This window comes from Podarcis raffonei, chromosome 12, assembly GCF_027172205.1.
Source record: "Podarcis raffonei isolate rPodRaf1 chromosome 12, rPodRaf1.pri, whole genome shotgun sequence".
NCBI classification, from domain to species: domain Eukaryota; kingdom Metazoa; phylum Chordata; class Lepidosauria; order Squamata; family Lacertidae; genus Podarcis; species Podarcis raffonei.
The window spans coordinates 42041548-42185726 of record NC_070613.1 but is presented as its reverse complement, the minus strand read 5'-3'; the positions used below and the strand labels follow the sequence as shown (position 1 = coordinate 42185726).

The 144179-nt window shown below is 43.7% G+C and overlaps 1 protein-coding gene across 4 annotated transcripts; it reads right to left on the bottom strand.

The window, feature by feature from the left end:
* Positions 1 to 25342: 25342 nt before the first annotated feature.
* LRRC3B (leucine rich repeat containing 3B) lies at positions 25343 to 91036 on the bottom strand. 4 transcript variants are annotated; one of them, XM_053409683.1, is made up of 3 exons: positions 90981 to 91036; positions 31025 to 31196; positions 25343 to 26598 (listed from the first exon to the last, which is right to left on the bottom strand). In XM_053409683.1, exon 3 carries the CDS (start codon positions 26431 to 26433, stop codon positions 25657 to 25659), a length of 777 nt encoding a protein of 258 aa, XP_053265658.1. In that variant the 5' UTR covers positions 26434 to 26598; positions 31025 to 31196; positions 90981 to 91036; the 3' UTR covers positions 25343 to 25656. The 4 variants fall into 4 exon arrangements, with proteins under 4 accessions (XP_053265658.1, XP_053265657.1, XP_053265660.1 ...); XM_053409682.1 differs by lacking the exon at positions 90981 to 91036 and adding an exon at positions 89004 to 89422; XM_053409685.1 differs by lacking the exon at positions 31025 to 31196 and having other exon boundaries at positions 90981 to 90998.
* Between the last annotated feature and the right edge of the window lie 53143 nt (positions 91037 to 144179).

Here is a 144179-nt window from a genome sequence, read left to right as displayed (position 1 = left end):
GCCAGCCAATCATATAATGAATCTAACACAAGACTGGCATCCCTTGGAATCTGTGTGACTCATGGAGAAGGCGACAGTGCAAGAACTGGCCCACGTGCTAAACTGTGCCAAACAGGAGGACAAAGTGCATTTCAGGAAAGGCTCACCTTTTTCTCAGCATCAAATATGGCCCCAGAAAAATGAGGATACGTTCCTCTACCACAGTAATCACATTTTGCCAATTATGGTAAATAATGGTGGGCCAAAAACACAAACACACTTGCAGCTTCTTTCACTTTTTCTCACCTGCAAAATGGGGGTGTTGTGCCATTCGGGGGGGGCGCCCCTGGAATTTTGCTAACATTTTGGTGGTAGTGGTTGTCTACACTAATAATAATAATAATAATAATAATAATAATAATAATAATAATAATTTATTTATACCCCGCCCATCTGGCTGGGTTTCCCCAGCCACTCTGGGCGGCTTCCAACCAAATATCAAAAACAATACAGCGTCAGACATAAAAAACTTCCCTAAACAGGGCCACCTTCAGTTGTCTTTTAAAAGTAAAATAGTTGTTTATTGCCTTGACATCTGCTGGGAGGGCATTCCACAGGGCAGGTGCCAGGTTCCCTGTAACCTCACTTCTTGCAGCGAGGGAACCACCAGAAGGCCCTCAAAGCTGGACCTCAGTGGCTGGATGATGGGAGTGGAGACACTCCTTCTGGTATACTGGACCGAGGCCGTTTAGGGCTTTAAAGGTCAGCATCAACACTTTGAATTGTGCTCGGAAATGTACTGGGTTTACTTAACTCCATAAGGTGACCAACTCCATAAGGTTGCTTTTCAAACTTAAATTTAAACTTTAACATCCACTGACCTAGGAATCTAGGTCAGAATACTCCTGGGAACAATGTTAAGTCATGGCATAGCATGTCTCCCAGGGATATTCTTATAGAATAATGTTACACGTCAATTAATATATCCCCATGCACTTCAAAAAAACCTCCACGTTTTCTCACTGCAATTACCCTTCCCATTACGGGCATGCCTTTCTCATGGGGTGCATTTTCCATTTCAGGGGCACTGAAAAATATCCCAGAAGCGCAATCAGATGTTTCAGTGCTACTATGCTAAGTCCTGCCTTCATCCCCAGTTCTGTCCTTGTGGCATCATCATTCAAAGTAGTTGTCTCACCGAGAGATCTAGGAGACCACCTTCTCTCCTATAAACCTGCCTGCCACTTTAGACCTCTTCTTTAGCCTTTGAAGTTTGGATTTATGACTATCAGAGAAAGGGCCTTTTCCGCAGCACTGTTGGGCTCCTGGAACTCTGCTCTAACATGTTCAGCTGGTGCCAACTTTCTTATCTTCCAGGCAGCAGGCAAAGTCTATCTTGCAGTTTTGTGCTTGTGACAGCTTTTGATGGTTTTTATGATCCTTCTAAATTACCTTTCACATGGAGCGCTTCCATATGAGCTGTTTATTGAACATTCATCCTGATTTGTTTGCAGGGAGATTAGACTATTTAAAGAGCATTCATTCTGATTTAATTACAAGAGGTTAGATGATGCTGTGTTAGAGCAATTGATAGCCTACACTTTCCAGAACATCACTTTCCTTACTGCAAAAAGTCCTGAACCTCAATATTAACTATAATAGTGCAACCTGAATTTATTAAATTTGTGGTTGAACCCCAACCCAAAATAGCAACAGGCAAGAAGTGCTCTTGCTGCCTTTTATCTGGATTGCTACTTGTTGGTTCTACTGATCCTTTTGGCTGATTGTGTGGGTGTATTTTAGTAGCTTTTCCAAGTGTGGTGAATTTTCAGGATTAGTGTACCGGGTTCACTGAGATAATGTGCTTCTATTTGCCTTTGTCCAAAGCACCTCTCTGTGACTTATTATTATTAATCCAGGCAGGTGATTTTCACCCCATAGCTGCATCTAAGTATACAAACAGAAAATGTGGAGTCAAGTTAGCATTTTTGCAAGCAAGAGAAGAAGGAAGCTTTGCTTTTACGCATTAGGGAACAAGCCCATATTAGAATGAAAGCGCTGCTTTCCACTCTGGCAATTCCTAAGCCAATCCTACTGCAGAATCCTAATCTCCAAGAGCTGACATTTCATGCCTCAGTCAAGAGCAAAAGCTCTGCTTCCATTTGAGAACTTATCACAGAAAGCTGTTATGCACTGCTCACATATTCTATTTAAATATTGGGTATCCGCTGGATGAGGAAGCTCAGTTATCTGAGCTTTTTTTTTTTTATAAGACAACCCACTTCCTTGCAATATTCATATTATAAAAACCACCATGTGCATTTATCAATGGCTCCTTTGCTAAAGACTCAGAGTGCAGTTCATAAGGCATTGCTTCTCTTGGGTGGCCTACTTTACCACAGCCTTGTATTTGATGTTATTCTCTGCAATGGGCAGAGAATACATAGGGTTATGAGGTTTGAATCCAACTTTCTCTCTTATTGAAGTCTTGTACTATTCCTAATCATATAAAACCACTGCAGATTCAAGAAAGTGGGAACTAAGGTAACCCAGTCCTCCAAAATCTCATGCTTGTTTCTTACTCTCCTACGCATTGCTTTTTTTAAAATATGGGTTTATTTCTCCTCAAACTACAGGTTTTAGTTTTTATTTTATTTTCCATTTTTTTTAATTTTCCACAAAAAAATTTTTGTAGACAAACAAAATAGATACACAAACAAACATAAATCATAACCTTATTAAAACTAATCCAATTAACATTATTAAGTGACTTACTCATATGCCCCTGGTTGAATTTCAGTATAAATCATTTTAACAGTTTTCCAAAACCTAAATTCTTAAAAATTTAACTCATTCACTTAACATCTTTCTTGTTTTGCAGTTCAACTTTGAGCATGTTATTTTGTCACCCTACATATTTAAATCCTAAGCCTATCTGGTTTTTACAAGCTTTTTCCATTTAAGTTAGTTTAACATATTTAACTAAATAGTCTTTAAATTTCTTCCATTCTTCTTGGTGATCCTCCTCCTTCTGGTCGCAGACTCTTCCAATCAGGTCGGCTAGCTCCGAAAAGTCCATCATCTTCATCTGCCAATCTTCCTACAGGTTTTAGTTTTTAATTCCCACCCACCAATGGCTGAATTTTCAAAAGCCAACCTTTGATCACAGTGAATTCAAGGCAAGGTGCCCCCCCAAATGCCCCCTTCCTCAAAATGAGAAACGCATGTGTCAGCGCTGCCCAAGGTCCCAGCTCACACAAGACCAACGCTGCTTCTTGCTCAAGTTCAAAAGTCTTTATTGAAGTTCAGTCTCATTTCCAGACGTGCAGCGCGCAACGCTACATCTATCCGTCAGATCATAGAAGTCCCATCTGAATCTCCGCCCCCCTGACACCAGCTTAAGATTCTAGCTTTACTCCACCTCTTCCTCTGTTCCTTCTTTCTCTGGGTCCTTCTGCTAGTCGGAGTCTCTGCCCTCCGAGATTCTTCTGACGCTGATTCTCCCGACTCCTCCTCCCCCCTCTTTCGGGCTTTAGGACCTGGCTCCCAATCCGGGTTTTCTGCTGTCCCGCGCTCCTCCACATTTGAACTTGGCGCGCGCGCGCAGCCTCCCACTTTCCTTCTGACCGTTACGCTTGTGTCACTGCTCCCCCTTTCGGGAAGGCTAGCTGGACCTGCCCTTCCCTCCATCTCCCCACTCCCCGATGGAGGAGACGCTGGTCCTGACTCCCATGCCTCTTCTCCCCCACTGTGCTCTGGTGGGGGAACTGGCCCTACTTCTCCGCTACTCCTTTGGGACTCCCCTCTGGTTCCCTGTTTATGGATCGTCCCCTCTGGGATTCGCCTCGCCCTTACCATAGGCGCCCCCTCCTGGGAATCTTCTGATTCGCTGGAGAAGCTCATGGAATCTCTCGGTCCACTGTCATATTCCCCTACGCTCCCCTCTGATTCCTCTCCTCCGCTCTCTATTTGCTCTCTCCCCTGCTCTTCTGCTCCTGAGCCTCTGACATCCATCCCCCCCTCGAAGCCCCCCCTTCCCCCCTCCCCCTCTTCGGGTGTGGGTTCCAGGTGCTCCAGCGCTGGGGGTGTGAGTGCTGGCTTCCGTTCTCTCTCCCTGGTGTGCAACCGTCCAGCGGGATCAGGCCCCCCCACGATGGGTTCGTCGACGTCGACTTCCTCTGCTTCCATTTCTCTGCTGTCGTGCTCAAAACCAAGATCCTCCCCCCACACGTCCATGTCCTCCTCTCCCCCCGGTCCCTCGGGTGAGGCTGTGTGCAAGGGCCCCCTCAGCAGTTCCCTGCTCCACCCCACTTCTGGTTGAGTGTCCCACCAATAGGAGCGGTCCGTGGCAAACCCCGAGAGCGACCCCTCCGGGGAGCTCATCCCCGGCGTCGGCTCCTCATCTGAGGAGAAACCTTGGAACGTGCTGGCTGACAGTGTGGGTGTGAAAAGCCAGTCGTCAAAATACTCCGCCGGCATGGGTCTGTGTGGGAAGATCGAATGGAACTCGTCTTTGAGATAGTGCTCCTCCACGGCGTAGCACGGCACCCACTCGTTGGCGCTGGCCGGAGTACCCTCCCTGGCGAGGAGATATTCAACTCCCTCTTCCCCCCATCTGGAGTCCAAAATCTCTGTGACCTCGTTGAGTGGCGTCGCCCTCTGTGGTCCCTCCCCTGCTGGCGATGGGCTACGTGGAGCTGGTGCGGTCCCTGGCGCCTGAAACCTGTGGGGCGCCTTGTAAGGCGTGAGCACTGACCTGTGAAAGACTGGGTGCATTCTGGAGCCCTCCGGGAGTGTCAACCGGTAGGCCACTGGATTGATTTGTGCCGCGACCTGGTAAGGTCCCAGTTGCTTGTGTCCTAGCTTCCTCTTAGCTAGCGTTCTGGCCGGCACTGCCTGAGCTGCTAACCAGACCCAGTCCCCTACCTGTATGTCTTCCCCAACCCTCCTGTGCCTGTCTGCCTGCATCTTGTAGGCGTGTTTCGCGAGTTCCAAGTGCCTTCGGAGTTGCTCATGGACCTCCTGTAACTCTGCGGCTAAGTGCTCTGCCCCCCGTGGCTCCCCCTCTGCCTCGGTCTCCAACCCCGGGAAGGTTCTGGGGTGGCGCCCATTGTTGGCGAAGAACGGTGTCACCCCTGTAGACCCGTGCTTCGTGTTGTTGTAGGCAAACTCGGCTAGCGGTAGGTAGTCCACCCAGGTCGAGGGCTGTTGATTGGCGTAGCATCGCAGGTACTGCTGCATGATGGCGTTGACCCTCTCCGCTTGTCCGTTGGTCTGCGGGTGTCGTGCCGACGCTAAGTTGATCTTGACGTTCAGGATGCCCAGCAGCTTCTGCCAAAAGTTCGAGATGAATTGGCGGCCCCGGTCGGACAGGATGGACCGCGGCAGGCCGTGAGCTTTGAACACGTGGTCTATGAACAGCTTGGCGGTCTGTTCCGCTGTGGCCACCTTCGCGCACGGAATGAAATGCGCCATTTTGGTGAAGAGGTCTACGACCACGAGTACTGCTGTTTTGCCGTGCGAACTGGGCAGATCTGTAACAAAGTCCAGGGCCACTTTCTCCCATGGTTCGAGCGGCGTCTGCAGCGGTTCCAGCAGACCCGCCGGCTTCCTGTGTACTGGCTTGGCCCTTTGGCAGGTGTCACACCTGGAAACGTAATCCGCAACTTCTCCCCGCACCTTGGGCCACCAAAAGTCCCTGGTGACTAATTCCGCCGTCTTGTCCTTGCCGAAGTGCCCAGCGCTGGGCGCGTCGTGCAGCTGCTGCAAGACTCTCGCGCGAAGGTCTTCTCCCGGTACGTAGAGAGCCCCTTTGCGGAGGAGTAGTCCGTCGCGTATCTGGAACTCGTCGTCCCTCGCTGTGCCGTTTCGCACCTCCTCCATCTTGGTTTGCGCAAACGAATCCGCCTGTAGCGCACGACGGACTGCGTCCAGGTCCACTGCGGCTGAAGCGCACGCCCACACCTCTGGTGCGAAAATGTGTTTGGCCGCTGCCGGTGCCGCTTCCTCGAGATACTGCGGCTTCCTGGATAGCGCATCCGCCATGACGTTGTTGTCTCCCGGGATGTATTCTATCCGGAAATCGAAATCTGCAAAGAACTCCGCCCAGCGGATGTGTCTCTGGTTCAGGAATTTCGCCGTGCGCCAGTACTCCAGGTTCTTGTGGTCCGTGCGAACCTGCACCGTGTGTCTGGCTCCGACGAGGAAGTGCCGCCACGCCTTGAAAGCTGCATGAATGGCCAGCAACTCCCTGTCCCAGATGGTGTAGTTCTGCTCCGACGTGCTGAGCTTCCTGGAGTAGAATGCGCACGGTCTCCAGTCCCCTTGCGGATCTTGCTGCAACAGGACCGCCCCCACCGCTCTGTCCGAGGCGTCCGTTTCAACCCTCATCGGTTTGCTGGGGTTTACGTGTAGCAGCTGTTCTTCGGACGCGAAGAGACGCTTGAGCCTCCGAAAGGACTGCTCCGCCTGGTCCGTCCAGGTGAACTTCTTCTTCTTGGAGCTGAGGGTGTCCGTGATGGCCGCTGTCTCCTTCGCGAACCCCTTGATGAACTTGCGATAAAAGTTGGCGAAACCGACGAACTTCTGGACCTCCTTCCGGTTGCGCGGGCTCTTCCAGTCCAACACTGAGCGGACCTTGGCGCTGTCCATGGCAAGTCCCTTGTCGGACAGCTTGTAGCCCAGGAAATCCACCTCTGTCGTGTCGAACTGGCACTTCTCCAGTTTGGCGTAAAGTCTGTGCTCCCGTAGTCTCTGCAGGACCTCCTTGACGTCCTCCTCGTGCGCCTCCTGCGAGTCCGAAAAGATCAGGATATCATCTAAAAAGCAGACGCACTTCTTGTAGAGGAGTCCCGCTAGCACGTGGTGCATGAAAGCTTGGAAACAATGGGAGCCATTTTGAAGACCAAACGGCATGACTCTGTATTCATAGGTTCCTAAAGGCGTAAACATGGCTGTCTTCCACTCGTCGCCCTCCCGCATGCGTATAAGGTTGTAGGCCCCTCGTAAATCCAACTTGGTGAAGATCCGTCCCTTCCTCACCGTCGCGAGCAGGTCGTCAATTTTGGGCATGGGGAATGCTGTGGGCTTTGTCCTGGAATTGATGATTCTATAATCCACTATGAGCCTCCGTTCGGGCGTGTCTCTCTTCTTCACGAAAAACACGGGACTGCCCCCCACTGCTTTGGATTCCCGGATGAATCCCCGCTTCAAATTGCGATCTATGAACTCCCTGAGTTCTTGCATTTCGTCTTCAGACATGGAGTACAGTTTCCCAGTTGGCAGCGTCGCCCCTGGCAGGAGGTCAATCTTGCAGTCGTAGGGTCTGTGGGGAGGCAGCTTGTCTGCTTCCTTCTCGCAGAAGACTTCCAAAAAGTCCTTGTACTTGTTGGGCACCGCTTGCACCACGCCTAGGTGTAGCTGCGGTGCATCCTCTTGCCCCTCTCCTTCCTGGCAGGTCTGGATGCAGTGCGCTGCGCAGTAGGAAGAGCAGAAGGTCAATTGCCGCTGGTACCACGCTAATGCCGGGCTGTGCCTATCCAGCCAACTCATGCCCAACACTATGGGCGTGTCCGACAGGTGGGTGACGTTGAAACTGATGACTTCGCGGTGGTTTCCAATTTGCATCACCAGAGGCGGTGTTTGCTGTACCACCTCTCCTCCCAGTATCTTCCTGCCATCTACCGTGACAACATTTAGGGGCATCGTGGCTGGCAGGAGTGCTATGCGATGCTGCTTGACGAAGTCCAACCCTACAAAGTCTGCGTTGCTACCAGAGTCAATGGTAATAGGGACCTCCAGGGTGAGCCCATCGGGCAGCTGGAGCGATGCAGTGAGTTGCACCACTGGTTTGGGTGGGAGGGGGTCTGTGGGCTGCAAAATCTCTGGGGACTGTTTCACTGACTCGCCTGGTTGAGCCCCAGAGCCTCCATCTCCAACCAGGCGTCGCCTTTTCCCTGCTGCTCAATTCCCTGCTGAATTCCTCCTTTAACAGTTGCTGAGGCTGCAGTGTGCTTCTGGAGCCTCTGGGGACACTCTTTCGCCATGTGCTGTGCACTGTCGCAGATGTAACACTTCCTGCTCCCTCTAGGAGCCTTCGCCTTGACTGCTCCTGGTGTCTGGGCTCTGCTTGCTGTCTGAGCCCTTGCACCTCCGATTTCCATTGGTTCCTCTCCACTTATGAGAGGAGGCGTGGACTGAGCGCGCTCTGTCTCTCTGGGTAGGAAGGGAGTCGTTCTAACTGACGTGTTTGCTCTTCGCCCCTCCTCCCTGCTCCACGGGCGTTCTTCCAGGCGCACCCCAATTGCAAGCGCCCTTTGGACTACTTCTGTTGTATTTTGGGGTCTCTCCCCCCTCGCCAGTTCATCTTTAACGGCTCCATTCAGCCCCTCCCAGAACAGATCCCTGACGGCAGCTGAGTCCTTCTGCCAGCCCAGCACATTTACTAACCCAAAAAAGCGGGAATGATACTGGCGCACCGTCGCTCTCCCTTGTCGCAATCCATGCATTTCCCTTCTAGCGACATCCACATCCACCGTTGATTTAAAGCAAGCGTCCATGGCTCCAATAAAAGCGCTTGAATCTTTGAGGGCGGGGTCATTTTCGCGTAGCAAAGTTCGCAGCCACGACTTAGCTTCCCCATGCAGATGAGTGATTATGAAACCCACTTTCTCCTCCTCATCTCTAAAATCTTTCCGAAGCAAATTGAGCGCGAAGACTACTTCTGCTCTGAAGTTAGGGTACTGCTGCAGGTTCCCGTCAAAATGGGTCACAAGGCTTGCCCCCCTTTTCCCGAGGCTAACTCCCTCCGGCTTGGCTCCCAGCTGCCCCTCCTTTCCCCATTTGTCCCACCTGGCTTGCAGATCCTGGCAGAGCGCAGCTGTGTCTTCTTCTTTTTTCCTAGACGCAGCTAATTCTGCGTAGAGCGTTGACACCGCTTCCTGCAATTGCTTGACTTTTTCCTCAGTCGTCATCTTTGCCTATCTCCGTGAGCTCGCAGAGTTTATTTGAGATGGGACTTACTGTCAGCGCTGCCCAAGGTCCCAGCTCACACAAGACCAACGCTGCTTCTTGCTCAAGTTCAAAAGTCTTTATTGAAGTTCAGTCTCATTTCCAGACGTGCAGCGCGCAACGCTACATCTATCCGTCAGATCATAGAAGTCCCATCTGAATCTCCGCCCCCCTGACACCAGCTTAAGATTCTAGCTTTACTCCACCTCTTCCTCTGTTCCTTCTTTCTCTGGGTCCTTCTGCTAGTCGGAGTCTCTGCCCTCCGAGATTCTTCTGACGCTGATTCTCCCGACTCCTCCTCCCCCCTCTTTCGGGCTTTAGGACCTGGCTCCCAATCCGGGTTTTCTGCTGTCCCGCGCTCCTCCACATTTGAACTTGGCGCGCGCGCGCAGCCTCCCACTTTCCTTCTGACCGTTACGCTTGTGTCACTGCTCCCCCTTTCGGGAAGGCTAGCTGGACCTGCCCTTCCCTCCATCTCCCCACTCCCCGATGGAGGAGACGCTGGTCCTGACTCCCATGCCTCTTCTCCCCCACTGTGCTCTGGTGGGGGAACTGGCCCTACTTCTCCGCTACTCCTTTGGGACTCCCCTCTGGTTCCCTGTTTATGGATCGTCCCCTCTGGGATTCGCCTCGCCCTTACCATAGGCGCCCCCTCCTGGGAATCTTCTGATTCGCTGGAGAAGCTCATGGAATCTCTCGGTCCACTGTCATATTCCCCTACGCTCCCCTCTGATTCCTCTCCTCCGCTCTCTATTTGCTCTCTCCCCTGCTCTTCTGCTCCTGAGCCTCTGACAGCATGTTAGGATTATTAGCTAGTGGGTGCTGAAGGGCCATCAGAGTTATAGACTGGTTGCGATTTCTGCCTCTGGCATCACCAGCTGCTTCAGTTTTTCTGCAGTTTATGCCACATTCATCTTGCCGTCCACTATTTAACAAAATTTTCGTGATGAGTTATGCAAGATACAAATAATCAACGTAATCCATGGTGTGATTATTTCCACACCATAAATTCCAATGCAAAGGAAACAATTTATATAGCAGGGTGGGGTGGAGGAATGCAATCAGTTGTGTATTGTTAGCAGGCGGAAAACAACAGCAGAAGCAAATATGGTTTGGAGTCGCTGGATTGATTTCTATTCTGGACGGTAATGTGCCACGTGGTCGCCATTAGTCACGTCTAGGCAGGTGGTAAACAACAGGACTGAGGAATGAGTTGCCCTGCAGATGTTAGAATCACACAATCATAAAGCTGGAAGGGACCATGCAGGTCATCTAGTCCAGCCCCCTGAAATGCAGGAATTATTTTGCACAAGGTGGGGCTGGAACCCACAACCTTGAGATTAAGAGTCTGATACTCTACCATTTGAGCTATCCCAGCTTTGCCAGACTACAGCTCCCATCCTCCCTGATTGACCATAGTGGTTGGGGCAGATGAGACTTTGAATCCAACAACATCTGGAGGGCCACATGTTTGTCAGGAGTTCAGCCTACACTCGAGTAGGACCCTGGCAGAGACACATGTTCCCTCGCTCCTGGTCTTTCATTTGGGAGCTTCAAAAGCTTTCTTCTGCCCGAACATCACAGCGACCGATGCCAACCGACACCGGCACACTTAGGAATCCGCAGAGTTTGCGCACCTTGCATGACAGACCTCAGCAACTCAGCGTTTTGGCTAATCTACTTTATTTACATATAAACACACACGGAGTGCTGCAACATGGCTCACTCTCTCTCTCTAGCATCAGACAGCAAAGAGGAAAAAAACAAAACAAAGGACAATAGTCCCACTTCACGGAACACAGTAACACAAACATTCTGTCTCCGTCACTTCCCACTTTGTGGAGTCAAAACATATAACGTCATGTGAAAGACAACAATCCCATGACTGCAATCATGGAGCAGGAATTCTAACATCGTTCCCCACCCCTGCAAAGACCAGACCTCTATTTCTGTAGGTTATTTACCACTGTATATTTCCTCTGCCTACACTTCTTAAATATTTTTCTCTCCCCCTTTTTTGGTGTTGCTCTCAGTGCTCCAAGTGATAGGGAATAGAGCAAAAATACCCACTTTGTGAGAGAGAAAGGGCCACTTCAGTCGGTGGCTGATTTTGCTCTGGGCTGCCATTACCCTTCTTTGTGTGTCTAGAGTCCTCCCTCTCATCCGATTTAAATTCAAAGCTTTCAAACAGGCACAGAGTAGTTGCACAGACTGAACAGAAAGGGCGTAACAAGGCAATGCTTTAAGTTTCTTGCAAAGCTCGAGTTGTCTTGAAGAAAGTTGCTGCTCAGGCACTGAACCTTCAAACCTTTGTGTCTAATGCAAGGAAACAAGCGAGATCTTTAAGCCGCGAAATCCATTACTTCCAGGCACCTGGAGGCAGAAATATTTTCCCTAAAGCCTGCCCTCAGGCTCTGTGCTATAATAAACTAGGAGTCAACCTACACTGTGCCTTCTCTGGTTGTACATTTGTTGTTTTCCAAGCAATCTCTTGCGGGCTTGTATTGTATAACCCGCTAACTTGATACACATACTTACCATGCGCATAACTGTAACACCTGATGGCAATCCAAAAAAAGGGTACACTGCACATCAGTGAATATGCAAAGCATTCTAGGATCCTAGTCTTTGTGACATCATCATCAGCCCTGCTGCTTGACACTTACTTTAGAACAGAGGTTTGAACAGACCATGGGCTGAACGTCACATCCAGCCGACAATTATTATTATTATTTATGGAAACACCTCCACAAGCTCCCCGTAAAAAAATTACTGACTCTTCCCAAAGGTTCCAAAGCTATTGTACTGTCATATCCAAATTTTTCTATGGTTCTTCAAAACAACAAAATTGCCTAGTTAATATGCTTTTACAAAATTAAACTAAAAAAAAAAAGTTTCATTAGTTGCTCCCAGAGATACACTTTATGTAATGCCAAAAGGTTTTTTGTGCCCCCCCATTGTCCATTTTTAAAAATAAAATAAAATTATATGTGTTTCCTGCTGTGATTTGTTGTTGCCCTCCCAAAATACCCTTTAAAAAGACCACACCTACTTTTCAGTTTTGACACCCCCTTTGACATGCCCCTGCAGCCCCCGAAGAGTTAACCACATATCTGTGTGTCCCTTGTCCCTTTCTGTCAAATGCTAGGCATCCCTGGTTTATTTTATATGCAATATTTCTTACCTGCCCTTCACCGTAATGTCCCAGTGCAAGTCAACAACCATAAAATATAGACTTATAAAACCAGGTGTAATTATAAAAAAACAAGTAAAACTGTACCAATGAGGAAAAAAGCCCAGAATAAATTCAGCAAAAGAAGTGAGTACAACAAAATAAAACATCTTAACTGCTGAAGACCAGGGTAAAGAGGGGTGCCTTCTGCAAATGGGGAAAGCAATATTGTACAGTGAAACTGGCAGACACAACTCTGTAGGGAGAGAGCGCCACAATTTTGGGACTGCCACAGGGAAAGGCCTCTCCTGTTTCCCACACTTCTGAGAATGGCAGAACTACCAACAGAGCCTACTCTGTAGATCTTAACACCCAAGAGGAGGATAGTGTTTAAGGATTTAAAACACTAATATGAATACCTTGAATTGCACCCAGAAACAAACAGGCAACTTGTGTAGCTGTTTTGAAGCAGGGTTTATATGATCTCTGAATGGAACCCATAACTTTGAAACAATTTTCCGAATCATCTTCGAGGGCAAACTCTTATAAAGCACATTGCAATTGTCCAATCTGGAGGCTACTATAGCATTTTTAAAAAAATGTTTCATTATATCCTTCCTTTTTCTCCAAAGAGCTCCAGGTGGTGTACATGGTGATCTCTCCCCCCCCCCATTTAATCCCCACAACAACCCTGTGAGGTAAGTCACGCTGAAGAAGAAGAAGAAGAAGAAGAAGAGGAGGAGGAGGAGGAGTTTGGATTTGATATCCTGCCTTTCACTCCCCTTCAGGAGTCTCAAAGCGGCTAACATTCTCCTTTCCCTTCCTCCCCCACAACAAACACTCTGTGAGGTGAGTGGGGCTGAGAGACTTCAAAGAAGTGTGACTGGCCCAAGGTCACCCAGCAGCTGCATGTGGAGGAGCGGAGATGCGAACCCGGTTCCCCAGATTACGAGACTACCACTCTTAACCACTACACCACACTGGCTTTGAGGCAGAGACTGACCCAAGGTCACTCAGCAGGCTTCGTGGCCAAGTGGGGATTTGAACCCTGGTTTCCCAAGTCCTAGTCTGAAACTCTAACCAATACACCACAGTGACCAAGTGACCTCTGTCTAAGGGGAGCTACAGCTGGCAAAACACTGGGGGTGACCTCCAATGACAGGACCTGTTCCTTCTTAGAGAGTGCTGCTCCATCGAAAACTGGCTGCCTCCCACCTCGTGAACTCAAGAACTCGGAATACATAACACCTCTGCCTTTTTGGGATTCAGCAACAATTTATTGGCTCAGATCCAGCCCATCACCGCCTCTGCAATGATGTTTCCCTATCCCCAGGGGAAGAGCAGCTGTTCTGTTTGTCAGCTTCGTTCGGCTGACCCCTTCTCAGCAATTAGAAAGCTGCGGACATTTCATATTGCTTCGGTTGAGCCAAAGGCTATGCAGGTTCACTGATAAGCAATGTGGAAGCCTCATTACTCTGGCTAGGTACAAACTTAGAAAACACACCTCTTCCTTGTTTGTTTTGAAAAATTAGAGGATTGATTGGTGACCTTTAGCTTTTAATTCCACTTAAGCTCCTTACATTTCTGAATGCCCCAAATTGTATATTTAACTAGTCACGGCGGCACAGATTGTATTACATTCATTATGCACAAGTGTTGGTTTTTTAAAAAATGCTGTTTAGACACTGTTCTCTGTCCCTTGTGGTATCTTCCATACACTCCCGAGACCAAAGGCTTAACTCATTTCCTCTCTTGTGTGATTGCTTGCAAATCATTGCTTGCGCTCAGCCTGTAGGCTCTCGGAGAAGATGAAAAACCACAATACAACAAGTGGTAAAACAGCAGGAAAACATAAAACTCGTGATGGCCTGCCACCAGCAGTAGCTCAAACAGGATCAGCACAGAAATAAACACAAGCTATTTCTGCAAAAGTCAGCTTGTTTCCCAAGCCAACCTGACTTTGGAAGTTAGTCATTCTCTCTCCAACCCAGCCACCTCAATTCTCCTAACATCCCATCGGCCTCTTGATTCTTCAAAGTCTTCCCCCACTTTGCTTTGAACCAGAAATGGACCCTCCAGGTGTTGCTGAAATCCCATTGGCTCAAACCAGCACAGCCACTGATGAGAGTTGCAGTCCAATAAAATTTGGAGGACCAGAGGTTTCTTGCCCTATTCTAGGTGCCCGAGAACTATGCACAAACACCATTCCTAAGTTTTTGGAAGTTAGGGAATGGGCCACCAAGGATTGTTCTACTTCCCTCTCCAGAAGTTCAGTACACACACAGGAGAAGAGGGATGTTTGAAGCTCCCTCGTTTCTCAAGAACTGAAAGACAGAAGGTCCCAACAGGTTGTGGCAGTCACTTGGCAGCAAGAGACAAGGGTAAGAGCCATCGTAATAAAGGACAGTGAGATATAAGGGGCAGTGGGAGCTGATGCAATTTGCTGCAGGCTTCTTTCTCTCACCCACACCTAGAAGCTAAGCTTTGCTTCTGAGGCTGTTCTGTGTCCCCGTGAAGCAAGGCAATTGGCGAATGGTATAGGGTCTTTTTGGTGGTGGCACACCAGCTAAGTAAGGAACAGCAGCTTGCTGCTCAGAATGTTGTTTCTGTTCTTACACTGCTTCTCATTGGCTCCAGCAAATCTCAAAAGCTCTTACAAGACCTGGATACCCCCAAACACAAAACAAGTTTTCATAAACACACTCGAAGAAGAACCGCAGATTAGTCTGAAATTGTTTTGAACTGACATAACTTGTGGCTGCTATAGAACACAGAATCTCTACACTGTAATAAACAAACAATAATTTGAGCTAATTTTAGGGTCTTCTGGAGTAGCTGTTTATTGAGCGTTCCTGCGGAGAGGCTTGCACAAAACCTCCGGAGAAGTTATACAACACTGCCTGTTTCCTGAGCACCCGCCCTGATACATTCATGCAGAGGCGATATGACATTGCCAGGTTTCACTGCAATTTCCCCAAAACTTTTCACTCAGGCAAGTGACAGGATGGAGAGTGTAGGACAGCAATTTAGAAATATCAAGCAGCCCATATGGAAGTGCCCTTAGCCTCAGTTGCACCATATACCTGCTGTTCTAATGCTAAAGTTTCCAGGTTCAATCCTCTCTCCAGCTGGAAAAAAAAATCAGGTAGGGGGTGCTGGGGTGGGGGTAGGGAAATCTCCCTACCTGAGACCCTGCAGAGACATGGTCTGTCAAAGTAGACTATGCTGCACTAGACAGCACAAAGGGTGCTTCCAGACTGTTGCTATTTTGGGTGAGATCCAATCACATCCCAGAAAAAATTAGGTTACATTGATTAGGAGGTCTTCCACAACAAACTGCGTCCCTCAAAGAACAGACTTTTTGTGATAGGGAAAGTGATGAGGAAATGCACTTGAAAAAATGAATGGAAAAAATTAGGATAATCTGCATCAGAAAGTTTACAGCCTGCATCAGAAATTTTTCAGGTGTCTCAAGAGACTGATCTCATTTAGCTTGTTTATTTTACTTGCATTTAGTAAACAAAGCTAAAAATCTTTTGAAACTGTCAAGCTTGCCTGATATCATATTTTCAATTGGCATCTGTTCATTGTTACTAATGAATTTATGAAACGGGGGGGGGGGGGGAGCATGAAAAAATAAGGTACCAGAAAAATTTCCATCGCAGATCTTTGCCAATATGTTTTCATCCTTACTTTAGGAAAACATCCATTCCTTTTTGCCTTCCATCCCTTTGCTGTTCTATGGATTTATTTCTAATTACCTAACTTTTTTCAGTAATAATTTTTATTAGTTTTCAATTACAGTCCAATAATAGCCTCATTATAACAATACCAATTTATAATACAATTATTAATGTGAATTGTTCAAATACTGTTCAAATACTATCAAATATTATCAAATTATATAATTTAGATAAAGTGCCACCCCTGCATGCTAGATTTGACGGTTTGATTATTTTCTTTATTTCTGCGTTCCAAAATTACATTCCGGTCATAATAATAATCCCTCATACAACAACTGGAATATTAATAAATTCTATTCGTGTTGACACATTAAATGATTTATAAAATTACAAGTGAGGAACTCAAACTATATCCTTGTTCTTCCTTTGTGTGGCAATTATTCTGTCTGTGGTGTTTCTTCCTGTCCTTGTAAGATGCTATGTCTCTCCCCCCCCCCCCGGTTGTTGCTGTTATCCGTCATGTTATGGGTGGAGCTGATATTCCATTATTGTTCCAGAAATTTCTCCATTGCTCTGTTCCATGCATTGTTGCTTTGCAACTTTAACAGCTGCAAAAGTCACTCCGTCCCAGTAAATATTACCTGTTGTCACCATTTTACCTCTCAGCCTGGGAAGAAGAATGGTCTGTCAAACTGCATATGACTCAATAAAGAACCTTATCAGTTCCTTGGCAGTTCACAGACTCCTTTCATCCTTCCTTCCAACTGAAGATATATGAGCAATTATACTTCCAATTAAATTAAATTCCAAGTCCTCTTAAAGTTATTCAGTTCACTTCATAAACAATAAGGGATGGGGAAGAGTCAGCTCTAGGTTTCCATCATAAACCTTTTGAAAATTGAGCTTCCCTCCCCTTTTCTTTTTCTTTTACACACATAGTTTCATTTGATGTTATATTCCGTATTTATAATCCAATTTCTTCCATCTTCGCTTGTACAAATATAATTTGAACTAACATTCAGAGGAGGGTTGCCGAATCATAAATGTAAAGAAGAAAACTTTAAATAAAGAAACTGTAGGCTCCCCTCCCCCCACTGTCTTTTGCACCAAATGAAGTCTTATCTCAAAATCAAACGTTAAAGTCCTTGCATTTGGTTTGTTCCACAGTTTCTGATCTCATCTCTTCTAGCACGTGCCTGTACTTTGGTCCAATTATGCTCTAATTAACAGGAGAACCTCTGCTTCTTAATGGCGGCGTTGGGAGGGTTTTTGCCAGGCGAAGTACTTTTGTACTCAGCACCTCCCTGTTTCCCCCCCCCCCCCACATTCAATGCCAGAGCGATAGCCAGGTACCAAGGCGAACTGCAATTGAGGCCCGTTCAGGGGCCCCATCCCTGGGGGGAATTTGCAAGGATAATTACCCTCGATCATCCTTGTTTTTCCTTCGCCAATGATCTGCTATTTTGGAGGCTGCCTCCATCAAGGCAGAGCGGAACTGGAAACCTATTTTCTAATTACCTAACCAGCAACTTTCCTGAAATTAGATGTTCTCTAGCTCTCTTTCTTTCACCACCAGACATTTGATGTTGATCTGACTAATCCAGCTGTAAATCCCTCCGGTAGCCCTGATTTTTTCCCCCAAAACAAAGCAAAGCACCACTTTAGTTGATTGCATATTTTTTTTCAATTGAGCGATTTGCATCATGAATGAATCCGGAGGAAATTAAGCAAATACGCGTCCCATGCAAAGACTTTCACAATCCATTGTGCTTTCCTTTAAAAGTGAATCACAATACATTTCTTCTCAAGAACGGACTTAGTCTTTTGTATTGATACAAAATGAAACGTTAATATTATGTTTATACAAAAGCACTGATTTTCTCCTCTTATAGACCTGAGGCACTCAGTGAACAATGAGTGATGTTCTTTCCCGCTTCCTCTTTCAGCTCTGTGTGCCTTTTGTTGTTGTTGTTGTTGTTGGCATCTGTCAAAGCTTTTTTAAGGCTCAGATTAATATTACTGGATCTGAGTAGAAGTCAGATCCTTGGAAAAATGAAGTCTGTGTGATGCATTTTTTTGTCTTTCTGTGTGCTTGGTAGGGGAAGATGATTTGGGGGAGGGGAGAGGTTCCCGAAAGGTTGGTGCCCACAACACTCACTGAAAAATCCAAATGTGTCCACAGGCCTTGAATAGAAATTGCTGAATGCATAAAAAGTACAGTATTTTTTGCTCTATAAGACTCACTTTTCCCCTCCTAAAAAGTAAGAGGAAATGTGTGTGCGTCTTATGGAGCGAATGCAGGCTGTGCAGCTATCCCAGAAGCCAGAACAGCAAGAGGGATTGCTGCTTTCACTGCGCACTGATCCCTCTTGCTGTTCTGGTTTTTGAGATTCAGAATATTTTTTTTCTTGTTTTCCTCCTCCAAAAACTAGGTGCGTCTTGTGGTCTGGTGCGTCTTATAGAGCGAAAAATATGGTAGACGTTTTAGGATTGCAGGCTGCATCCTGAGCAGAGGCAATTCAGCCCTGTGCCTTGGGTCCCCCACATATGTTTTTGCATCCCTTAGGAGATGGTTTCCAGGCAAAAATATCCAAGGATACGGCAGAGGCAGTTTGCAGAGGCCTTGCAATTTGAAGAGAAGGACAAGGGAAAGTTGAAGCTAAAAGAGAGTAGATGTATCTACCTGTAGGCTTTCCCTCACTCCCATCCCCAGAAGCCAACTCTTTTAAAAAAGCACACAGCCAATTTAACACCTCTGATGGGAATACTGGAGCATGAACATTACAATTTTTAAAACCTGAGGCTAAGAAGGTAATGGAGAAAAATCACACTTCACCAAGGGACTGATGAGGATCAGGGAGGGAAATGCCACACAGCACGGAAAGCTGCTGCCAAGGTAGCGAGATGAAGCAGTTGATTAGCTCAGGAGCCTCCTGGCTTATTCCCAGTCCTCAGCTAGAAGTTGCTCGCCTGCCTGAAGACGGAAGAGCTCTGCCCCTTGAGGCATTCGTTCTCCTGCTAGCCTTGAAAGACAAAGGCTGCCAGAGTCATCATTTTGGTTGTTATCACAGCAGACACAAGTCAGGGGGAGGAGAGAAGCAGAAAGGAACGGCAGAGGCCTTTGGCCTTCCTCAGCCGAGAGGCAGCCTCACTTAAATTTCATATATATATATATATAAATTTTTTATTAATTTTAACATATAAATTATAAGTTGTACCACAAAACTTATCACTTATAGAATCTTTTTAGACTTCCATCAGCACCTCTGATGATCTACCGTTTTAACCACTTCTTATGCATTTCTAAACTTTATATTGCCTTTACATCTCTTGACAAATCATCCTTCCCCTTATCCATTTTTGCAATAATTCCATTAATACTCCTCACAAAACGTCTTGCACACCTACAAACGTTGTCTGCTCTTCACAAATACTTTTCAGATAATCTGTAAATTTACTCCAGTCTTCCGTGAATTTCTGGTCCCGCCGGTTTCGAATCCTTCCTGTTAGTTTGTCTAGTTCCGCATAGTCCATTAGCTTCATCCTCTATTCCTCAATCGTCGGTAATTCTTCTTGCTTCCATTTTTGGGCCAGTAATATTCTTGCTGCTGTTATTGCATATAAAGAAAGCATACATTCCTTTCTATTTATATCCCTCCCAACAATGCCAAGTAAAAATGCTTCTGGTTTCTTTATAAATGTATATTTCAACATTTTTTTCATCTCATTATATATCATCTCCCAGAAGCTTTTCACCTTTTTACATTCCCACCACATGTGATAAAATGTTCCCTCTTTTTCTTTACATTTCCAACATTTATTACTAACTTTATACATTTTCGCTAATTTTACTCTGGTTTCTCTTCAGATCATATAAATCCTTCGGCCTCACTTAAATTTCCTTCAGGATCCCATGAAGAAAAAGGCATGGCCTACGGAGTGAGTTCTTCAACCTGACCAGACCTCTGTGCCCAGCCTGGAACGTTAAAATACTTCACCACATTTGTCTATCTTCCTCCTTTTCTCTATGAGGAACAGATGGAAATGAGGACAGGAGGACAGGATACCTTCATTAGACAAAGAGCAAGCAATAAGCTACTGACTAGGAGAGCCATCAGAAAAAGATGAAGGAAGATTTACTAAGAACAGGATCTTCTGAATGGTGGCTCACCAACTGTGGAATGCTCCCCACAGAGAAATATTCCTAGCACCATCACTATCAACCTTTAGGCACCAGACAGAGATGCTCCCATTCACTCAGGCATTTTGTTATTGTTCTTCATCCTTTAGTTGGGTGGGGTAGGATGTAATAATAATAATAATAATAATAATAATAATAATAATAATAATAATTTATACCCTGCCCATCTGACTGGGTTTCCCCAGCCACTCTGGGCAGCTCCCAACAGAATATAAAAACACGACAAAAGATCAAACATTAAGAACTTCCCTAAAAGTCAGGTAGTTGTTTATTTCCTTGACATCTGATGAGACGGTGTTCCACAGGGCGGGCACCACTACCGAGAAGGCCCTCTGCCTAGTTCCCTGTAACCTCACTTCTTGCAGGGTGGGAACCGCCAGAAGGCCCTCAGAGGTGGACTTCAGTGTCCGGGCTGAACAATGGGGGTAGAGACGCTCCTTCAGGTATACTCCTTTTAGTATTCTGTTTGCTTTTTATAACAATAATTACAAAAATGAATACTGAGGTAAAGTGTCAATAAAGCTGTTAGCAAAATTAACATACAAAAATTCATTATGTTAGGCGAAATGTATTTGCTTATATGTACATATAAGGCAAAGCTGCATGCAAACATGTATATTGCATTAAAATGCTTGCTGATGAATTTTCATGAAGTTTGCAAACTGACATGGAAGTATCAAGAAATGAATTTAGTATTGGAAAAATGAGATCTTTTGCATATATGACAAATTGTGTGTGTGTACTTTGAATTTCCATGAAAATGGAATGGAAAAATTAAAGACACTCAATATTGTATCACAGAATCATATAATTGTAGAGCTGGACCCTGAAGAACATCTGGTCCAAACCCCCTGCAATGCTGGAATCTCAACTAAAGCATCCATGACAGATGACCTCCAGAGAAGTGGACACGGAGCAATGGTTCCAAACTACAAGAAAGAAGATTCCACCTAAACATTAGGAAGAACTTCCTGACAGTAAGAGCTGTTCGGCAGTGGAATTTGCTGCCAAGGAGTGTGGTGGAGTCTCCTTCTTTGGAGGTCTTTAAGCAGAGGCTTGACAACCATATGTCAGGAGTGCTCTGATGGTGTTTCCTGCTTGGCAGGGGGTTGGACTCGATGGCCCTTGTGGTCTCTTCCAACTCTATGATTCTATGATTCTATGACCATCCAACCTCTGCTTAAAAACCTCCAAGGAAGGAGAGCCCACCACCTTCTGAAGGAGTCCTTTCTACTGTCAAGCAGCTCTTACTGTAAAAAAGTTCTTCCTGCTGTTTAGTCAGAATCAAATCACTTCTTTTTAAAAATCATTTAAAAATCCATTGACAAATCAATTGAAACAGGATCATTTTAATCAAACAGGACACATTGTAATACTTAATAATTATTGCACCGTTCTAATTCTTCAAGTAGTTTATACTCAATATAGCTAAAAAATGGGGACATCCCCCCCAACTTACATTTTTCACTATTCTCAAGGAAAAAAGCACCTTTCAATTTTGTTCGCACAATACGAAAAGCTCATCTGTTTCTATTTTAGAATAGTTTAATTAAATCCCGAGGCTGGCAAAGAGAGATATGTCTAACTGACACCAGCCACTGAATATAGCATTAGGTTTCAAATATATGATACGGTAACAAAAGAGAAGGAGGAGGCAATGTTGGATTTCATTCCTTTTCTTAACTGCAAATTATCCATTTGCGATGTATTTACCTCTCTACGGTGCAAGTGGAAAATGCACTTTTCTTTTGACCATATCCAGGGCTTTTTTCCCCAGCCAGAACTTACCGGAACTCAGTTCCTGCACCTCTCAGGTGGGCGCCATTACCATTATAAGAGAACAAGGGAGGTGTTCACGGTGAGTTCCAGCAGCTCTTTCTATAGGAAAAGAGCACTGACCTTTCTCAAAACTGCTCTTTGTAACAGCCTGTGCCATACACATTAGCCCCTTTGTATGTCACATGAAGGGGCAAAAGCATATAATAATAATAATAATAATAATAATAATAATAATAATAATAATAATTTTTTATTTATACCCCACCCTTCCCAGTTTAAAAACTGAGCTCAGGGTGGCTAACAACAAATTAAAAGCACTTAATTGTAAAAGCAGCATAAGATACAGTATAAAAACATCAATAACAATAAAATTCAAAAATCAATTGAGGGGAAATAAGCATTAGATAATCCCCAGGGCTAGCTGGCTGAATTGGTCCTACTTGGGCCAGCAAGGAGGCCAGGGGAGAATTAGCTGTGGGATCCCAGAGCGGGCAATCTTCATAAAAGGGGAGGAGGAGGGAAGAGAAGGGAAATAAAAGATCAGGCTGAATTCAAATTAAAGGCCAGGCAGAATAGCTCTGTCTATAGAAAGGGGCTTAAAGTCCCACCTCTGGAAAGCTCCCCTCACTGGGCCGCAATATCTGCACATTAACTTAGAGAGCCTGAGGAAGATAAGCAAGCCTATATGTGCCAGTTTCCCTGGGTCCTAGGACCATGATTCCATGGGGTTCCAGGATCCAAGGAACCCTGTACATATTGGCTTCTCCATCTCAGATCTCCACCTCTCATGAGGCTGGCATAGGCAGGACATTTAGGAACAGCCTTTCTGAGCAACGCAAGAAGAGGCTATTCTCTTTGCAGATCTTAGTGCAGCGGACAGTGTCTGGGAAAGGATGCAGTGGGGTGGAGACAAGTCCAGAAATATTTAGAAGCGTCCCATGTTCTGATTTCCTGGTTGTTTGAAAACATCCCAACTGCATGCAACACGTTAGGGCACATTCCTGCTAATCCCCACTGTGATGGGACCAGCTGAGCCAGGGCTGGGGCTTGAACCTGAAGGGCCCTCACCTGTGCCAGATCCTCAGGTGCAGGCATCAGCTGAGTCTGCTCTGGCTCCGGAGGTGATGGAGGACCCATTGCCTGCAGGTGCTCCATTCTCAGCCCCGTCATGGGAAGCTGAGGTTGCCTCTGGGTCCGGTAACCCTCCAGCCTCTCCTGAGCTGCAGAGGCTCAGGGCAGAGAGGCGGAGGGAAATAATTTATTGCAGGAGGAGTGCTCGCCTGCAGGCCAGGAGAGGCGAGTCACCTGTGGACCGGGGCCGCCCTATGCCTTGGGGCAGATAAAAGTCAGCCAGCCCAGTCCCAGGTTGTGGGAGCAACATTGTTGGTAACCTGTACCTGCCTGCACCCTGTCCTGCTCTTCTGCCAGAGTTCCTGACCACACCCGACTCCTTGCCTTGGACCCCGCTTCAGCCGTGACGGACAGCCTCCATACCACACCCTCGACCTTGGACTGGACTTGGACCACGCTGCATGGTAACCCGCCGGGACCAGCACACCCACTCTATACAAATGCCACAGATCACACACTGCCCCTCTGTTCTGTGAGGGCATGCGTCTGCATAGAGAAAATGAAAGCTGGTGCTGATGTTGCCCTCTGGTTCTATTTGGAACCAAGAAACACAGCTAGTATAGTAAAGGAAATCTGTCTGGTACAGCTGCTTGGCTATGAGCTCCACACCTTGCAATGGCAGGATGACAGCTAACAGCCAGTAAGTCATGCCATCTCTGCTCAGCAAATCAGAAACTCTATGGATTTGCAGGCATTTTAACTGTGCGCTGCTGTGCCGCCACAATAACCATGTTTTGGAATACTGGTCTGAAAAAACCAGGAGAGTTTATGGTGGGTTCCATGCTGCACTGTTTCTGCAGGGTCCACCCAATGTCACAATCAAATTGCTAGTTGGTACTTTTTCCTTTGTTTGATTTCTTACAATGGAGAACCGTGATAAATAAAAATAACCCATTACACATTTGCATCCACGGCTGGTGTAGAAGATCTTTAGTGTTGGTTGCTGTTTTTTCCTCTTTAAATGAATGGTTTATCACATGCATGGTGATGTGTGATTGGACAGCGTCTAAAGGCAACATCCTATTTCCATTTTCTCCTTACATGAGCAGACTTGTGCAAGACCTGTAATAATACAAAATATTTGGGGCTGCATAGTGCCGAGTGGGGGGTATGTGTGTGCCAATCTTCCTGTAGATTAAGAAAATGCCCCTCTTATTTAATTCAGTACTCATTTAAAGGCAAACTTGTCAAATTTGCCCTTTCCAAAATATTATGAAATATTATGAAAACACAGTCATCCTTTGAAATCCTCACTTCTCCCAATTTTGCAATGCAGTTCTTCAGCCAAGTAATATGTACAAAAACGGAGATACAGTGGTACTTTGGGTTAAGTACTTAACCCAAATTCGTTCCAGAGGTCCGTTCTTAACCTGAAACTGTTCTTAACCTGAAGCATCACTTTAGCTAATGGGGCCTCCCACTGCTGATGCCGCCAAAGAACAATTTCTGTTCTCATCCTGAAGCAAAGTTCTTAACCTGAGGTACTATTTCTGGGTTAGTGGAGTCTGTAACCTGAAGTGTATGTAACCCGAGGTACCACTGTACTAGGGTAGTGTGCAGAAAGATATGAATATATTAGTGCAAATAACATACAAAAATGCACTTTGGAAAAAACGAAATGCAAATTGTGCATATTATGAAAAAATGCATATAATAATGTGTATATTTGGATAAATTTGCACTAAAATAACTGATGGATTTTCATGAGGCCTTTGAAAACAACACAAATAAACTGCAAACTGTTGTGGGAATGTGCAGAACTAAACTAAAGGATGGAAAAATGAGAATCGGAGACAAAGTGAAATTGACAAATTCATCCATTTCTAATCTCTACACAGAAGGAAGCCTTCTTGCGCTCTCTCTCTCTCTCTCTCTCTCTCTCTGTGTGTGTGTGTTTTAAACCCTCTGATGCTGCAGGATTCTCTGGGGAGGTTTGAAAGAACAGTTATTGGATTTCCTTCCCTCTTCTCAGCAACATGATCGGTTTCCCTTGATACTTTAAGTTAAAGCTTAATGCCAATTGGAGCGGGTTGGGAGAGAGGCGAAAGATTACAGAAAGACTGGCACTCACACACACACTCATAGCACTAGGCAGTCACAATGTGTTCTTATCATTACAGATTTTGCCCAATTCTGTGAAATTGTACAAATATTTTTTTTATAAGATAAAGCTGAACAGTGGCATAATTTTTCAGGATGAAAATCACCCTATTAATTGTACACTGCCTTGATATTTTGTATGAGTTAGTGGTTTATAAATACTCTTATAAATAAAATAAATTCTATACCACAGCCATTCTAGACTCCTCCACCCTCTCTCATATTAACACACACATGCATACACATCAGGCAGACCTTGGTTCAATAAATTAGCCTGTATTTACATGGTTCAAAGTTAAGCTTTTATTTGGTTTTAAATTAAAAAAATAAATTTCATTATTAAAGAGTGGAATGGGTCTAAACTAATGTTTACATATTAGTTTTACTTGGTTGAGAATACCACCAGAGAAACAATAAAGGTGTACTGTTATCACCCCAAACAGAAATCGTTTTGTTAGAAAGTTTTAACAGTGGTATAATTCAGCTTAATTGGGGGGGGGGGAAGTCTTACAGGTTTACAACGAATGTTAGAAGTAAACACCTGGCGTCCGTGCTATGCACATCTAATTTCCACCTCGTAGTCAATCACTGAACCCGGGGCACTATACGACAGTGCTTATGTCATCGGCTTCCTCTGGTTTCTTTTGCCTGCTTGGCAGGGATTTCAAGTATTCGAGGTGCCTGCGAGCATCCTCTTGATTTTGCCGCACGTAGTAAACGACATAGGATATCACCATGGTGAACCAGCCAAACATGGTGACCAACATAGCATAATCAGTAGTCTTTTTAGGGAGGTTGCAGAGGTCGGCGTCGGCAGCGTTGAGGAACGGCCTCCCGGCATGTTCGTCGATTTCCGAAGTCTTACAGATGATGCTGTTGGCCGTTTCGTGGTTGGAAGCCATGCTCCTCAAGACCTGCTGCAGAGTACAATCACAGTGCCAGGGATTGTTTGCGATCCTAGCCCTGGCCTTTAAGTTGTTGAACGCGTTTTTGTGCACACTTTTAATCCGGTTGTCCGACAAGTCCAACATCTGCAAGGTTTCGGCCACCCCTTTGAAGGAGTGTTCGTCTATGAATTCGATAATGTTTTTGGATAAGTTGAGGACTTTCAACTGGTGCAAGTCCTTGAAGATTTCGTTGGGGATGGAGGTGATCTGATTGGAGTCCAGGTAAAGGAGGACAGTTTCAGGAGGCAGGTCTCGGGGTATTTCCTTGAGGTTTGCATTGCTGCAGCTGACATTCAAACCTCCAGAATGGGAACAAAGGCAACCTTTGGGGCACATACTGGCAGAATGAAAACACAGTATCATGAGGACAAAGCTTTGTAAGAGCAGACACATGGAGAGGGAGCGAGTTAACCAAAGGTCTACCAGATGCATGCTGGGATGTCAGCATAATCACACAACCACTTCTCATTTACCCAGCAGTGGTGGCAAAGGGTCTCAGGCACAAAACTCCAATCTCATCCTCTTCGGCGACGTTGCTCAAAAATGCGTTAATGCGCGGGCTTCCTCATGGTCGGTTTTCTTTTCGAAAGAACATTCCTGGAAAATCAAAACAAAAGAACAATAACCACCAATCAGACTAGAAAAGACACTCATTTCAACAAGGCACAAATGCAATTTACGGTGCAATCCTTGGCATGTCTACTCAGGAGTAAGCCCCAATGAGGTTCAGTAGCACTTATTCCCAGGTACGTTGCTATACTCCAACTCCCATCATCTGCAGTGTTCAGGCATGATGGGAGTCCAACACACCTAAAGAGTTCTAAGTTCCCCATCCCTGATGAATAGGAATATAGTCTTAATTGAAAAATTCAATGGGATAGTCTATTATTTCATTAACGCGCAGTGCCAACGTGAGTTTCATATGTATTTCCTTCAGAGTACAGACGTCATCCCATCTAATATTACCATTCTTGAGGGACATTGTTTTTCCCCCTTTTCTTTTTTTAAAAAACAGAGGTTTTCTAGAACAATAGTAATAAAACTTAATTACTTTCTTCCTTTTACAGTAGCAGACACATTAATAAGATTTACAGTGGGTCTCCAGCAGCAGTAACAAATTAGGCAAGCATTTTTGTGGTTAATGGCCTTGCAACAAAGTATTCCGTATAGCTTTCAATTCAAATAAAACTATTTAAAGGAGGGCACATTCTTACAAGAAGAATGCACTCCTTTTCAAGGCAAACCAAAATATTGCTGGATTTCATGGCACAAAAACAAGCTTTCTTGCCCGGTTTCCTTTTCCTTCGGAATATTTCAATCTACCTGCATGGTAAAGAATTTTGCTACATGTTTGTGGCAGGGACACTGGAAATAAAGTATCTTAAACAATAATACATTTTATTTTAAATTATCACTAGCACTATAACAGAAATGATGGAATACACTCCCCTGTAATAATTAAAAAGCTCTCTACAATTTTGCAGTATCTAAGTGTAACAATGAAAACAAGTGAATGTATTTTTGTCTTTGAACTCTCTGAAGAAAAATGAAAATATTCAAATAGTTTCCCCTTAATTAAATTTGAACAGAACAGGAGAGCAGACAGTGAAATGTTAACATACAAGAGTTTGCAACACAATTGCTTTATTGTCCTTTAAGTTTGAACTACAGCCCAGGTTTATAAATCAAAGCAGGTTCTTTATATACAGACATTTTCTTTTATGCAGAAGCTGAGAGATTTGCCCACCTTCCAAGCTATATTTACATATAAATTATTCTTATTTTATACACAAAGGGAAGTTACTGCTAATTGAATTCCTAGAATGTAAGCTATGTGAATCATCTTCAATTTTGATTCCTAAATTTGGGGATAATTTACATATCATCTGTTCTCTTAATTAAGGACTAGGTGCAGTATACTGGATATAAAGTAGGGGACAAGCATATGAGAAATCCCTAAGAACCCTAATTTAGCTATAGATATTGTGAATTTTGGCAACTCCCAACATTTTAGTCTTTGCTTCCCATCTGTAAAATGGGAACAATAATGACCCAGCTTAAAGAGCAATTATAGAAGAAGAGAAATGGAACAAACCCAACTTGCACACCTAAAATGCTATATAATATGGAGGTATTAGCAATATGATTCCCCCCCCCAAATGAAGGCGTTGCAAGGTAAAGCATTTCTATTCTGAAATCCCTGCTACAATATAAGTTAGTAGAAGGCCATTTTTAAATAAATACAAAGCATGCACAACTTAGTTTTGTGAAGCACCTCAACAGAAAGACCATGAGTTTTGTGTGTGCGTGTTGGCACCTGACGGCTTTTCTTTTTAATTAAAAATAATCAAGGAAAGGATATCATTCATTTATTTATTTATTTATTTATTTAGGCGTTTAATTAGTGCTTAATATTTCAAAAATCTCTAAATGGTGTACAGTCAAACAAACAAACAAACAAACAAACAAACAGAATATCATTAAAACACTAAAAAACCCCAAACCCCTATAACCTAAAACCAGTAAACAAGCAATATAAAAGCAAATAAAACAAAAGTTCAGAGAAAAAATGTAAAAAAAAATGTCCAATCTTATGGGTTGGAGAAAGCTTGGGCAAAAAGACAAATCTTCCCAAGACGTCTGAACATGGAGTTCCAAATCACATGTAGTTTGGCCCCAATCCTTGAGCTTCCATTGTTTCCTACCATAAGTCCACTGATGTGCTAAAGTCAACTAGATGTCACAAAAGAATGACTCTATACTCCAGGAAGCCATTGCCTTGAGGGACTCAACTCATTCCAATACTGAAGGTTCCATGTGGGCGTTTCAGTGATGTAATCACCGCCTCAAAATTTCACAAAGTACATGTTGTGGCTATAAATCCATAGATGTAGGTTATCACACAGACACAGATGGGGTCACATTAGTGATTGTCCATCTGAATTTGGGTGCAGAAATTTCAGAATCTCATCAATAGGGCTTAAACAAATCTCGGTACTGAATGGGTTTTGTTCTGCTTTCTGCATACTGAATCCTAGTACTAGTTTGGAACAACTGCATGAGAGCTTTTATGGAATACAGTGGTACCTTGGTTTACGAACTTAATCTGTTCTGGAAGTCTGTTCTTAACCGAGGCATGCTTTCCCTAATGGTGCCCTTCCACCATTCGGCTTCCATTCTTTAGATTGAGATAAAGTTCACAAACTGGGACACTACTTCTGGTTTTGTGGAGTTCATAAACGGAATAGTTCATAAACAGGGCTGTTCTTAAACCGAGGTACCACTGTATCAGATAGTGCTGGATATAAATGTGATAGATCTTGGTTTATCCCAACCTATGTCACATGGTTTTTCTAAGATAGGAAAATCACAAGGAAGCAGCCCTGAGCTCCTTGCAGGGATGTTGAGATACTTGCTAGGGCTCAGCCAAAACAGACCACCCAATGTAAGAAGATAGGAAAAAGCCTGATGGATCAGGATCCAGAATCCTATTCTTATAGTAGCCAACCAGACGCCTTTAAGCAAGACCTGGCCACAACAGTGGTCTCCCCACTTGTGATTCCCAGCATCTGATATTCAGAGGTGGAACATCAGAGGTGGAACACAGCCAACAATATCCTTATTCTCTGCAAATTTGTCTAATTCTGTTTTAAAGTTGGTGGCCATTACTACATTTTGTGGGAGAACATGGCATAGTTAAACTATGCACTGTGTGAAGCCGTACTTACTTTTGCCGAACCTGAATTCTGCAACATTCAGATTCGTTGGATGGCTCTGAGTTCTAGTATTATGGGGTATGTGGGGGTGTGTGTGTTTCTATCCACTTCCTCCACATCATGCAAAATTGTATACACCTGTGTCATGTTGTTGTTGTTTAGTCGTTTAGTCATGTCCGACTCTTCGTGACCCCATGGACCAGAGCACGCCAGGCACTCCTGTCTTCCACTGCCTCCCACAGTTTGGTCAAACTCATGTTGGTAGCTTCGAGAACACCGTCCAACCATCTCATCCTCTGTCGTCCCCTTCTCCTTGTGCCCTGTGTCATGCCCCTCCTTAATTGCATTATTGGTAAACGAATAATAACAATAATTTTTATTTAGAACCCACCCTCCCCAGACAAGGCCGGGCTCGGGCGGCTTACAAGTTGAATGATTACAACTTAAAAACAAAATTAAAATACATTAAAATATTGAAACATTAAAATATTAAAATGTAGCCTCATTGCAGGAGAAGGAAAAGAAAAAAGAAAGAGAGGGAGGGAATCAAATTGGCTCCAAGCCAAAGGCCAGGCGGAACAACTCTGTCTTACAGGCCCTGCGGAAAGAAATCAGATCCTGCAGGGCCCTGGTCTCATGAGGCAGAGCGTTCCACCAAGCCGGAGCCAGAGTTGAAAGAACTAGAAAGGCCCAAATGTTGCAACCTTTCTTCATAGGGGAAATGTCACCACTATGACTAAGACTAAAAAGTTGGGGACTCTTTTCAGCGGTTGGGGTATGGGAGCTGAGATCAAGTACAAGCATACATTTACCATTGGTGCCATTCACACATCTCACTATAGTTCTACTCAGAAGACACCAGAGAGAGCAGGAAGCACTGCTTTTACCCTTAACTCAGATCTGGCTTCATGACAATGGCATGCACCAGTTAGGAGCAGAATTGTTTTTCCACCAGGTAGAGATGGCAGTGGAAAATGTGAGGGGGAGCAATTGTTTGAAACCATTTTTATGACTTCCCCATATGACTCCCTCTTGACCATTTTGAGCTGAAAATTCATCTCCGTCCAAGTTTTGGCTCAGCTGAGCTCTAAAATATTTTTACAAATATGACAAATAACAACATAAATAAAATTAACAGTGATGTATGCATGGGGGGCTGAATTCAAACTATTGGTTCTCATATTAAAAAAACCAACCCTGAGTTCTGGGAAGTAGCTGCTATGCCATCTAAATAATATTTTCAAAAATTAAAGCTGGGGTTGAGGAAATTCAGAGACACAGTGTGTAATAAAAGAAATCTGAAGAACCTGCCAACTTATCGTAGCTTTGATGTTTTGGTGAGAAGCCTTGGAAGGTTGCCAGGTAGCCTCCTATCTGATGATATCCTCATAGGGTGCTGCTTTTTTCTGACAAAGAGGTAGAAAGAGATCTTGCTGAATGAATCACATGGTGCCATCTCATATCTTATGGGCGAGAGGTCTTGGGGACAAAAAGAAAGAAAATGATTGTAGAAAAGGTTGTGCAAAAATGTTTATTTAATGTTAAAAAACTACTATTCTCTTCCTTCTAATTTCATAATATGGAACTTATCATAGCAATCAAGCCAAACAAAAATTGACTGTGCCTTATCCCTGTTGCTAATAATGACGATGGTAAAGGAGGTGATGGGGTGGAACAGTTCTAAATATTTTTAGAGTGAGGAGATATGGAAGGATGAATACTCCTGCAGACAAATCGCAAGCAATGAAAATTGATTTCGATGAACAAAATGTATAGTGCTAGTCCATAAGATATCTCTAAGCAATAAGAGGTTTCTAGTGGGGAACTTTAGTGAAATGCAAATTTTGGCAATGACTTTCCAGAACTTGATAGTAAGAGAAAACAGCCTTGAAAAGGATACTGAAAATAGCAAGTTGAATGCTGAAGAAACTAAGGGTGCATTTACAATGTGCGTTTGCAAATTTTCAACAATGAAGCAAAATATTCCTGTAGCTCTGTGAGCAGTAAATTCACTTTTAAACAGAGTTCTTATGGTTTGATTCTTGCATCCATACATTAAGCATTACATAACGAAACAGGGGTAAAACTCTTGTACTGAGAACAATAATATATCCACTCTTGTATCCCAGTTTCATCTCTTAGGCGTACATTTTGGGGGGGGGATAAAAAAGGGAAAGTATATGGAGATCTTGAACTTCAGAATCCAGAATCTTACGAATTCATCTCATTTGATGATTTTCTGTTTCCATAATCCAGGAATATCTCAAGAATATGTCCTAAGCTAAAATCATGACAATAACCTTTTAAAGAAAGCTTTCTATAAAGTCTTTAAAAAGTTTACCAAAGTCATAGTTCTCCTCACTGAAAAACAACATTTCAAAGGCATCAAACCTTTATGCCTTTAGTAACCAAGCATCAGGGATTCCGAATTACCCCTATAGTCTTTCCAAATCAGTTCCATTATAAACAGCAGAAGCTGGCTGAGGAACACGCACAGGGAACCCATTAATCACCATCTGCTACATTTAGCAACAATCCACAATACTATATAAACCCAAAAATTCACGACCAAGGAGCCATATACTTCTCTGAACATTTCTACACTTGTACCTGTATCTCCCTGAATGGTCTGTCTTAACACAAAGTGAGGAGCTATCCTGACAGGATAAAAACAGTGCTTTTATGTTGTTGTTGTTGTTGCTGTTTCATTTTTAAAAAGCCCCCACTGTAGAGAAAGTTAAAGGGCTCCTGCTGTTTTCTTAACCATGCATTTCAAAAACCCTAAAGAAAATTCAAAAATCCCTAAAGAAAATGAAAAGCGCTCTCAGCTTAATTGGGCTCCATCCACAGACAGGGTTGGATAAAGCCAGCCAATCATAAAATGATATATGAAGAATGTACTAGAAAAGAGCCAACGTTGGCAACTGTGGCCAGCAAGGAAGTTGCAGAGATGGGCAAAATATTGGCCAGGTTACATAGAGGCGAATGGGTAAAAGGGTAATTTGTACTTGAAAACATAGGTGGTAAACTGAAAAAAATATTACAAGTTCTGTGAGTCACTATAAAAGTTCTAGGCCGTATTTTTTCCAGGGAGCATTGTCTCACAAAATGGTTGCCACTTCCACAGATGGCAACCGACATTTGTGTCCTTGAAGTTGGAAGGGAGCATGAGGGTTATCTGCCCCTTGCCCTGCAATGCAGCAATCTTTTGGCCAACATGGGGCTTGAAGAACATAACATGATGGAAACACACTCTTCTGCAAACTAGCACACACACATACATGTGTTTCTGTGTAAATACATGAATGAATACAACCACAAACAGTCATCCAGTTGCTATATAGCTCTTACATGTATCTTCAGAATTCGAGGAGGCTTACTCGCAGGTAAGGAAGTACAGAAATGCAGCCTAAAATACCAACTCCGAGTTAAAACTGAACAAAGCTGCTACCTATAGCTCTATCCTGCTAAGGCAACCAATTGCATTTTGTGGAAACATATAATATGACATAAATATAAAATTTGTGTGTATGTATTAAAGGAGAAAACATTGTTATGTAGTAACTCCATGACTGAAAAATGCAAACAGAGAAAGAACATTAAGGGATTGGGAAAAATCACTAAGAATGTTTTTACTTATTACATCCCTAGTTAAAGGTATCACTGCTAAAGTGATTAAGACAACTAAATCGGAATGTTTTGTTCTATTAAAGAACATCATCAGAAGTCACTTGAATGAAGATAATCTATGCAGGCGTGAGAGCAGATCATGTTGATAAAGGGAACAATAGAACCAAATGAGGCAAATGCTCTAAAACAAAAGAGGACCAGATAATATCTTCGAGACATATATTCAGTGCTTTTTTTCTGGGGGTACGCAGGGGTACGCATACGCCTAAACATTTTGTGAATCTAAATTTGGCCTCATTGAGAGGCAGTATTTCAATATGAGTAGGAAAATGAGAGTACCCCTAAACATTTTTAAAGAAAAAAAGCACTGCATATATTGCATCATTAAGAAGTGTGGCAACAGGAACATAGATAAAAGGTAAAGGTACCCCTGCCCGTACGGGCCAGTCGTGTCCGACTCTAGGGTTGTGCGCCCATCTCACTTAAGAGGCCGGAGGCCAGCGCTGTCCGCAGACACTTCCGGGTCACGTGGCCAGCGTGACGAAGCTGCTCTGGTGAGCCAGCACCTGGAAACGCCGTTTACCTTCCCGCTATAAAGCGGTACCTATTTATCTACTTGCACTTAGGGGTGCTTTCGAACTGCTAGGTGGGCAGGAGCTGGGACCGAAAGATGGGAGCTCACCCCGCCGCAGGGATTCGAACCGCCGACCATACGATCGGCAAGCCCGAGGCACTGAGGTTTTACCCACAGCGCCACCCGCGTCCCTAGGAACATAGTCACCATCTAAACACAATGTTGAACACTTCTGAAATGTAAAGAAAAGCAGAAAGGCTAAACCACCAACAAGTACAATTAGGAATGCAATATTTCAAGCCACCGTAATAGTCCCTGGCAAAACGTAACTTAGAAGGATGCAATTATAAGATTTGTAGCTATTGTCTAAGGCAGGAGATGACAAGAGAGACCATTGCTGCCTTGGCATACAAATTTCCACAGGAAGTATCTGGAACTGAACAGCTAGTAACAATCACAGCCATGCAATTAAATCCAATACCCTCTTAGGAAGCAAATTGCAAAACAAACAACCACAGAAGATATAATTTCAGAAAAGGGAATAATAAAAGAATGGTATGCGGTCCCCAATTACCACTTAGAAAGCAGCTAATAGGAGAGGTAACACACATACAAACTGTATAGAGACCAGTTAAGAACACCAAAATGGAGGCTTGGGGAGAATGCATGCCCCCAATTCATTTATTTAATTTTTAAATAGATAATCCATTCTACTTTGGGGAGTGCTTTGCGGTATTTTGAAAAACTGCAAAGCAAGTTTTTCATTTATACAAAATAAATAAATAAATCTTGAATCAGTTTACAAAGGATCTGTGCTTGACGTCTCAGCTTGGAACCCTTAGATATTGGGAAGAAACCAACAATTCAGAACCTAAACTGATGCATTCTTGTAAATTCTCATTCATACACACCCACCCAGGCTCACACCACAGTTAATGATCAAAAGAGGAAAAATTCCAGAAGTGTATTGCACTGTACTGTGTGCTCATAGCAGGGAAAGCAGGGAAGTCCCTCCTTCCTGGGATGCTGGTACATTTTATGTTTGTTTAGTTTGTTTGTTAGGGGCGCGGGTGGCACTGTGGGTTAAACCACAGAGCCTAGGACTTGCCGATCAGAAGGTCGGTGGTTCGAATCCCTGCGACAGGGTGAGCTCCTGTTGTTCGGTCCCTGCTCCTGCCAACCTAGCAGTTCGAAAGCACGTCAAGTGCAAGTAGATAAATAGGTACCGCTCCAGCGGGAAGGTAACCGGCGTTTCCGTGTGCTGCTCTGGTTCACCAGAAGCGGCTTAGTCATGCTGGCCACATGACCCGGAAGCTGTACGCCGGCTCCCTCGGCCAATAAAGCGAGATGAGCGCCGCAACCCCAGAGTCGACCACGACTGGACCTAATGGTCAGGGGTCCCTTTACCTTTACCTAGTTTGTTTGTGCATAATAAAAATGCAAATACATACACACACAAGAAAAGAAGTGAAGCAGACATGCGCTGAAGCAGGGCTGCTGCCTTGCCCCTGAGACTGAGGGGGCCTGGGGTCCAGCGAAATTGGCGCGCACCTATGACCGCACACCGCATGACATGCGTGTGTGGCCACCGCAAAACTTTGTGGGCCCTTTCACTGTAAATATTGGGGGTGCCTATACTTGGCGGCTATGCACTGAAGCAAAGCCAAGGAAGGGCTATCCTGAGGCTTAATGGTATAGTGCAGGGGCCAGCAAACTTTTTCAGCAGGGGGCCAGTCCCCTGTCCTTCAGACCTTGTGGGGGCCGGACTATATTTTGAAAAATATATATGAATGAATTCCTATGTCCCACAAATAACCCAGAGGTGCACTTAAAATAAAAGCACACATTCTACTCATGTAAAAACACACTAATTCCTGGACCGTCCGCGGACCGGATTTAGAAGGCGATTGGGCTGGATCCAGCCCCCAGGCCTTAATTTACCTACCCATGGTATAGTAGAACCTCGGTTTTTTAACTTAATCCATTCCAGTAGACCGTTCGGCTTCCGAAAAGTTCGAAAACCAAGGATCAATGGGTTGGCTGCAAAGTCAATGGGGGAAAGGGAAATGAAAAACGAGAATCGGAAGCTGTTTGGCTCCCAAAAATCGTTTGAAAACCGGAGCAGTTACTTCCTGGTTTTCGGCGTTCGGGAGCCAAAACATTCCAAAACGGAGGCATGAGGGAACCAAGGTTTGACTGTAGCATTTTTGTATCTTGCTGAAGAGCCAACCAGCAGAAGATGAGGAAAGCAGCCAAGATTTAATTCCTTCTGTTATAGAATGGGAGTTATCCCCTTCACTTTTGCCATTCTTTGGTGATAAGTTTTACCAACCTGCTACTGCATGAACTGCTTGTAGCTCATATTTCATCATGGTCCTTTAAGAATATCAAGAGGTGGTGGCCTTGCTGGTGGCTCGGGGCCACTGGTGCTCTGGCACAATAAACAGTGGTGCAGAAACAAAGCTATACAGAGCTATACTTGTGGATGCTATTTGCCTGGAACTACGATTGTTCAATGGGGAAAGAGGCATAAGACTATGGAATACTTGGCCTCACAAAGTCTTAATACTTAGGCTTTGCTCACTCCAAATTGTGGAATACAGCTGACCCACATATAGTAGTAGCAGCAGCAGCAGCAGTAGTAGTAGTAGTAATTTATTATTTCTACCCCGCCCATCTGGCTGAGTTTCCCCAACTATTCTGGGTGGCTTCCAACAAAAGATTAAAAATACAGTGGTACCTCGGGTTAAGTACTTAATTCGTTCTGGAGGTCCGTACTTAACCTGAAACTGTTCTTAACCTGAGGTACCACTTTAGCTAATGGGGCCTCCTGCTGCTGCCGCGCCGCCGGAGCACAATTTCTGTTCTCATCCTGAAGCAAAGTTCTTAACCTGAAGCACTGTTTCTGGGTTAGTGGAGTTTGTAACCTGAAGCGTATGTAACCTGAGGTACCACTGTACATTAAAACATCAGTCATTAAAAACTTCCCTAAACAGGGCTGCCTTCAGATATCTTCTAAATGTCAGATAGTTGTTTATTTCTTTGACATCTGATTGGAGGGCATTCCACAGGGCGGGTGCCACTACCAAGAAGGCCCTCTGCCTGGTGACTGAGAGGTCCTTTGTCCCCATGCATGGTCCTTTAAGACACAGTGTGGGAGTTCACAAATTGCAATGCTCATCAGACTGGCTCTTGGGACATTTGCATGGTTAATTTTGTATCATCAAAGGAATCCATGCTGTTCTCCCACTGTGGTCCACAGTTCAGCCTAAGCTTCTTTTTAAACGCTACTGATATGTATGCATATAATATATTTAACATTCTATATTTAAAGAAACAAAAATCTAAGATGGAACCTCTGTACAAAGCAAGATGAACCACTGTATCAAGTGCATTTATGAAAAACAGGAGCAATATGAACTATTAAGTATTTTATTGTTACCAATGGAAAAAACCAACTATGTTTACTGAGTTGTTATTCGGCTACCATTTACAAGGGAGAAATAATTAGAATTGTAATGGTCTGTGAGCACACATATAAGTGTAATAAAAGGGCTCTATTTCATGTACAACAAGAGCACTAGAGGCTATTTAATGGTTGGCATAATTTGGGAAAGCTGAATCCATGTAATCAGGTTCATCAAAAGCTGAATTTCCAACTTCACTGCCAGATACCCAGCTTTTTAATTGCTATCAAGGTGCCAATTCCACTACCTAAACTTGTAAAGTTTGTTTCCGATAACATTACACCAAAGACACAACTTAAAAAATAAAAATGCAGATTATCATTAAGGCAAATGGCTAATCAAACACACACACACAACCTCTAAAGGTATAAAAAAAGTCTTCAAGAGATGCCTGAAGGTGGAGAGCGAAGATTCCTGCTGAATTATTATTATTTTGTATTTCTTAGTCTCTTTATCTCGCCCAGGGCAACCCAAAGCAACTTACAACCAACCAACCAACCAACCAACCAACCAACCAACCAACAAGACAACGCACTTCCCCCACAGATACATCAAAACCAGGAGGAAAAAGAAATACATTAAAAACATCCCACCTACTTCTAAAAGGCCACAGATAGTTAAAGGCCTGGTGTGGCGTTTGCCCATTCCTTGTTATTATGTTTGTACAGGGGGGTGGAAACGGTTAATGGAGACTGACCAATGAGAAAGCTCAGAGGCGGAGCCTACCTGGTTTTGAGGCTCAGCCCAGGGGTTTAACCATGGAGAGATAGAGGAGTGAGACAGAGGCAGTAAAAGTCGAACATAGTGGTTGTGACAGAGTGAGAGAACTGAGAGAAAAGAGTGTGACAGTGTGAGATAGTGCCACATCTAGTTAAGGGCGCACATTTGAGAAACCCGTTCTGAACATACCGTATTTTTCGCCCTATAGGACGCACCTTTTCCTCTCCAAAAATGAAGGGGAAATGTGTGTGCGTCCTATGGGGCGAATGCAGGCTTTCGCTGAAGCCTGGAGAGAGAGAGGGGTCGGTGCAGGCTTCAGGAGAGCCCCACCGCCAGCCCCACAAGCTCGGGGGAGAGCGGGGAGGCACAGCACGCCTTTCCCGCTGTCCCCCAACTTGGTTAGAAGGCTGGCGGGGGGGGGGAGAAGCCTGCTCCTCCCCGTTGCCAGCCCCGCAAACTCGGGGGACAGCAGGAGGTGCAGCGCGCCTTTCCCGCTGTCCCCCGACTTGGTTAGAAGGCTGGCGGAGGGCTTCCCCCTCCTCCAGCCCCGCAAGCTCCAAGAGCCATGCCAAAGCTGCACGCAGCTTCGGCATCGCTCTGGGTCCCATTCTGGGGGCTGGCGTCGGGGGAAGCTCGGGCTGGGAGGGGAAGCCTGGGGGGGATATATTTTTTTCCCTTTATTCCCCCCCCAAAAAAATCTAGGTGCGTCCTATGGGCCGGTGTGTCCTATAGGGCGAAAAATACGGTACTTAAAACTTGTTTGTTCTTCAATAAACTTTAATCTTCGTTGTTGACTTACAACCTGACTGAGACTCAGTATTTCACCAGAAGAAACCTGGTTGGTGGCAGCGGAAGAATAAAGCAGTGACGTACAGGTCAATAGCCTGTGAAACGACCGAGGGCTCTGTACGAACACCACATCTGGTTATAGAGGGATGTTTTTGCTTAGCACCTAAAGATGTTATAACAATGGCTCCAGGTGAGCCTCCCTGGGGGAAAGCATTTCATAAATGGGGAGCCACCATGGAAAAGTCCCCGTTCTTGTGTTGCCACCCTCTTGTGGAGGGGGAACCCAAAGAAGGGCCTCCGATGAAGACTGTAGTGTTCAAATCTCCAAAGGAGGAGTGTTCCATGCTCTGGCAACTAGTGCTGGGCGATGTATTGATACATCGTCAAAAAGCAGTTTGAATAATTTTCGACATGGCGATAGATCGTGAATCATGATGTGTGTGTGTGCTATGCAAAAAATTGTGATGTGGGGCAACTGTGAAGCCAATCATTACTTCTCTCATGACACCTGCCCCTGGTGCTCTGTACTATAAAATAACAGTTGTCTTAATCTACTAAAGGTAAGTAGAAACTCATCAGTTTTAAATAGTGTGTTGTTGTTGTTGTTTAGTCGTTTAGTCGTGACCGACTCTTCGTGACCCCATGGACCAGAGCACACCAGGCACTCCTGTCTTCCACTGCCTCCCGCAGTTTGGTCAGACTCAATTTAACTGTTACTTAAATAGTAACAGTTGCCAAAACATTGCCCTGTTTGCCTCTATGCAGTTACATCCTTATTTCAGACTTTGTGATATATCGGTACAGCGGTACCTTGGTTGTCGAACGGCTTGGCTCCCCAACAAATCAACTCCAAAACGCCGCAAACCCGGAAGTGAGTGTTCTGGTTTGCAAATGTTCTTTGGAAGCCGAATGTCTGACACGGCTTCCAACTGAGGGCAGGCAGCTCCTGCAGCCAATCGGAAACCGCACCTTGGTTTTCAAACGGTTCCAGGAGCCAAAGGGACTCCTGGAATGGATTAAGTTTGACAACCAAGGTACCACTGTATATTACGATGTACAGCTGGTTCGACATCATGATGTTGAAAACCAGACATCACTCAGCCCTACTGGCAACACTAAATGTTTGACTCCTGGTTGAGGCCAGTCTGGCTTCTGTAACGCAAAAGGACAACGAAGATAGTGCAATGCATAGAAAACTAGAACTTTAACAAGAAGGGTTCACGCTTCCCTCCTTCTTCATATGCTGTGCAAAGGGATGTTAGTGTCTTGCTAGCTTGCTAGTGCCTCAGTTCTGAGTGGCACTTGGCAACGCACAGAGTGCCATCAATTCCTAATGAATGACCAAAACACCTTGAAGGACGGAACACTAATGGAATAGGAGAAAATAATTTTTAGAAGTGAACAGCAGATTAGACAGAAAGATAGAAGTTTAAAAGATCACTGATTCAATGAATAATAGAGATGTCATCATTGAACAGTAAGCCTCACCTTCAAATTATGTAATACCATTGTTATCTAATGAAATAGCCCCTGCTACCCCTGGTATCAGGAGTCACATTTAGAAAGGAGACTTGTGGACTCTGGGGAACCTGCCGGGTTGTCTTCTGTAAATTCTTCTTTACTTACGACAGTTTTTCCTAGCGTCTGAAAGGGCTAATGGCCGGATAGAGTTAAGGACCTCACACTATGAACCGTTGACTCTTAACAATTATGGAATTATAAAATGCTAAGGAGAGCCACATGAACATTTATAGCCATAATTATGCTATGATTTCACAGTCATTGAATGCATTGCTCCTTATTCCAGATTAAAGACTTACTTAATTATACTCTGTGTGTAAGTGAATCAGCACTCTCCAATTGATGGGTGCACGACATGCTAAAAATGAATTTAACTCTGCTTTCCCTCCTCTTGAGTCAAAATTATTGAGTAAATATTACTTCATTGTTTGACTGTGCAAGTGCCCCCAACCCTCACATTCTAAAGAATTGGAGCGAGGCAGGAAGTAGCCTCTTTCCTTCAACATGTTTTGTCCTTCAAAGTGCCAATTAAACAAAAATAAGTAGATTTAAGTGAAAGCCTGATTTTCATATAAGAAACAGCCATTAAAAATAATGAACAGCCATAAAGGAAAGCATTCCAGATCACAAAAGGACTTTTTGAAAACTAATTGCTATTCAGTTTCTAAAAGTTCAGAATTTCTGCCATTCAATTTCTTTGCCTCCCTTTTCTTCTTCTTCTTCTATCCTGTCCTTCCCTTACACACTTAGAAACAGAATTAAAGATAAATATACCATGGTCGTGACCTCACCCTGAATTCAAGAAATGTGGGTTCTGAATGTTGAATATAATGATCTCTAGACTCGCTGTTCAGACTTTATTTTCATGGCATATTCCTAACATGCATTAAGAAGACCAGGAATCGTGTCCATTGGCCTCTCCTTTTGTATGTCCTTGGCCCCACTGCCAGTGTAAGGGTATTTTGAGCCCAAAGGTGTCATGGACTTTGAAGACGCTCAAACTCAGGATGAAAGGGAGAACCATGCTAAGAGGAAGTCACGTTTAGCAAACCCTCACTGTGATCAACTCTTGCCCAGAAACCTATGTCCCTACTGTGGAAGGACGTGTGGATCCAGAATTGGCCTCCACAGTCACTTACGGACTCACTGTTAAGACCGTGTTCATGGAAGACAATCTTATTCGGCTACAAGTGATCGCCAAAGAAGATTTTGAGCTCTATGGGTTGCTGCCACCTACTTTATTTATAAAAATAACACTCCAAACATACTCAGAGGAAACACAGTTTCTGCTTGTCCCACATGCCCCACCTCAAATTAAGCTGAGGAAGATCTAGGTCTAGGAGGAGCCCCCACAAAACCTCAGAAGGAGTGGGTCTATCCAGGGCCGTCTTTAGCATATGCACCCCTGGGTTGCAAAGATCCGCCCAGTGCCCCCAAATTTAGTTTAGCCACCTCCAGATTTTTTTAGTTGTTGAGGTTTTTTGGGGAGGGGGGAAGCCAAAGTTGTTGACCGTTTTGGGAGGAGGAAGATCGCTCACCTGTAACGACGATGCAGCGGAAATAACTCCTTTTGTTTTCTGACTCGTCGGGAATATTTAACGCTACGGAGTAAGGAGGAGGGGGTGGGGATTTTCACTCCATTGCTTTTCACTGCCATCGATCGAGAAGGACTGGTACACAGTAGGTATACATCTGGCACCCCCCAGAATTCGGTGCCTGGGTGCACCACACCCCTTGCACCCCCGGGTAAAGACGGCCCTGGGTCTATGCCACTGGTCTACAACATGTGGCTGATGATTTTGAGGAAATTTTGGTGCTTCTTCAAGTTTCTGGAACATTCCTCTTGGTGTCCATGAAAACACAAGAGCCTTGGCCACTGTCTCCATTTCCCAGTGGTCTGAGAGACCATCGGGGAGGAAAATACTGAAGTGCACAGGCCCACACCAATCTGAAGTTGCGCAGGGACACTTCTGGCATCAGTCAGGAGTTCTTTGACCATCAGCCAGCACTTGAGAAGGGGAAGCAACTGGACGGGGTACCAATCGTTTTCAGTTAAGGCAGAAGGCACTATTCCAGGAAGCTGAATGCCTTCTATGGTGCTGGCCACCAAGTTCTGCTTGAGAAAGTACCTGACAAAGTTGGGTTTAAGTCACATAAAAGAGAAGTTTATTGCGACCAGTTTATTGTGGCACATGTGCCTGAATTATGCTCTTGCCACTACCATTCTAATGTTTGAAAATGTCCTGAAATGCTATCGACTGTGGATGAAAAATTATTTTTATTTAAGGAGCTTATTCCACTGTTTACATACCAGCACATAAGCAGAAGAAACCTAATATTTTGCTAAACTGCCCACTGCATTGTACAGTTTCTTCCTGTTTAGACAATAGCTTTCTCCTGCATAACGTAAATGAATAAGGCTAGCTGACATGTGCTAGGGACTAAAGGGTTCAGGAAATCTCTTTTCTATACCTCCTTCAGTGGGCAGCATATAGACTAGGAATGCTTGAAGAATTTGATCTTTGACAATTCCAGCAGAAACAAATCTGATTCTAGCCTTCTGGACTAATGAACAATTAGTGCTTGGCTCTTCACGAGCTTTCACAGTTTCTAAACATTGTGATGTATTTCTATGCTAAAGAAACACATCAAAATGTGTTTAAAGATGTGTATTTTGAGAGAAAACGCATTTAAAAATAAGGGTTATTTAAAATGTGCATTTTTAAAAAATCAGATTAATGGTGAAACAGAACAAGTTCAGTGAGTGAATGTATGCAAACCTGACATGGACTGATTTACCATTCCCTAGTGCAGCCCCATCACTTTGTCAGAAAACAGAGAATTTCAGGCTTTTGCCTTCTCGTTCCTAGCCTGCATTTTTTAGAGAGAAAGGCAGATAAGCAAGGGCACCCAATTTACTATGCTTTTCATCATCTAGTACAGTGCCAGCTCATTTCTTGCAATTAACAATTCCAGATGATGTTTGCCACAAGCAGAAGTTTCAATTTTGCACACCACTGCTCACCTCATATCAAGGAAGACAGAGGATATGTTTTTAAAAACACAGCTTTACTCATAGCTAAACCATGTAATTTCTACCCCTGACTTGACTCTGCAGTTCACTTTCATGATCAGGAGTGTTCTGGGAAATGATTTATAATGAGATTTTTAAAATGCTGAAATATACATTTGCAAAAAAAACCCCCAGAAGTTCTTTTACTTGGTATATAGTAGGTACAGAGATTTACAAGCATGATAAAAAAAATTTTTTTATATGCGCCAACTGCAGCATGAATACTATTAGCCCATTGATGGAAGCAAGAAGAACTATCAATGAAAGCAGAGTGGCAGATGAAACTGATGGACTATGCCGAGTTGGCGAAATTAACTGGGAAAATTTGGAAGCAGCAAGACCAGACTTTCTTGAAAGATTGGAAGAAATTTATGATATACAGTCATACTTTGGCTTGCGAACGTGATCCGTGCGGGAGGTACGTTCGCAACCTGCAACGTTCACAACCCGAGGTATGACTGTATTTGAAAGACAATTGTAATCAACTGACGTTGCTTGTAGGGTTGCAAGAAGTTTTTAAGGAGAATTATATGAATTATTGCAAAAAAGGACTAAGGAGGAGTTTATTTAAGATTTGGATTTTATAGCAATAACTATTAAAATAAAATGCAAAATCAGAAAGAAAGTTAGAAAACCATTAGTCGAGGTTGACAGAAGTCCTAGGCTGTGATAGCCAAAGGTTTGTTATATTGTATAAGATGGGATGTATGTTTCGAAAACGTGCAAAACCCAATAATATACAGTGGTACCTCGTGTTAAGTACTTAATTCATTCCGGAGGTCTGTTCTTAACCTGAAACTGTTCTTAACCTGAAGCACCACTTTAGCTAATGGAGCCTCCCGCTGCTGCCGTGCCGCCAGAGCACGATTTCTGTTCTCATCCTGAAGCAAAGTTCTTAACCCAAGGTACTATTTCTGGGTTAGCGGAGTCTGTAACCTGAAGCATATGTAACCTGAAGTGTATGTAACCCGAGGTACCGCTCTATATGTTTTACATCAGTCCATAACTTGCTTTATTGTTAGCAATCTGTAGATGCTAAATGATTTGGTTAAAGAAATGTTAGGATTTAATTAGAATGTTAGGACCAATAATAGCCAGTCTCATGTGCATTTATAATGCGGGTTAGCTGCTGTTGACGCCCAGGAATTAGCATATGTGAAGAGTAAATTAACTTTAGCACACTTCTTGGGTTGTTTGTTGGACACTGTAATCTTAGCCAAATCAACAAGTGTTAAGGAAGTCTGAGAGACTTCTTTGTAAGGTGACAGCCTAGGGGGATAAATAATTAAGGAGTCCAGAGCATCAAAGGATTATGCATTAACACAACACAGGATCAAAGGAAATAGGCGTAAGAATGCAAATGTGAGGCCTCTCTCCAGGTAGAAAAGAAAAGCTTAGGAGCAATGGGGTTGGTGTTAAGAGTGAAGTAACCAGGAAGGGACGCGGGTGGCGTTGTGGGTTAAACCACAGAGCCTAGGACTTGCCGATCAGAAGGTTCGAATTCCCGCGATGGGGTGAGCTCCCGTTTTTTGGTCCCTGCTCCTGCCAACCTAGCAGTTCGAAACCACGTCAAAGTGCAAGTAGATATGTAGGTACTGCTCCGGCGGGAAGGTAAACGACGTTTCCGTGTGCTGCTCTGGTTTTCCAGAAGCGGCTTTGTCATGCTGGCCACATGACCCGGAAGCTGTACGCAGGCTCCCTCGGCCAATAAAGCGAGATGAGCGCTGCAACCCCAGAGTCGGCCACGACTGGACCTAATGGTTAGGGGTTCCTTTACCTTTACCTTTACCTTTAACCAGGAAGCAGAGAGGCAGAAGAGGAAGGATGATTATACTATGGAATAAGCTGGTATATTTTGGGGTGCTGCTGCTGCAAGCCCCTCCATAAGTAAGCTCAGGTTGTATATATGTAAATAAACCACATTATTATTATTATTATTATTAATTTGCATACCACCCTTCACCCACAGATCTCAGGGTGGTTCACAACATAAAAATACAATAAAAACAAAAAACAAAATACATAATAAAAGAACACTAAATAAAAACAAAGACACTGTAGCCTCTGTGGTGCCTAGTTTTCCAAAGGAACGCAAACCCTGGAATCTCGCTACCGCTCTGCAAATTGAGAATGGCATGTAACAATGTTATAGCACCTATTTTATTTGTGTCAATTGTAAATTTTGTTTCCAGCTTATTAGATACAGAGGCTTTAATTCTTTTATGTTAGTACTGTCCACATTTGCCTGTTTTTTTGGGGAAAAAATTGCATGTGAAAATAAAGAAAACCTGAAACTTACCGACTCCTCCTTGACTGGACAGTCAAGGAGGAGGAGGTAACAGTGGCAATGGTGAGGTGGTCCCAGGATTTTGGCCATTCAATAACCATGGCCCAATGGGAAAATTTATGGAAGATCAATTGTAAATTCACAAACTGTTACACAATTAGAGAGAACTTTCAAAAAATGCAACATCGATGGTATCTAACACCATGGAAACTTTCAAAAATGTATAAAAATGTGTCAAGTAATTGTTGGAGATGAGGAGACTCAGGAACATTCTACCATATGTGGTGGACATGTAGGAAAATACAGGCATTCTGGGAGAGTATACATGCAGAACTGCAAAAAATGCTAAAGATCTCTTTCAATAAAAAACCAGAGGCCTACCTCCTGGGAATAACAGATTTGGATATTCCACAAAAGAGGAAGGGTATCTTTTTATATGCGACGGTGGCAGCAAGAGTTTTGATCGCAGCAAAATGGAAGAGTAATGAAATCCCCTCTATACAAGATTGGATCCAAAAGCTGACAGAATATGCCGAATTAGATGGTTTATCAGAAAAAATAAAGAATAAATCAAAACAGAAATTTGTTTCTAAATGGGAGGTTTTCAAAGAATATCTGAAAAATAAATATAGTAGTTTAAATTCTGTTGCAGCATTCGAGGAACTTCAGTAATAGTTGCTAGGTAGATAGAATAAATTAGATTTATTGAGAATAAGTTTAATTATGAAAAAAAAATGTGTATTGGCAATAAGTAATATGAATTTGAAATATGGAACAGATGGGAAGTTGGGTCTTTAGTGTTAAGACCAATAGATGTTTTATTGTTTGCCAAGAAAATTATGTGTCTATGGTTATTTTTGTAATTTGTGTGTAATTTGGTATTTGTGTTTTTTTGGTGTGTTTTTTTCTTGTTGTATAAATAAATAAATAAATAAATAAATAAATAAGTGTGTGGGGGGAAAGAAAATAAAGAAAACCTTTTGCAACTAAAAAGGAAAAACACAAAAACTAGTTAGTCCATTTGCCACAGGCCAGAGAGAGAGAGAAGTTTGTATCACTATCAGAATCATCTACATGCTGTTATTTGGCAGCTAACATAGAAGACAACGACAATAAAGGTAAAAAGCAGTACTATTGTGGGTTATTCAGGGGGTACTCAGGGGCGTGCAGCACTGGCACCTCTTTTGTTGTTGTTAAAAGGTGCCATACTTACTGTAACAATTTCACGGTGAGTACCAGCACCTATTTTTCTAGGAAAAATGCACTGGTAAAAATCTATGCACATTTATCTGGGAATAAACTCCACTGAACTCAGCTGGCTTCCATGCTCAGGATTGTGTTGTAAGGTAGGGTTTTTTTTGTGATACTGCTTTCTTATGTGCATGAAGATTCCAACCAGGCTTTTAGCGGCAAACAGATTCCCTGGCTATGCTTTAATGATTGTCTGCGCATAAGATTAATGCTTTCAGCAAGACAGGAGACGTGACGTAATGTGTACATTTTCACAGCTCAACGCAAAGGATGGGCCACTGCTAAGAGATGAAGCTCAGTCTATATTGGGCAGGGGGCAGAGAGTACCAATTCTCTGTTGTTACATCATATCAGCAAATTCACTGTATATTCACATACCACCAACAATCAAATCTTTCAAAAATGAAGTTTGAAGTCTAGTTTTAATAGCCTGCATTGATGAAAACAAGAGAGTTTAAAAAGCCCATACCAAAAAATAAATTTCCCCTTTTCTTTTTGTAGTTGTTTCCTTTCTTCTCTGGGTCTTCTCAAAGCTACCTCATGCTTTCTCTAAAATCAGCTTGTGGGAGTTGTAACACCAAATATCAGGTTGGTAAAAGGCTGCTTTAAATACAGTCGTACCTTGGATCCTGAACGCCTTGTGAGTCAAACATTTTGGCTCCCAAAAGCCACAAACCCAGAAGTGATTGTTCCAGTTTGCGAACCTTCTTTAGAACCTGAACGTCCAAAGCGGCTTCCACGGGTTCAGATTGGCTGCAGGAGCTTCCTGCAACCAATCGGAAGCCATACCTTGGTTTCAGAATGTTCTGGAAGTCGAACGGACTTCCGGAACAGATTCCGTTCAACTTCCAAGGTACCACTGTACTGCACAATTTATAGATCTATGCATACAGCACACAGGGGAAAATGTCAGAGGTCTTTGGAAATGGACTGCTTGGGGTGAAGAAAGGGAATTCCACCTGTATTGAACTACAAGGCAAAGCCTAACAACGGATGCAGCAAGTCACATAAACAGCCCATAGTTGTGTGACATAGGTAAAAGGTAAAGGTAAAGGACCCCTGGACGGTTAAGTCCCATCAAAGGCAACTATGGGGTTGCGGTGCTCATCTCGCTTTCAGGCAGAGGGAGCTGGCGTTTGTCCACAGACAGCTTTTCGGGTCATGTGGTCAGCATGACTAAACCGCTTCTGGCACAATGGAACACTGTGACGGAAGCCAGAGTGCACGGAAATGCCATTTACCTTCCTGCCGGAGCGGTACCTATTTATCTACTTGCACTGGCATGCTTTCGAACTGCTAGGTTGGCAGGAGCTGGGACAGAGCTCATCCCATTGTGGGGATTCGAACCGCCAACCTTCTGATCAGCAAGTCTAAGCCACTGAGCCACCCGCGTCCCTTTTACATAGGGGAACATGCATAAACAAGGAAGCCTCGGGAAGTAATAAGGCAGAGCGCAACATTTCAGCACCTGCTAGCCTGCCCTAATTAACACGTTTTATACAGTGAGACTGTTTGGAAAGAATAATGAACGAGCTGCACATACCAGGAACTCAAAACAGGAAACACCAAAGAAAGCATCAGGGTAATTAGCCCGAGGAAGATCTGTTGATAATAAGGTCGGCGAGGTGGAAAAGACGTAAACAACGAAGGGATATATTCAGCAAGGAACACATTAGTACATAGTACCTACAAAATGTTAATTCGCCGCGGCAGCACAAATCGTTTCAGAAATATGCTTCCACCAGCCACCTGAGGATCTCCTGCCAAGAGGGAATTCAGGCGAACGTAAGAGGGAAAAAATGAATCAGAGGCCACTGTTGAAAAGAATGGCTAAAACGGAATGGCATTGGCATCGCTGCATCCAAATTATCGCAACTTGGGGGGCCTTATTACTTTGCAGGGCTTGCTTGCAGGTAGCTTAGGTGGTGTGTGTCCCAAGGAACTCTGCAACCCTACCCTAGGTATGCTTCCTTGGAAGCTAACAGGGTTGAGTAGGATTTAAAGGTAAAGGGACCCCTGACTGTTAGGTCCAGTCATGGCCGACTCTGGGGTTGCGACGCTCATCTCACTTTACTGGCCAAGGGAGCCGGCGTACAGCTTCCGGGTCATGTAACCAGCATGACTAAGCCGCTTCTGGCGAACCAGAGAAGCGCACGGAAACACCGTTTACCTTCCCGCTGGAGCGGTACCTATTTATCTACTTGCACTGGTGTGCTTTCGAACTGCAGGAGCTGGGACTGAGCAATGGGAACTCACCCCATGGCAGGGATTCGAACTGCCGACCTTCTGATCGGCAAACCCTAGGCTCTGTGGTTTAACCCACAGTGCCACCTGCGTCCTTCTAAGTAAATGGGCAAACAATCAGGGTTCAAAAAAAGGAAGAGGGAGCCAAGTTGGTCCACAAGAAGAAAAAAACCAACTCCAACTTTGGGTATTACCTTCATTTGGGAGGATCAAATGAAGTCACAGAAATGTGGCAAACCAGTCACAATATTGAAAGCTTCTTGCACTGTTGTCGGCCCTAATAAAGATATTCCTCAAATGTGAAGATTGGGTGCTATCCCTAACCATTTTGTGAACCCGGGAGCCTGCAGTAGTTTACAGTGCATTTGTGGTTTGTTTGACACTCCGTGCAACTGCTTGGTTTATATGTCAACATTTACAGGGGGGGAAATGGTCTGTTTCTTCAGCGCCACCAGTTGGAAGTAGGGCTGGGCGATGTATCAATACATCACCCAAAATCGGTTTGAAGTCCATGTCGTGGTAATGGATTCATAATGTTCGACATGGCTATATATCGCAAATTGCGATGTGTGTGTGCTATGTAAAAAATCGTGATGTGGGGAAAACAGTGAAGCCATTCGTCACTCGTCTATGATTCCTGGAGCTCCTGTTGCTCTGTACTACAGTATAAAATAACAGTTGTAACGATATGTTAAACATTAAGTAAAAATGTATCAGTTTTAGACCCGCCAAGTAGCAGCAGTTGCCAGGACATTATCCCATTTGCCTCTACATAGTTACAACCTTATTTCAGACGTCATGATATATTGGTATATTGCTAGTGATATATCACAATGTTGAAAACAAGACATCTCTCAGACCTAGTTGGAAGAACCATGCCTACCTTACAACTAACTAGATGAAGAAAAGAGTTTTCTGAGAAAACATTACATTCTTGCAGCAGGCATGCAGCCTTGAGGAAAGGTGTTTATATTCTGCAATGCATAAATCAGTGATCGAAAGAAACTATTGCTGAGAAAGACTGAGCACTCCAATCCTATGCATGTTTACTTTATTGAATGGCAGGGTTAAATTTCTAAAGCTTTAAAATTTGTACTTAAAAATAAATCTTTTAAAAGATGTTTGCATTTGCTCAGAAAAGCAGCATTTATGTATACATGTGTGTGTTCTACTTTAATATGTACTATTTTATATTATAAGAAGCTATGCCATGTTTAATCTAGTTTATGCTCAGGTAAGGATTATAGCTATAAATAAGTCACACTGAATATAGTGGGATTTATTTCTCCTCTACACACAGAAGCTTAATTACACTTTTGTGCACTGCTCTACAGTGAAGTCTCTAACTAAATTAAACAAAAAGCCCTCATAATTAGCCTTGTTGATGTTCATGGATGCACATGGGGTTCATCATCAGTACCTATCCATCCTTGACTCTACACTGAAAGGGCTATTTTTGTCTTCCTAAGAAGTACAAACATATCTATTGATGCCAAAAATATAATTAACAACAACAACAACAACAACCCACTGTGTGCTTGCATAGAGAAACGCAAGGGCAGAACATTTGCTTCTCATACAGAAACCCCAAGATTCAACCCCTGGGATCTCTAGGTAGGCCCGGGAGTAATCCCTGTCTGACACCCTGCCAGTCACTGAGGGAAGTACAATGGTACCTCGGGTTACAGATGCTTCAGGTTACAGACCTTCTTTGCATACATTCCAATTCCCCATTCCTTTTAACTGGGGGAAAAAACCCTTTTATTTGATTAGGTCAGTTAAACATGCAGTTGGGTCATTTTAAAACGTCCATCATCGGACGTTTAATTCTCATACTCTGTAGACAGAAATCTTGTACAGCTGTACCTTGGTTTTCAAATAGCTTAGTTCCTGAACGTTTTGGCTTCCGAATGTCACAAACCCGGAAGTGACTGTTCCGGTTTGCGAACTATTTTTGGAAGCCAAACATCTGACGGGGATTCCGCAGCTTCCGATTTGCTGCAGGAGCTTCCTGCAGCCAATCAGAAGCTGCGTTTTGGTTTTCGAATGTTTTGGAAGTCAAACGGACTTCCGGAACGGATTCCGTTCGACTTCCAAATTACGACTGTACACCATACAGTGGTACCTCAGGTTACAGACGCTTCAGGTTACAGACTCCGCTAACCCAGAAATAGTACCTCGGGTTAAGAACTCTGCTTCAGGATGAGAACAGAAATCGCACGGTGGCAGCAAGAGGCCCCATTAGCTGAAGTGGTACCTCAGGTTAAGAACAGTTTCAGGTTAAGAACAGATCTCCAGAACGAATGAAGTTCTTAACCCGAGGTACCACTGTACTAACCATAGATCTGACTTGGTATAATGTAGCTTCCGATGTCCTGCAGTAACAGGTATTGTGTAAATACATCTGGTCCGCAAATCCAAAGGCATCAGTTGGTTTAATGCGAGATAAAGGGACCCCTGACCATTAGGTCCAGTTGTGACCGACTCTGGGGTTGCGGCGCTCATCTTACTTTATTGGCCGAGGGAGCCGGCGTACAGCTTCCAGGTCATGTGGCCAGCAGGACTAAGCCGCTTCTGGCGAACCAGAGCAGCACACGGAAACACCGTTTACCTTCCCGCCAGAGCGGTACTTATTTATCTACTTGCACTTTGACGTGCTTTTGAACTGCTAGGTTGGCAGGAGCAGGGACCGAGCAACGGGAGCTCACCTCGTTGCGGGGATTCGAACCGCCGACCTTCTGATCGGCAAGTCCTAGGCTCTGTGGTTTAACCCACAGCGCCACCCGTGTCCCTGGTTTAATGCTAGGGGGTTCCAAAATGTCCACAAACTACCATCCATATGAAGTGTCAAAAACAACAGAACTTTATCTGCTCAGAGAGTTGATTTGTCCCCCCTGGCATGCGCTTTCAACACTTTGTGAGATGCGAAGTTCATGCTTTCCATAATGTTGTGCTCAAAACATTTAAGCTGAAATAAGGAGCAGCAGCCTCCATAAGGAGTGGGGTGCAAAATGAACTATGATACTGTATTGCTATGAAATTAGATGACAATGAAAGATTTCATCCAGCACTGCAAGAAAAATAACGAGTAGCAGAAACTGTGACCCACCAATGAAAAAGCAAAGGAACAATGAATTCTTCACCTAAAGAGGAATATATTTCATGTGAAAAAGCTCAAAAGGCTCAGAAATTCTTTTTAATGTGAAATTTAATCTCAGAATGAATGTTCATCATGATAAAAGCAGTTTATTTCATTTGAAGTATTTTAAGCTGCTTGAAAGGGGAGGGAACCCCCTCCCAAGGTGGCGTGTAATTAAAATAAAATATGGTACAACAGACCAATTAAAAGTCAGCAAGAATAAACCACAAACATCAAGCCCCGAAATACCAGAAAACATAAGTATCAGCAGAACAAAATGAAGAAAAAGCAGGCAAAAAGAAGTGGGTTTTCTAAACATCTGAAGTGATGAGCTGTCATTCACTGATCTTCTACATTAAAAAATTAAGTCAATCATCTATTCAACATAAATGTTACAAGAGGCTATGCCAAGTGCTTGTAAGCTGACGAGACACACTTATTCACAGCATAATTTGCAGACATTTATTAAGGATTTTGTTTCCACTCAAGCATAGCATTTCTTCAAATGTACAAAAGCAACTTTGGACATGTGCTAAAAACCCGAACAAATTTCCTAGGAAAACAAATATGGCAAAGGCTTGCATGTGCAAACAATATGATTTAATTTGTCTGGCCTGGATGTTGTGGAGGTGGAAGGAGGGGGAGAATAAAAGAGATTAACATGTTTTTGTATATCTAAAGACTTCTACACTGCAATTACAATCATTCCCCAGAGCCATTCAAGGAAAGGGCAAAAATTAAACGGGATCTGGTATCTGTGAGGCCATTTGAGGAAGAACTGGGAGATTCATATTCCAAGATCTGCCTTGACAAAGTTCATTGGAGAGCCTGCTACTAATTAGTACCTCACTTTTACCTACCTCATGGTGAAGGTAAGCTGAATCTCAACCTAAAATACATTAATTAGCAATGGTTACAAGGGAAAATTTTCTCGCCATAAGAACTAGGTCAATTCCACAGAGATCCTCTCTTCCTTTCTTTGGCATACATTCCAATTCCCCATTCCTTCTAACTGGAAAAAAAACCTTTTATTTGAAGTTGATAGACCTGAAAAACTTCTCTCTTTCTTTCCTGAATATTAGGTCAGTTAAATAGGCAGTTGGGTCATTTTAAAACGTCCATCATCGGACGTTTAATTCTCATACTCTGTAGACAGAAATCTTGTTTTTCGAACAGCTTAGTTCGTGAACATTTTGGCTTCCGAACGTCGCAAACCCGGAAGAGACTGTTCCGGTTTGCAAACTATTTTTGGAAGCCAAACATCCGACGGGGCTTCCGCGGCTTCCTGCAGCAGATCAGAAGCCGCATTTCAGTTTTCAAATGTTTTGGAAGTTGAATGGGTTTCTGGAACGGATTCCATTTGACTTCCAAGTTATGACTGTACACCATACAGTGGTAGCTCGGGTTACAGACACTTCAGGTTACAGATGCTTCAGGTTACAGACTCCGCTAACCCAGAAATAGTACCTTGGGTTAAGAACTCTGCTTCAGGATGAGAACAGAAATCGGGTGGCGGCAGCAGGAGGCCCCATTAGCTAAAGTGATACCTCAGGTTAAGAAGAGTTTCAGGTTAAGAACAGACCTCCAGAACGAATTAAGTTCTTAACCCGAGGTACCACTGTACAGCAGATGTTGCCAATTGGACACCCACAAAGTCCTTCACTGGAGACTCCAGACTCTCACCACTGTTTTTATGTGATAAAAAAGTAAAAGTAAAGGACCCCTGACAAGTCCAGTCGCAGACGACTCTGGGGTTGCAGCACTCATCTCGCTTTACAGGAGCCGGCGTTTGTCCGCAGACAGTTTTTCCAGGTTGTGTGGCCAGCATGACTAAGCCGCTTCTGGCGAAACCAGAGCAGAGCACGGAAACACCATTTACCTTCCCACCAGAGCAGCACCTATTTATCTACTTGCACATTTTGGTGTGCTTTTGAACTTGTAGGTTGGCAGGAGATGGGACAGAGCAACGGGAGCTCACCCCATTGCGGGGATTCGAACCACCGACCTTCTGATCAGCAAGCCCAAGAGGCTCAGTGGTTTAGACCACAGTGCCACCCGCATCACTTTTATGTGATAGCAAACCCTTATTAAGAGCAGGGGAGATTCCTGCTCTCTCACCCCTATCCAACTCCCCCACCCCACAACTATGTCCACAACAACATTAGTGACTGGTACATCAAGTCCACTTTGGATGGATGGTCAGTAATTACAGATAACCAGTTCACATGGTCACAGATGCCTTTTCTTCAGAGGATACAGGCGTCCGTCATGAAAGAAGAAGAAGAGTTTGGATTTGATATCCCGCCTTTCACTCCCTTTAAGGAGTCTCAAAGCGGCTAACAATCTCCTTTCCCTTCCTCCCCCACAACAAACACTCTGTGAGGTGAGTGGGGCTAAGAGACTTCAAAGAAGTGTGACTGGCCCAAGGTCACCCAGCAGCTGCATGTTGAGGAGCAGAGACGCGAACCCGGTTCCCCAGATTATGAGACTACTGCTCTTAACCACTACACCACACTGGCTCTCTCAGTCATCATCTGATACTACTAGAAGGAAGCTAGCAAATGACCGCAGAAAGAAAAAGGACCATTTGCAATGTCAAACATCAATAACTAAGGAGGAGCGCCAGGCAAGGAAATGAAATTAAAATTTACTGAAGCAAGTAATATGAATTATTTTGATCTTTCAATTAAAGATCTTCCAAAATGTTACTGCAAAAAAATAAAAATAAAACCTTTGGTCTGCAAGCCCACACATACAAATACAGAAACTTAATATTAACAAAAATTCCTTTATATGCTTTCATCCGCACATGGCTTTACAAAATAAACAAAGTTCATATTTTTGTTAGTTTAAGCAATGAAGCGTATAGTCGCTTTTCATGAAAATAGCACCTGAAAGGACTGTTTGAGTAAGCACTTCTTTGTCTACAGAATACAGGCCCACATGGTGGTATGTGTTTTAAATACTGTACAATTTGTAATTCTTTGTGATTAAGAAACCTGAAGATGACTAACAATATAGGCCTACATGTGCATGCTCAAAATTCAACAGAGCTTATTCCATTGCTTACTCCAGAGCTCAATGGGCCTTATGCCCAAGTAAAGCAGATTTAAGACTGCAATCCTATGGCACATTGAGTTTGGAGGAAGACCAGTTGAATAAAATAGGCCTTAGCACATAGGATTTGTCTATGCATTTGCAATCCTGTGCACACAGGGTAAAACTAAGATGACATCAGAACCATAGCTGTCAACTTACAGATTTGAAAATAAGAGACCAGCAGCCTCGAAAATAAGGGATCAGTAGCCAAAATAAGGGATTTTCCCAGCACAGGTATGTTCAACTTCTGAGCCCCTCCAAGCCAAAGGCAGAAAGCCCAGCCAGCAGCCAAACGAAACCTCAAGCGGTGGTTCCCACAGCGCAGCAACCCAGTAAAGGGGATGCAGCAAGGAAAACCACCATCACCTGTCCGCTGGGAAGCGCTGAGCAAAGGTGAGTCCCCAGGCAACGCGGCCGATTTGATCGGCAAAAGGCATGCAAGCTCCACCCCCCAGTCATTCTTAGACTCCTTATTGGGTGAGCAACGCAGCCAAGCAACACAGTTGGAGCCTCCCTCCTCCCTGGCTGACAGGCAGGGAGGGAGAGGAGCTGCTTCCTTTGAAACGCGGGAAATTTAAGGGCCATCATCAATAAGGGACAGCAGCGGGACACAGTGCTGGGATAAGGGACTTTCCTGCCAAATAAGGGACAGTTGACAGCTATGATCAGAACCCATTTTGGTAAATGTGTGGTTGCTTTCATGAAGTAAGCAGTGGGGGCTCAGGGGCGCCTACATTTGCAAACTGGAAAAATGTTCATGAGCACTCCTTTTACCTTGCAGACTATTCTACTGGCTACAACAGAGTGCTGCTTTCATGTCTAATTTTGGTGGGGCAATGGGGGGGGGGGAAAGAACCCTGTGGGCACCAGAGAAGGCTGTGGGGCCCCGGCATACATCACACCACCAACTGGAACAGATCAACAGGCATGCTGGCACTGTGTTGTCTTTGGTGCTATGGAACTAGCAACATAGGGGGATATTGTAAATCAGTGTTACTAAAACTTGGGTCTCCATTGCTTTTGGACTACAATTCCCATCATCCTTGCCCACTGGGTCTTGCTAGCTGGGGATGATGGGAGTTGTAGTCCAAAAGCAGCTGGCAACCAAAGCTTGGGAAACACTGCTGTAAATGAAAGTAAGTAAATTAAAAAATGAATAAAATACCACACACATATATGGTATTTTATTCATTTCTTTATTTACTATACAGTGGTACCTCGGGTTAAGAACTTAATTCATTCTGAAGGTCTGTTCTTAACCTGAAACTGTTCTTAACCTGAAGCACCACTTTAGCTAATCCGGCCTCCTGCTGCCGCTGCACCGCCGCTGCACGATTTCTGTTCTCATCCTGAAGCAAAGTTCTTAACCTGAGGTTAGCAGAGTCTGTAACCTGAAACGTATGTAACCCGAGGTACCACTGTGTGTGTGTGTGTGTGTGTGTGTGTGTGTGTGTATACACACACATATATAGTCAGTCCTTTGGTTTACCAAGCTCAGTGTTGTCTACTTGGACTGGCAAAGGTTCTCCATGGAGCTTTTCAGAGGCCTATATAGAGACACCCAGGGTTGGGCCTGGGACCTTTTCCATGCAAAGTATCTGGTCTACCACTACGGCTGACTGACTTCTGGTTTTCCACACTGATATATCACCAGCTAAACGCCACAATATATTGATATATCACAATGTCTGAAATGATGGAGTTATGTCCAGGCACTGGCTGGCTTCACAGTTTCCCCCACATTGTGATTTTTGCAAAAGCAAACATACACACATCTTGATTCGCGATATATTGGTCAAACATTACGAAACCGATATCACACATATGGACTTCAAATCTGTTTGGGACAATATTCTGATAGATCACCCAGCCCTATCTACCACTGAGCAGTGGTCCTCATACAAGCAGTTCTGCGTGGGAGAGGAGAGACGTGGACGAGAACTGCAGTGGGCAGGGAAATGTTTTAAGCAAACAAGCGCACTGTTAAGTTGTAGGTGAACATATCAGACGACACAGCGATTCTTCAAACAGCTCTTGTTTATTCACAGGCCAGAACAGAACTGAACTGAAGGGTTCAGCCAGCCTGCTTACATAGAGCTCCAGTACAACGCAACTGTAACATCTTTCTGTAACTATCCCATCACTGAACATCACTTTCAATCCCTTATTTGCATATGTGGACCTGAGTGAAAACTATCTACAGCATTCCCCCCTGCTGGTCCAGGGTGAGAACTTCAGTACATAACACGCACCATAAGGTTGCTTCTCCACTTCATGCTGCCCACGTAGCGAGCCCGATTTTCCCCAGACAAAAATAGTAGGGCTGCTGGGGGCTTGCCACACACACATTTTGACCCGAAGTCTAAAGTGTAAACAACCACAGCAGACATGGTGCAGAAGATCTAAGAGCAACAGAGTTGGTGGTGTTCCAGGAAAAAGAAATCATTCTGTGGCAGTACAAGATCTTCCCTTGGACGCTGTTAACATCTCATTAGAAACCTATTAGACCTTAGGTACGTTAAGCGATAGAATCAGCTACAAAAAGTCAGCAAGGCAAAGGGGTGAGTCATCAGTCTGCTTGCTGAATAGCAGCCCACACTGTATTTTCAGACCAAATGAAGCACTGCATTGAATGAAAAACCAGTTCATAAAAACTACACCTCTGGGGAAGCAATCTAGAGAGAGCAAACACATAAACATAACACGCGCACTGCCCAGGATTAAACCACGCAAAATAAAATCTGCCGTGAACGTTTTAGAAATTTCCCATATGATTTGTATTTCCATACGATTTCCCATAAAATTCTGAAGAGCTCAAGAGAAACCTGCTTGCATAAGTCTTTCCCATTCTCTCCCTGTTGAGGTGGAGCCGGCTCTGCCGTTAGGCAATTTGAGGCGGCTGCCTCAGGCAGCAGAAGCCCACAAGACGGAAGAGGCGGCACTGGTATTGGCGCCTGAAATTGACATTGAACTACACACATTGCTCATCGCACATCTAAGTGTGTGCTTAACCTAACTGCTTTTATTTTTGGGGAAAGCTGTAGACCCCCAATCTGGAACATCTTCCTGATCTAGATCAGGGGCCCTGCACCAGTTTTTCTGCTGAAAATTGCTCCCTCTGGGATGCTTTTTGCCTCTGAAAGTGACATTTGGTATGAACAGCCTCTTGAGGGTCAACCAAGTAGGGAGAGACATACAGCAGAAAATGAGCACAGAGATTCAGATCAGGCTTTGCAGCTGTTTTTCCTCCAGAATTCCATGCTTCAGGCATCTTACCCATCTGCGAAAACGAGACAGAATAAATCTAATTGATTCCATTGACTGAAATGGAGCCTAAAGGCAACTAATTTCATCTCGATCCAAAAATATGATTCCAACATCCTACTGCTAATGATAAAACAAGATGAGGCAAACTCTCCTTTCACGTATCAAATGTCTTAATTCGGAGATTCAATACTGTTTCACGAAGAGCAGTCCAGCCCATTGAAAAGTAAAGAAGCCAAACCGCGGATCTTGCAAGCAATACACAAGGAAGGTCACAATAAGGAGTCAATGTTCATTCGAGGGTTGCTGTTGTTTTTTGTCACTGAACAGCAGAAACATGACCCCAAAGTACAAGTCTACAGCAGATGTGAATTGCTACCAATAAGAAACCCAGTAAGCCCTTCAGGATACTCTTGTGAATTAAAAACTGAGGCGCAGCCAAGAACATCGTGACACAATGGTACAGGTTTATGCGGCTATTATTGGAGCTTTAGTATCATGTAAAAGGATATAGCCTGTGCTTCCAGGTACCGCGGGAGAGAACCAGAAAGCCAATTTTCTCCCAACTTCCTTTCAAGTACAGTGGTACCTCAGGTTACAGACGCTTCAGGTTACAGACTCTGCTAACCCAGAAATAGTACCTCAGGTTAAGAACTTTGCTTGAGAACAGAATGAACAGGATGAGAACAGGATGAGAACAGAAATCGGGCGGAGGCAGCGGGAGGCCCCATTAGCTAAAGTGGTACCTCAGGTTAAGAAGAGTTTCAGGTTAAGAACGGACCTCCAGAACGAATTAAGTTCTTAACCCAAGGTACCACTGTATGTCTATTTACAATAGGCCAGGCAGAACTGTGTGCTATCAAACTTACTGCACCAAAGTCCTTGCAACAGTATTATGTGTTTGTCTTCCAAATCACTGGGAGGGACATGCATAGCATCTCTTGCTTTAAGCAAAGTGCCCTCTGCTGGGCTTGTTCTTCCATCAATGGGCCCTGGCAGACTTACCTGGCAATTGTGGGAGGCAAGCAGCAGCACTCCAAGCAACCCAGTCTTGCTGGTATTTAAATTTCCCGGAATCCTGGCTCCCAATATCATGCTTTGATAGCATTTTGTTAAATTTAAGTGGCAGGGAGAACTCAAGTCTGTCTGGAGCGCCCAAACCATTGAAGAAGAAGAGTTTGGATTTGATATCCCGCCTTTCACTCCCTTTAAGGAATGTCAAAGCGGCTAACATTCTCCTTTCCCTTCCTCCCCCACAACAAATACTCTGTGAGGTGAGTGAGGCTGAGAGACTTCAAAGAAGTGTGACTGGCCCAAGGTCACCCAGCAGCTGCATGCGGAGGAGTGGGGAAGCGAACCCGGTTCCCCAGATTACGAGACTACCGCTCTTAACCACTACACCACACTGGCTCATCAGTGTTGGACTGTTTCTGTTTTGTTTTAAATAGGGGCACTGAGCAAGCATCAGCGTTTGAGCTCTGGAAACTACCTAAGGATGCCACACTCTGACGTTGGCCCTGCCTGATGGTCTCTGTATTAAGGCATTGGACAGATCCAGACCCGCTCAGCTGCAGTGATGTATCTGCACAGTGCGCTTTCAAAATATTTGACCCCTGAAAGTTTGACTTTTGTGTGGGAATGTAGAGAAATTTTTAAAAATTGGGAAATGATATATAATGAATTGGAAAAAAACTGTTTAAAATGTCATTTATAAAGAAGCCGGAAGCATTTTTGTTAGGGCTTATAGGACGAAACCTGCCCACAAAATTAAAGAATCTATTTATGTATGCTACAACAGCGGCAAGAGTCTTATTAGCACAAGGATGGAAGAAGGAGGAAATCCCAACGAAAGAACAATGGCAAGAAAAATTGATGAGTTATGCAGAGTTGGCAAAACTGACAAATAAGCTATGGGAGAAGGACAATCGGGACTTCAAAGAAGATTGGAAACTTTTTACAGACTATTTAGGAAAAACAACAAAATGATTTGGACTCCGTGGCAGGTTTTGAATAAACATCCACAAATTTATTAATAGAATATAGGACAGATGATGTAATGATATGTACAGTTTTTTACATGAAAAAGAGCAATATGTGCAAATAAATCAGAGAGGGAGCTGATGGAAGTCCTGGGCGGGGGGGAGAGGGAGGGATGGGGGGGATAAAAAGGGGGGTATAATGTAAGTGATTATTTGACTAATCTGTTTGATTGAAATTGTTTAATAAAAATATATTTTAAGAAAACACAAAAGTTTGAGTTTCGTGAGCGCTCACATGAAGTGCTGACAAAAAGCTCGTAAAAAGGCTCATGCGGAGAGACAGTGTGGTATAGTGGTTAGAGTGCTGGACTAGGACCTTGGAGACCCAGCTCAGATGCTTTAATTGGCCACAAAGGAGTTGTGAGGATGCAATGAAGAGGGTGGGAACCATGTTGGGCTCCCTGGAGGGAAAGTGGGATACACTTTAAGAATAAATTAAATTAAATTAAATTAAAGGCACTCAGATTAAGCTCCACCTCCTTCTCCTTCCCCACCCCCAAAGGCCAAGGACTTTCCACCAAATGCAGCAAAGGGGAAAAGCAACGATCAACCTACCCCCAGAAGATAATCCCAGAGTAAACACTGCTGCTTACATATTACTTCTACTAGGGAGAAGGCTTTCTAAGTCCCATCTCTGATGATGAAAGAGGCTCCTCTAAGGATAGGGGAATATGTACCATTTCCCTACTGCTCAACCCAATGCCAAGTTCTTGTCTTTGTGGCCAAGGAAAGGGGAGCTAGCAGAATGAGATGAGCAGGCTGTGCTCACCCTGGATGCACACATTTGAATTAGGGGTGTTCAGCCCTGGTCAAATGCTCATGATGCTTTTACCAAAGTATTTTTTAGGGGTACAGTGTCCTGAGATGCAATCATGTGACACCATGTATTTGGGAACTGGGCCGAATTTAAGGTTCTGAAACTTGTAAGTGGAACCTCGGAAGCTGAACACCTTTGAACTTGAACATTTCAGCTCCTGAGCAATTGAAAACCGGAAACGGTTGTTCCGGTTTTTGAACGATTTTCAGAAGCCGAAAGTCCAGTGTGGCTTCCAATTGGTTGCAGGACATTCCTGCAACCAATAAGAAGCCGCGCCTTGGTTTTCAAACTCGTCCGGGATTCAAATGCACTCCCGGAATGAATTAAATTCTAAAAGCAAGGTACAACTGTATTTTAATGGCTTGGGACCCAAATACTTGAAGGAGGCTTCTAGCCCAATATGTACAGGCCCACGCAGGAGGGCGTGTGTTTCCAACTCTGTGATTCTATCAAGAAGCACAAGATTTTTCTCTCAGGATTTCACTTCTTTCTTCAAGCCTCTTGTCACCCATCATCTTCAAAAGGTGTTTCTTGTGTACACTGTGCCAAGCCTCTGAAAGGAAATGTAAATGCAGCTAGTGAGAAAAGTTCTATGTGCCTTTCTGGGTGTGTTTTCTCTTTTCATATGAAGGATCAATCCATCACAAACCCCCACGTATAATCTGAAGTAGCACTGCACAGCCCTGAAACACTGTGAGTCAAAGCCTGCAGTGAAACTGTTACAAGGTGACATGCAAAACTCAGTTGGGAGATACCCACATTTGCAGCTCACCCAAAGCCTCATTTTCAATTCCACCTGGGAACCAGAACAATTACAAACCAGCACAGCAAACACAGTCCACATCAACAGAAACCAAGTTACAAGACTCACTCTGCTTTTAATTCATCTGATGAATACGTCGATGCACAAGGCTAGCGCACAACATTTTACCAAGAGTTAAGTTTGCCATGGGATGCGGGTGGTGCTGTGGTCTAAACCACTGAGCCTAGGGCTTGCCAATCGGAAGGTCGACGGTTCGAATCCCCACAACAGGGTGAGCTCCCGTTGTTCAGTCCCTGCTCCTGCCAACCTAGCAGTTCGAAAGCACGTCAAAGTGCAAGTAGATAAATAGGTACCGCTCTGGTGGGAAGGTAAACAGCGTTTCCATGCACTGCTCTGGTTTCACCAGAAGCGGTTTAGTCATGCTGGCCACATGACCCAGAAAAACTGTCTGTGGACAAACGTCGGCTCCCTCGGCCAGTAAAGCGAGATGAGCACCACAACCCCAGAGTCGTTCGCGACTGGACTTAACTGTCAGGGGTCCTTTACCTTTTAAAAGTTTGCCATTAACGCAGCTATTGCATTATTCTCAAGCAATTAATTAAAACCAATAGCCCAGACCATCAATGCTTAACTCGTGAGTTCGAAAGAGACTCATGTTTACCTGGGGAAGGAGCAGAGCATCTGCTTTGCATGTAGAACGTGCCTGGTTCAGACATCTTCAGGTAGGGCTGGGGGAGGCCCTGGTCTGAAACTCTGGTCAACCGCTGCCGGTCAGTGGACCATGCTGAGTTAGATGAGCCAATGGCTTCCTATGTTTCTAAAGAAGATTGGCAAGTTAAACGAATGGAATATGCTGAAATGGCCGAATTGACAATAAAACTAAGAGGAAGAGATGACAACGAATTTAAAGAAGAATGGAAGATGTTTATTGCCTATATACAGAAGCACTGTACACAGGTTAATACATTAGCAGGGTTTGAAAACTACTTGTAATTTTCTTATGAATGGATAATAGCTGGTAATTTAAATGGGTTTCAAATTTAACAATGGACATGTGGTATGTTGATATATAATTGAACCAAGGAAGGGACTAGCGGGAAGTCAATCTATTTGGTTTTGATTTTTGTATTGTTTTTATTTCTGTTATTTCTGGAAAATTAATAAAATGTTATCAACAACAACAACAACAACAACAACAAAAGATGACAGGGCTCCTGCAACTCTAATAATTGTGTAGAAGGGTACAGCTTGTCGTGCATTCAAGATATTAAAGCAGCACTGGAAACACCTGCTGCCCTAGCTAGGCATGACCAGCTGGGCAGCTCTATAAAGTCTGCCTGTCCTGGGGGCCGGGGCACCCCCCAGCCAGGCCACTCCTGAAGGGGAGACACCAAAGGGAGTTGTCCCTTGGGAGGTGGCACTTCAGGGGCAGAACAAGGGTATGGGCCAGCCCTCTTGTGCTAAAATTATTTAATGGGGCATGGGGTTTTAACTTGCGTTGGTGTTGTTTTATTTGAGAGGGTTCTTAAATGTTTTATGTTAATTTGGGTGTTTGTATTTATGGGCTAGGGCTTTTGTCGGGGAGTATATTTTTATTAGTTTGTATACCTATGGTCAATTGTTATATTGAAACGTATTTTGTGCTTTTATATTGTGTAATTTTGTGTTGCGAACTGCCCTGAGACGGATATAGGGCAGTTTACAAATTTAATAAATAATAATAATAATAAAGGTAAAGAAGACCTGTTCTCTTTTGAGTAAGGAGTAATTACACAGGAGGCAAAAAAAAGTTTCCTACCCATGTATATCCTGTCAGGAGCTCGTTCTACACTCGAGTAGGACCTTGGTAGAGACACGTGCACAACTGGCATGTTCCCTCCCCCCGGTCAATCGTTCGGGAGCTTCATAAGCTTTCTTCTGCCCAAACATCACAGCGACCGATGCCAACAGACATCGGCACACTTAGGGATCCACAGAGTCTTCGCAGCTTGCGTGACAGACCTCAGCAACTCAGCATTTTGGCTAATCTACTTTATTTACATATAAACACACACGGAGCACTGCAACACGGCTCCCTCTCTCTCTAGCATCAGACAGCAAAGAGAGAGAACAAAGGACAATAGTCCCACTTCATGGAACACAGTAACACAAACGTCCTGTTTCCGTCACTTCCCACTCTGTGGAGTCAAAACATACACCGCCATGTGATAGACAAAAATCCCATGACTGCAATCATGGAGCAGGAATTCTAACAGATAGTTGCAGCCAGAGCTTTTTTTTCAGTAGGAGCTCAGTCCTGGCCGTTCTCAGGTGGGCACCATTGCCATTCTAAGAGAACAAGGGTGAGCTCTGATTAATTTCTAGAAAACTAGCACTGTTTGCAGCCAATCATGATTTTGGATGAGGTGCCTGTACAATGCAAGCATTTATCGTATTCACATTTTACTTTTTAGATGCACATCCTAAATATGGAGTGCAAAACATGGTTTAAGGATGGAGCTTTAGGGCTTAACAGATATCCTGACTGAACCCTGGTTTATGCTTCCCCATTACCAGCTACTACTATTGCTTCCATCAAGCTAATTCATGTTTTGTCCCCCAGTTGCTGCTTCCCTTTTCAAGGGAAGAGCTAATCCTAGAACCTAATTACTTAAATTTTCTAGCAAAATCTTTGCTTGCCGCTTCAAATAAAATGAGTATGCCAAATTACCAGAAAAATATCAGCTGCGGGCATCTTTACGATTGTAAGGTCCTGAACACCAAAGAAGAGAAATGGGAAAGCTTATGGAACAAAGCAGAATCCAGAGGATTTTAGGTTGACTGTATTTGAATTTATTCCCATATTCTCTTGTTAAAAAAAAATCATTTATTACAACATCAATCATAACAAAGCTCAGAAATGAAAACTTGAAAAAAGGCATGCTAAGCGATAAAGGGTTTATCTTTTCAGGATTGCAGGCAAGACAACTTTAAACGGATGCAGGTTTTGAGTGTTTGAAGCTGCAAGCGCATTTACAATAATTATTTCCGACTACATGCTGATTGCAAGATACCGACTTAAATAAAATCTGCTGTTCGGATGCTTCCATTCTTACTAAGACGCCTTGAATATATTAAAAATGAATGGTTATTTAGAAGCATTTGTACACAAGGCATCAAAGCTTTTATTTAATTCTTACAGATATGGCAGAGGTCATAACCAAAAAAAAGTCTTGATGACATCTTTCAGCAGACATAAACCAAGTTGGGCAAAATTCTAGACCTCATCTAAATAAATCAAGTTGCCTTTGGTCTCAAATCACAGCTGCTTCTGCAATATCACAACACTGTAATTTGGAGATCGTCTGTCTTCCCTATTTTTTGTTTTGTTTCTGTTTTTTGTTGTATGTCGAAATGTCTCAATAAAATTATATTTTAAAAAAGAGACGTATTATTTGTAACTTCAACTTTAATCTGCAGAGGTGGCAACAACTGAAAACATCCCCACATTTTTCATTTAAGACATACAGAAGTGAATAGCATCAAAGCTCTGATAACTTTTAATGTATTACACTAGGCATCCATGTCATTTATGCCTGTGCTTCATGTTTCCCTACACCAGGAATGGGATACTTATGGCCCTCCAGATCTTGGCCCAGTATACCTGAAGGAGCATCTCCACCCCTATCGTTCAGCCCAGACACTGAGGTCCAGCTCCGAGGGCCTTCTGGCGGTTCCCTCTCTGCGAGAAGTGAGGTTACAGGGAACCAGGCAGAGGGCTTCTCAATAGTGGCGCCTGCCCTGTGGAATGCCCTCCCATCAGATGTCAAGGAAATAAACAACTATCTGACTTTTAGAAGACATCTGAAGGCAGCCCTGTTTAGGAAGCTTTTAATGTCTGATTTTTAATATTTTGTTGGGATCTGCCCAGAGTGGCTGGGGAAACCCAGCCAGATGGGCGGGGTATAAATAATAAAGTTGTTGTTGTTGTTGTTGTTGAACTCCAACTCCCATCAGCCACAGCCAGGATGACCAATGGTCAGGCATGATGGGAGCTGTAGTCCCACAACATCTGGAGCACCACAGGTTCTCCAAGCCTGCTGTATATTGCATTTGCTGAAGACACACATTGCCAGAATAAGAAATTGCCCAAGGAAGACCTGCTGCCCTAGACACCACCACCCCATACACAGACCACCCCCTGTTGCTGCGGCTCCATCAGTAGCTTTGCTTCTACTCCAACCCGAGGAACCTTCAGAATGGAGTTGCTGCCACAAGCATTATGTGGATGTGTGTTTTGATGAGCTGAATAGAATGAAAGATTATGAGTCACAGGGCTGGGGAGAAAGTGTGTATGAACTTGACGGTGCTTAGTTTATTTTTTGGCAGCTATTTTGTTTGCTATTGTTTCTTAGATTATAAATGCCGTATTGATTTGTTAATCGTATCATAAGACTTTTGCTTTAATTGTGATGTTTAGTCGGAGCCCGAGACTGGAGAGATCTGTCAGGAGTAAGCATGGACCAATGGTACCAAATAGAATGGGAAACAGCCTTATTAGAAAAACTAACCAATAAATTGAAACTGACACAGGGACAAATGGAAGAGGATGCCTTCACCCCGATATGGTTACCCTTTATCACATACACAGCCCAACAAGACAACAACAAGAACCCAACAAGAACAGCATTTGAATCAATCTGGCTAAGCTGACCCAAACACACACACACACCCCACTCACACATGAAAACAAAGTTCACTACAGCCAATCACAAACAAATACAGTGGTACCTCTGGTTATGTACTCAATTCATTCCGGAGGTCCGTTCTTAACCTGAAACCGTTCTTAACCTGAGGTACCACTTTAGCTAATGGGGCCTCCCACTGCTGCCATGCCGCCACCACACGATTTCTGTTCTCATCCTGAGGTAAAGTTCTTAACCCGAGGTATTATTTCTGTAACTTGAAAAATGAGATATCGCACATACTTTTGAAAACCAAGAAATCTTTAATAAAAATATATTTAAAAAAACAACAACTGTGATGTTTAGCTCATTCCTTAGTTGTGGCTTTGTTAACAGTGTTTTATACTGTAAATGTTTCACAGAGGATTTGTTAATGATTCTATATTTGTGATGTTCTGTTGGGTTCTATCTTGCTGGTGTTATTTATTGTTTGTAAGCTGCTTTGGGATTCATTTGAATGAAATGCAGCATAGAAATATAATCCATCCCTCAATCAGTATTGGTGTGCAAAGGCTCTACAGGACCTCATACCCAATAATGTCTCACTCTGGTGAAACCCCCTGCAGGAGTGTTTCCCAAACTGGGGTCTCCAGCTGCTTTTGGACTACAATTCCCATCAACCCTGACTGCTGGCCTTGCAAGCTAGGGATGATGGGAGTTGTAGTCCAAAAACAGCCGGAGACCGAAATTTGGGGAACACTGCCCTAGAGCTAGGCACTGTTGGTGCGGAAGCCCAGGAGAGTGCCTATGCCAGCTTTGTGCTTTGTTATGAATAGTAAAGGTGAAGGGACCCCTGATCATTAGGTCCAGTCATGGCCGACTCTGGGGTTGCAGCGCTCATCTTGCTTTATTGGCCAAGGGAGCCGGTGTACAGCTTCCGGGTCATGTGGCCAGCATGACTAAGCTGCTTCTGGCGAACCAGAGCAGCGCACAGAAACGCCGTTTACCTTCCCGCCAGAGCGGTACCTATTTATCTACTTGCACTTTGACGTGCTTTCGAACTGCTAGGTCGGCAGGAGCAGGGATTGAGCAATGGGAGCTCACCCCGTCGCAGGGATTCGAACCACCGACCTTCTGATCGGCAAGTCCCAGGCTCTGTGGTTTAACCCACAGCGCCACCCGCGTCCCATTCGTTATGAATAAAAGGCCCAAAATTGAACCTAAGGCGGTTCTTCTGACCCTAAGCCAGAGCCAGCTCAATTGTATGCTCTTTCAGAACCTCTAAAAGAGCCGCAGACACAGATGGTGATGTTTGGGGCTGGGTCTGCATGCAGCAGTTTAACCTTTCACAAGTTCAGACCACTGTCAAGACACGGTCTTAGGTTTCCCCCCCATACAGGGCTGAAGCTCAAGATCTGCTATTGTGTTTCAGTCCAATCACTCCAACACTGGCTGTGTGAAACAAAATGGCCCTCTTGGTTGTTCCGCCTAGTGAAAATAGCAGTGGCCCTCCTCTTGCTGCCAAGAGGCTTGCTTTCCTGCCAGGGATGAACTGCCTGCTCTCCTCTGCTCACTGTGGAATCTGCCCCTTTTCATTTCATATCTCTTGTTTTCATAAAGCTGCCAGTATCCTTGTGGTGCAACTGTCTACAGAGAGGAAGCGGAAGTGATGACAAATCTTTAAACAGAATGTTCAGAACCGACAGACGAATTGAAGTAACCTGAATCAGGAACCAGATCCATCTACTAAAACATATATCTTTTTTCCAAACAGTAAAGCATGCTTTCCCCATTCCCAACTACACAAAAAGCCTTTGCGCAGGTACAAATCCCCTGATCATGCTTCCAAATGCCTCAAGATTTGTACAGAACTCTGAAGTGTTCAGAGCAGATCACACACGTGTTATCTAGCTGTAAATCCTTGCGACAACTCTGTGAATATGGCAGTTTTTAAATACAGTGGTACCTCGGGTTAAATACTTAATTCATTCCGGAGGTCCGTTCTTAACCTGAAACTGTTCTTAACCTGAAGCACCACTTTAGCTAATGGGGCCTCCTGCTGCTGCTGGAGCATGATTTCTGTTCTTATCCTGAAGCAAAGTTCTTAACCTGAGGTAATATTTCTGGGTTAGTGGAGTCTGTAACCTGAAGCGTATGTAACCTGAGGTACCACTGTACTGTCTTCCTTTGCTCTTATCCACTGACAATTAAAAACTGAGAATAAAAATAATACAGATCTCAATTTCTATTCTCTGTTCCGCAGGTTTAATTAAGGGCTGGTAGAAAAAAGTAGCTCACTATATAAATGGATTCAGCTGGAGTGTGTGGGGGTGGGGAGGAAGAATGCACAAAGAAACAAAATTTTGGATGCCTTTCAAAAAATACAGCGGATAAAAAAGTATTTGTGCTGGTACCAGCAGTTTTGAGATGTTGCATCTTATTACACTTTGTTTCACTTCGTCACCTTCCTTCACAAAACTCTTTGTTTGTTTGAACAGGATCACCATCCATGGAAACTGAAGAATACCATTTTGACTCAAGAGAGCAGGAGACTTTTAATGCACGGCTGATCTCCTCATACGAAAGCAAAACTGGCGCAACGATATGAGACGTTTGAAATAAGCTACGGGTAATTTAGGCGAGAACGAAGCGCCCACAGTTCCCGACAGGACAAGACAACTCTATGCTTCACAGTTCTAAATGGCATTTGAAAATTCCAGTCAGCACAATCCTTTGAATAGCTGCTCAGAAGTTAAGTCTGGAATCCTAAGCACAATTCATTCGCTCCTAGGGAATAAGTCCTATTGAATCCAAGGAACTTACTTATTGGGCTTATTGATGGAGGGAAGGAATGGTGCACAGTAGATGGATTTGGAAAGAGATATCATTCTCGCAGAAACTGGGTTTTTCAGCTATTATATGCAATTTATTTCTGACTTTACACCAGCCTCAGGTCAGGAAAGGTTGCTTATACATGGCTTTCTACCCCAACTCCATCCCTGCTTGCTGTAGAAGATTTGCTGAAATCTGTCCTGCTGAGATAAGGTGGGCTAGGTATTTTTCTAAGAAAAGTAAACAAAAAAAGTAAAAAGTAAAAATAGCATGCATACCCTTCCAGCTACAACATGAACCCAATTTTGACCTTCGTTCTACATCAACTCCCCAAATCAAGCTGAAGCACAAATAGATCCTGGGCTACATGGGAATTGGTTACCATAAATCCCAGATAGAGTTCTTTGTATCCAAATGGCTGGCTGCCTCAGGAGAACCTCTCTGCATTGGAGTAACCTTGCTGAACTTGTGGTTAATTAAAAACAGCTTTGCTGGCAAGATCCACAGTGAAACAGGACAAGGACAGTGAGAATTTGACACCCGCTTAAATATGCAATAATATATCATGATCAATGCAAACCAACTATGTTTTTTTTTATTAAAAAAATAGTACTCTCAATAACAGGGGGGGAAAGGATGCTCTTTTCAAGGGTAAAGTTATATTTCAATCAGACAAGTTCCGAACCTTCTGAAGAAGCTGGTGGCTTATCTGCATAGAATTCGGAATAGAGAAACCTTTGGAAGCTCATACTTTATGCATTTTCATACCAGGAAGATCATGGCGTTTCTGCAGCAGTTTGTCATCTCATCTGCTATGACTTTGCCAAGCCCATAATTGCACTTTAAAAAATGCATTAAGGTCATATGAGCTGCAGTACCAATGCCAACCTTGGATTTAAGCCCTGGCATGGTAGCCATAGGCGACAAGGAATTCCATGCAGGCGAGTGAGCAAACGACCGGGGCAGAAATTGAGTGTTCTATTTTCTCTCAGTGGCCAGCACAAAAACTAAGGAGGAAGCCAGAAGAGGAAAGCCCCTTCCCTTGTGCCCATCACAGAAAGGCTGTGGATGAATGCAAGTGAGATCTCAGCCTCTCCTCTGTCAGCCCCCAGCAGGCTAAAAACTTTTGTGGGCTTATTCACAAAGCAGAACTACACAACTGTTGTACAGTGGTAACTCGGGTTAAGTACTTAATTCATTTCGGAGGTCCGTACTTAACCTGAAACTGTTCTTAACCTGAAGCACCACTTTAGCTAATGTGGCCTCCTGCTGCTGCTGCGCCGCCGGAACCCAATTTCTGTTCTTATCCTGAAGCAAAGTTCTTAATCTGAAGCACTATTTCTGGGTTAGCGGAGTCTGTAACCTGAAGCGTATGTAACCTGAAGCGTATGTAACCTGAAGCGTATGTAACCCGATGTACCACTGGAGTTTGCTTTTATGGTAACCCAAATGGTACCAAACATTAACTGCCAAACATACAAAACTCACATTATTGGTAAACAAACAGAATGAAAATTACAAACAGCTATCCCAACGTTACATACAGAAAGAGGAAATATTTCAGGTATTCTCAACATAAGCTTGACTGATATCAATCTGCAGGTTCAGATCCCTGACTTAAACCCTAGCTAACTTTGCCCTCAATTAACACTGGTGCCAATGAACAGCTAAATCAATAGGCTATGAGGAAGGCTAACCACAATTTGCAGGAAGTCAACATTACAGTTGCATTAATCCAGGCATAGGCAAACTCGGCCCTCCAGATGTTTTGAGACTACAATTCCCATCATCCCTGATCACTGGCCCTGCTGGCTAGGGATGATGGGAGTTGTAGTCCCAAAACATCTGGAGGGCCGAGTTTGCCTATGCCTGGATTAATGCAATTAAGCTATGGGAGGACAGGCTCAATCAGACTCCAATAACTCGCAACATTAACGCAAATGTAGTACTTTGAACATCTACAGTTTTCCTGCCTGTGTGTTTTAATCAACTCTTTTTCCCACTTCAGCTATGGCATGATTAGACTCGCTCAGATCCAATAGTCAAATACTACTGCAGTTTAAAAATCTTTATGAACTGATTAGCAACTGCCGCAGGCCATAAACCCCAGTACAGGTCAATTCATAAACTGCCATATTCCTTTCATTTGCTTGGCCTGCATAGTTTCAATACCAGATACCAGCATAGCAGACTCGGTCGGCAAATTCTGTCAAGGGCACTTAACGAAGGATTTTTCTTACACAGGTATCACTTCCCTTTGGATGGGCCAAAAAACAACCACATGTTAAAGATGTATTGTAAACAGTCTTTAAGGAAACATGCTGTAATGGTTCTAGGGGTTGCTCATGCGTAAGTTGTCGCCACTCCTGGGTGGGTTACCTGGGTGAACCCTTTCTGTCCGGACAGCCACCCATCCATGGCTGTCTCAATCGCTGGCAGTATCCGTCAGTGGGCGTTTCTTTAACTTCTTCCAGCAAAGAAGTTCTTTGACGTTGGCAGAAATGACGAGCAGAATCCGTGATCAGGGAGAAGAGTCGGCAGAAGAAGACTGGAAAAAATTTAAGATGCTCTCTCTAGCTTTTTTCCAAGTAAGAAAAGAGAAGAAAATCAGAGAGCCTAACATGGTGGTGACATGGAAACTGGAATGGAATTAGTCCCTATGCTATTTCTGGTCAGGAGAATTGGACTTGTGGGTCCAGGAAAGGCAAGATGAAGGAGCAGCACAGAGGGAAAGTGAGGCAGAGAGTAGAAGTGACCGCAGGCCCGCAACCTGAGTGGGAATTAGCTACAAGGCTTTGGTATTAGTCACTTATAATCCTGTCCTCTCTCTATGGGGTTCAGACAAGCATAGATAGTTCTCCTCCCACTCAGGTTATTAATCTGGCAACCCTGTGTAAAACAACAACAACAACAACAACAACAACAACAACAACACACACACACACACACACACACACACACACAAACCAAAAAGTCAGGCTGGGAGAAAGTGACTAGTGCAAAGTCAACTGACGAGCTTTAAGAGCAAGTAGGGATTTCTATGATTTCTTCTGTCCTAGACCAAAATCTGAAACGCTACGTAGAGGTCAGCAAACCTTTTCAGCAGGGGGCTGGTCCACTGTCCCTCATACCTTGTAGGGGGCCGGGCTATATTTTGAAGGAAAAAAAACCAGAACAAATTCCTATGCCCCACAAATAACCCAGAGATGCATTTTAAATAAAAGGACATATTCTACTCATGTAAAAACATGCTGATTCCCAGACCATCCGCAGGCCAGATTTAGAAGGCGATTGGGCTGCATCCGGCCCCCGGGCCTTAGTTTGCCTACCCATGCTCTAGAGTAAGAAAGTTGGAAGAGACCTCAAAGATAGTCTATTCCACCCCACTTGCCAATGCGGGAAATCCAGCTGCACTTTGTACTGTATTTTTATTTTATTTTATAATTTTTGATTACCGTATTTTTCGCTCTATAAGACGCACCAGACCACAAGACGCACCTAGTTTTTGGAGGAGGAAAACAAGAAAACAAATATTCTGAATCTCAGAAGCCAGAACAGCAAGAGGGATCGCTGCGCAGTGAAAGCAGCAATCCCTCTTGCTGTTCTGGCTTCTGGGATAGCTGCGCAGCCTGCATTCGCTCCATATGATGCACACACATTTCCCCTTACTTTTTAGGAGGGAAAAAGTGAGTCTTATAGAGCAAAAAATACGGTATCTTAATGTACACGACCTTGACAGTTTATAAATATTCTTATAGATATATAAATCTATTAAAATATCTCTAGAATATCATAAGCAGTATGCTAATCAGAAATCTGCTGCCTGTCCTAAAAACTTTAAACAGACTAGACACTAGACATTCAAAAGCAGTGGCCCCATAGCATCCATACTGCAGACACCTATCAGAAATAACAGCTGTAGCTTTAAAAAAATTATTATGTTTTTATTATGTATTTTATGTATTACGTATTTTGTGTTCCCATTTTGTATTTTTACCGTATTTTTTGCTCTATAAGACTCACTTTTCCCCTCCTAAAAAGTAAGGGGAAATGTGTGTGCAACTTATGGAGTCAATGCAGGCTGCGCAGCTATCCCAGAAGCCAGAACAGCAAGAGGGATTGCTGCTTTTACTGCGCAGCGATCCCTCTTGCTGTTCTGGCTTCTGAGATTCCGAATATTTTTTTTCTTGTTTTCCTCCTCCAAAAACCAGGTGCGTTTTGTGGTCTGGTGCGTCTTATAGAGCGAAAAATACGGTATGTTGTGAACTACCCACTGATCTTCAGATGAAAGGCAGTTTATTGTTATTAAGTCAAAGTTAAACATTTTTCAGCCCCACTGATTTAGGGGAAAGTTTAAGTACATTTAAAAATGTAATTTTTGAAAATCAACGGCATTTAGAAGTGTTTGTTTTTAGTAGAATTGTGCCCATTACAATTATCTTTAAGAAGCTTTCTTCTCTATTTTATTCTTTCTCCTCTTTCCTCACCTTTCACGTGTGCTTTTACTACTTTACAGAACCATCAGAGCTTCCCCATTATCCTCATTTAAATGCCCCAGGGTAAACAGTCAAATATTGGTGCTCCTGTATCTTACTGAAAACCCCTCTGACTGGAGGTGGGGATTTTTTTTTTCCAAGAGAGCATATACTAAGAAAAGATCCTTCAACAGCCCAATCCTACCCCTCTGTGGGACTTTTCTGCTGGATATGTTTGCGCCTGGAGACCAATTAGCAGCTAAGGCACAGCTGATGAGAATATAATGAGGAAATGGAAAGAGATAAACTGAGCTCTAGGGGGAGAAAGGAGTTTGACAGGGAACTGGAACTTAAGCTGGTGTAAAAGAAGTCTTCAGAAAACTCTTGATAGACTTGCAGAAATTGAAAATTAACAAAGCAGTAGACTCTTGCAAGGGAGAATTTGTACACTGGCCAAATTCCATGTTTTTCATTATTGCCTCACATTCAAAAGTCTAAAACGACAAATTCACAGTTCAATGGGAACTGTAACAAAAGGTTTCTACAGTTCTAAAAGCTGAACTGTTCCAGTATGCAATTCTAAATAAGAACAGATCAGGCCAGTGGTCTAGTCCGGCATCCTGTCTGGCCACATCACAGATTGCCGCAAATAAGGGCCTACACAATTATTGGGAAGAATGGTTGAATAAATTATAAGAAAATGAAGGCCAACTTTTTCCCTCACAACATCAGCTCATCTTTGCCAAACAAAGCAACCATATTCAAAGGCCAGACAACCACTCCAGTTTGACATTTCAGCTAATGTACACCACACTGTACAATCTACATGCAATTAAGTGTGAACAATTCTTCGTTAATCGTGAGTAATCTACTTTGTGGTGCTTTACAGCATGAGCTTTAGGTCTATGCCCTCCCCTCCCATAGCCATTTAAAACTCCACTCAGCTGCGGACTCAACACCTCCACCTCCACTTCCTCTTACTTTTACTACCTGTCAAATGGAGCTGCAAATTTTGGCCTTCCAATCCTTGTTAGCAGAATTACAGAGATGATGTACGTGAAGCACATCGAGCACTGAAAATCCATACCCTTTATAAACAAACAAAAAAACAAAAAACCCAAAAAACAGTGTTCCCACATAATGTCTGCTGGAGAACCAATAACACCCAAGAACTTGATTTTGTTTTGCTTTAGCAGTAAGAGCATGCTAATGCTTATTTAAAAAATGAGACAATACAATGTTAATATTCAGTGCCAAGAAATATATAATACAAATGCATTACTTTTGTCCCAGTATATGTCCAAGTCAGACAGGATCCCCTCCTCCCCAAAAACTAGTTTCCAAAAACGGAACGTATAACACATGAGTAGGAAAAACAAATAAATCTCAGTTAAAATCTGTGGAGCTCTGGACAACTTCGCCACAATAAGGAAATTTTGCCCATGGTATGACTATTTTCTACCTTCCCATTTTGACTCTCTGGCACCCTATCTGCATAACCTAGCAATTCCAAAATATACACACGCTTTTACTATCGCAAGATTGAATGCATTGCCCTCGGCTGTACTTGAGGGACAATTCCAACAGATTCCACACGAAAAACACTTATGTCCCTGTGGAGATGGCAGTACCGAATCGGTGGCGCACGCCCTTCTGGCTTGTACTCTTTATAAAGACTTGAGGAATGAGATTATCACCCCTCTTTTATTGTCCATTCTGGGTCGCCCAACCACTGCCACGGTGTCCTTTCTCTTGGCAGATGAAGATGAGCAGGTGACAGCAAAGGTTGCAAGGTTTTTAGCTGGGGCAATTAGAATAAGATCTACTATGTGACTATTGATTCAAAACCCTAAAATGTATTTTATATAACTGATTTTTTATTTCTATTATTTGTATACTGCATTGTTGTTTTATTGCTATGGCCGATGGCTGATGCAAATAAAGATCCATTCATTCATTCACGAGTAGGAAACACTATTCAGAATGAGGGCCACATTTCCTTGCGGCAAACCTTGCATGGACCGCATTCTGGTGATGGGAAGAGCCAGTGTCAAAATTGGGGCAGAACAATGGGCACATTTATTCAGCAATATAGTGGGGGGGGGGACAGGGGGACCATGGCCCTGGGCACAAAATTCTGAGGGGGCACAACCAGGTGCCCCCATGCAGGCACTGACTTCCAGAGGGATCTCCGCCCCGCCTAAGCAAAGGCAACAGAGCAGCTCAGGCCCACGGGGAGCGGGCACAGATGGGGGTAAGCAAGGGGCAACCCCAGCATGGCCCAGCCTGTTGCTCCTCTCTACAGACGCTGGGTGGATTCACCCGCCAGGGGCCGCATCGGCCGGTTGGGCTCCCTTGGCTCTGGTGGAGGGGTGGGGGTGCTCAGGCGGCGTTGGCAGCTTGCCTGCCCCGGATGCCAGCAACCGATGCTACACCACTGCATCTATTATCTATTAAACTGGCCTCAACCAGAGCCAGGGTCTTGTCTGCTGTGGCCCCGGCCTGGTGGAACGCTCTCTCACAAGAGACCAGGGCCCTGCGAGATTTGACATCCTTCCGCAGGGCCTGCAAGATGGAGCTGTTCCTCCAGGCCTTTGGTCAGGGTTCAGTCTGACTCATTTTCTCTTGGTATAAGAACAAGCACGAAGGAGGTTTCCCAGCTTGCTCACGGGTCCTTATAATATCAGTGGAAACAGTTGGTCCTGGCGTGTATTAACCGCTTTCCATTTTAACCTGAGGATTGTCATTTGTTCAGTTTTAACTTTAACTTTAATTTATTTGAAATAATTTTGGGATGCATTTTCATTGATTGATTGCTTGTTTTTATGCATATTGTATTATTTATATGATGTTAGCTGCTCTGAGCACAGCTCCGGCTGGGGAGGGCGGGGTGCAAATAAAATATCATCATCATCTTTCTCCAGTAGGATACATTCCCACCATGCTAAAAGTAGAGGCTTCTTCCTACAGTTATATACACACACTACAAGCAAGAGGCATTATGAAGCTCAGTGTTCCATTCCAGACAGGCAAGAGAACTTCAAGTCGAGTGCAGAGCACAATTGAGGGGTGCTAACTGGAAAAGTGATGTGGCCTAGGGAGAGTTTGAAGGGCCACTTGTAGGCCTTGGGCATGAGACTCTCCACCCCTGTTTAAGAGCTCTCCTGGTTCAAACATGTGCATAAGCAGGACTCCCCCCCCCCAACCAGAACTAGCTGGAACTCAGTTCTGACACCTCTCAGGTGGGTGCCATTGCCAGTCTAAGAGAATGAGGGAGATGTTTGTTGTGAGTTCCTCATCAACCTGGATAAGGTTCTACTCTCTGTATTCCTTCATTGTGAGTTCCGGCACCTCTTTTTCTAGGACAACAGAACTGCATATGAGCTGAAAACACCTATCAACACATTTCCTCATTTTCAGATGCATACCTTAAACAAGCATGTGGTCCACCAAGCTGCCTGGGGGCCTCCCTAATCCTCCTGCTTTGCTGCATACCTAGAACTACAAAAATGAGACAGCTGTCAAGGTGGCAGGCCACCATGCAAGGCTGGTGGGTTGGGTTCAGTTTTCTTGCTGGAGAGCATTGTTTCAGTGTCATTTTGTGTGTCCTCGCCCAAGCACCTTCACTCAAAAAGCTGCATTTTGCCCAGGAAGACAAATGCTCGTGAGGACCTAGCAAACTAGGAGAAGGTGCATTTGAAAGTTTCCTGTCAGGTCCCTCTACTGAAATTGGAGAGGCCAGGGGGGGTCTGGTTTTTACATTGGCTCCCAGTACATTTCCAAGCACAATTCAAAGTGTTGGTGCTGACCTTTAAAGCCCTAAACGGCCTTGGTCCAGTATATCTGAAGGAGCGTCTCCACCTCCATCATTCTACCCGGATACTGAGGTCCAGCGCCGAGGGCCTTCTGGCGGTTCCCTCATTGCGAGAAGTGAGGTTACAGGGAACCAGACAGAGGGCCTTCTCAGTAGTGGCACCCACCCTGTGGAATGCCCTCCCACCAGATGTCAAAGAGAACAACTACTACCAGACTTTTAGAAGACATCTGAAGGCAGTGTTGGGATCAGTTGTTATACACATAACAGGCAGCCCTGTTTAGGGAAGCTTTTAATGTTTGATGCATTACTGTATTTTAATATTTTGTTGGAAGCCGCCCAGAGTGGCTGGGTGGGGTATAAATAAATTATTATTATTATTATTATTATTATTATTATTATTATTATTATTATTATTATTTTCATTGCCATGCGAGTCAGATGAAGTAATGCAGGTACTGGGCCTGTACTTGGAGGCAGTAATGGGCTGGATGAGGGGTAATAAACTGAGGCTGAATCCCAATGAGATAGATGGAGCTGCATTCCTCTTGAAAGAGCAGGTGTATAGACTAGGAGGACTCCTTGATCCAGGCTTATCACTAGATGCTCAGGTCACTTCCGAAGTACAGAGTGCCATTGCACCAGCTGTGACTGACTCACCAGCTATGGCCATTTGTAGACTGAGATAACCTAGCCACAATGACCCATGCTATGATAACTTCCTGCTTGGCTTACTAAGATGCACCTTACACCTTGAAAACAGTCTGGAAGCTACAGTTATTGGAGAACACAGCTGCCAGAACGTTGACTGGAAGAGTTAGCAGGGATCATGACACTGATTCTGGAAGATATACAGTGGCTTCCTATTCATTTAGGACACTGATAAACAAGTTAGGATCCAGATATATGAAGGAACACATCTCCCTGTATAAGCCTTCCCAGGTCCTTTGCTTTGCCCTACTGCGATGGATATACACCAGGCAGTGTCACGCTGTAGGGTTTACTCTGTGGTGGCATCCTGACTAAGGAATTCTCTCCCCATTCCATACCTAGAAACATGAGTGGAGTCAACACCTAGGTCTTCTCCTGTTGCTCAAATGCCCAATCTGTTTCACTGGCTTCTGCCACGATTCTGGGTGTTTGTATGCATGAACTTTAAATGCTGTGTTTTTAACCTGCATTTATCTTAAAATTGTTTAGGGAAGTTTTTAATGTTTGAAGTTTTGTTCTGTTTTTAATGTTCTGTCGAAAGCCACCCAGAGTGGCTGAGGAAACCCAGCCAGATGGGCAGGGTAGAAAGAAAAAGTTGTTATTGTTGTTCTTGCTGTTGCTGTTTCAATTATGTTGCAACCAACCCTACGATCACTTTGTGAAGCTTAAGCTAAAGAAGATACTTAAGAAACAAGCAAACATTAGCAGGAAACATCCTGAAATGCTTAATGACCAGCATTCCTCCAGTTCCTAATCTAGTAAAAGCCACACTTTATCACCTATTGATTAGCTATGAAGAGCCCTGAAATCTCTAGTATGTTTTGTAAAGGTAAAGGGACCCCTGACCATTAGGTCCAGTCGTGGCCGACTCTAGGCTTGCGGTGCTCATCTCGCTTTATTGGCCGAGGGAGCCAGAGTACAGCATGTGGCCAGCATGACTAAGCCGCTTCTGGTGAACCAGAGCAGCGCACGGAAACACTGTTTACATTCCTGCCGGAGCGGTACCTATTTATCTACTTGGGCGTGCTTTCAAACTGCTAGGTTAGCAGGAGCTGGGACCGAGCAACGGGAGCTCACCCCGCCACGGGGATTCGAACTGCCGACCTTCTGATTGGCAAGTCCTAGGCTCTGTGGTTTAACCGACAGTGCCACTAACTTAACTCCACCTAAAGCCTAGACCCTCCCTCTGTTAAGCAGGAGGAAGAAAATCACCTCCCCTTTCTGTATCTAGAAATCAACACGGCATGATCGCCCTACTCTTTCGTGAGTCTTTGTCATCAAAGCTATAGTTGGGTCTCTCTTAGACCCCAAGATTCCCCTTAGATATTCCCAGAGAAACTCTACAAGGCAGCACAAGTGATTTGATTTCAGAAGCAGTTTTATATTTCTTTGATGGGTGCCTGGTCTTTCTTCTCTGAAACCTCCAGGTGTTCCCACAAAAGGATCTTGCTGGAATAGACTCAGCTTGGCTGAATCAGGAATCCTGGCTTTGGTGCCCTTTTTCTGCACTCCCATTCCAGCGGACTCCGTCCAGGAAAGCCTTGCCATAACCAATGACAGTCTACTCTTTTTTACTTTCTCTTTTGGAGCTTAGCCTAATGTGAATAGTTCCTTCACTGGACAGAGCATATGGAAGGAAAGGTACAAGCCTCATTTTCTCTTGATGGATTTTCACTTTCTATGCAATACCCCCCACCCAGTTTTCCCCTGTAGCCTCTGTGGCTAAATACAGCATCACTTTTCCTTCTTTTCTTTCCCTCTTATCCCCGAAACAGCCTCCACAGTCAACTATCCACAGTCATGTATCACACTGGAATTTTGCTATTCTCTCCCAATAATGAATCAATCAATCAATCAATCAATCAATCATGTCATTGCATGCCATATCAATAATAAATTTTTATAATCAGTGCTATTTTTCTAGAAAAAGAGGTGCCAGAGCTCACCATGAACTTATCTCTTGTTCTCTTAGAATGGTACCTGAGAGATGCCAGAGCTGAACTCCAGTAAGCTCCAGCTGAAAAAAAAAGCCCTGATTATTATTATGCTGCTTTTCCAAAGTTAAAACCTTGCTCAAGGCAGCTTAAAACATATAAACAATTATATAATTACAAAGATAGCAAAAGTAGTCATTAACAATAAACAAAATATCAGAAGTACACAACCAAATCAAACCATTTCCACATAAAACATAAGATCCAAAACAAAAATACATAAAACACACACAAAATCAGCAACAGCAACAAACCTACTCCCACCAAAACCCCAGCCCAAGACTCTGTTCAGCAGTCTCTGCTTTTGTAGCTGGAGTCAGTCAAGGCTGCCTTCCCAGGCCAGATGGGAAAAGGCCTGTAAGGCAGGGAGCAGGTCTTCTAGGACTCACAGCAAAGTCCTTTTCCAAGAGTTCATTTCTAGAAAAGCTCTGATGTTATTTCAGTCGGTCCTTTACAAGGGAACTCCACTACCTTGACTAAACAATCAAAAGTTACTTGCACTTCACTCCTGCGTATTTGGCAAATGCGTTAATATCTGGGCCAGCAATGCCTGATATAAGCAGCCTGTCTTCCAGCAGAACAGAGCCAGGGTTGCAGTGGAAAATAATTCCCCTAGAACATTTACACTAAATTCCACCCCGTTTTTTGGTTTTGTTTTCCATAAGGGCTTCATCCTTGAACACAGAGCCATAGTCCATATAGAGAGTGACACATGTCAAGGCAAGGGTAGTAACAGTTTGGTGGGTCCTTATATTTTACAAGCTTTCCACATGTGAAGTAAGCTTGAGACTAGAGCAGGGAGAAGCAACATTTAAACCACATGGTCCCTCCTCCCTACCCACCTATTTTTGCGTACCTTGGTTTGAAACCCCAGGGCTTCCCCTTTGCTGCAAAAGTCTCTGCCCTTTGCGGCTGTCCTCAATCAACATACATAAATTAAATAAAACGTGGCTGTGTTCTATGTCACTGTTAAAAATACACATGCCGCTTGCTGGGCAGGGTGACCACCAGCCAGCAGCAATATGACTTGATCCACAATAGCAGAACATGCCGTCATTCTGCCACAGTGTGACTGAAGGGTAAGCCATCTGTTAAGAAGCGTGGTGCAACAGGAATACATCTTGTAACATTCACATTGGTGTTTAAGATCCTTCTTTTTAAGTGTTGGGGCGCAAGTCTGCCTAGAAGCCACTGCCTTTGACCCAGAAGCTTTGCGTTTTAATTGCAAGTGCATAAAAACAGATAAGTTGTGTAGGAAACAGAGGTGATTGCTCTACAAGCTCCAGAGCTGAGCCTGGGCACTAAAGGCAGAAACTAAGGCACAAAAGCAGGCTGAATTCTCCTCTTCCTTGGCGAGGGACTCCAGAAAGTCAGAAACACTTTGAGGATTTCTTGTTACCCTGTTGTCTGGAATTTCTCCTTCAATAAAAAGAAGAATGAATGTGCATACTAAGGTCTCCAAAGCAGTGCACCACAGAGCAGTAAAAAAAAAAGTAATATCTCATAAGATTGTGCTTTCAATTTCTAATAAATCCAATATTGGGGGAAACAGGTCTCTTGGCTCTGTCTTGGCATATCTACCAATGTGACACAGATTCTCCCGTCTTTCATTTGCGAGTTCTGCGGCTTCGAATACTCCAGCCACTACTCTGAAATCCTCAAATATCAATTTATCTACCTATTTATTTACCCTCCTGTTGCCAGAATATTGCTCGTGGCTGTTCCTTTTTTTACTTGATTTTAGCAGAAGCCTACCTGGGGCCCGATCTAAGGAAGGATAATTAAGCAAAACAATTGACTGCAAGCACAGGACCCCAAGGGAAAGATACTTAACTATGATGGCTAGTCCTCCGATTGCTACTGTGACTTCTTAGCCACAATACATAAATGCCATATTTTCCCCCTTTTCTTCTTACCTAGCCAAGCATTTACTTAATCCTCCTTTTGCCCATCTTTCATACATCCCCCCTTTACCTTTTCAAATAATCTCTATCCTGAAAGCAGAACGAATAATGGTAGATGTCATTTTGCCCACTACTCCCTTGGTAGGGAGACTCAATGGTTTGGAGTTGTCAGCGGCAGGCCTTGGTAATACAGTGTCCTGTGCAAGGCCAAAATTTGATACACACACCCCATAGCCCTTGGGGTGCCTCCCCAAATCACTTTGGGAAGGAGACGTGAGGCTCTGGCAGCATCCTAGAGCCCTCCTTCCTCCTTCCTAAAGCTGGGAAAGCTTTGGGATGGAGGTGGGAGGACTCTAGGACCCTGCCAGAGCCCTCATGCCTCCTTCCTGCTTACTAGGCTACGGGTAGGATGTCGGGGAACTGGTCATACTCCCCTAAATCAGCCTCTGGAGTTGTGATCACTCTGTGCGGGGAGGGGAAGGAATGTAGCACACCAGCAGAGCATCTGCTTTGCATGAAGAAGGCCTCAACTTTCATCCCCAGCATCTCCAGGGAGCCTGGGAAAGATTCCACACTGTAATTGTAGAAGGTAAAGGTAAAGGGACCCCTGACCATTAGGTCCAGTCGTAACTGACTCTGGGGTTGCGGGGCTCATCTCACTTTACTGGCCGAGGGAGCCGGCGTACAGCTTTTCGGGTCATGTGGCCAGGATGACTAAGCCGCTTCTGGTGAACCAGAGCAGCGCACGGAAACGCCGTTTACCTTCCCGCCGGAGCGGTACCTATTTATCTACTTGCACTTTGACATTCTTTCGAACTGCTAGGTTGGCAGGAGCAGAGACCAAGCAACGGGAGCTCACCCCATCGCAGGGATTCGAACCGCCAACCTTCTGATCGGCAAGTCCTAGGCTCTGTGGTTTAACTGACAGTGCCACCCGCATCCCAGAATTGTAGAAAGCCACTGCCAAACAGTGTAGACCACTGGTTTTCAACTGGTGGGTTGGGACCCACTAAGCGAGTTGCAACGGAAGCACTGCCACCATGCAAATATTAAGAAATGGGTCCCCAAAGGCATGCTTGGATTAAAGGCGGGTCTGAAAAGGTTGAAGATACCTGGTGTCCATTTACTGAGCAAAATGGACCAATGAGTGACTAAGCATAAGGCACTTTCATATTTTCTATGAATGAGACATGCCTTCACAATCGTACTCATGACACAGAGCCATCATAATGTGAAGAATGGAAATGTTATCCTTCTGGAGAGGTAGAAGCCAAAAATATGAGGTCCCACCCTATCATTCCAACGCTGTCCCTGTTCAACAAAATACAGACGCCTGTGGTGCAGCTCAGCCCATAGAATTGCACTGGCCAGAATTAGAAACAACCATTGTATGCTCTGAACATTGGCATTTTCCCCCCTTAGTCGTTGATGATAACAAGCTTTTGGCTTGACAACTCTCTAAATCAAGACCTGGAATCAAATACTGTATCAGGAAATATAATCAGGAAAAAGATGCTTTTCACATCGGCTAGTGTTCCCAAATAACTGAAAGCTTAAATTCAAACAGGATGCAACTTAAAATATATTTCAGTAAGGACTGGATGAACAAAGAATTTCCCTGAACAAAAGCAGGCCCAAGTTGTGCTTGTCGAGAGCTGTACTTGTCCAAGCTTTGAGGCAGTATTTTAACATCAATTTTTATTTGTAGGTAAACACACACACACACACACACACACACACACACACATATGTAGTCACAAATGACTGACCCTCAGAAGTATTTTTAATTTATTCTCTCTGTGTATTTTCTCTTAATACGAGGGGGGGGGAGCAATTCAAAGTTTGTCCACGATTTGCTGTGTGCAGGGGTCTTCCCTGCCAAACAGATGGTGCTGTCAGCTCTGACAGGACTTTTCACCGGTGGGATAATGGGAGGGAGGATGACTGAAAATCAGTGGCTTCCTCCCAAAACAGGTGGCTACAGTGCTGGGGAGGGTGAACCAGGATTTATATCTTGTTGCTATTTTAACTAAATGTGAAGAATGGCATAATTGAAAAGTCTGGATCCACTGAAAGCCACAAGCATCCGCAAAACGGTTCCCAATGATTCAGCAAAATTGCACCAGCAGGAGCAATAGGTTGCGCCCAGACAAAAGGCTAAAATTCTATACCCGGGCAATCCTTTCCCACTTACCTGGAAGCAATGATAATTATTTGAGCATTGGTGTCAATGGGAACTAAGTGCCACTAACTTAGGGATCCAACCCTATGTATTTTTCAAGCATAAAATGTTTCAGTTAATGTTGCATCATTGTGAACATGCAAAGCTTAAATCACTGAGTTATATGGAACTCTGTAACAAGGGTCTCATTGGTAAGTGGTTGCCTAAGGAGAGCACTGTTTTCATTAAGAGGAAGCACATTTATCTACACAGAAATAAATGTCTATGAGGCCCTACCTCTTGCTGACACACACTGTACAGAGGCAAATTATAATGCCCATGAAGCAACAGCTGTCTGCTCCGAAATAAATATGATCAGACTTGAACTACTGTTTGCTGTTTTCATTCCTCCATTGAGACAGCTCCAACCAGACATTCTAAATCCATCACAGAGTGGGGAGGAGACTGCTAACTCAATCCCTCAACCAACTTCGCCACCATCCTTCCTGACTCAGAGGCAAATGTCTGCAGACCAAATGCCTGGTCTTGTGTAGGTTCTCCACAAGATTTAGAACCATGAAGGATCAATGCGATGAATGCTTTAAACTGGTCCCCAGAACACCCAATTAGGTGAACACAAACGTATTTCCTCATCAGAGTAAAGCAAATGACTTCTTATTAAGAAAACTGTTTTAAAAGCCTTACCAAAGCTTTCAAAATGCATTTGCTAAATAAATTCCAGTGCTTTAGAAAATGTCTTGTACGGTTTTTAAATCACTTGCTGGAAATTCTAGAAACTTCATTGAATTCAGTTGATATTCTGTAGGGCCTCTACCATTTTACAAAATCACGCGACCAATTCCCCCTTTTCTTTTTGTGGAGTAAACTCCAAGCCCAGTGAAATAGGTGGAAATATTCTTATTGTTCTGGTCTCTAGAATCAAGGAAATCAGACAAAGGGATACACAAATATTTCAAAAGTGGCATTTAACAACTCTATAGTGTTATTCTTCCCCTTTCCCCACACTGCAGTTTGACAACAACAACAAAACCTCACCAAGGGTCTAATCCTGACAAAGCTAAATACTTTAACTTCCCATATGATTTAATTATATGTTTGACTCTCCCACTGAAATCAATGGGACTGAAAAATACTTCACTTGGTTGGATCATGCCTTCATTTTTTCAAACACTAGCCTTGTTCACAAATAATCTTGAGCTATAAACTATGGTTTATAGCATGAATGAGCTCCAAGCAACCCACAAATGATAGCCAAGGTTTGTTCTTGTTTGGGGAAAACAAACTACGAGCCCAGGGTTTATATGCCATGCTAAGTCAAACAATGGCTTAGTTCCCTCCAGTGCAGCAGCAACATAGGAGTAGCAAAGTGGTTGAAATTTTCCAAATGTGCACAAGCATGCTTGCTCGTTCACACTAGGCCAAAGTTTGACTTAGTATTATGTGCAAACTGAGCCAGTATCTTTTTGATATGCATGGCAAGTTGCTATATTCTTCATTTTTTGGTCAAGTAACTAAACTCATCAAGGCCAAGGAAATTTCCCCATAAATAAGGCAAAGTAGACTTATGTGATTGCAAAAGTAGGCAAACTACATTAAATATGAATTAGTATGCTACCCTTTTTAGTGTCAAATGGAAATGTGATCATCTTTAATTTTTCAGTAGTTTCCAATATTTTGTCTTCAGATGAGAAAGGACTGAAATTTTCACTTGGCTTCTGTTCACCTTCAAATCGCTGCTGGCATGCTAATAAAGCTTCTGAGCTTCTTGAGGGTATTGGCTTAGGACTGTTAACCTGAGATCCTTAGTTGCTGATTGAGCTAATAAGCAATACACCTCACTAATAATTTCAGGTTATTAATGCACCAGCATGAGGCTTGCACGGAGCAAAACACTACACCAGAGTTTGCACAGAACAAATAACGATCCTGTTGTTGTTCATACAATCGCTTATCCTGGGTTAAAAGAGCAGGAAGTCAACAGTTCCTGACTATGTGATTTCACAACTCACTTTATCTTCCAGTTCATCCCTTGAGTGCGTAAACAAACCAAGAGCTAAAGTGAATTAATGGCTTGTGATCCCAGAATAAATGATCACATAAACAAGCCCTCCATTACAGATGGCCTTGCTTTCCAAAGCTGTTTCAGATGCTTCCCATTTGAGCGACTTGCAGTGCAATCTATAATCATTATATTATTTATTTATTTATTTATTTATACATACATACATACATACCCCAACTTTTTGCTTGACAGATCTACTCAGAAGCACATCTTATTGAGTTCAATAGGCTTTACTCTCAGGTAAGCAGTTACCGCTTTAGCTTGGTTCAATATACAATGACAAGCACAAAAGATACAAACTGGCCCAAGACACTTGACACTTTTGAGCCAACTCCCTGTTTAAAGCACTACAAACTCCAAACCCATCTTTATTTTACTCCATCTTAAATTCCAGTTCATCATCTGAATATAGACTTATTTCTTGCAGTTAAGGTTAGATTTGAGGCCTTTTTTAAAGCACTATGAAGAGAAACTCTTGACCCATCCCATCTTCGTCTGAATATATCCTTACTTCATTTGAATCAAAGCTCATCAGACAAATACATGCTTATTTCATTTATTGCAATTAAATCTTTATTTCCATTGCCTTCTCCTTCTGGCACAACATGTGATTTACTAGTAATCATCTTTCTCAACATCAAAAAGCTACAATTATGATTTCTGCAGTCTCACTCGGAAAATAGATCACTCAAGGCCCAAACAGCACAAAATGTTAAATGTCTCCCGAGAGGTAGAAGTTCTTAGCAACTTAAAGGCAATGGAAATTTATGCTGTAGCTGGTGTGTTTTTTTCTGCTGGAAGACAAACAGAATATTACTCATTGTTTTCAGAGGTCTGAAGGACCAAGTCCAACTTTAATTCTGAGTGTAAGCCCATAGCATCTTGAGGTCAGTGGCAAAGCTCCCATTCACATTTAGGAACCTGGATTTCACCCTTTACAATATATCATTACTCTTTTAAGAGAAGATCTTGGATTCTGTAAGCAAAACAAAACCCAACAAACTTATTTGAACACCTATTTCACTATCAAATATTATTTGAAGCAATAGGGAATGCAGAACTGGTCCAAATATTCCTCCAATTATTCTGGCTGTACTAAACTGGACCTAATACAGAAATATGAGAAACTGATATTGTACTGGTCATGGCTGAAGTAGGAGATAGTCAGTTTATAAAACAGCTTACATATTCTGGTCTTTGTCAACAAACCACACTTATTCACATCTGTAATTTACAGTCCAGTAATGGAAGCCAAAAGCAAAAGTTAAGCATGCAAACCGTTCTGTATCCCATCACAACACATTTCCAAGATTCGAGTTCTCAACAGGCCACAACATACACCACACAAGGCATGGACATGTTCCAATATCACCAGAATCTGTTCTGCCTCAAGTTTTCAGTTTAATGTTTTTGTATTTTAAAACAGGTTCCCGCTACCTCTTGTGTGGCATTTCAAATTTTATTTTACATTGCCCTATTTCTTACGTAGTTTGCCAGTTTGCTCACCTCTCCCAAGTTAGCAAAACACTGGACCAAAGCACACATTTCATTTGGCACAGCTTTGCTGTGTGCCAATATAATCAATACACCAAGGGTGGGGAGTTTGAGCCACATACATAGCAATGCGAGAGAGCCAGTTCCCACTCGCTGAGAACATCTACTATGCACAGCCATAGAATTTCTCTCCTAAGTGCCACATTTTAAGGTCACGACCACAGCGTCCCAGCCAGGGCTTGCCACTATACCACCCATTTCTGATCTTTAGGATACAAGCTCCCCACCCTTCCTCCTCTACTACAGGCGTCGCCAAACAAGGGAAGAAGGGGGTTAGTAGGCGAACTGAACAAATTTTAAGAAAAAGGGGGGGGGACACACCACACCTTACCTTCCCTCCCCGCGTATGAAAGTGAAGTTGGGAGAGGGCTCTTTGCTAACCCCCCACCCGAGGGACAGGGGATTCGAGCGCCTTACCGGGTGCAGCGGGGTGACTCAGGCGGCGTGGAAGGCGAGGCGCAGGCGGGCATGGAGAGCAGCAGCTTGCCGAGCCTTTTTGCGCCTCACCTGGGAGTCGCTGCTGCTGCTGCTGCTACCGCAGCCCGGATCACAGACCTGGCTGCCATTTGTTGCGCGCCTTCCCGGGGACGACGCAAGCGAGGCATTGGAGGGAGGGAGAGAGCGAGAGAGCCTTTCCTCCCCACGATCCCGGCGGAGAGTCCGCTCCGTAGCAACCGATCCGGATTAGAAGGGTTTCCCCGCTGGTTTTGGGTCTCCCCCAGCAGCCTTTTTTCAGTGTGGCCAAATCCCAAGGCAACGCCAGGCGCTCCCCGCCGGCTGCTCGCTCGCTCTTCGCCTCATGGTGCGCGGCGCTGGCCAGCCGGAGGGCACGTCCCGATCGCCCGATCGCTTCCCCGATCGCCCCCCGAATGCTGATCAGTGGCGGCGGCGGCGGCACCAGCAGCAGCTCGGCGGCGTCCTGCAAACCCGGGCGTGGCAAACCAAGCAAAGCAGCGCCTTGCAAGAGACAGGAGCACATGCACGACTTCGATTCGCTCTGCGGAGCCGTGGGGAGGTTGCGGGAAAGGGGTGGGATCGAGTGGACTCGATCGCCTCGTGCTCTACAGGTGCTGCCGCCTAGGAGATCGAGGGGGGGCTCCTACACTGGGCAGCCAGCCCCCCTCCCCAGCCATGGGGTGGCTTTTTGCCCTTGGCAGGGAGGGCGCTTTGGAGACGCGATCGGGGAGATGACTTGCTTTGGGCGCGCCAGATCCCCCCTCCCCCAGCTCCACGGCCGCGAGAGTTTCTTGGGACGTGCAGCCGGAGAGTCACGGACTCCGGGTGTCTGGCGCGATCCCCGCCCTCGCCTTGCTCCTGGGAGCCTGGGCGCGAAAGAGGCGAGGCCGTTGTGCCGCTTCCTGAATGGGCACCTGATCTCTCCAGGTCCCTCTCCTCCTCCTCCTCCAGCCCGGGAAAGGCTTCGCGATCTCGGGCAGCGATCTCTTCTCCTCCACCCTGGCATGTCAATCCATGACCCGCCCGCCGATCGGCCGCGCTCTCTTCTCCGAGATCACGTCCTCTGCCATGTACTCCGCGGCTACTCCTGGTTTACTCAATCTGGGCAGCTCCGTTTTCATTCCAGGCACCCCGGGGGAGGCGAGGGGTGAGTGGGTGGGTGTAAGGATCTCCTCGGAAGTAAAGAGACTTGCTGCTGGGGTTGGGCGTCCGATCGTCTTCCCTCTGCACCTGCTAGGGCCAACCTCCCGCGCCCCCCCAAAAAAACTCCTGCTCCTGTTGCACTTGCAGCCTTGTCATTCAGGGACACCCCTTCACCCCACCCCACGGTCCCCTCTGGCTGTAGATCCCCGTGGAAAATACTAGGTGCTTCCCACCGAACTATGGAATCGGTACCAGCCAAAAAATGTGGATTTAGCAGCCTCATTTCCCAATGATGCAGCTTTATCGAGGCTCAGATCCATGCCGGTTTAAAAACGGGAGTTGTTGGGGTGGGGGGAGGGGAGGAAAGCGGTAAGGAAATGGGGTTTTGATGGGGGGGGGATTTGCCGCCGGTTGGGAGAATTCGGTTCCGTGTCGGTGGCGCCTCGTGCGCAATCCTTTGGGCACCGGATTAAATCCGCGCGCATCACACCCAAGCGCACTGCGCCCGAAGCTTCCCTCCGCGTTTTTTCCATTTTTATCAACTTTAAAAGGCGTGTTGTTACGGTGCATGGGGGGGGGGGAGGGGACGACGCCTAGGCAACGACGCCGTTGAATCCTTGCCTGCCACGGATTCCAATCCGCTTGCCTATATAATGCATTCGGAGGCGTCAGGCTCCCCCCCCCAACCCCGACCCCCCCCCCCCAGCCCTTCCCTGGGAATGAATAGTCGCCATGGGGCGGCGGAGAGAGCGCGCCAATCCCGGGCAGGAAATGCAACAGGCGGCGGCGGCTTACCTTCCTCTGCCCAAATCTTGCGCCTGCCCGCCTGACCATATAAGCAGAAGAGAAGGGAAGAAATGGCTACTCGAGGACGGATCCCGCTCGCTTCTGCCTGCCGAAAGGAGCAGCTCCGAGGTTCTCGTGGGGCCAAAGGAGACTCTGCCTTCCAGTGGCTGAAAACCAAAAACCCGCCACGAGGGAGGGCTAGAGGAAGGGCTTAAGCGGGGTCTAAGGCCCGGCTTGGGGGTCAGCATTTCTAGGACAAATAGGGTCTAAAGTCTCCCTCTGCGCTTCTGCATAGCATTATTACCTCTGGCGTACGTATGTAATTAATTAATTAATTAATTAATTTTTTATTCTACTTTTCAGATACAGCGGTACCTTGGTTCCCAAACTTAATCCGTTCCGTAAGTCCGTTCCAAAACCAAAGCGTTCCAAAACCAAGGTGCGCTTTCCCATAGAAAGTAATGCAAAACGGATTAATCCGTTCCAGGCTTTAAAAAACAACAACCCCTAAAACAGCAATTTAACATGAATTTTGCTATCTAATGAGACCATCAATCCATAAAATGAAAGCAATGATCAATGTACTGTTTTATAAAATAAATAAGAGTATTGTAAAGGTAAAGGTAAAGGTACCCCTGCCCGTACGGGCCAGTCTTGCCAGACTCTAGGGTTGTGCGCTCATCTCACTCTATAGGCCGGGAGCCAGTGCTGTCCGCAGACACTTCGGGTCACGTGGCCAGTGTGACAAGCTGCATCTGGCGAGCCAGCGCAGCACACGGAACGCCATTTACCTTCCCACTGGTAAGCGGTCCCTATTTATCTACTTGCACCCGGAGGTGCTTTCAAACTGCTAGGTTGGCAGGCGCTGGGACCGAACGATGGGAGTGCACCCCGCCGCGGGGATTCGAACCGCCGACCATGCGATCGGCAAGTCCTAGGCGCTGAGGTTTTACCCACAGCGCCACCCGCGTCCCAAGAGTATTGTAGATGATGATATTTAAAATTCATTTTCCCCCCTTACGTGCACTGATGATAGTCATTGTTTGGATGGGGTGGGGGCTTTTATCCATTTCCGCAGTCACACAATCAGTCAATCAGTAGCTGTACTGGGTTCCACACAGTCACAAAAACAAGTCATAAAAACAAAGTCACAAGTGAGTCCCGTAAAACGAAGAACAAGTTACAGTCACAAAAACGGAAAAGCCACACAAACAAAAACGTCCCAAAAAGACTCTAATCACAACCATGCCACACATTTAAATCATATTTGAATGAAAGTGCTCATCAACTTGTGGGAGGGGCGCGGCTCAAATATTTTATTGGGGTGAAGGGATATCAACCCCAGGAGTTGACTCCTATGGGTCACATTCACAACATACCTTTAAAGGCGAAAGATTTATACGATCTGAGGAGAAACCAGAGTATAATCACAACATACCTTTAAATCACATGGCTTCGCCCCAAAAGAATTGTGGGAAGTGTAGTTTGCCCCTCAAAGAAGCTGCAGTTCCCAGCAACTTTGGCAAACCACAGTTTTCAGGATTCTTTTGGGGGAAGCCATGTGGCTTTAAAGGTATGGTGTGAATGTGACCAATAGAGGGGCCAACTCCTTGGGGCTGAGATCCCTTCACACACACCCCATAAAATATTTGAGGGCTCTCCCCCCCTCAGAAAAAGTTGATGGGCATTGCTGTTCAAGTGGTGTACGTGTCGCATGTCACGTGATCAATAAGGATACAGGGCAGGGCTTGTCTGCCCCCCCCCCCCAATATTTTATACAAGTTGGCACCCCTGAATGTGACCTCACTAAAGAACAAAATATTACAGTACTAGTTAAAAGGACAATAAAAGTGGGCGCAAAAATCAATTCAATCGAAGCGCAAACAGCAGCAACTTAAGATATTTAGATGTCATAACCTTTAGATTTTTGCTGTTGCTTCAGATCGCTGTAGCTTCTAGACACTAGCGTCCTCGGAATTTTAAGACTGAAGGGAATTCTCAAAGGTAAACTGCTGAATTCAGTTTCAAAGCAAAATGGTTGGTTTTTTACTAATCAAAAGGGTAGCTTTTTTGAAGACAAGCTGCACTACAAGCAACAAATATTGTACTGCCCAGGAACCAATTATCGTGCTGGGAACATAATTACTGTATTTGAGTACAGTTCAAGAGTATGGTATTGATCATTGCAGGGAGAAATCAAACATAATGTAGGCTAAGGCAGTTCACCAGTTATCTGTAGCATTCAAGATAATTTTTATTTTTGGTAAATACATTTTATATATCAACGTCCTATCCTGCTGTGCTAGGCAAAATAACATTCTGTTACTGCTTCCGTGGTCAAAGTCAAAATGAGGTTTTTGCCACAGTTGTGGGGGGTTGGGGAACCAGATGCACCCCCAATTTACCTTTAATTAGTTCCTAAATCCAGTATACAAAGTCATTAAATCTTAAGGCACATCAGAGCTACTGTGCAAGGTGGGCGATCTCTGGAATGCATGACCTGCCTAGTCCAAATATTTATTCTATCCTCTTCACCCATCGTCTAAGCACAGATAACAACTTCTTCTTCACCGTTAACAAAAGATAGTAATCAGTTTGGGATGTTAGGCTCTATGTTGAGACTCTTCTAATCCCTGGATTTAGCAAGTGTTAAAATCTAATCAAGGCTTATGATTCTTGGAATAGCCAAGCTAGCCTCCTAGTGAGGTGATAGCCTGGATGTTGTGCCATTATGAAGAGCAAAGGAAGGATATCTGTGGGAGACAGCAAATGGGTGGGAGCCCCTCTCTCAACTCGCAGGTAGTTAGAATGACAGAGGCAGAGTTGAGGGCAGAGGGTTTTGCCGTGACGTGAGCTAGAAGCAAAAGCAGCGAGTTACAGAGCGAGTCAGAACAATGTTTGATTTCTGCTTGAATCCAAACCTGTGGCTATGGGAGAAACGAGATCCTTTTGAGGTGTTAATGCTGTGAACCCCTCCATCGTAGGCTCAGGTTGTATATATGTGTAAATAAACCATATATCATAAAGACACCTCAGTTTCTGCTGTGCCTCATTTCCAAAAGGAAAGATCCTGGAAACCCTGGAATCTCAAACCACTCAGAGATTGGGGTGTTGTGCTACAATATGAAGCTACATCACATACAACAGGACTAAAATTACTTGGGTTTGTGGAATGTATTTCAACTCGTTATATCATCCAAAACCCTCACAGTTAGTCCTCAGTCATTTTCTGTAAATGAAGAAGCACTATGGGTGAGTCTCACAGTGGCTGCCATTGACTTTTGCAGAAGAGGTTTATAGAGTTGCAGCAGAGGTGTAGACAAAAAAAAAAAAAGTCCCTTCTGTGGATCACCTACTTTTGAGATCATAGAATTGTAGATTTGGGAGGGACCCTGAGGATCATCTAGTCCAACCCCCTGCACCCAGGAATCTCAACTAAAGAATCCATGACAGATGACCATTGAACCTCTGCATAAAAGCCACCAATGAAGGGGAGTCCACCCTGGTCTTCTCAATTGCAGCTGTTTTGCTTTCTCAGTTTAATAAAAGTTAAAGAGGTTGAAGATGGGACTAGTGATGGATGAGCAACTGGATGAAATAAAGTGGGAGCATTCCTTCTAAATATTTGGAGACCTCCAAGGGGAGAGAGCCAAGTCTCTCACTGGCCAATGTCATTTCCCACTAGGAATCTCAGTGTGTATGGGTCATGAAAAAGATTGCTAGCATCTTCCTTGCCAGCAGTTGAGAAAGAGGCCCAGTAAGCCTTTTCCATATTTGTGGCAGCCTTCCACTTCCTACCACTATGTTCCTGTTCCCAAAATACTTTCTCCTCCCTTTGGCATATAGGGTTGGGGTAAGGTAAAGGTAAAGGGACCCCTGACCTTTAGGTCCAGTCGTGGCCGACTCTGGGGTTGCGGCACTCATCTCCCTTTATTGGCCGAGGGAGCCGGCGTACAGCTTCCAGGTCATGTGGCCAGCATGACTAAGCCGCTTCTGGCGAACCAGAGCAGCACACGGAAACGCCGTTTACCTTCCTGCCAGAGCGGTACCTATTTATCTACCTGCACTTTGACTTGCTTTCAAACTGCTAGGTTGGCAGGAGCTGGGACCGAGCAATGGGAGCTCACCCCGTTGCGGGGATTCAAACCTCTGACCTTCTGATTGGCAAGTCCTAGGCTCTGTGGTTTAACCCACAGTGCCACCCGCGTCCCCACAGGGTTGGGGTAGCAGGGGGCAATGGGAATTGGGGGTGCAAGCAGAATCAAGGCAGGGTGGACTGCTTATAGCAGGCAAAACCTGCTTCAGTCCTGCAAACAATTCAAGCAGGGGGCTTACTTCTAATTCTCAGGGCATCCCTCCTTTGATAAATAGTTGGGGTGCAGGAATTACCTCTCCAAATATAGCTATCTGGTCATCAGTTTCTTATGGGTGCAGATTTGCCCCTCGTTCTCCCATAGAAGTTAAGGAAAGTTATTTACTTTCATGAGGAATGGGGACCATGCAGTATTAGAGTGCTGGACACATTTGCTTAAAAAACAAAACATAGTTGCAAGTTCAATAGGATACTGTACAAGCATTGAAATCTAGCTTGAGCATCTGGTTTTGTTTTGCAGATTGTGAAACAAAGAAAAAGACTGCAAAATGCATTTGATATGGAAGCTCTGCCCAGCCTGCGCTTCTGTGTTTTTCTGTCACAGAGCCTGGGAAGCTACTGTTTTCCACATTTGGTTGAGAAGCCGAAGCACCATTATAAAGGGTGAAAAATCAAGTGTCTTCTCAGCTGGCTCCAGGGCAAATGTGTTTGCTACTGAATCAAAAGAAATTCACCTTCCCACACAATTGTTCTTCTACAATGGAAGGATTTTAAATATTCTGTCTATGAATCAAGTTTAAAAAATAATAATACTGCACACAATGTGTTTGGTCCTTCAAAATGTTACTTACATATTTGCCTGTATTCATAGACTCCCTGTGGCAACGTGTGGATATAAAGGCTTTTGTGTGAAATTATTGTTTTGTTCATTGTCCTGAACTGCAGCCCAAATGAGGGCTCATGAGAGTGGTTGGATGCAGGGATACCAAAAAGGGATGCAAAAAATATAAGAATGACCAGGTCTAGCACTTTATTAAGAAAGTGTATACTTATAGCAAAGCACCCTGCCAGTTCTCCTAGCCTTTGCAGACATGGTACGGACACCACAGCAAGCAGATGGCTTATCTGCGCCCAAGCAAATGTTCATACATTCTTTATACACAAAACAGCATATGTCACTTTAGGACTTCCCATTGTTTCACCTGCCCAGATGAGGGTTTAGGTGACAAATACCCAAATCTTACAAAATAAAAAAATTCCTTCCAGTAGCACCCTAGAGACCAACTAAGTTTGTTATTGGTATGAGCTTTCCTGTGCATGCACACTTCTTCAGATACACTGAAACAGAAGTCACCAGACCCTTATATATAGTGGGAGGGTGGGGAGTCCACGCAGGGAAGGAGAAAGAAGATGGCGCCTGAAGCAAGTCTCCTGTGAACCTCAGCAGAGTGAGTAAGGAAAAGGTAAAGGGACCCCTGACCATGAGGTCCAGTCATGGCCGACTCTGGGGTTGCGGTGCTCCTCTCGCTTTATTGGCCGAGGGAGCTGGCATACAGCTTCCAGGTCATGTGGCCAGCATGACTAAGCCGCTTCTGGTGAACCAGAACAGCGCACGGAAACGCCATTTACCTTCCCGCTGGAGTGGTACCTATTTATCTACTTGCACTTTGTTGTGCTTTCCAAGTGCTAGGTTGGCAGGAGCAGGGACTGAGGAATGGGAGCTCACCCCGTCGCGGGGATTCAAACCGCCGACCTTCTGACCGGCAAGTCCTAGGCTCTGTGGTTTAACCCACAGCGCCATCTTTCAGCAGAGAGAGTAGGAGCTTTTAAAAAATAATATGGAAAAAAGACACACTCCCAGAAAACAAGCTTATATCCCAGTCAGATAAGGACTCCAGGAGTTGCCGGACGGCATTTTAAACATCCTCCCTTCCTTTGAGGCTCTTCTAAAGCCCCTAGAAGGAATGATAGTAATCAGTGCTATTTTTCTAGAAAAAGAGGTGCCGAAACTCACCATGAACACCTCCCTTGTTGTCTTATAATAACAATGGTGCCCACCTGAGAGGTGCTGGAACTGAGTTTGGGTGAATTCTGGCTGGGGGGAAAGCCCTGGTAATAGAAGTCTCAGGAATGATCCACTGGGCTTACTACCACACATGTTTGTATGCAGTCCAAGACGCTCTGTATCCATTGATGTCTTAGAAATCACAATGTGAAGAAATCACATGACCACTCTATCTTCCAGATTCTACATAACCGCATTCTGTACTTCAGTTTGTGTGAGCTGGCCCCATTCCGTCATGAGGTGTCAATAAGGCACATGTTGCTTGACCAAGTGTATGCCTCGGATTAAAAATGAGAATTCTGCTTCTTTTATTACAGTTTTTGTTGGTGCTTTTGTTCTTTCAGTACGGAATGGGTTTTAACTGGAAGAGTGAGTTAATTTTTGAGGACAGTTCTGTAGATAGCATACCTGGGAGCTTCTGTGCATTATCGTACTAGTTGCATGTGATTTTTACACCATTGTTAAAAAATGAAAGGGCTTATCCTCCTTTTTAAAAGAAGAATATGTATTTAATAGGTCAAAAGAAGAGGTCACCTGGCTTCTCAGTGTAGTAAGAAGCAGTAATATGCACATAGTCATAAAAATGAGGAAGGAATGCAATATACCTCACAGTTTTCAACTTTCAATATTAAGATAATGTTAATTTATAAATATTTAAGAATCAATTATGAAACTTTTCCTCAATGGAAGATCAGGGCTCCATAAATACTTTTTATCTACCAAAGCAAAAGTATCTGTGTCGATGATAGCAGAGACTTAAAAATTATAAATATTCATTAAAATTGTTTAATGGGCTAATTAAGGAACTAAGCAGTGCAGTCCATTCATTTTAGTCACCTTGGCTGTGTGTAGAAGTCAGCAAACATTGCCCATACTCTAGGATGTGAAGAGCAGCCAAATGACCTTCTCTTTTGCTGTTAAACTTATATTCCTTTTTAATAGAGGATTAATCTGCTCACTTCTAATGGTGCCATAAAATTCATATGCTGGCTGATGCATTAATGAACTAACCCTTCCTATTGACCAGCCCACACACACTGAAGAAAGCTGCAGAGGTTGGGGCCATCTAATAAAATCAACCTAGGCCATAATCTTATATGGAGAAAGATTCCAGTGGTATTCATATGGCTGATATGCTTGGTCAGACTAAATCCATGGGTGGAACACATGTATTGGTAACAGAACATGACTCTCTCACACACATTCAAGTGCTTTCCAGGGGTCAGATAAGTGTGAAGATGTCCTCTTTCAACCCAGTCTTATCGCCCCTTTGGGCTGATAAGAAAACATTAAGATTACTTAAAGAGAGAACAGTTTGATAAGAAAACGTATTAAAAATTTCTTAAAGAGAGAACAGTTTGAAAGACTCCCCAGAGTTGCAGTGGTAATTAGAGAGATATTTATTGTGTACCCTCAGTCCATGTCAATATTTTTATCTGCTTACAACATGTATCTCAGAAGGGAAAGCAACATGCTTAATCTGTCAAAAGTAATTGTCCAGCAAAAGTGCATTTTGTGTCCAAGGGGGAGCATATTTTTGAATGTTACAAGGGGAGGGGGACAGTTTTATAAAGAACTTGGGGAGCTGCAAAGGTACATTGCTGCTTCTGAAGGTCTGACACTGCTTTATGATTCCCATGCTAAAGTCATGCGGTTCCTACCTCCTTGTATATTTTTGTAAAGGAGCAGAGTTAGGATCGTATGTTGTTGTGGCTCTGTGAATGGAGGGGACTATTTGAGTAGAGCAGGAGAGATGCATTTATGGAAGCACATCTTCCTTAAACAGAAGCTCACCTATTATGAAGAGAAACTCCCATCATTCGTGGACCAAAAGCTTAGGAATCAAGCCCATTTGTCTTTCCTCTGGACTCACCACTCTCCAGTTCTCAAATGCTTTATGCAATGGCTTCCCCTCTTATGGCGTTGTTCTCAGCTGTCCATAGAACTTGTCTAGGAGGAACATCTTCGAAGTGTCCAAATAACAAGGACATATAGAATGGCATTTTGCTTCTGTTAGAGACTTCCAAGGTCTTAGAAGATAGCAAAAAGTGTTACGGCGCTTTTAAAGACCACCTAATTTATTGCAGTGCGAGCTTTTATAGGCAACAGCATTGTGAGATTCAGTCATGCTGTGCTGGATTACAACTCCAGGGTTAAGCTGCTACTTGGGATTTGTAACAAATGGTTGGCTCCTATGACATTTCTATCTGTTGGTTTATATGGAGTAGTTTTACAGGCTTTGGGGTTGTTAAAACATAAAACAAAAAACCCCCACCAACCCTACTGCAATTTGTGCTAAGCCCCAGAGATAAGATGGAAGAATGATTCAGTCAATCAATCATAGTATTAATCATTTTTATTACTCAACCTAGCCTCTATAGTCAGGTCCCATTATGTTGCAGAGCCAGTGTGGTGTAGTGGTTAAGAGCGGTAGACTCGTAATCTGGTGAACCAGGTTCGCGTCTCCGCTCCTCCACAGGCAGCTGCTGGGTGACCTTGGGCCAGTCACACTTCTCTGAAGTCTCTCAGCCCCACTCACCTCACAGAGTGTTTGTTGTGGGGGAGGAAGGGAAAGGAGAATGTCAGCCACTTTGAAACTCCTTTGGGTAGTGATAAAGCAGGATATCAAATCCAAACTCTTCTTCTTTTGCACATAAATATGGTGCAGTGGTAAGAACTTCCAGATGCAAATGTCCTGGGAGGTATCAACATTGTGTGTGTATTTTGTTCAACTTACGCAGGGTGGAGGAAAAACATTTAGTATTAGTATTAGTATTATTAATATTTTATTTATATCCTGCCCTCCCCAGCCAAAGCCGGGCTCAGAGCGGCTAACAACAGTAAAAATAGCACAGTTTACATAAAATCACAGTCAATTAATTAAAATACATTCTAAAATCAGTTCAGAATCGAATTAATGGCAACCATTGGGCTAGAGTTCTATGAGGATTACAGAAGGAGGGGGTCAGACTGTGCCTCGGCCAAAGGCCTGGTGGAACAGCTCTGTCTTGCAGGCTCTGCAGAAAGATGTCAAGTCCCGCAGGGCCCTAGTCTCTTGTGACAGAGGGTTCCACCAGATCAGGGCCACGGCCGAAAAAGCCCTGGCTCTGGTTGAGGCCAGCCTAACCTCTCTGAGGCCCAGGATCTCCAAGATGTTTTTATTTGAAGACCGTAAGGTCCTCCGTGGGACATACCAGGAGATGCGGTCGCGTAGGTATGAGGCTCCTAGGCTGTATAGGGCTTTAAAGGTTAAAACCAGCACCTTAAACCTGATCCTGTACTCCACCGGGAGCCAGTGCAGCTGTTATAGCACTGGGTGAATGTGATCCCGCGGAGAGGGCCCTATAAGGAGTCTCGCCACAGCATTCTGCACCCGCTGAAGTTTCTGGGTCAGTCTCAAGGGCAGCCCCACGTAGAGTGAGTTACAATAATCAAGCCTGGAGGTGACCGTCGCATGGATCACATTTTGGATTGGAACAGGTGCCATGATAATGCATACTGCCTCTACTGTGGACAGCTGCTGATTGAAGTCCCATTATCTCTGCAAATGTCTTTGTCTTTTTTTCGGGGGTGGGGGTGCTATCGAGGTTGTCTATAATAGAATGGCTATGGCTATTTTAAAACAGCAGCATAAACAGTGCAAGACATAATACACACAGCACAGATCAGCATTTCCGTTGCGTAACCGCACATTTCGTAGTTTGCAAGGGCATTTTCAAAAGAATGATTTCCACGCAAAGCTAGGTGCAAAGGAAGTGAGGCTATACAACGGGCAACATTTTTGGAGCAAAGGCTTCATTTTCAAGGGTGGGGCCAAACTCAATGGCGGGTGAGACCAGTGCTGGGATCCCCCTTGACTCCCTCTCATTCATTCACCAAAACCTCTGCCCCCCTCCTGCTATACACGATGAGGCATAAAGGAAAAGGTAAAGGGGCCCCTGACCATTAGGTCCAGTCGTGACCGACTCGGGGGTTGCGGCGCTCATCTCGCTTTATTGGCCGAGGGAGCAATTGATACAGCTTCCAGGTCATGTGGCCAGCATGACTAAGCCGCTTCTGGCGAACCAGAGCAGCGCATGGAAACGCTGTTTACCTTCCCGCCGGAGCAGTACCTATTCATCTACTTGCACTTTGACGTGCTTTCGATCTGCTAGGTGGGCAGGAGCAGGGACCGAGCAATGGGAGCTCACCCTGTTGGGGGGATTCAAACCTCTGACCTTCTGATTGGCAAGTCCTAGGCTCTGTGGTTTAACCCACAGCACCATCTGCGTCCCGCTATACACAATGAGGCACCTCTCCCCCCCCCCCAGAAAAATAACATTGAATATACACAATGAGGCATATTCAATGCTATTTTTCTAGAAAAAGAGGTGCCAGAACTTACCCAGAACACCTCCTTCGTTTTTTTAGAACAGGCTTCCTCAAACTCGGCCCTCCAGATGTTTTTGGCCTATAACTCCCATGATCCCTAGCCAACATGACCAGTGGTTAGGGATGATGGGAACTGTAGTCTCAAAACATCTGGAGGGCTGAGTTTGAGGAAGCCTGTTTTAGAATGGCAACATCACCCACCTGAGAGCTGCCAGAACTGAGTTCTGGTAAGTTCCGGCTTAAAAAAAAAAAAGCCCATGGCATATCCTTCCCTCCACTCTCATCTTCCTTTCACATGCACACAGACTTTTAACATTTCTCCTCCTGCATTAGGATTGCTGAAGGGGGAGGCATCAACCTCCCCAACTCCCGCAAAGATGCAAAGATTGCTGTGTAACCAATGGGACTTAATTCTGAACAAGTATGGCAACTGAACTTGTGATCTAATGGGTTTAAATATTTTAATTGTAATGCTGTTGAACTGGCTTGCTTTATTGCATTTTTAAATCATGGGTGCTTTTAGTGGATTTGTTTTATTGCATATTTTAAAGCTGCAGACTGCTTAGAATTCGTTTTGGCAGATAAGCAGTGTACAAATCAAAATGTAATAGTAACTACTACTCGTAGTGGTAGTAGTAGTAATAGTAATAGTAATAGTAATGATGATGATAGACATGTATAGAAGTGTGCTGTGAATGTGTCCCCCCTACCAAGCCCCAGGATTTCTTGTCTTCTGGAGTTTATTATTACATGTGTGTTTAAACAAATAGAAAGGAAACTGATTCACTGTTATTAAATTACATGTTTCTGAAGGCTTGACAAACAATTTATCATCTAAGACAATGGGATGCTGGATTTTCTGCATTCCTGGTTTGATTTTTAAGGCTAAACAAGAGAGACATGATGTTTATATTAGCCAAGAAAATGTGCAGACCAATTTTGAAATCAAAACAACACTAACATTAGCAACGTATTAGCAACGTCGCTCTTCACTATTTATTTGTTTATAATGAAGTGTAAAGCTTAGTGTACACTGTTAAGATATATGCCAAGAGCATATATCAAGGCGACAATCCTACGCCCCCTTAGTTCGAAGGAAGGCTGATTTACTTCAAGGGGACTTATTTCTTTAATGGGACTTACTTCTAAGTAAACATGCTGCAAGCTGCACATCACAACATACAGGCCAATAATGAAACAGCTCATTTCATTATGGAGAATCAGCAACCCTAAAACATTGACTAATATTGCCAGTGTGGAAACTATAGAAATTTTTTTGTTGAGGATACATTCTCTTTTGGAAATTAATCAAACCTTTAAGATCTCAATGAATTGCTTGTCGTCTTTGGCTTGGTTCCTTGACTTCCACTGAAAAAAGACCCGTGGAATGCCTTCTGTGTTAAGTTGTGGGTGAACATATCGCACGACACAGCGATTCTTCAAACAGCTCTTGTTTATTCACAGGCCAGGACAGAACTGAACTGAAGGGTTCAGTCAGCCTGCTTATATAGAGCTCCAGTACAATGTAACTGTAACAATTTTCTAAAACTATCCAATCACTGAACGTCACTATCGATCCCTTATTTGCATAACTATCTACAGTATCCCCCTGCTGGCCCAGGGTGAGAACTTCAGTACATAACATTCTGCTTAGTTTTGCAACAGATGCCTTTCACCTTCTGCAACATGCCATCCAGCCAGAGAGCACTGACTCCCTGATTGATGAATTTGGCTCTCTAAATATGGGGCTGTTAAACTGGTTACCCCAAAGCAGGAGCCAAGAAAGGCACACCTGTGCTTCTAAAGTGCTTGGGGAATTGAAATGACACGTAACGAGGACAGGTTGACACGGCACTGGGGAAATGGAGGAGAAGGCTAAAGATTCAGCAGCAGACCGTGAAGATGCAGATGGATGGAATAAACCTTGCCAAAATAAGGATTTGGGCACTGGTCATTGCTCTGGGAAGTTGGTGGAGGAGTTGCAGGAAATGGAATATGTGGCATAGTGAAGAAAAAGAGAAGTTCAGCAGGAAGCTAGGAGCAAAAGTACAGTGATACAGAAACTGTACAACTAATATCCATAAAGAACGAGGAATGACTGATTTGCACCCTGATTCATTCATTGATGTCCACCATATTTTATATATGTTGTGGATTGGTTGACTCTCATTGGGAACGCTGGTTGGAACACCAAACCATAGTTTAGCATTACATGAATGAGCTTTAGGCTCATATTCTTCCCTCTCTCCCCTGGCACAGCTAAAAGGAGGAGACGGGAAACATCTATTTCCATTATATAGTTATTGCAATTTCTTATTTCATCTAAACTGCGACAGACTCGGAAATGTTATAAATATCAGAATGTACACTTTCCCCCTCTTGACTGCTGGAATATCATAGGGAATTTATATGTATAGGATTTGGCAAGATCTACTCATTCAGTGTAATAAATCAAGATTCAAGCTTTTCATGAATGAAATATAATTGGAAACATTCTAGAATAAAAGTGCTGTAGCACCCTAGGACGTAATGTGATTCTGCTAGTAGTTCAGCTCACCATTCTGTTCACATTTGTTTTATGTTTTTATCTCTCCAACTGCATAGGGCAAACATTATATAATAATTCACAATTATAAAACAAGTAGGGGAGGTGTCCTTACGAAGGCAAGTGCTTTTTAATATACATTTTAATAATTCATTGTCTCTTCTCGGGGATTTTTGTAATCATTTTTCCATTTTGAAAAGCATTTTGGATCTTGATTAAAAAGCCTTCTAATGGGTTGAGCCTGACAACCCATCAGTTTGCCAGCAAATCCAATTTTTCCATCACTCTTTGTCTCAAGTGGCTTTGATTAAAATAAAATCAAAGAGAAAGGGGTAGGCAGTTGCTGTCGCTGAAATGAATGAAAAGGAGATCCTCCATTCAGCTGGGTTGCAAGGCCATTCACAATTATTTAGGAATTAAAAGAGAACTACTGCTGTCAGTCAAATACAGCAGTTCTGTTGGAAACACAGAGAAATTGACTCCGACGAATTGTTCTCTGTTTTTTGTACTTGTGTGTGAACCCGTACTAGCCTCCTATAAAACCACATAAAAGCAATCGAGTATAAACCAATCATTTCAATCTGTAGTTTTTCACCTCTCACCCATTTCAGTGAAATTGAAGAGCCACATCACTTATTTTAAGAGTGTTCTTGGTTGGGATGCCTATTTTCTCTAAAGTTTATTTGCAACCTCACCACTGGCTATGACAATCCATAGGATTAATCTATGACAATCCATAGGATTTTTATGATTTTACTGTCTGGTTTTATGTTTTTATATTGTTGTAAACCTCTACCTTCCTCTGTCTCAGCTGCAACAAAACATGTCTGTCCTGTGTTAGTCTCTACAGCCACAGCAGACGCTGTAACTCTCCAATGGTTTGACTTCACCCCCAAAAGCACATTCTTCATTTGTCTCCTAAAACAACAGACAGATGCTAACACCTACATCTATCTATCATCTATCTATCATCTATCTATCTATCTATCTATCTATCTATCATCTATCATCTATCTATCTATCATCTATCTATCTATAGCTATCTATCTATCATCTATCATCTATCATCTATCATCTATCTATATCTATCATCTATCTATCTATCATCTATCTATCATCTATCTATCTATATCTATCATCTATCTATCTATCTATCATCTATCATCTATCATCTATCTATCTATCTATCATCTATCATCTATCATCTATCATCTATCATCTATCTATATCTATCATCTATCTATCTATCTATCTATCTATCTATCTATCTATCTATCTATCATCTATCTATCTATCATCTATCTATCTATTAAATATTCTGATAAATTAACTAAATAAAAACATAGATAATGGAAATGTTGGAAGTGCCCTTACATTGAATTGCAGTACATTGGATGACAATGCACATAATGGAATTCAGGTATGTTCCGAGGCAGAACAATAAGAACCCCAATGAAGCAGAATGTCAAGACCTGACCCTTGTCACCATTTTATTGCAAATTTCTCCTTATAAACATATTTTTGTATGCAATTTTGCCCAACAGACGTATTTTTGCAAGGCAGTTTCCTCTAATACAATGCCTTTTGTATACTATTTTCACTGATATATGCTTTTGATGCACATTTATGCCAATATATGCATTTTTAGACATATTACTTAGCTGGGGAACTGCATTGCAAAAGATGGAGCAGTGACCATTTGAAAGGACGGCTGAGTTTCAGTTTATGTATTGTTTCAGAAAGCACAAATTAGGGTAGGTTTGTCTTTAACTGCAAATTGAAACCTTGCACCATCCCTACTAACAACAAAACTCTTAAACAACCAAACAGCAGGGTCTTTGCAGCATTAACAGCCCTTGCAATGCTGGCACAACATTATGTTTTATTGCATTGCACTGAAACAATGGTTATTTGTAAACATCACAAAAGAACTTCAGTGCAGGTTGGTTTACATGCTCTGGTCAGGGGTGTTCATGCGTGTGCATGTGTGTGTGCATGTGTGAGAGAAAAAATAGATGTATAATTCCTCTCTAAGATAAGCAGCCTCTGGTGTTCTGTGGGGAAGAAACCTCTGAAAAAGTCACTTCAGTGACAGAGAGAAAAGCTACACATATTTCTCTCTCTTTAGTTAAAACCTCATTAATCTAATCCACAGTCTAAACTCTCCAGAGTAATTCTGGTAACAGGCTTCTTAAATAAAGCTCCTAAAAAAATCTTTACTAGCTCTGAAAATGAAGAGAATAAAGCTTTCCAGTTTCACAAGAGAAAAGAAAGATTGTTTTTCATTGTGGCAACTCCAATCAGATCATCTCATATAGGAGGGGGGGAAAGACAAGAGATTAATTAAGATTGCTTGCTAGGAGGTTTTAATTCTTTCATTTTATATGTCAGCTCAGACAGAAATCTAGAGGAGAGGGCTAGGGGGAAGGAGATGTCTTTCATTAATGTAGTTTCAAATGAATGCTTATCACACCATTAGTTGCAGTACTAATTAGGAATACCATTAATTTCCCAACTATTTCAAATTATTTTTACTTGGGGCTAAATATGAAGCAACATTACGGTTCCTCAAAAGTGATGGAATCAAAACAAAGCAAGAAACACTTGTTTTGATTTAGGTCATTTTATCAATAATATTACTGATTTTTTCCCCCAACTGAGAACAAATACAACAACATGCAAATAAAGTAAATAGTAACAATGAAAGTGAAGCAACGTTCTGAAAGCTTTCCTGAAACTTTAACATAATGTTTAAATACTTATTTCATTGTTGAGATCCATTAGGAACTTTCCCAACACTGAGATCACATTCACATCAAACATTTAAAGTGTCAAATACCAGTTTAGACAGTCATGATTCCCCCAAACTATCGTGGGAACTGTAGTTTGTTAAGGTTGCTGAGAATCATTAAGGAGACATCTATTCCCCTCCCAGACCTACAATTCCCAGAGTAGTTGAACAGTCAATCCCTTTAACCCAGGGAACACTTGGAATTGTAGCTCTGGGAAAGGAATAGGGGATCTCCTAACAGCTCCCAGCACAAACTTAACAAACAGCAGCTCCCAGAATTCTTTGAGAGAAGCCATGACTGTTTAAAGTAGCATGTAATTGCTTTAAATGTACAGTGGTACCTTGGGTTACATACGCTTCAGGTTACATACGCTTCAGATTACAGACTCCGCTAACCCAGAAACAGTGCTTCAGGTTAAGAACTTTGCTTCAGGATGAGACCAGAAATCGTGCTCTGGAGGCACGGCAGCAGCAGGAGGCCCCATTAGCTAAAGTGGTGCTTCAGGTTAAGAACAGTTTCAGGTTAAGAACAGACCTCCGGAACGAATTAAGTACTTAACCCGAGGTACCACTGTCTAGTGTAAATGTGGCCTGCGTTAGGCATGCATTAACACAGTGTTGGCCATACTATTCAAGAGAATAAGGCAGCTGCCTCTTTGCTATGTGTGCATTCTTACACACACACACACAACCGGCCATTCCCTTTGCCTACACAGTACCTCCTAAACTAGCAGTTCCCTTCAGCTAGATGCTGTTGCCCAGTTCCTATTGTCGGCGTAAGATTCAACTGCCAATGCAGTCAGTTTTTGCATCTGGAATGGGTGGGGTGCGTACACGTCTTGTGCCAGCCCTGCAGAAACACATTGATTTAAGCTGGATTGTGTTTGCTGTGGCGGTGGCCTAGCATGGTGGTGGTGGTGGTGGAAACACAGGGTTGGTTGCCCTTGCCACAAAATTGTTAGGGGCACCAAATTCCAACACCCGGTGCTGCCTCAATGCAGCTGTGTGCTTCGGTCACTGGGCTGCGTTGAAAATGGCTTCTCCATGCGAACCAGGGAGTGGACTTTTCAGACAATGGAACGACTCTTCTTATTTCTGTGGCTGTGATCTCCTGAGTGACATAGATGCCATTAGGCAGCTGAACGTGCATATGTACTCTGTCCGTTTCCCTTGCCCCCGCGTGGCCCCGGGCACAGGCAACCCATGCTACACCACTGTGTTGTGGACTTGCTACTATGTATATGCCCTGTGTGTTATTTGCCAGTCATTATCATGGAATTTCCTTCTAATGAAGGTTAGTGCTGGCTAGGTGTGCCATCGCAGACTTGATTTGGTTTTCTCCTCCACACACGTGAAGTTTTCTTCTTGTTCATGTTCTAACACATGAAAGCAACAAAGCCCCCCCCCCTCTCTCTCACACACACAGTAGATGAGGTGGTTAAACCTGTTCCTGGACTGTATCACTTCAAGCAAGAGGTAATAGGTTGCATGAGTTAATGCTCCATCATACCAAATGACTCCCTTGCAAATAAGAAACTAATATATCGGGCGAGAGGCTACTCTGAAGCCCTTCTCTGCGGCATCCACGTATTCTACGTGCAGGGACATTTTTTTAGCTGGGACGGGGGAGTATTCATTCTTGATCCCGGCCTCCCACATATAACTTGTCCCAAACAATTAAATAAATAAATCACAAGAATGTACTGTCCGATTTATTATTCACTCTGGAAGCACAATAGTGTTCAACAGGAATATTCTCTGGGTGAGGACTTAATGATTTGATCTTAAGAGACGGGCAGCAGGATTGATCATTATTAATCCATTCCTATATACAGGCAGCAGGTGGCTGCTGTGCGGGGTCAAAATATTCATATTTAACATTAATGCCAGAGCGCATTTTCTGAGTTATGATCCCACTGTTGTGAAAAGCACAATAAACTGGGGATATATTGCATGCCTTTAGAGGGCTGTTTGTAAGAATACAACTGATTTGTCCTGGCACATGAATTATATTTATAGAATATGAACTCCTTTTTCATTACAGAGTGCATACCAGGGTGTGAACTATTATATTTTTATCCTAGTCGAATCTAGTGAAATAAAAGAGGAGCCTTAAGCAATGTTTAGGAGAAGTAGCGACAGTCACTTGAATGAAAAAATGCTTTCGCCTTCTGCACTGCAAGCTTTCTGAAGAAACCATAACAGCCTACAAACATGCACATGCATGCCTATTTTTGAATGAATTAATTTTCAATTTGGAATTACTTTCCCCTTAATTTATTGTCTGACAAGGGGTCGTGAGCACTTGTACTTATGTACTAGTACATAGATTAGATTTTATATAAATAACGGCAGAATAAAGTGGATGGAAGCGGTATAGCAAAAATCTGCTATTCAGAATGCACTGTTTCCCCCTAAAATGTTAGCGAACAATTTCTGTATCTTTGAACTAGCCCCGAGTGTATCGTTGTAGCAGCCCAATCATGCGCTGCTGCTATTCAGCTGAGAAAAAAAAAACTAACCAAGTGTATGTTCACATTGGCAGCTTGAAAAGCTGTGAGGTCGATTTCCTTTGCTGCCTTTCCAAGTTGCTTTCTTCCACTGCTGTTCACACCAGAGGCTTTACCCGATGCCTCCAATTCAGTGAAACATTCATCTGTGCATGCACCATCATCTGTGCATGCGCAAAAGAAGAAGAGTTTGGATGTGATATCCCTCTTTATCACTACCTGAAGGAGCCTCAAAGCAGCTAACATTCTCCTTTCCCTTCCTCCCCCACAACAAACACGCTGTGAACCAGGATTAAGGCTTTCTGGGAAATGATATATAACGAATTGAAAAAGGTATTTAAATATACCTTCTTGAAGAAACCAGAGGCCTTTCTCTTGGGCATGGCTGGCCAAGTGGTGCCAAAGAAGGACAGAACTTTTTTTATGTATGCTACAACAGCAGCAAGAATACTCATTGCAAAGTATTGGAAGACGCAAGATTTACCCACTCTGGAAGAATGGCAGATGAAACTGATTGACTGTATGGGACTGGCAGAATTGACGAGTAGAATCCGCGACCAGGGAGAAGAGTCGGCTGAAGAAGATTGGAAAAAATTTAAGGACTATTTACAGAAATACTGTAAAATTAAGGAAAGTTAAATGGTGTTGGATTGAAAATGAAAGGTTTCTAGCTGTAATGATATAAAGGAACATAGATAGGGGAAAAAGGGTTTGAAAAATAAGGTAATGTTATAAGCTGTAATGCTTTAAATGAAGGATTTGCTGAACAAATAACTTTAATTGGGATACAAGGAGGAGAAGTATGAGGAGGTCTGAGAAATTTGTTATTTAAGAGTATGGTTTATGAACTTAATGTTTTTTTTAATGTGTTTGTTTGTTCTGTTTCTGTTTGTTTGTTTAAAAAATTGGAAAATTTAATAAATATCTTTAAAAAAACACACACGCTGTGAGGTGAGTGGGGCTGAGAGTCTTCAGAGAAGTATGACTGGCCCAAGGTCACCCAGCAGCTGCATGTGGAGGAGCGGGGAAGCGAACCTGGTTCACCAGATTACGAGACTACCGCTCTTAACCACTACACCACACTGGCTCTATGTGAACTGCCCACACCACAACAAAACCACGGCTTCCATTTTCAAATCACATGGAAACTGGTTTGAGAAAAAGCACATCAAAGTAGAGTATTTCTCTAAAAGCTAAAGGATTGTGGCTAATGTTGTGTGAACCTGACTTTAAAAAAAACCCAATGGTAGGAAGCATGCTGGAGTCACAGTAAGTCGTAATGTGAACATAATCCAAGTTCCGTTCTAGGAATGGTGTACTAAAATAATTTTCTCAAATCCTGAAGTTAAAAGTGTGTGAATTGTGTACCTGTTGGAGTCTCGCAGGCTGGAAAGTACCACTTCCAACTTCGATGAAATATTTCTGTTACACCAAATCCCATGATTTCAGTAGCTTTGGACAAGCTCAGTGGTTCTTGGTACACACTATGCCATTGATATTTCACTGAGGGAGGAAATGGCCTCATCTTGCCCTCTTTATGGTCAAGTTTGGCAGAGAGAGAGAGAGAGGGAGAAAGCTAGAGAGGGCAAGTTGAATCAGTGGTGTGCAGTGATTTTCATAGGCGAACAGTTAGAGTCAGAGGCGCCAGCGTGTGATGGTGATTATGGAGGACCATTGTATGCATGAACATCACACCTCTCTCCATAAGCAGGGCAGAAGCTTCCTGAGTTTTGGGAAGGAGGTGCTAGGGGAACATTTATGGGACGAACCTAGTCCCCCTGGTCCACTGACTACACACCACTGATTTGAATGAATAGCCAACACTAGCGTTGGGGAGAAATTGAAACATAGGCTCCTCCCATGTAGTCAGAAGCATCTCACAGTGGTCTGGTGGAGTGGGTACAAATTAATGTACAACTGGCAAACAGACTCCTGTACCACTAGTGCAAGGGCTAGCTACTTGCTATGAGAGGAGATCAATGAGTGATCTCTCATTGTTTTTATTTATACTAAATGCAGTCCTGGGGTGCTAATTTGATCAGAAAAGCAACATGGTTTAACCCTTTCCCACTGTTTCAATCTAAACCAGGTGCATACTCAACAATGCTCCATGGAAGTGGGGGCAGCGATAATTCAAGTCCCTGTGTTTTTCACCTTCAAGCAAATAGCAGGTTGAGTGGGGGCTGATTTATACCTGGAAACGGGGTTAAATTCCTTCAGAACATGTGTTGGCTTTCCTTTAAATTAGGCCACACGCATATCCATTCTGAGTTCACAAAAAGGTGTTGGGAGATCAGTGAGTGGTCTTTCTCTATAATGCGGACTCACACAGAAAAAATTTTTCCCACTCACACAGGAAAAATTCTTACCACTTGAGACATCTGGGAGATTTTTAAGTAGAGGGGCATTTAAAAATATGACCACCTACTTGCAGTCTGGAGTGGTAAATTTCAGAGCGTAGCATCACCTCCATTTAGCACCTCATTCTCTGTAGTGTGTAAAATGGCTCGTTCTCTGTGAACATCATATATGCTAAGAGTGAACTCAGCTCTCAGAGTGCAGATCATTATGTAGCCAAAATAGCTCCCACACACAAGAGGGAGGCATCAACAGACTTGGGGAAACTGCAAGGCTTTGCAAAATTACAGTAAAAGAGTTGCAGGGGCCCCAAAATCAGCCCAGTGGGAACTGGGCATGCTCAGTAGCCACTGAATGCTGGACATAAGCAGCTTGCTGGCTGAGGTAAAACCACTACACTAGCTTCCCAGCAGGTGGGTGACTGTTTCTTACCAGGAGAGAGAAGGGTGAGGCGCAGCGCAAAAGCAACAGCAGAGCCAACTTGATGCTCCTGCAAGCACATTTGAACCATACTGGACTTCCCTCTGCCTCGCCCCCTGCTCCTCCCAATAAGAAAAAGTGACCCACTTGCTGGGAAGTTAGCAGAGTAGCTCCTCAGCCCCACCTGGGGAGCCACAGCTGGAAGAGGGAAATGGAAAAGCGGAGAGAGGGGAATGGAATGGAATGGAGTGTCCTCAAAGAGGGCCTGCCTACCTGGATGGATGGCGTCCCGAAGTGGAGCACTCCACACTAGTGGTACACAGTGAAATTTTTCGTAGGGGAACAGTTGGGGCCAGAGGCACCAGCATGGTGTAGTGGTTAAGAGCGATAGACTCGTAATCTGGTGAACCGGGTTCGCATCCCCACTTCTTCACATTCAGCTGCTGGGTGACCTTGGGCCAGTCACACTTCTCTGAAGTCTCTCAGCCCCACTCACCTCACAGAGTGTTTGTTGTGGGGAAGGAAGGGAAAGGAGATTGTTAGCCGCTTTGAGACTCCTTAAGGGGAGTGAAAGGTGGGATATCAAGTCCAAGTCCAAGTCCAAACCTTTGGGGGATGGAGAAGCACATGTGATGTCGTGAGGGCTCTTGGACCTATGTTAGTATTGCTCCCCCCTTCCTAAGTTGAGCAGAAGCTTCCTGGGCTGTGAGAAAGAGGCACCAAGGGAACACTTAGGGGACTAGCTTAGTCCCCCTAGTTCACGGACTGCACACCACTGCTGAACACATTTTGTTGCTAATCCCGCTTGCCTTCTCCTTTGTCTTATAGTGCTGACAGTTTTTCTTGAACGTGAGCCCATGGCATTGAATTCTGTTGGAAAGAAAATGTATCACAACAGCAAGGCACTTACTTGCTATTTCTCCCCTTATGCGTTATTCATGCAAATCTGTCTTCCGAAATTTCAGAAACAAGCAATGGGAGGAAAAAACCCAACAGATCAGCTCTTGCTCCCTGGCTAGCACAGGGCTGTTGCCTACAGGGTACTTGGCAATGCTTCTTGTCAAATGATTTGATTGTTTCAAGCAACAGGGCCTCTTCAGAATCTCCCCTGGGAGTCTATTTGGAATTCAGCAAAAACTGAATGTGAGGAAGTCTCCCAGTAGGCACTGCAGAATAACCCATAACAAACAACCTCTATGTGAAAAAAAAAGCAAGCAAGCAGTAAAATCAGCTTTAAGAATAATTTTTAAAAGCTTCTACTAATACACGCCATCTAATTAGAAGCTACCTTTCAGGTAGGCCATAGATTAAACATAGTTCTCTGTTTCCATCATCAAAACCATAAAGTGGTTCCCTTTAGGAACTAGTTTGATAGGCTCAATTTACGATAGCCTTTTCTATGCATTTTTTTTAAAGATTCAAAGTAAACCTGGGCAGGCTGCTAATCTGAAAGCAGGAAGGCTATGGAGAGAAGGAGCTCTGATTCTTTGCCTATTGGAATTTTTCAGCTCAAAACCACCCGCTCCAAGGAACTTTTTAATCCACAGATGGAAAGACACAAGATCCCTGCAGCTTCTCTGTGGGTTTCCCCCTGCAAGATGAAAAAACAACAACAAAACAGATTGGGAAGGGTAATCTTGAACAGAAAAATACCTGGAGGCAAAATGCTTAAGATGTTTCTCTTCTTGCACTCAGAATTGCACCCAAGTTGTTTGAGTTTGGTTTTTAAAAGAACAACCCACAGAAGAAGGAATAACTGACACCCAACTTATAGTAACCCGTTGCCACCAAAAACAAAACACTGATGTTCTGTTAGTTGGAAAACTAAAGGCACTGCAATAGAAAACTAAAGGCACTGCAATAGAAAGGGATTCAGTGATTCAAGGGAATCACTGGGCGCTTGCTTGCTAAGTCCATGGCCCACATTGCTGATTCCAAGAGTCTCCTGGCCCCTGCTTTTAGTGCTCTTTCTCTAGCCAAGGAAGTACTGGGAGGAGCAAGGAGAAGGAGCAGCAACCTTCACATGCCTTGTCTTCTCCTCTTTAAGATGGCATGGATTGGGCACAAAGGAACAAGCAAGTGAATGGGCAGCAGGGAAGAAGAGGTGATGGGCACATAGAAAGCAGCCAATGAGAGCATCTTGCCCAAGAGGCCTCAAAAAACTTAACCAGTATTGAATATTTTTCATTCAAGGCTTCATTGATCTTGCTCTTGACCTTCATATTAACATACCGAGCCACAAAAGACTTAATAAAAACATGCCCAATTTGAAAGAACGCTTGTGTAAAAGTAACTACATTTCTTCCTAAGCTTTATACAGTGGTACCTCGCAAGACGAATGCCTCATAAGACAAAAAACTCGCAAGACGAAAGAGTTTTTTGTTTTTTTAGTTGCTTCGCAAGACGAATTTCCCTATGGGCTTGCTTCGCAAGACGAAAACGTCTTGCAAGTTTGTTTCCTCAATGCATTCCTATGGGAATCTGTGCTTTGCAAGACGAAAAATTCGCAAGACGAAAAAACTCGCAGAACGAATTAATTTCGTCTTGCGAGGTACCACTGTATAGCAATTCTGGTGTTAACGTTCATGGGCTGGTCATCGCAGGATGGGGGAAAGAAGGAAACAGATGGGTAGCAATAAGCCACAGCTTTAAAAGAACATGACACAATAAGCAAGACCAATGCAGAGGTGCTGGTTCTAAATCCCAGGGTGGTTCTCCAGATGTTGGACTACAACTCCCATTATCCTCAGCCAATGGTCAGGAGTAATGGACAGTTGGAGTCAAATAACCTCTATATGTGGGAAAGTTAGCTGAAGCTCTTCCTCTCATTAACTGGCACTGGACTTCGTTGTATCTGAGAAGAGTCAGGAGTTTCCTGTGACTGTTCTGTTCTCATTTTAGGGAGTCAATAAAGTTCTTGTCTAGGTTCCTGACTGGGGCATCCTCTCAGCCTTCCATGACAGTCACGGTGGACAGAGAAGCCTTTTCAGATGGCCTAATCATATAGCCGTAGTTTATAGCCCCTTGCCATGTTTGATATCCAACTGGTGAACTTCTAAGCTGGAATGTTAAAAACAAATGATGGAAGGAAATAATACATACACACACATATAAAAACAAAAACTAAACTAAAACGGTATGGACACACTGGGAAAGGCCTTTGCATTCAGATTATTTCTGGAGCCTGCAGCAAAACATTGCAGTATGGGTTTCTCAGTGCTCCAGCCAGACATGCTTTCTTTCAGGATATTCTATTCATTCCCCCTTCTCCCCTGTTTTCTGCTTGCCACACCCCAATATACTCAGTGTTCTGTGTTTAGTCCTCACTTGGGTAGTTTTACAGGGGATTTTTTGCCCCATTAAGGGTTTTTTTTCCTGAATATTTTTTTTCTTCTTCCCCTGCAAATTTTGAGGTTTCCCTGAGCATGCTAACCCTTCCCTCTTGTGTGTGTGTGGTGTTTTTTTTTTACTGATTCAGTGTTGGCAATGTAACTGGTATAACTTGGCACCTGGGTTTGCTATTCGTGTAAGTGATTCTAAATGATGTACACAGTGAAATATAAAAGAGACGTTACATTTATATGTGTATGTTTTTATAGACTAATAGTGCATCCCTCTGACGGGTGGCCCTTTTCTTTTTTTCCACTCCTCCATTCACCCACACAGATTACGAATCATTGTTTATCTCAATGATGCATGTCTCCCCAAAGGCTGAGAATTTACTGCAGCTCCCTGTCAATAGAATCTATGTGTCGAATCATTAAGTTGTATTCCTCAGCTATTCTATTCTGCAAGAGAAGCAAATAAAATACTTGAGGATCATTCTTTGAATGTATGTGTCCCAGGATAAATCCCTGCATTATGTGAAACTCCAAAAGCAGTCCACCAGCATCTGTTACACTATAATGACTGTATTATACTTGACGTATTTAATATTCTTATTTTATTAGAGGTCTTGTCAAAGGCTGACTGCAAGGAGATACACACTCAAATTTGTCCCACTGAGGTCTGTCACTACTAGGAATTAGCTGGTCATTTAATATACATCATCAGGGTGGTTTTTACAACAACCCTGTATGGTAAGGTAAAGGTAAAGGGACCCCTAACCATTAGGTCCAGTCGTGGCCAACTCTGGGGTTGCAGTGCTCATCTTGCTTTATTGGCCGAGGGAGCCAGTGTACAGCTTCCAGGTCATGTGGCCAGCATGACTAAGCCGCTTCTGGCGAACCAGAGCAGCACATGGAAACGCTGTTTACCTTCCCACTGGAGCGGTACCTTTTTATCTACTTGCACTTTGAGGTGCTTTCGAACTGCTAGGTTGGCAGGTCAGGGACTGAGCAATGGGAGCTCACCCCATCGCGGGGATTCGAACCACCAACCTTCTGATTGGCAAGTCCTAGGCTCTGTGGTTTAACCCACAGCACCACCCGCATCCCCCCCCCGTTATGGTAGGTCAGTATTATTATCCCCAGGCGAACCTCCCTGGGGAGAGCATTCTACAAACAGGGAGCCACCACAGAGAAGGCCCGTTCTCGTGTTGCCACCCTCCAGACTTCATGCAGAGGAGGAATATGAAGAAGGGCCTTAGAGGATGAATGTCCGGGACAGTTTATATGGGGAGAGGGTGGTCCTTCTGCAGTGCTGAGCCATTTAAGTCCATTGATTCCAATGGGTCTACCTTGACTACCGGTATTTCTTAATCCATTGGTTTTAGTTTGCTTATTTTTTAATCCTGCCCTTCAGCATTGGTGCTCTCAGGATGGACTGATAAGTCTTCCTGAAAAGTACATTCCAATGGTAGGGTACCATCACTGAAAAGATCCTGTTCTCTGTTGCCATCCACCTGACCAAAGAGATACCAATGGATTAAAGCTGTCCGAAAGTCCAGAGGTAGCATTATTATCAATTTACGATGGGGTGGAAGGTTCACAGGCTATGAAGGACTTGCTCACAAATTTATTGACAGCTGCACAAATTATTATAGCTAGGAAATGGAGGGGCAAGCAGAATATAAATTGGAAGAATGGCATAAAGAGGTGTGGGATATAGCTATTAATGATAAATTAACATGTGCCATTAAGGTAAGACGGGGAATATGCAGGAGAAATGATTTTGAGGAAATATGGAGGGTGTTTTTAGAATTTGTACTGTTAAAACAGAAAGGGGTCAAACCATCGCAAGAGGTGTTGAAATTTTGGCAGGTTGAATAGTTACAATGGAATGGTCTTGCAGGTGGCGTGCATATTTTTATTCTTATTTATTTATGATTATTACCTTGTCAAAAGAGAGAGAGATACCCAGAAAGGGACTTCTGAATAACATATACAAACTAAGAAAGGTCTATAATTTTGAAATCATAAGGTTTTTGTTTTTGTTTTTTAATGCAATAGAAACTGACATGAGGGGTCCACCATCAGTACCGCCAGTTTCAAGATATTTCAAAGCAGATGAACAACCAGCAGAAGTGAGCCCAAGGAAGCTGAACGGATCTGTAGTGACTACAAAGCTGCCAAAATTACGAGAGGAATGAGGCAGCACACGTCCTCCCACTTTTCATCTGTCTCCCATATATCATCTGTCTCCTAATAATTACAGCTGTGTTCCGAGCCATTCCACTCGCTGGCTTTACAGCTAAGAGAGTACTGTGACCTTTCCCAGAGCAATGAGTTCAGTACGGCACCGGAGAACTTAGAAGTGAAGACTCCAGGCCTTAGCAGGAGAGGGGTGGGTTAAGTCATTGTAATCGCTATATGATTCTGCTAACATGACAGAGTCTGATGGGCACATGTGACGTTATCACCCTCGTTGAAGCAACACAGGTTTGGGTCTAGTTAGTGCCTGATTAGGAAACATATGTTACCTTGATTCCATGGTGGAAGAAAGATGAGATATACCTTTAACAAATTATTTGTCCTGTCCTATAATCTAAGAGGGACGCGGGTGGTGCTGTGGGTTAAACCACGGAGCCTAGGACTTGCCGATCAGAAGGTCGGCAGTTTGAATCCCCACAACGGGGTGAGCTCCCGTTGCTCGGTCCCTGCTCCTGCCAACCTAGCAGTTCGAAAGCACCTCAAAGTGCAAGTAGATAAATAGGTACCGCTCCAGCGGGAAGGTAAACGGCATTTTTGTGCGCTGCTCTGGTTTGCCAGAAGCGGCTTTGTCATGCTGGCCACATGACCCGGAAGCTGTACGCCAGCTCCCTCGGCCAATAAAGCGAGATGAGCGCCACAACCCCAGAGTCGGTCACGACTCGACCTAATGGTCAGGGGTCCCTTTACCTTTACCTATCATCTAATACAGGGGTAGATCACCACACTGGCTTCCCCGACCTAACCCAGTTTAGGTGTGTTTGACTATCTGACTTGAAAACTGTTTTTCTTACCATGCGCAAGTTAGTTTCCAGCGATGTCGTTGCCATGGGAACAGTGCTCAAACTATGTCCTTCTATAAATTCTCTCCTATATTTTTAATCGAATGACTACAGTATTTAGCTCCTTCGACAAAAATATGCATATATCAAATATAAATGTGTAAGCTAATCTCCCTAATGCTACATGTCTAAGGCTATATGTCTTTCTCTGGACAAATGTTAATCTTAGCTCAGTGATCTAACAGCAATGAGAAATTGGCAGTAACGAGAAATTTAATCCACAAACGAGACCCTGCCTCACTAACGGCTTTTCTCCCCCTAGTGTTCTGCTTAATTTTGTGACCAAAACAAAAAGCTCAGGAACCACAATATCCCAAGGACTGCCTCTCCCCATATAGGGCACACCGCCCTAAATCTGCCTCCATTGTGGCGGCATAGCATCATTGCGAAACTAACTTCTGCTGTTTGAAAGAATAGTGGGAAGATGGCAGGGATGGAAACCATGGTTTGGGATAGCCAAAGGAGGCAGCGTCAATAGCGCAGGAGTATTGGTGAACATTTATGTAGCAGGAAGAGGAGCTCCTGGTCCAGTAAATCTACACGGGAAGTGTAAAACACTTGTTGCTGTATGCAACAGCAATAATACACCTGTCTGTAGGCGCCTTTGGTATAAAGCAATTTCCTATGTTAACTCTCATCATCCCTAACCATTGGCCATGCTGGCTGGGGCTGGTGAAAGCTAGAATCCAACAATATCTCAAGGGTCACAGGCTCCATATCACTGGAGAATGTATTTGTTCTGGATACCCTACCAGGAAAAAATAAACTTATTGCTGACGATTCTGTATTTGTGGTAAGAGATAGTTGCAGATTTACTGTATTACTTGCTTCAGTGCTGTATGTATCCAGTACTGTCTCTGCACTGAACCCTGACTATTTCTCAAATTGGGGACAGAATTTCTTTTAGCCAACAGAGAGAAAAGAATAATGAGAAAAGTGGTTTTTTGTGATAAGCGAGTCTTTATCTTTTGATCTTATTGTAATTTTGTTTTTGTTGCTTCCTGTGGTCTAGACAAACTGATCCAATAGCAATAGGAACTAAAGAATGAACTCAGCAGAGAAAAGGGAAAGAAAAAATGGGTGGGAAACATTTTATTATGCTGTCATCTTGGTAAAAACTAATGCCGATAATGGAAGATGTTGCTGTCCATAAATTTTCTGTTAGAATAGAAAAGGTATGAAATCCAATTCAAAAACACCTCCGATTAGAACAATTTGAATACTTTTATTTATATTCATCCTGTTGATAAGAGAGGCCATAGATTTTCTAATTTTAGTCAAGCAAAATTCTTCACCTTACTCATTCCACTCAACTGGTCATACTATATAATTTTGTTTCTCTAAGGTGAGCAGACAATTATGATCTTTATCTCTGGAACGACTAAGGAGCTATTTTGCATACCAGGTCTCAAAAAGACATTGTATAGAAGACATGATGTTCTATCAAAAATCATGGAACTGGAAAGTGGAGAATTTACTTTAAAAGTATAGTTTGTTTGAACAGAAAGAAGTGAGGAGACATGAGTCGGGCAGTCTAGATGAGACTTTTTGGTGATATTTTGGATGTTACCAAAAGCCAAACTAGGTGTGGTGCCAGATCTCCCATGGTTATTAAAATAAATGGCTTCCAAAGCAGCAATGGCTTCCAATATTGAATTGTGGGGGCTAATTCATTCCCCCACATTCCATGTTCCTGATTAAAATTTCCCCAGAAGCTGTTGTTTGCCCATGGAGGAATCCATACAGGTACGTGGGATTTTGCTCAGCTGTACAAATAACACCTTGGGGTGATTTTAACTGAGAAAATGGGATAGACTCACTTCATTATAAAATGGAAAACAAAAGTTTTTTAAAAAAGAAAAGAATGAGGTTGCAAGAATCCTAAGGCCATAGAGTGGATTGTGCCATTTAACCCTACAGGAAGTGTCAAGGGTGGGGTGGAGGCAGTTTTGAATCAACACCCACCTGAAAACGAGTTCACTGCAAATAAAAAATGTGTGTTAGGGAGAGATGGTCCAGCCCAGTTTATTCTCTGTTGTCCTTCCTGCTATTTGCACATGCTTCTTCCCCAGGAAGCATTAAAAATGTGATTACCCTGGTTCTCCAGTTTGATGGCTTACAGTCCATCCTTCCTCCTCAGAACACTTTTCTTCTGCCCCTGTAGATCACAGTCTGCTTTCTCCAGATATACACTGGAAGGCCTTTCTGGGAAGAGAAAGCAGGTCTGCACAATTCCCTCCCCACATATGTAGCAGGAGGTCAGCAGAAGAGGAGAACACGGCTTTTTGCCTGTAGTCTCTCTATGCATACTCAAGAATGCACTTTATTCTGCATTGCTGCTATAATACCATGGTTGGTAATGTTGGCAGTCACTGGATTCTAAACTCCACTGAAGCTATCTTTCCAAGCTTTGTTTACCCCAGAAGCGAGCTACGTTAGGCAGCTTGAAAGCAAATGGGACTAATTTACTGCTGCGCTGTTTTCACTGCACTCCGTCAATACTGCAATAGCTGAGGCTTAGAAGCGCAGCAAAGGAAATCTATTCTGATTTTAATTTGTAACAGGTTTTTCAAAAGGGAATCATTATCATGATTATGATTTAATAAACAGAAACCTGAACCCAGGCCAGGCTCCTTCATGGCTGCCAGAGTGAACAGCAGGGGAAAAGCACAAGAGAGTCCATTTTTTTTCAGGCTCAGACGAAGCTTAATGCAGAAGGACATCAAGCAACATATTTACTTGTATGACGTTTGTTTCTAGTGAACTAAGGAAAGTGCATGTTTTGCAACCAGAGTCATAGAACCTTGAGGCTACCTGACCATACCTGTCAACGCACAGATTTGAAAATAAGGGATTTTAGTCAACCAGCTGAAATACGAAGTTAAAAGGGACCAGATAATTTTGGAGAGCAGCGCCGGTTTTTAGCCCTTCGTTTCCAGAGGTTGCTGCTCAAGACACCAGCCGATGAAACACTGCAATTAAATAACTACAAGCAGCAACCACTTTTCGTGCAAAACGAAGTCCAAGCTACGAAGATGTTGCTGCAGTTCTGTATCTTTTGTCTCGTGCTCCATCTGCAGCTCTCAATTCCATCAGGTGGGGCGGGAGGAAGGGGGGGGGAAATAGCGCCCGAAGTAAACCCACAGATCAGACCATCTATGCTAGTCTACCACTACAAATCTATGGGAGAAGCGCTTGCGGTCCTTCCCTTGTAGCCCTTGGAACACCTGCCTGCGCCGCCTCCTCCTCCTCTTCCTCCTCTCTCTGAACTGCTTTCTCTATGGTTTCTCTATGGTTGCCCTCACTCTCCTCTCAAGGCTCCTCAGCAATTCATAGGCCATGCCAGGCTGCCCATCTCATCCAGGTCCTTCAGCGGCACAGCTGCAGTACGGCCTAGCGGGAGCAGCAGCGGGCCAAGGGGAGACCCCAGGCAGAGATGCTCAGTTCAGCGGCCGCGAGGAGGATGGCGGCAGAAAGGCCCGAGGCTCCCGCCAGTCCCGGGGGGAGGGACTCCCAGGGGCTGAGGCTGGTGAGAGGAGGCCGGAGGGGGGCGGGCCGGGCAGCCAAGAAACACAGTTGGAGCCTCCCTCCTCCCTGGCCGGCAGGGAGGGAGGGAGAGGAGCTGCTTCCTTTGAAACCCGGGAAATTTAAGGGACATCCATCAATAAGGGACAGCAGCGGGACACGGCGCTGGGATATTTGTCCCTCCAAATAATGGACGCTTGACAGCTATGTATCTGACCTAACAGTGGAATTTGTTCATCCAAAAACTAGCCGAGTTAGAAACAAGCAGCAAGAACTCATTGATAACTGCTCAGGGGGAGAATACTAAAATAGTCACAGCAAGCATGAAAGAAATTGCCTGCTCCCCCAGTGCGACTGTGCCGATGGCCACCGCCCTGGGCCCATATTTTACTTCAATTAAACAATGAGCCTGTTTGTTTCTTCAGTGCTGAGTGGGCAAAGATATCAGCAGAACGAGCTGCAAATCAAAGGACGCGTGTAGTAGCACAAGGCAGGCTGGAGATTTTCTTGACAGGCATTTAAAAATAAAAACTGCACTTATACACGCAGTAACTGGATAAAGCAGAAAGCCAGCCTTCACGGAACACCTCACTCTTTCTCCACGGAGAAATCTCTTTGGCAGATTGTCACACACACAAATCAAGAAGAATACGCCGTATAAGCTGGTGACTGATGGCGTTTCTAAATCCTAGAGGTTGTTTGCAAATGGAAAGGCATTATATGCATTGAAGTCAGCTGTGTTCCTCCGTCTTAAGAATGCATTCTCAGAAGGTTTGCAGACATAAGAAAGGATGCTGTAAACCGGGCTTGCTCTTAGGAATAGCTGGTCCACCTTGGATGGTTGATTCTGAGGTACCATTTCCAGTTTTGACGTTTACTTCTCAATTGCTCAAAAATGAGATTGCTGGCTACATGAACACGTAACATAGAAAAGCAAAGTGAATATAAAGTTACCTGTCTTAAAGTTGCTGTGGCAAGTAATTGAAAACATTATGTAGTTGGTTGTACTGCAGGATCTCAAGTCAGGATAATCCTTGGGTATTTTCATTAGTTCTTTATGAGGGTTTTGGTGGACCACTTCATGATTTTTCTGCCCGTTGTAGCAATTTAATGTGTTGTGATATATCCTGTATGACTTTTAATTGTATGTTTATTGCTTAAATTTTGTATGAAATTTTGCATGAAAATTTCAATTCCATAGAATTCAAATTGAAACACACCATGAACCATTTGAATGAAGCTTGTGGACCATTGGTGGTCCATGGACCACATTTTGGGGGGAACTCTGTCGTCTATGAGTGGGCAGCCCAGCTAAGAGAGGGCCTCTCATCGTTGTCACCGCCCCCACCCACAGTTTGCCCCAATCACCTCATAACTCATCCCAGTTCCAAGATGCTGATGCTGCCGCTTATGGATAATAATAATAATAATAATAATAATAATAATAATAATAATTTATTATTTATACCCTGCCCTTCTGGCTGGCTTTCCCCAGCCACTCTGGGAGGCTCCCAACAGAATACTAAACACACGCTAAAACATCAAACATTAAAAACTTCCCCAAACAGGGCTGCCTTCAGATGTCTTCTAAAAGTCAGATAGTTGTTTATTTCCTTGACATCTGATAGGAAGGCATTCCACAGGGCGGGCACCACTACCAAGAAGGCCCTCTGCCTGGTCCCTGTAACTTCACTTCTCGCAGTGAGGGAACCCCCAGAAGGCCCTCGGAGCTGGACCTCAGTGTCTGGCCTGAATGATGGGGGTGGAGACGCTCCTTCAAGTATACTGGGCTGAGGCCATTTAGGGCTTTAAAGGTCAGCACCAACACTTTGAATTGTGCTTGGAAACGTACTGGGGAGTCAAGAAGAGAAAGTCTATCACCCAGTGTTGGTGCCCTGTTCCTTCTGCCAGCAGTGTGGAGAGAAGGGGCAAAAACTTTCACCTCACCATTACCTCATGCTCTGCAAGTAGCACTGGGAGCAGGATCATGGGACTGGAGCGATTGGTGAGGGGATGAGGAAGGGGGAGTTTGGGGTCAACTGTGGAGGGATGGGGATTGGCAACAGAGTGGGGGGTGGTTGGGGGTTGAAGACGCCATGGGGACGGCTGAGGGTAGAAGGACCTGTTGGGGGACGTCTGGTGGCCGAAGGAGCCAAAGGGCTGGGAGGATTGGGTGGTGGGCAAAGGGTGGGGGGTTGGCAAGTGGGGTGGGGGGGATAGGTGGGGTTGGTGAGCAATGCAAGCTGCAGCATCAGCAACTAGTCTTTAAAAAATATAATGTTACAGGTAAGAGTAATTACGGTATTTCACTGGGAACTTCATATACATGGCAAACTCTGGAATAAGATCATTTTGTTGAGGTATATTAAAACTGAAATTTAAGAACCTGACTTCAGCATTCCACTTTTTATTTCTTTCTGAAAGTGAACTGGCCAATGATTTCCATCTTGCAGCCCTTCCATCTGTCAGAATTGCTTTACAAGCAGCTTGTCCATACACCTTGAGCTATTTTAATTTTTAATTAAACTACCACTAAAATCGAAAAGAGCTTAGTGTTCCGGGAAAAAGAAAAAGAAAATTCAAATCGGTCATAAATACTGGGTCAGCAAGGCTTGGCTAATTGAAGGGTGGATTTCAAGTGAGTGGGGATATCTTTAGCGGGGCGGCCCGTCCTGTTTCTCCACCTGAGGTAAAATGCGAAGATGCTGCCCCACCACCTGACCCTCCCTTGCCTAGGTTGTGTGGCGATGCCCACAAAATGGTGGTGGAAGGTTCCGGTGAGATATCACTGGAAGTTGCCATTGCTTGTCTGCCAATGGTGGGGTGGCCAGTGCAGCCATGGGGCCACTGCCTTTTGGGATTCTGCCACCCAGGGCGGCTGCCTCAGACGTGTTTTAAGCCTTCCAAGGTTGCCTCCAGACTTTCAGTCTTTGTGGGAGGGATTTAAGCACTGGAAATGTACTTCCTTTGCCAAATCTTTATTAGGCGTTACAAATATAGGCCATCATAAAACATCCATATATTAAAATATATTAAAAAATTTTGGGACATGATCTATGAGGAACTGAAAAGAATGCTAAATACACATTTTTAAAGAAACCTTAAGCTTTCCTATTAGGCATTCTAACAATAAGCATTCCAAACGAAAATAAGAGAGTGTTTCTCTACGTGATAAGAGCGGTCAGCGTGCTAATAGTGAAATATTGGAAAAGTGAGTTAACACCAACAAAAGATGAGTGGCAATTAAAGTTGTGCGAGTACCTCAGACTAGCCAAAATGACAGACCTAATGAGAAACCACTCAGGCGATAAGGTAAAAAAGGAATGGGATTGCTTCAAAAACTACCTGATAAAATATGGTTCCAAAAATAATACTTGGATGTGCACAGTTATATAGGATAAATTGATGTTAACAAATGAATACAGAATACTCGCTGCTTAAGGAAAGTACTGAAACCGCAAAGAGATAGAGGGAAGTCAACCAACACAGATTCAAACTAGTTTTCCGAAACAGAAGTGACTGGAAAGAAAGAAATAAAATAAGGAGTACAAATGTAATCTCTTTCTGGTAACTTGGTGTATAGAATAGTCAAATCACTGTTTGCATCCTTTGAATAATTTAGTATACTTGATCAATTTTTTTTATTTTTTATTTTTGAAAATTCTCCTTTTCCTCTTTTTCCAATTCTTTCCTTCTAACTTTCTTTTTATAATTTTATTTTATTTTTATTTCTTGATTGTTTTTTGTTTGGTATTTTTTCTTTTCTGGTTCTAAGATTTGGATGTAATGTTTAATATATACTTTATTTGTAATTTTAAAAAATGCAATAAAAAATAAAACAAAAACAAAAAAAATCCACATAACATTTTAAAATATATACAAATAAACAGCCATGTAAAAATATGTAATATCGAGGATTTTCATGGGAGTTTCTTCCCGCTAAATAGTTCCATTCACCACTCTAAGAGATACTGTTGATTAAAACTCAGCCATCCTTGCAGTTACTTCCGGGTTAATGTCAGACAGATGGAATCTGATATTTTCATTGTGCCGTATGTTGGACTACCAAGAAATGGGGATAGCACACATTTGCATAGCTGGTTGTACAATGGACCGCACAAAAGAATATGTTCTACTGTGTCCAGCACATTCAAAAAACATCCACAATGTCTATCATTTCTGAGGATGTTTAAATATCTGACCTTGATGAAAGCTGAGGAGGAAACGTTCAGTCGGGCTAGCATAAAGGCCCTGCATTGGACTGGAATTATTAATTTTGAAATATAAGTGACCCTGTTATCTGTTGTATTTAAACCATAAAACTTAGGGGAGCAAATATTATTTACAGATGACTCAATGTTTTGTTTTTCAATGTCCCTTAATCTGATTTGAATATTATGATAAATATATTGCTAACTTGAATTATACAAGAGGCACTGGGAATGTAGGTTTTCAGAATTAAAGGGGGTTCAAGTGCCCAACAAATCCACTAAAAAAAAAAAAAGCCCAAACTTGTAGTGGTTAGGAAATTGATGGGGGAAAGGACTCAAAAGTGTGGGGTGAATGAATGGTTAACAGAAACACCCTGTGGTTGCTCATTGTTGTATAACATCTCCACAAACAAATTGGAGCAAATGCATAATATAAAGGCCAAATACAATCTAACCTCCTTGTAAGGTTTGTGCAAACAAATTAAAATGAATGCTCACATAAATATGTCATCTGGAGGAGCCACAATAAACGAATACTCATCAGCCCTCACCAGACATCTAATAACTGAGTTTGTATGTGGCATCCAAGGAATTAACTACAATGTGAGATTTGTGAAGCCAGGAGAGAAACCAAAATATGGAAGACAGGAAAAAGAGTGGGCAACAGGAACCTGCAGGTCACTCACACCAGTGATTATATTAATAACTACTGTGAGCCATTCAGTTCGGAGAGCATCTACCAGATTGTATCAGAGACTGAAAAGAGCAAAAGGGCTTTTATTCGAGGGTTATTTTAAGATGGCTGATAACGCGAACAACCCTCCACTAAGATCCACAAAATATCTTCCTTTGGAAGAAATTACAAAGATTTCTCCTTTGGCATTATACTCTCGCCAGCCATAGCAGGTGTGAAGTGCTTGCACGTCTTTTAATAAGGATAGGATGCATGAAGTAGTTCATTCCAATTCTGGCACAATTGCTCAGGCTTCAAAGTGCTGCCATACACTAGGGTTGAGAAACCTCTGGCTTTCCAGCTGTTTTTGGACCAAAACTCCTATCATCCTTCATCATTGCCCATGCTGGCTGGTGCTGATGGGAAATCGACTCTATCTAGAGCAGAGTTTCCCAAACTTGGGTCTCCAGATTTTTTTGGACTACAGTTCCCATCATCCCTGACCACTGGTCCTGCCAGCTAGGGATGATGGGAGTTGTAGTCCAAAAACAGCTGGAGACCCAAGTTTGGGAAATCCTGATCTAGAGGACCATAGAGGAGCCCATTGATGCTCTACATGATCCAAGTACATTAGGGATAACTTCTTTTATGTATCTCCTCTCATCCTTTGATCAAAGGGATAGGTGACCCATTACAGTGGTACCACAGGTTACAGACGCTTCAGGTTACAGACTCCACTAACCCAGAAATAGTACCTCGGGTTAAGAACTTTGCTTCAGGATGAGAACAGAAATTGCGCGGCAGCGGGAGGCCCCATTAGCTAAAGTGTTACCTCAAGTTAAGAACAGTTTCATCTTAAGAACGGACCTCCAAAACGTATTAAGTTCTTAACCCAAGGTATCACTGTATTAAGGGACATAAAGGAGTTTGGGACCATGGCTTCTTCATGACAGCACCTACTTACAAAAGTTTTTTTGTCAAATTGTCAAGTCATGGCTGTGCAGGATGGGAAATAGATTTCTTGGAGTTGAGTTTTTTTGTTCTTGGTTGTTCTGCACCATTTCTTATGAACTGGAGCTGGATTCCTCACAGCCAGCAAATGTACAGCCATTGGGTGTGTGGCCAGTTTGCACAATCCCATTCCACCTTCAGGTATAAACTGATCACACAAGAAGAGTACCTAAGAACATTCCTTTTGTTCCATTGCTTCTCTTCCATTTCCCAATTACCCTGTTTGATTTACAATCTACTTTTTTTTACATTTCAAGTATGGGCGCATTCCCATTTTCTAAAAGAACAACTGTTTTCACCAGCACAACATCCCTGAATCCTGCAAAAACAAGCATTTTAGCATATAATGTCATGCCAGTAATTTGCAGCCAACATACCTGAAGCTAAGTTACCCTAAATCCCTGCTTATCCAAATTAATTCAGGAGATGCATGCAAATATTTTGCCTCCATTCATTTGAACATCACAGTCAATGTTGTGTGTGTGTATCTCCTGTGAATATTACAGAAATAATAATTATAAGAAAACCATAATTATACCAGTGAAACTTATACATGGAAGGATGTGGTTGGGTACTGGGTTCTAAAGAGCATTATGTAGTTTGGAGAACTGTTGTTTTTTCGTTTTTTCTTTTTCTGCAATGGCTTGTAACTATGAATTGCTTTGTCAAAATGACAGGTGGTTAAGTAAAGCACAAGAATATCAGGTAGTGGTTTGTTTGTTTTTGAAGTGCTCAGCTTCTGACCACTTTAGAACCACCAGCCTTTTCACATGTCAAAATCAACAGAGAACTAGAGTCCAGTTATGAGAAAAAATAACCCACAATCTGCATTTATAATGTGTGGGGGGGGGAATCCGAAAATTTCCCCTTCAATCTTTATTGGAGAATGTGCTTTCTGAAAACAGTGACAGTATATATGATTAAAGAGCTTGTGAGCTTCGCTTATTTAAGTAATGTAAAACTTTGTATGCAGAATAGTGTTAGTATTTTTTAATCTAGGGTAGTTTGTCATTGTTGTTTATAAGAAGTTACAAGAATAGATTACATCCAGAGCCAGCACTTCTACAGTTCAGCAACCATTTATTTTCTCACAGGCAGTGAATCCTCATGTTGTCTGAAATGCAAAAGCCAGGCTGCTATTTTAAGAACAGTTGTTCGACAGTGTGTGATCCTATGCAGGTTTACTCAGAAATAAGTCATACTAAGCTCAGTGAGACCTATTTCCAAGTGAGCATGCATATGATTGTCATATTACAATCCTGCTTGAATGGTACAAACTATTAGCAGAGTCACTTAAATAACACAGAGTCCACACACACACACACACACACACACAGAGAGAGAGAGAGAGAGAGAGAGAGAGAGAGAGAGAGAGAATGAATCCTGATTACCCTTTACAGTGGTACCTCAGGTTAAGTACTTAATTCATTCCGGAGGGCCGTACTTAACCTGTAACTGTTCTTAACCTGAAGCATCACTTTAGCTAATGGGGCCTCCTGCTGCCGCCACGCCGCCAGAGCACGATTTCTGTTCTTATCCCGAAGCAATGTTCTTAACCTGAAGCACTATTTCTGGGTTAGCGGAGTGTGTAACCTGAAGCGTATTTAACCTGAAGCGTATGTAACCCGAGGTACCACTGTACTGAGAAAACTCAACAATAACATGAGGAGAAAGGAACAAAGAGATTTTGCCTTTCTCTCTTGGAGGCCTTCATCAAAGCAGAGTGACATACAATGAAATGTACAGAGGGAAAACTCCCTCAGAACTACAGAACCAATCAGGGCAAATATTACCTCAGCAAACATCATGCTACTCTGAGTGCTAAGCAACACCTCCTCCTCTCCCTGTCTTGGCTAGCTGACTTTATACTAAGAGAATTAACCCTTAAATTGCACATGGAATGATCTGTGCTGTTACACTTCCAACACAAACCACTTGTCAGAAATCGGGTGAGGGCAGACATGTTTTAGAGCCAAGCTACACATCAAGTTAGTCATGTGTTTAAAACACCTCCTGGGTCAAACTGCAGCCAGATAGGGGGCAATATTTACAAGAAAACCAGTGTGGGCTCCATGCAGATCATGAACATGTTTTAGATTGGTGTCTTGCGACTGCTTAAGTGTAAATCTTGTTACCATGCAGCTTAAGAGACAAAGTGTTTATATATATGTTTTGCGTCATTTATCTAGGGACAGCAGCCCTGACTGCAGACTACAATGCCCCCATATATTCACCCATCTTTACAGCACTATCTCTAGCAGCTGCCTAAAGGCAAAATTTTAGTAGCCTTCCAGAAGTAAACAAAGGAAATATCTGCACTATATAGGTTTTATGTCATTTTTATCTGTCATGGGAATTGGAGTCTCATGAGGATGCTAAATTACAGTTGCCAGGGCTCCCTGGGGAAATGAACTGGCTGCTAGATCAGTTTAAACACGAAATATAAATACTTCCTAAGTACCTGCCTCTTCTTGGCACAAGTCCAAAGTCCCATTTTTAAAAAATTCATGTGAGCTGCAATAAGCTTCTAAAAAGAGAGTTGATGGAACTCAGGTATCCCTAAAACAGGGAGGAGGAACCTGTGGCCCTCTGGATCAGTGGCGTAGCGTGGGGGGTGCAGGGGGGGCCGGCCGCACCGGGTGCAACATCTGGGGGTTAGGGTTAGGGGGCGCAAATCCACGGGTTAGGGGGTGCAAATCCACGGGTTAGGGGGCACAAATTACTTGCCTTGCCCCGGGTGCTGACAACCCACGCTACGCCACTGCTCTGGATATTGAAGGACTACAACTCCCATCATACCTCACTGTCAGGGGACTGCCATCGGAACAGGGGAGGGAGGCAGCGGGGCTGCTGGGATACAGAGAGCCTCCGAAACTCCTGAGGAGCAGTTCCTCTTCCAGAGGTAGGAAAAGCCATACTTCCAGTGGAGAAGAGAGGGAAGGGGCCAGCCAAGTGAGGAAAGGGCTTGAGGATGCTGCTGAGAGCCCCAGCACCTCACCTCGCCAGGCTGGCCAGGAGGGACACACGCCACTTCCATCGCCCAGCTTGCGCAGAGGGGTGAAAGGCAAGGAGGGGAGGAGGAGGCTTGGGGTGCCGAAGTTCTTATGTTGAGGGAGAAGCCGGAAGGGGCCACTCCCGGATTCTGCAAGTGGCTAAGACGGACATGGACTTTGTAGATCTACAGTGTAAATAGTTTGCACAATAAAACCTGTAAAAGACAGGTCGGAGTCCTGCCTGGTTACTCACGAGCAACCACCATCAGCATCTGACACTCAGCATTGGGTAGGTTGGCTTGAGTGCAAGAAGAACAAACCTCTCCATTCTGAAGGAAATCAGCCCTGAGTGCTCACTGGAAGGACAGATCGTGAAGCTGCGGCTCCAATACTTTGGCCACCTCATGAGAAGAGAAGACTCCCTGGAAAAGACCCTGATGTTGGGAAAGAGGGCACAAGGAGAAGGGGACGACAGAGGACGAGATGGTTGGATAGTGTTCTCGAAGCTACCAGCATGAGTTTGACCAAAGTGCGGGAGGCAGTGGAAGACAGAAGTGCCTGGCGTGCTCTGGTCCATGGGGTCACGAAGAGTCGGACACGACTAAACGACTAAACAACAACAACAACCACCTCTGGAGGGCCACAAGTTCCCCATCCTTGCCCTAAGACTGGCTTCTGGCACAAAAGCCCTCAGTAGCCAGGCATGTGGGAGGCTGGTTGTGCTTCCTCAGTGGTTAGGAAAGTGCACTCTGCACATGTTTGGGGAAACTCTTAGAACTTTCCGTAAGTTTTTGAGTTCCCTGGTTTGAACGCACTCTCATTTAAAACCTAGGGTTGAGCTCTCCCTGAATGGGAGCCAAAATGATATTTGCAGTGTTCTCCCACAATATATCCGTTGCATAAAGAGGATCCAAGTTTCAGTCCCTAGCTGTTAGACTGGGCTCCGGGCAGCAGTTGAGGTGTCAGGGGCTGGACTGAGAAGGAATAGTGGGAACCACCACCACCCCTCTTCCTGCACCTTCCCAAGAAGAGGACAGTATAGATTTAGAACAGTGGTTTGCAGAAGGTCATAGTTCAGAGGCTGCAGATGGGAGAAGCTAGGAAATATTGGGAGAGGGGCAGGAGGAAGAAGCAGCACCAGGGGAGAGACAGCTAAGAGACGTACCTTGAGAGTAGTAGAACAGAAAGCTCAGAGGCAGAAAGCACAGATCAGCCAGCGCAGGGGTGACGTAGAATAGGAGGGACTGAGGGGGTGGGACTTTACTTGGAGCAATGCCATTATCTAAGAGAGACCGCATTCCTTCGTCTCTCTCTGTGAATATTGAATAAACTACTTGGTAAGAACTCTTTTTGTTTTTCTGTTTCTTGGCGTCCCACTGTGGGAAGGATAGGATTCCCTGAAGCCTTCATGAGGTTAGCCAGGAATGAAGAGCTGTGGGACCAGCCTGTAGTCTGGACTGAAGATTATGCCAGGACCAAAGCACAAACTAGGAGGCAGAAGAAAGGTGCAAGCTGGAAACCGGAAGCCACCAATCACCTATAGTTGGCCTTCGGTACTGACTTCTGGCTTGCTCCTTGATACAAGAGCACACCAGAACTCGGGATGGCTTTGTTGTTCAAGCAGGGCGTCAGCGGGAAAGTGGGACAGAAAGCCCTATTATTCCCCTTCATGTCCTTTAGCCAACCTATTTTGCAGATATTAATATTGCACAGTTTGAAGCGACTGGATGCATAAGAACTGACTCCTTTTGGAAAGGAAGCATTGGTCAGGCCCATAAAAATATTATCCAAACTTTTACTCTTCAAAACAAAACATAAGCATCAAAGATACAACCAAAATATCCATACAATGCCTTGTGCTGTCTAGAATAGGCTGAGCATCTTAGAAAATATTAAATAATCCAAAGAGATTTATAAGCAAAGCTCTCTCTCGCTCTCTTTAACAGCAGCCATTTCCCTGGAACTGTTTTTCTTGAGAGCTTCATTTACATCTCCTGTTCCCTATGGCGTTCAGAGATAGACTAGCAGCCACCACCCTTTCAAGATGGCGAATTTGCAACTCAATACTTTTATCACATGATCAAAGGTTCACTCTCAGCACAGAGTAGAAAACTATCAACTAGTTACAGTTTAGAGAGAGCACTTATTGCTTTCAATGCAGCCTCATGGGAAATCCCCATGTTAAACCTTTTCACACCAATACACATTTGGGCATTCTCATTTCTGTGTCAATTAAACCATGATATTTAACAGCCTGGGTGTTCAGGACCTTATAGGATGCTAAAGGACCTGTGCAGAGGCTACAACCCAGGTCAGCTAATGGACCTGAAGTCACTTATTACATGGCACAGCTGCACACAAACTCAAAGGCTCCCATTTCAAGATATAGTGGTACCTCGGGTTAAGAACTTAATTCGTTCCGGAGGTCCGTTGTTAACCTGAAACTGTTCTTAACCTGAAGCACCACTTTAGCTTATGGGGCCTCCTGCTGCCGCCGCACCGCAGAACACGATTTCTGTTCTCATCCTGAAGCAAAGTTCTTAACCCGAGGTACTATTTCAGGGTTAGCGAAGTCTGTAACCTGAAGCGTCTGTAACCTGAAGCGTCTGTAACCCAAGGTACCACTGTATAAACATTTGTGCAAAGCCATATATCCCAATCACTTCAGCCTATAGGTGGGAAGTCACACGCGGGCTGTAACACTGCATTCCTTCATGCCTGAATCTGCCTTTAGGGCCAACCACGAATGTACTAGGCACTCTGCATAAAACAGGGTGGCCAGCCTTTTTCCAGTTCTGGTGTTGCATTCCCTGTCTGCAACCTGAAGCATCTGTTACCCGAGGTACCACTGTAATGCCGGAAGAACATGCACACAACGCACTGCCATTTAGTTTCAGAAGGGGGGGGGGCTTGTGCCAAATGCTTAAACAAAGCTACTCTGCTTAATTAACGTTAAGTTTTAACATTCAGAATTGAAATGTACACCGGTACGTGAGTCATGCATTGTACTTGTGTCTGTCACAATTTTCTGAAACTCAACAAAGGATGTGACATTTTATGACTTTATTTACCAAAGCGGAACCCAAGGAAAATCACCTACAATGTCAATTGAGATTTCATCTACTGACTGCCTTGTTAGAATTTGATTTGTTCCCCCGCTTCTCGCTACAGGCAGAGAGTCTATATTGGAAGTATGTCTTTTACTGCAACTCTGTGTTCTCATAATAAAACAGGCCCTGATCATTTGTGACTCAATTTTACTTTTCAAAATGGAGAACTACAGGAGAGCTGTGTTCCAGCGGTTTCTGCTCTGAGATGGCCCAAGCACCACTGAGCAAGATAGAAGTAAGGAAACAAGCAATAAAGGTTAAGAGCAAGGACTGCTCTCTTTTTTTGCTGTTAACTCTCTTCATTGTGTAATGTTTTATTATGTTTTCATATATGTTGGAAGCTAGCCAGGGTAGCTGGGGCAACCCAGGGAGATGGGTGGTGTACAAATAAATAATAATAATAATAATCCCTGCATGAAAATGCTAATCAGTGTTCCTAAATCATCTATGGAAATACAAACATATTTCACATGGATGATTAAAAGCTTCTACCACTGCTTAAATTGCAAGGGGGTCATATGGCCTGGGTAGTTAGCTTTTAAGACAGCTTTCTTAGCTCCTGTTTTAGATGCCAGTGGGGTTATGATGGTTTCAGAGGGTGGTGTTTTCTTGCCATTTTTTGGGCTTGAGTTCCCATTAAAGTTATGACTTATTGCTCAAATAGAAGAAATGTCAACTGTCTCCCTAACTACAAAACTCTTTAAATGAAGCAACCCCTTTTTAAACAAGCATCACAACAGTGGTGGTTAAGATAAGCCAGTGTTTTGTTTTGTTTTTGCTAAGAAGCCCCAAAACTATATATTTATTTTTATTTTGTAATTTGTTTTCTTATATCTCATTTTTAAGGATCAGAGTCTTCCTTCTCCTAGATGGGCTATCTTCCTTGGTTGACGAGCCCCATCTGCCCTTCATCTCCCTCTACAACATGTTCAGAAACTGCCTTCTTGACGGTTGGATCCACTATTGGTCTCGTCCGCTCAGTCCCCTGGAGCCTGTCTTTGCACGAAAGGGGAGTCCTAACTCACTGAGGGTTTAAGACCCATCAGCTTCCCTCATCTGGTTTAGTCGGCCAGTCAAAGCCGCTTCCTGGGAATGAAGATATAATTTAAGTTTCCTTTGTATAAGGAAACACTGGAAATGTAGGTCCATTTGTAATATTTGCTTTATTCACAAAAATGCAAGAACAAAATAGGCAGAAACTGATATACCTGCAACAGGTGGCAATTCCAGCCCCCGCAAGGCCTGAAAACAGTGCTCAAAATGGAAAAATGTTGTGTTTTACACAACAGTGGTACAGTGGTACATACATACATACAGTGGTAGCTCGGGTACAGACGCTTCAGGTTACAGACGCTGCTAACCCAGAAATAGTACCTTGGGTTAAGAACTTTACCTCAGGATGAGGACAGAAATCGAGCAGCGGCAGCAGGAGGCCCCATTACTAAAGTGGTACCTCAGGTTAAGAACAGTTTCAGGTTAAGAACGGACCTCCAGAACGAATTAAATTCTTAACCCAAGGTACCACTGTATGTATACACACGCATACACACAAACACACATTCATTAAATTTATGAGTAGTTTTCCGCATAAGGAGTCTCCAACAGTTACAAAATAAAAAAACACATTACAATAAGAACCATACAACAACCCATAAAACAGATCCAAAATTATGCCCAACAGAGACTATTTTTCACCTCTACTTGTTTGTTGTTTTGCTCTGAGGAAGACCAATGTCAAAATACATTGGCCATATTTTGCATTTTAATAAAATTTCATGCTTTGGGCACTAGTCTGAAACCTTGCCTCTCTTTTGTTACTTTTTTATTTTTATTTTTTTACTACAAGCCATCTGCTTAACAAAGGATGGTCATCCCCCATCTGTTTCAATGGTATCCATATAAATGAAAAGAGCAGAAGACCAACTAACTTAGTTTGCAAAATTAGCGGGACTGAATTCTCTGGGCAGCAGAATAGCTCAGCTCACTGAGGTTGTGTATTTCTTCCAAAGTATCCACTAATAAATTCTACCTGCTGTTCATCCTGCACCTGCGATACATGATTTATCTGTAACTCATAGCCAAAATGGTAATAAAACATTTTGTGCTAAAGATTTCATCATCTCTGTTTGTGAAATATAGGGCTAGCATGCAATAACTCTGGCACCGAAGCCCATATTCTTGAAAGACTGGTCATCGGAGACATTAGAGAATACAGCGGTACCTTGGTTTAAGAACAGTCCTGTTTACAAATGATTTGGTTTACGAACTCCGCAAAACTGGAAGTAGTGTTTGCGAACTTTACCTTGGTCTAAGAATAAAATCCGAACGGTGGAAGGGCACTGGGCTTTCTCATTAGGGAAAGTGTGCCTCAGTTTAAGAATGGTTTTGGTTTAAGAACGGACTTCCGGAACAGATTAAGTTCGTAAACCGAGGTACCACTGTATAGGTTTTTGTTACAGGTCACTATGAATCTTATAAGGGAGTTTTAAAATGTTATGTCTGCTATTTTTGTGGTTATAAGAGTTACTTTCATGTGGTAAATTAGAACTGATGTGCAGCCAGCTAAGATAGTAATCCTAACCCCAAACCTCACCTCAAAAATCTTATTGTAGAGTTGAAAAAGATTCAGAAAAAGGGCAACCAAAATGATCAAGGAAAGATGGCAACATCTGAGAGTTTTAGTTTAGAAAAAAAGGCAAGAAATGGGGGGAGGAACTTGATCAAGGGGTATAAGATTATATCAGGGATGTGGATGGCGCTGTGGTCTAAACCACTGAGCCTCTTGGGATTGCCGATCAGAAGGTCAGCAGTTCAAATCCCTGCGACGGGGTGCGCTCCCATTGCTCTGTCCCAGCTCCTGCCAACCTAGCAGTTTGAAAGCACACCAGTGCAAGTAGATAAATAGGTATGACTGCAATGGGAAGATAAACGGCATTTCCGCATGCTCTTGTTTCTGTCACCAGAAGAGGTTTAGTCATGTTGGCCACATGACCCAGAAAGCTGTCTGTGGACAAACGGCCTGAAAGCGAGATGAGCGTTGCAACCCCATAGTTGCCTTTGACTGCACTTAACTGTCCAGGGGTCCTTTACCCTTTTAACCTAAAGATTATGCATGGCGTAGAGAAAATAGATTGAGAAAAGTCCCCCCCCCTTCATAATACTAGAACCATGCAGTGAAGCAGAATATTGGAAGACTGAGGGCAGACAAAAGAAAAACTACCCCATACAGCACATAACTGATAACAGAGAACCATAGAATTGTAGAGTTAGATGGGACCACGAGAGTCGTAGAGTCCAACTTAATTTTTGCCCAAGGTTGGGCTCAAACTCATGACTCTGAGGTTCAGAGTCTCATGCTCTACTGACTGAGCTATCCCAGCTATGGAGGAATGATGTGGAATTTGCTCCCACAAGATGCATCTATTTGATGGCCACCAACTTGGCTGCCTGGAAGACTGGACAAATTCACGGAGGATAAAACTATAGCTGGCTACTAGCCACAACGGCTACATTCCCACCACCACTAGTTGAAGGTAGTATTTCTCTGTACTGTATGCCAGTTGTTGGGACTCACAAGTGGGAGAGGGCTCAGGTCCTGCTCTGGGGCTTCCCACAGCCATCCAGTTGGTCAATGTGCTGGGCCCGGGGGTAACCTGAGCAACGCAGTCCAGGACGGTCCCGAATCCAAGGGTTCCACGAGGAGTCAGTCCGACAGGGCCAAGGCAGGAAACCAGGCAAGGTCAGGCACAGGATCACAGGCAGGTTCTGGCAAACAGCAATGTTGCTCCCACAACCTGAGGCGGGGTCCAGCAGCCTCTTTTCTCTGTTGGGGTAACAGCCGGTCCTGATCCCCTTCTGAGTACTCCTCCTGTGAGTACTCAGGTCTCTCCTTCTCTCAGACCTCTGTCTCTGCAGCTCGGGAGATGTCGGTGGGTTACTAGACCCAGAAGCCGCCTCAGCCTCTCCTGACCCAACTGGTAGTGGAGCAGCTGTAAGTGATTGTCCAGCTGAAGGCAACGAGGTAATCCCCGCATCTGGAGCCAGGGCAGGCTCTGGGCAAACATTTTAACATTACAAACATTTTAACATTTCAAAACTTGACTTCCTTCCCCCTCTTTCTGCGGTTCCTTAAATTTATTTTTAATATCTTCTGCTTATCCAAATTAACTTAATTTACTCATTTATTCATCTACTTTAAATATATACTCTTATAAAACTTATATTACCATAATCCTGCCAATGTTCTTATCTGTTTGCAATTTATCTGTAAATATTCAATAAACCATTTCCATCTTTTATAAAAAGTATGTTATCTTCATTTCTTATTCTTCAGCTGAGTTTCACTATTTCTGCATATTCCGTAAATTTTTGTATCCATTCTTCCTTTGCTAGTACTTCTGCTTCTTTCCATTTTGTGGGGAGTAACATTCTTGCCGCTGTAGTAGCATATATGAATAAGTTTCTATACAGTTTAAGTAGTTCTGTCCCTATAATTCCCAAAAGAAAAGCTTCTTTTGTTGTTGTTTTTACAAACGTTATTTTAAACATCCTTTTCAATTCATTATATATCATTTCCCAGGATGTCAACATCTTGCCCAGTTGCCTTGGACATACATGGAAGTTTGTATAACTCTGCTGCTAACCTGACTATTTTTAAAAGGGGCGGGGAACCCACACAAATTGTTGCAGAAATGTGGAGAAATGACTTAAAGACTGGAAAAAAGAGAAACCATAAAAAACCAAAACTGACAGATCCTTCCAGCCCAAATTAAGACAGATCACAAGCCCCACTGTTAGTTAATAGAAAGGATTCATTTCGAGTCATTTGCATATAGATTGTGCCCAAAACACCACCACAAAATAGATACTATTTGTTATATATTCAGTGGTCTGTGTTTGCCTGAGCTTGAGTCTGGACTAAGGATTCTGAGCCCCTGTGCTCTGATTAGATACATGATATCCAATAACAGAACATTTCAGGATTTGGGCCTCTGGCACTGGCCTTTAAAATCTGAGACATGATTCGCAGCTTGGAAGTTTAGACAGCCAATCACGCTGGGAGTGGGAGTGGCCCAGACCTTCAGAAATGCATATAAGCAGTTGCTTTGCCTCTGTTGTCCAGTTCTGTTAGTTCAATAAAAGTTTATGCTTTTATCACTGTGTCTTGCCTTGTGGGAACCCACCTACACTTCACTATTTTATGTCAGAGCCCCCCAGACTGCTTCCTATATGACCACCCCTCACATACATTTTACAACCCATCAGCATTCCATTTACAAAAACTGGCTTTTTATGCTCTCTTACCAGGCAGCTTCGGGACGTGGGTGGCGTTGTGGGTAAAAGCCTCAGCGCCTAGGGCTTGCCGATCGAAAGGTCGGCGGTTCGAATCCCCGCGGCGGGGTGTGCTCCCGTTGTTCGGTCCCAGCGCCTGCCAACCTAGCAGTTCGAAAGCACTCCCGGGTGCAAGTAGATAAATAGGGACTGCTTACTAGCAGGAAGGTAAACGGCGTTTCTGTGTGCGGCTCTGGCTCGCCAGAGCAGCGATGTCACGCTGGCCACGTGACCTGGAAGTGTCTCCGGACAGCGCTGGCCCCCCGGCCTCTTGAGTGAGATGGGCGCACAACCCTAGAGTCTGTCAAGACTGGCCCGTACGGGCAGGGGTACCTTTACCTTTACCTTTACCAGGCAGCTTAAGGGACGCGGGTGGCGCTGTGGGTTAAACCACAGAGCCTAGGACCTGCCGATCAGAAGGTCAGCAGTTCGAATCCCCGCGACAGGGTGAGCTCCCGTTGCTCGGTCCCTGCTCATGCCAACCTAGCAGTTCAAAAGCATGTCAAAGTGCAAGTAGATAAATAGGTACCACTCCGGTGGGAAGGTAAACGGCGTTTCCGTGTGCTGCTCTGGTTTGCCAGAAGTGGCTTAGTCATGCTGGCCACATGACCCGGAAGCTGTACACCGGCTCCCTTGGCCAATAAAGCGAGATGAGCGCCGCAACCCCAGAGTCGGCCACGACTGGACCTAACGGTGAGGGGTCCCTTTACCTTTACCTTACCAGGAAGCTAAGAACTCAGATCAGATGCATATCAGAAAGAAAAATCTCTTTAAAAAAAACAAAAACACCTTCAAGTTCTGAATATGAAGCTGTGGGAGATTCCTCTTATCTTTTGTCTCTTGTCTCTTATCTCTTCCACGGGCTTGACTGAAAGGAAGCAGGTGGGTTTAGGGAGGGAAGTCTCCAAAATGGCGTTTCACCTGCCTGAAGCAGATTTAGCTCACTGGTTACATGGCAATTGCTAAAACAGAATCCGATAATAGTGTGAGGAGCTACAGCTGACACTGGAAGAATAATTGATTAATTGATGGTTTGGGCTTTACTCTGTTCTGCTTCCCATATAAACAAAAAAATCTGTTACCCCAGTAACTAATGCTGTAAATCTCTGTAGCGAGGTGATTTGCATTTCCCATATAATATTAATCTCTTAAAAAAGCAGCGGCTGTGGATTCCACTCTAGGGCAGTTTTACATAGGCATCATTTATTTTCAGTTTCACGGTGAAGTATTTGTTTTATTCTAAAAGGGGTGGGTGTGTGTAAAATAAGTGTATTTGATTAATAAACAGCAAATCAGCATTTCTGCCTTCAGCCCCATGCTTTTAAGCATTCTGTATTTTCCCACAGTTATTTTAATTTTGTCTGGATTTGCACAAGAGTCTTAGAAGAATGAATCTAACACAATTTCTTCTTCAAGTTGCAGATATCAAGAAGGCTAGTCTATTCTCTCTCTTCCCCATCCCTCTCAAAGTGTAGCTGCCGATGGAATGTCACACACCTAAAGAAAGAAGGCATTATTATTTTTTTCCTTCTGAGGACCTATTTACAGAAACATATTATATTTCTATATTTATTTAACGGCAACTGGTTCCCACAACAAATCATGGGGAATGCAATTAAATTGCTAGCACATCTTCAAAGCTAAGGAGGGTCCAGTAAAGTTTCAAATTTGATGGGGGACTGTGTGTTGGTATAGACTTCTGGGTATAGGGCGGTATATAAATTCAACAAATAAATAATAATAATAATTGCAGGGGGTTGGACCTTCCAACTCTACAATTCTATGATTTCTAATACAATCACCCTATCTCCAATACTGTTTCAAACATCTGATAGATGCTAACAGGCCCAAGACATTTTGGTGTCTGAGGCAAAGGGCAAAATGGCGGCTCCTTCCCACACAACATGCAGATGCCATCCTCCATCACACTCTAGGGCACCAGACCAGTTTAGGGGGCCAAGGACAAGTAATGGCCATGCATAGCTCTACCATCCAAAAGAGGCAAATGCCTCAGAAAAAACAGGTGGCGACCTCTGCTGATGTCTCTCAGCCTTAGCCGCCTGAGGTAGTTGCCTCACTCCGTATAACAGCAGGACTGGCCCTGGATTTGGTTGAGGCATGAACAAGGCTTCTAAATTGCTCTAATGTAGCAAACTGCCCAGAGAACGTGCAAATTGCCCAGAGAAAACGTCAGTTAATGGGTGGCATGTTAAATAAAGAAATTAAATACCAAAAATAAAGAGAGTTAGCATTGTTCGCATTGTCCATCTGGATCTGGCTGGTGCACATGGATAGAGAGGGATGGAGCTTTCTGGAGTGCTGCAGGGATTGAAAACTTCACCACCCGTCAGCCAGCTGATTAAGGGACGACACTGAAAGGCTGCTTAAAGCTTTGAAAAAGGGTTGAAGATTTGACTGCCCTTTCATTTTGGGGAAAGGCCAAAGCAAAGCAAAAAAAAACACACCAAACAAACAGCAACAGTTATATCACAGGAGATCTAGACATTATCAGGTTCATGCGGGAAAGTGCAAGATAAATCTTTAAATCCCCTGTCTCCCTTGGTTGCAATATGTGTTTTGGACAAATAAAAATCCGAATGAGTTTGGCTTGGCAAGTTCCCTTTTATCACTCTCGCTTTAAACTCATTAAATTTAATGAGTGTTTGAAAGGTCAGGTGCACGAAGGGAACGTATACGGTTGTGTTGTGGTACAATGCAAGGAGGCTGAAAAATATCAGCAGTAATGAATCCCGTGGAAAGACTTTCTGACGGCATTGCATTAGTTAGGAGAAAATCCCTTTTCATACTGCGCTCTTCTCTCTAATCCCCATTTGAACTGTAAATTTCAGAAGAAGCGTATCGCTGGATAAAAGGAAGGTGGCACAACACGCTTTGTTGCCTACCATTGGTGAGAGCGGTTCTTTAAGGAAATGTCTCACAAATGGCACATAAAACAAAGACTGTGATGAATAATGAGCGCAATCAGTTGTTATCTTTCACCTTCTGGCAACACAGCTGCTCAGGGGCTTTCAACTTGAAAAAGAAGGCAAAATAGATTTGATAGATAAAAAATATAAGTAAAGTTTGTCCCAGGTAGGACAGATTCCGTATCCTTTGGTGACAAAAAAACAACAACACCCACTGCATTCTTCCTTGTGGCAGAACCGTATTCAGGTTTAGATAGATTAATGTGATATTTTTAAAGCAAAATGGCAGCCACCCTTCCAACCTCCTTGTTTGCATATGGACCACAAACAAGTTTTCTACATACATCTGGGAAGTTCCTTGGGACTATCCTTTGATGCCCCTCAAGAGGCATGAATGATGTTATTTGATGACGCATGCTTGGCTAGTTCAATATATTTCATAACCTTAATGAAACTCTTGGTGTGCTTCCTTTCAAATCTTGTGGATGTTTTGTCCAGGCAGGAACCCCAAATTTAGGAATTTTAAGGAATATTACTAACCATACTGAAACCAGGGCTGAACAAAAATAGCCTTGGGGAAAAAATTCCATCCTATTTGTGGACATCAAAATTGACCGGGGGTGGGGGGAGACATTTAATCGGATGTTCTCTGGGTAAAGTTTGGGTGGAGGCAAAAACAGAAGCCTTGGAGAATCTCTCAGAAAACTAACGATTTTTGGTTCACTCTTAGGCGATGGGAGTGAGACACACAGAACTCAGCATGACTTTCCTCTGAGTAAACATGTAGGATGGGGCTGTTATTACTAAATGAAATTCCATGGTTAGTTCATATTGGGATGAAGAGAGCAGTAGGGCTGAAAGAATGTATAAAAGGAGCAGGGGGCAAATCCATTCCTTCTTTTGACAGTACTGAAATGTACTCTGTTGGATCCACAGTGATGGTTTAAAAAGAAGTCTCACCTGGACTGCAACATTAGCCTTCTGGCAGCAGAATCCCTGCTATTTATTGGGGAAGAAAAGGCAGGGAGGATTTGGTTGTTGTTGTTGTTGTTGTTGTTGTTGTTGATATACTGCCCTATACCTGGGGGCGGTTCACAGAATAAAATCAAGATATAAAACCACAAAATAACTAATAAAAATAAAAACAGAAACCCAATCCCCCCCAACCCCCCCCCCCACATTTTAAAAGGGCATAAGATGTAAATCGAATCAACCAAAGACCTGGTTAAAAAGGAACATTTTTGCCTGGTGCCTAAAGGTGTGTAATGAAGGTGCCAGGCGAACTTTCCTGGGGAGAGCATTCCACAGATGGGGAGCCACTGCAGAGAAGGCCCCGTTCTCATGTTGCCATACTCTGGACCTCTCAAGAAGGAGGCACATGAAGAAGGGCCTCAGAAGATGATCTCAGGGTCCGGGTAGGTTCATATGGGAAGAGGCGGTCCTTGAAGTGTTGCGGTCCTGAGTCATTTAAGGCTTTATGGGTCAAAACCAGCACTTTGAATTGGGCCCAGAAACTAATTGGTAGCCAGTGCAGTCAGACCAGGATCTGTGTAATATGCTCAAATCGTGAGCAACCTGGCTGTTGAATTCTGCACCAGCTGAAGTTTCCGAACCATCTTCAGAAGAAGCCCTACGTATAACGCATTGCAGTAGTCTAACCTTGAGGTTACCAGGTAAGGCTGGAGCTGTGCAGGTTTAGTGGTGGAGACAATCTGGTGCCACCTATACAACCCTGAACTTGACACCACCTTGGCCATCCTCTTGCTCGGGGCTGCAACTCTGTTGCTGGGAAGCTACGGCTGCAGCAGTGCCCCACCAGGTTCCTGAAAATAAGGAAATAGGTA

Excerpts from the sequence above, each read along its gene's own strand:
- LRRC3B (XM_053409683.1), bottom strand. The coding sequence starts at position 26,433 with ATGCATCTGGTAGACCTTTGGTTAACTCGCTCCCTCTCCATGTGTCTG.